At 35.8% G+C, this 131,621-nt stretch overlaps 2 protein-coding genes across 2 annotated transcripts; both read right to left on the bottom strand.

The window, feature by feature from the left end:
• Positions 1-3,926: 3,926 nt before the first annotated feature.
• On the bottom strand, positions 3,927-92,599 carry LOC117338914. The gene is made up of 93 exons (XM_033900277.1): positions 92,318-92,599; positions 91,325-91,375; positions 90,812-90,923; positions 89,869-90,123; positions 88,898-89,179; positions 88,078-88,320; positions 87,075-87,463; positions 86,335-86,388; positions 85,565-85,685; positions 84,753-84,992; positions 84,396-84,562; positions 83,783-83,882; positions 82,841-82,965; positions 82,023-82,055; positions 81,338-81,425; positions 80,455-80,682; positions 80,039-80,269; positions 79,351-79,605; positions 78,811-79,053; positions 77,825-78,207; positions 77,367-77,501; positions 76,117-76,146; positions 75,751-75,859; positions 75,145-75,393; positions 74,307-74,573; positions 73,663-73,920; positions 72,816-73,210; positions 71,245-71,424; positions 70,338-70,446; positions 69,417-69,668; positions 68,655-68,948; positions 66,802-66,999; positions 66,142-66,368; positions 65,110-65,520; positions 64,597-64,700; positions 63,995-64,151; positions 63,079-63,166; positions 62,454-62,672; positions 61,596-61,838; positions 60,184-60,404; positions 57,839-57,983; positions 56,748-57,145; positions 55,974-56,060; positions 55,391-55,499; positions 54,826-55,059; positions 54,121-54,387; positions 53,281-53,541; positions 51,517-51,926; positions 50,993-51,031; positions 50,250-50,358; positions 48,803-49,276; positions 48,293-48,441; positions 47,153-47,471; positions 46,466-46,720; positions 44,213-45,435; positions 43,804-43,886; positions 42,777-42,918; positions 42,224-42,317; positions 40,487-40,705; positions 39,264-39,566; positions 38,536-38,823; positions 37,662-38,129; positions 35,983-36,521; positions 35,515-35,623; positions 34,769-35,008; positions 34,287-34,541; positions 33,076-33,327; positions 32,449-32,921; positions 31,709-31,820; positions 30,671-30,913; positions 29,800-30,195; positions 28,092-28,334; positions 27,251-27,737; positions 26,416-26,593; positions 25,946-26,036; positions 25,280-25,471; positions 24,720-24,858; positions 23,964-24,115; positions 22,707-22,941; positions 22,163-22,236; positions 21,883-21,946; positions 21,191-21,388; positions 19,268-19,367; positions 18,410-18,539; positions 17,737-17,867; positions 17,188-17,312; positions 16,524-16,691; positions 16,166-16,340; positions 14,294-14,484; positions 13,351-13,578; positions 12,576-12,690; positions 11,887-12,178; positions 3,927-7,353 (listed from the first exon to the last, which is right to left on the bottom strand). The coding sequence occupies exons 1-93, from the start codon at positions 92,502-92,504 to the stop codon at positions 7,095-7,097; spliced, it is 20,595 nt and encodes a 6,864-aa protein (XP_033756168.1). The 5' UTR covers positions 92,505-92,599; the 3' UTR covers positions 3,927-7,094.
• Positions 92,600-93,033: 434 nt separating this feature from the next.
• Positions 93,034-117,694, bottom strand: LOC117338915. The gene is made up of 9 exons (XM_033900279.1): positions 117,417-117,694; positions 97,698-97,809; positions 96,691-96,830; positions 96,249-96,354; positions 95,625-95,852; positions 94,815-95,042; positions 94,355-94,615; positions 93,772-94,011; positions 93,034-93,169 (listed from the first exon to the last, which is right to left on the bottom strand). Exons 1-9 carry the CDS (start codon positions 117,589-117,591, stop codon positions 93,034-93,036), a joined length of 1,626 nt encoding a protein of 541 aa, XP_033756170.1. The 5' UTR covers positions 117,592-117,694.
• Between the last annotated feature and the right edge of the window lie 13,927 nt (positions 117,695-131,621).

Here is a 131,621-nt window from a genome sequence, read left to right on the forward strand (position 1 = left end):
AGACAGCGTTATTAAGCCAACACCAGTTCTGTACTATCAAAACGAGACAAACACGAATATACCGCAGCCTTCCAAAATGACCACTGCTCACATGCATGTGTCTCATACACAGGGCTGGCTATCCTTAAATGTCCTTAGCTGTTGAAAGCAATACAAAACCACACTACCCCATTAGAGGACACCTTTGAAATGTCACATCCCCGAGTTAATCTCAGCTGCAGATAATCCTGGAAGAAATTCCTTCAGTTGATATCATTTCATCGATCAAGAGGATATATTCGCTCAGATACACATCCATCAGATGTCATAGAGGGCATTTTGCTTCCATAGACACATCCTCATTGTCTATTGATAGACTCCATATGTGTTACCTTGTACTTAATCTAACTCACCATTAGAGGACACAACCCTCAGTCATCTATTGATAGACTCCATAACACAGGGAATGTGTTACCTCGTACTTAATCTAACACTCACCATTAGAGGACACATCCCTCAGTCATCTATTGATAGACTCCCTAACACGGGGAATGTGTTACCTCGTACTTAATCTAACTCCCCATCAGAGGACACATCCCTCAGTCATCTATTGATAGACTCCCTAACACGGGGAATGTGTTACCTCGTACTTAATCTAACACTCCCCATCAGAGGACTCATCCCTCAGTCGTCTATTGATAGACTCCATATGTGTTACCTTGTACTTAATCTAACTCTCCATCAGAGGACACATCCCTCAGTCATCTATTGATAGACTCCATAACACAGGGAATGCGTTACCTCGTACTTTATCTAACTCCCCATCAGAGGACACAACCCTCAGTCGTCTATTGATAGACCCCATAACACAGGGAATGCGTTACCTCGTACTTTATCTAACTCCCCATCAGAGGACACATCTTTCAGACGTCTATTGATAGACTCCATAACACAGGGAATGTGTTACCTCGTACTTAATCTAACTCCCCATCAGAGGACACATCTCTCAGACGTCTATTGATAGACTCCATAACACAGGGAATGTGTTACCTCGTACTTAATCTAACACTCCCCATCAGAGGACACATCCCTCAGTCGTCTATTGATAGACCCCATAACACAGGGAATGTGTTACCTTGTACTTAATCTAACTCCCCATCAGAGGACACATCCCTCAGTCGTCTATTGATAGACTCTATAACACAGGAAATGTGTTACCTCGTACTTAATCTAACTCACCATAAGAGGACACAACCCTCAGTCATCTATTGATAGACTCCATAACACAGGGAATGTGTTACCTCGTACTTAATCTAACTCACCATCAGAGGACACAACCCTCAGTCATCTATTGATAGACTCCATAACACAGGGAATGTGTTACCTCGTACTTAATCTAACACTCACCATTAGAGGACACATCCCTCAGTCATCTATTGATAGACTCCCTAACACGGGGAATGTGTTACCTCGTACTTAATCTAACTCCCCATCAGAGGACACATCCCTCAGTCATCTATTGATAGACTCCCTAACACGGGGAATGTGTTACCTCGTACTTAATCTAACACTCCCCATCAGAGGACTCATCCCTCAGTCGTCTATTGATAGACTCCATATGTGTTACCTTGTACTTAATCTAACTCTCCATCAGAGGACACATCCCTCAGTCATCTATTGATAGACTCCATAACACAGGGAATGCGTTACCTCGTACTTTATCTAACTCCCCATCAGAGGACACAACCCTCAGTCGTCTATTGATAGACCCCATAACACAGGGAATGCGTTACCTCGTACTTTATCTAACTCCCCATCAGAGGACACATCTTTCAGACGTCTATTGATAGACTCCATAACACAGGGAATGTGTTACCTCGTACTTAATCTAACTCACCATTAGAGGACACAACCCTCAGTCGTCTATTGATAGACTCCATAACACACGGAATGTGTTACCTCATACTTAATCTAACTCACCATTAGAGGACACAACCCTCAGGTGTCTATTGATAGACTCCATAACACGGAATGTGTTACCTCGTACTTAATCTAACTCACCATCAGAGGACACAACCCTCAGTTGTCTATTGATAGACCCTATAACACAGGGAATGCGTTACCTCGTACCTAATCTAACTCACCATCACAGGACACAACCCTCAGTCGTCTATTGATAGACTCCATAACACACGGAATGTGTTACCTCGTACTTAATCTAACACTCACCATTAGAGGACACATCTCTCAGTCGTCTATTGATAGACCCCATAACACAGGGAATGTGTTACCTTGTACTTAATCTAACTCCCCATCAGAGGACACATCCCTCAGTCATCTATTGATAGACTCCATAACACAGGGAATGCGTTACCTCGTACTTAATCTAACACTCACCATTAGAGGACACAACCGTCAGTCGTCTATTGATAGACTCCATAACACAGGGAATGTGTTACCTCGTACTTAATCTAACACTCACCATTAGAGGACACAACCGTCAGTCGTCTATTGATAGACTCCATAACACAGGGAATGTGTTACCTTGTACTTAATCTAACTCCCCATCAGAGGACACATCTCTCAGTCGTCTATTGATAGACCCCATAACACAGGGAATGTGTTACCTTGTACTTAATCTAACTCCCCATCAGAGGACACATCCCTCAGTTGTCTATTGATAGACTCCATAACACAGGGAATGTGTTACCTCGTCCTTAATCTAACTCCCCATCAGAGGACACATCCCTCAGTTGTCTATTGATAGACTCCCTAACACAGGGAATGTGTTACCTCGTACTTAATCTAACTCACCATTAGAGGACACAACCCTCAGTCGTCTATTGATAGACTCCATAACACAGGGAATGTGTTACCTCGTACTTAATCTAACTCACCATCAGAGGACACATCCCTCAGTCATCTATTGATAGACTCCATAACACAGGGAATGCGTTACCTCGTACTTAATCTAACACTCACCATTAGAGGACACAACCGTCAGTCGTCTATTGATAGACTCCATAATACAGGGAATGTGTTACCTCGTACTTAATCTAACTCACCATCAGAGGACACATCCCTCAGTCATCTATTGATAGACTCCATAACACAGGGAATGCGTTACCTCGTACTTAATCTAACACTCACCATTAGAGGACACAACCGTCAGTCGTCTATTGATAGACTCCATAACACAGGGAATGTGTTACCTCGTACTTAATCTAACTCACCATTAGAGGACACAACCCTCAGGTGTCTATTGATAGACTCCATAACACAGGGAATGTGTTACCTCGTACTTAATCTAACACTCACCATTAGAGGACACATCTCTCAGTCGTCTATTGATAGACCCCATAACACAGGGAATGTGTTACCTCGTACTTAATCTAACTCACCATTAGAGGACACAACCCTCAGTTGTCTATTGATAGACTCCATAACTCACTATCTTTTTCGACTGTACTGGGAGTTATTTTCCCTTGGCAATACCGGTAACTAATACTGATGGCAATGCTGTTGATACATGATAATACATTCCATTTGTTACCATGTCAATTATTTTCAGGATGGTTCTAAATGGTTCTTTCTTAAAATTGATGTGGAAAACTTGATAATTGAAATGTTTAGATAACAATGATAATAATGACGACATAACTAATGAAGGTCTAAACCATTCAATTTTGTTGACGAGTCAGGTGAAGATCATGAAAGCCTAAATCAGAGTTCATACAGGAATTTTAATACAATATTTTCTTCTATTTCACTTGTTATAAGGGCCTTTCAAGGTCATGACAACCCTTGTTTTTAGGGCTTTTCAAGGTCATGACAACCCTTGTTATTAGGGCCTTTCAAGATCATAACAATTCATCTTATGTGGCCCTTCAAGGTCATGACAATGCTTCTTTGAACAGTGTAAACACAAACAACAAAAAGAACAAACATTGCTATGGAAGATGCGTTTATTAAAAAAATATTTTTCAATAATTTTGGATAGAAAATGACAAAACGATAGTCACTGAAATATGATATTTTCTTTTGTTACAAAAAATCCACTAAAATATGGACAGATAATGACATTCAATGTCGGGTTTATGTATATTGCAGAAGGTATAAAAATAGATGAAGGTACAAAAAATGTTGGATTATACAACAGGTCATAACTAGACTCGCTAGATATTATGCTTTAGACACTATATTATGCATAAATTCAAATTTCCTGAAATAAACAAACATGACAACAGATTTGGACACAATTTTCGAAGAGTCTTTACATTATAATTTAAATAATTTCGTTTTATTTTTAGTGATTCTAACCCAAAAATGGTATTGTTGTTGAAATGTATAAAGATGAAATTGTTCTCATTTGCAAACTTGGCAATTTTGAAACGAATTTTTTTTTAAATTTGTTTTTAACAAAATCTGTTCAGTAAATTTTGATCAAGTCTCAAAAAGAATACATTCACAAAGTTGCAAGAAATTTGGTCATCGAATACAATACCTTGCAATAAATTCTTAGTTTTTGGTTTTGTTTTGGTTTTTAAGACATCTGAGCACTTGTAGAAGGAAACATATTATAATTCTTTCAGTTATAATCAATGTACACAAAAATCAGAGATGATAACATATATATATCGGTATAAAAACCAAGTAGATGAGAAACAGAATATTAAAAAACTCTTCTGTATAATATGTATAATGAATACAGCAATACAATGTAAACTAGAAGTATAGTGTATATATAAAACTATTGAGAAACATGTATATTGATTACAATAAATGAGATACAGCAAATGTCCTTCACAATGATTGTCAACCCCCATATATTACAAATATTATCTTTTTCTATTTCAAATTTCTTATTTTTATTAACTTTCAGGGTAGTTTAAATGCATAGTTTCAAGACAATTATCATTTTGTAGTAAAAAAACAAATTCTGTATATTTCCTTGCAGCAGTTCCTGTATATATTACAATTTTGTACATATTACTGATAAAGAAAAGACTAACCAGTATATCTATTTCCTAAAAATAACATCCCAGTTCACTCAATTTCAAAATGTTGGTATTCATTTGAAAGGTGTAAAAGGCAAGCAACACAAAAGTGTATTTCAGCGCGATAGCCATACTTCCTAGTCTCTAACACAGGTGGTATTAATACAGACCAATCTGCTATATATATATTTGGACATTCTGTACACAGATCATTTTTATTTTGATATCAGTAGATTTTACAAATATATACAGGTAATTACATATAGATGTACAGCATATACATGTATAATAACAGACTGTCAAAATGTAAGATAGAGTATGTGTAATGATATCCACACTATAGCAAATTATAATGGGCTCCTCAGTATTACTTTAACTGAAATTTTGAAATGGATATTTACTATAAAATTGTTTCCAAAACCTGGAATTTCTATTTATTTATTTATTTATTCTTATAAATTTTTATTTACTTTTTTCTTTTTTTTTCTTTTTGAAAAACAAATATCAATAATTTCATAATGCTTACATAAATTGAATTGTAATATGTAAGAATTTTTCAAATAGCCTCAAATATAAACACCACTTAGGCTTTTCTGCTTTAATTCATTAACCTGTCATTGTTTTGAGAGAAAAAATACGGAGTCCATGAATATCAGTAAATCTGAAAACTTTACCCTTATTAAGCTGACACAATCATCTCGCACTCCCACTAATATACATATAGCACTACATATCTGGTCCTCTGAGTTCAGTCATACAGTAACCTACATGGAATATCATTATAATATCGGACACAATTTCTCCTAAAGTTTAGTATGGGGGTCGTGCTCCATGGCCGACATATCTACCACATTTTGTGAGGGGTATGGCTGAGCCGCCTCATGGGGCGGAGGAGTGAAAGTGGACACACCACTCATTCCCCCTTTCTTATCAAAATTGTCATATGCTAAATTGTCAAATTCTCTGGAACGATCTTCAATGCTACCAGGTCCGGATGAGTAGTCATTTCTAGGACTGCCGCTCATAGATTCCCTGATGAAAACAAAACATTTATAATAATGCTATAAACATCAACAGAAAAATTAAATCTTAAACAATATTTACTTAAAAAAAATATTATTAAAGCATTTCTTGTATTTTTACACATATTAAAATTAAAATCAAACACAGGCTTGGATATATCACAAATAATGCTGATATTGAATCTTAAAATGTCTTTACATCAAAGTGCAAAATTGTTATCACAAGATTGTTAGATACAACAAGGTAGGTCACACATGCTCTGTTAATATTACATATACACAAAAGTATGCCACTGCCACAAATCTATATAAAAAAAAAAAAAAAAGCTTTTTAATTATGAATAAAAAAAATATCAAAATACAGAATAAAAAAACAAAATCATTTAAAAAATCATAGAAATCTTTCAACTAGCTTCACTTTGTTTTTAATTACATTAACATAAATAAGGGAAAAAAAATGGGAAATGACATTGAAAAGGGAAACAACATTTTAAAATAAGTCTTTAATGCACCAGTAAAAACAGAAATAATTGAGGTAAAAATAATGTAAATAACAGAATTTCCCTAAAACTCACATCTTTGGAAATAGTTGGTGGTATCCAAAAAAAAGTGGATATTTTAAAAGCAAAAACATTTTCTGATTAATATATTTAAAAATGAAATGTACAATTGAAATATTTAAAAATGAAGTCTTAATACAAAAAAGTATCCTATCTAGTACCACATAACCAATACAAAAATATATATATGTGCATGCTTATAACTGTCAGTTATGGAAAAATGTTCCCTGTTTTTTGGTGGTTTTTTTTTGCTGAACTAAGGGAGATAACCTCTTCACTCAGTGAAAAAATTGATAAATTCCTGTTGTAATCTTTATTTTGCAATCATTGAATAAAACAATGATCTCATATTTATATTTATAAAGATATATTTATCAGAATCCAATGGGCTATCTTCTCATCAGCTCAGCAAACAGAACCTTGCGTAAAAAATAAGTTGTTTTTTGCAGGGATTATATATTTTTTTGCATGAATGCTATATCCTAGTTGAGTAATTGCCCTTGATTAACCAGTGTGGTGTTGGTTATTTTCCCATATTAGTAAAGAGTAGGATAGACAGTTTCAGGTGTTTCTGCCTGTTTTTCATTAAGTTGAGTAGGGTCAACTGAACCCTCTGTTAAATCAGAGCGTGGGGCTACAGCCCCGTGCAGGTATGAGGTGTGAGGGTCCACTGATGTGGGCTTTGCATCGTAAGCAGGGTTTGGGTAAGCCTGCTTTTCTTCCTCTATACTGGATCTGGTTACTGTAGAATAACTTTTGTCATCTGGTAAATATGAGTTGCGTTTCTTTTCTGACCTGCAATCCAATAACCAATTCCTTAAATTCTTGAATTTGTTGATGTTTCATGTGATAATTATCATTTTTAATTGTAACTTTATGATAATACATTTTAACGATCATGGAAATTTCCCAAATATGAAGTAAAATCTCTAATTAATGAAGTTTTCAGGTAGGAAAGTTGATACTTGTATCAAAATACTTTAATTGGAAAGTAGTTATCTCCATTGGCTAGTAATCCTAGAAGTTCACAAGACAAGAGAAAACTAGAATGTGCCACCTATCTGGGCAAGACAGGAAAATGAGAAATTACTCAACACAGGTACTCAAGCATCTGTAAGGAACCTAATGTTAGGCAATATAGATTCTACAGGGCTGTATATCTCAGTAACATGCACAAGTATCTGGATAAAATCATAATGCCAAGGGCATGAAATCTAATAATTAGCATCAGCAAAATTTAGGGTTAAATAATCCATATGGTACAAGCATGGGATAATAAAAGCAGGGAGGTAAAGACCGAGTAAGGCAATCTGAAATTGTACTATCTAAATCAAACAAAAAACTGAATTTCATGAAGGGTTTCAACAGTTTATATCCAATGATATGTGATTTTGGAACATTTTCTTCAAAAGATTCCTTGACAAGGGAGATAATTCATGCACCATTAAGTCAGAAATATTAAAGACTTTCAGGACACTGCACCTTGAACAACATGAGTCAGACTTTCCCCCAAAAAACATGAATTTACACAAAATCAGTTGGAAAACAACTGTATAAGGAGGGAAATTGTGGAAATTATAAACAAAATTGAACAAAAATCGAAGAAAACAAAAAAGAGAAAAGATTCCAAGTGTTTCAAAAACTGCAGCAGATCAACAGATTTCTTAAATGGCTCACAAGCAAGCAGAGAAGACAACCTCTGGTCACAAGCTTTTCAACAAAAGAGAAATTTAAAGGCAGGTAGTGGACCTTGTTCATAAAGAAGGTAAAAACACACGGAGTGGACCAGAACAAAGAAGCCAAGTAAGACATGATAAATCATCTAGATAAGAAAACAATAGGCTGTTGTGATCAGGGACTGAACAGCCTACAGACTGAACCAAGTTTTACCTCATTTCATACTAACAGTGAATTCAGGGATGTAACTGAAGCTGAAACTTCCTCCAGTAACTCAACCGGTAATCAAATGACAGGATAGATAACTACTGGTCAGATATATGTTAGAAGTGTTCGAGTACGGTACGAAATAACACTACAGTGATCAAACAAGGGTGCAGAAGATCATTACACAGGCCAGCTAGTTCAGTTATTATTATAACAGATCCAATCTAGAGTTATAAAAGATAGCTCAGTATACAAATTCCCCCATATATTGTCATCTGGAACTTTTTCATCAATGTAACCATGCCCATGAAGGGTTGTGGAAATGTTATTTGAGATGGGAGAAGGTGGTAAAATAGAGGGGTTCACAGTGGTTCTAGACAAGGTGCAACTTAGAAAACTTCATATCTTGCTAAGAATGACTTCCTGCTGTTTAACCTTTGACATCTCCTGTTTGTTTATTTGCAAATTCATTGAGTATTCTGTAACAAATCCAGTTGGAGTTTGTGGCTATAAATTATAAAATGAAATTATAACTTAGCAGGCTGAGTAGTGAAATGACATACCTGTAGAGAAAATAATTAATTTATTTTTATTTCTAAATGTACTCTTTATTTGTTGTCTCTAAACAGGTTAAGATAAGCTCTGAAAAAAATTCAGAAGAATCAATTTTTAAGATGTTTTCTATTTTTTTGAATTAAAAGAAAAAAATGAAATCCAAAAAATATATAGAAAATCAGACTTTTACAGAAAATTCCTGCCTGCTTCTACTAAATTGGTGCAATATATTTATCTACTAACTTAACTATTCTCAAAATTGTAGAAAGGTCTGTCTACATGCCCCATTCCACACTTCAAAACTCTGTGTTTGATACATATGGATTAATACAAGTAGGATGTATATAGAAACATCAACTGTCCATATCCCATTCTGGTAATGCAAGCATACAAAAATATAGTATAAAGCACTGCATTAAGATTATCATTGTTTTGCCCATCCACCAGTGTGTACTGATTTGTAAATTAATATATATCAAAATATGTGATTATATATAAATATATATAACATGTTCCCCACAGTAAGTCACCAGCACACCTTACCTCCAAACGCAAATCATATTTACCAGACGACAGCGGATTGCCGTTCATGCAAGGTTCGCAGTTTATATCTATTAAATTAAGGACACAAACCAACACCACTGGCAATTAAATGTGAATGTTAGGAGTTATGAAATGTGACAAAATTGTATCATATATGGATTCAACTTAAAGCTTGTAACATAAATATATGATATCAAAATGTTCAATCTTGAGAGAACATGTACAATTCTCTAGACAGTGTAAGGCCTTCCTATTTAAGCTACCAAGTGTTCTGACAAAAACAAATGCTAGTGTACATTGATGCTTGTATTTTATAAATTTGTTTTACCATAAATCTGACAGTATCGACAGCTTCTCTCTACACCGTCTTTTTGTGATATTATCAATCTACTGTCTGCTCATTTTTTTCATTTATGCATGTATATATAAACTCCAATTTTCTCTTATAATGGTATGTATTGGTGTGTTCAATGGACTTATCTCCCTTTACATATAGCAAAATTTGCATTAATTTTATTCCTTGTGAATTATCTCTACAAAAGGCATCCATTGTTATTTCCCTCAAATTACCTCCCTTTACACAGAAAGCACACATTTTCTTGAATTATCTTTTATCACTATCTCAGAAGGGTTTGTTTAAATGTTTCTTTAAAACTATTTCTCTTTACACATATTTAAGATGTCATGTTTCTGAATTATCTTAGGGTGAGGGTGGTATGTACTTGGGTTCTTTTTTAATTATCTCCCTTTATTGATATGCAGGTGTCATGTCTCTTGAATTATCTTAGCGAAAATGTTGTGTATTGGTGTTTCTTTTTAATTATCTCCCTTTATTGATAGTACACGTGCCATGTGTCTTGAATTATCTTAGAGCAAAGATGGTATGTATTAATGGTTTTTTTTTATCTCCCTTTTCAGAGTGTTGTGTTTTATACTTGTCTCCCTTTAATCATCTATGTCTTCTTAGATAAGTGGGATAAAACAACTAAGGGGTGGCTCTAGGTTACATAAAGGACACAAAACTTCTAAAGAAAACTACTGAATTTTACATCATCACTGAAGAAATATCTAAATGTCTATAGTTGCTATTCAACCAGAGTTATTACATGCAGTTAACTACTATTTATGCTCAGTAAGACTGACACTTAAAAGTATAGATTTAAATAATGCAAAGTATTGCAAACAATTATTTTACCCTAATTATGGCCAAATCTTTAAAGAAAAATTAATAAGGTGCCAAACTTCTATACACAATAGCTCATGTGACTTAATTTCAGTATGTAATACAGTACTCCGCTTTTCTAGACAGCATAATAAATTTGGCAACTTTAAGAGTGATATAGTATATGTCTATGCCCTGGATAATGTGATACCAGTTGAACAAAGGTCCATAACTCTGGCTATAACAGGACAGCATATCAAAAAGATGTCTTTGTCAAGGTTAAATACAGGCTAAAAGAATGACTCAACCCCTACCCACGCAAACTAATATGAATCCGCATATAAACTCTACTATGAGTAGGATTTGACAAGTAATATATTACTTAGATAAAATGATATATTCCTACCAAAGTACAGTACTAAGGGCCTATATAACACATGTCTATCCAACAACTAGCTAATCAGCTTGTTTTATCCTAAAGTTATAATCTTATCAAATGTAATTTACTATAAACAGTTATTATTTCTATCTGATTCCGACATATTTCTTGATTCTGACCTTAAGAGACAAGCAAGCACAAGCATGTGAGAATTAATATAAAACAAAAATTAGGTTTTATTCTTTTAAAGCCACTTAAGCAACACAACATCACCATACAAAAAAATTAATAACCATGTAACATCAAAATTTCCCACTAGCAAATTATTAGTAAAGAAGCTTGAGGCATTCAGTGAACGAAGTTTGAGAAGCTTAAAATCAACATTACCACAAAGCAATGACAAGCCATAAAAAGAAAAAAATATATATATGAATTGTGATCTTGTGTAAGGCAATTTCAATTTTTTTTTAATGTGAAAATGTGAACTAGCAAACATTATCTTTTAAAAAATTAGCATATTCCACATACTCTAATTATAGTTAGTAGCCTTAGTAGCCATAATAACTTCACCTCCTTATCACAAATGAAAAAAATAATGATTAAAATAAATAAGGTTTAAGATCTACACATTAAAAACAAGAACAAAAATTAAAGGTTCTCGTTCATCTATCCATTAGTAACAAGCAGTCAGTAAATGACAGAGACATGTAAAGAAAACAGAAGGAAAAGACAATAGTTATTATACAGAGGAGCAAATTGACACTAAACACATATCACTACTGGGAAAACATGCAACAATACTTACGGTTGTCGCTGACAATATTTGACAGCCAGAATGCATGCCAAGACAGCGAATAAGCCAGCAACAACACCCAACACGACCACAATCAACTGGGCCTCCTGACTGAGCACTGGTCCCTCTGTCGTTGTCTTAGGCAGTGGGGCTGGTGTTGTCGGGCGTGGAGTTGTAGGGCGTGGAGTTGTCGGGCTTGGAGTGGTTGGGCTTGGAGTGGTTGGTGTGGTAGTGGTTGGTGAAGGACTTGGGGTCACTACAGTTGGTGGGGCTGCTGTAGCAGGCAACTCGCAAGTTGGTGGAGCTAAAAATTAGAAAATTTCACTGTTAATATTATACATAAACTTGTAACCATTATGATATGAATAAGTGTGCTAATTCAAAGTTTAAAATGTCCTATGAAATGCATGCACAGTATAAAATAATTCTTGTATTTCACAACAATTTAAAATTTATCAATATTTATTATGCTACAGTGAATAGATAATACATGTTGACCACAATGGAAGCATGCAGGAACCCTAATGATGAAAGATAAATGTATACATATCCAATATGCCGCCCACTGGGCAAATTCAACATATTCTGGTAATGACAGTTCCCGGAATATTTATTGTACTTTTTCAAAATCCATCATTCATGTTTAATTATAGATGTATACGCATAACTTGATGTTTGACTGGTGGTAAAATACTACACACCGATTTTCATTGTCCAATCCATGTTGTTGAGACTGGCGTCACAGTAGTGGCAAACATCACCAGGCTTGTTAGTGTAGGATTCATAGCATACATCATCGATCACACAACCAGTAGTCTGGAAATACAAATCAATGATAAATATTACAACATTCTACCATCGCACAGACACATGTACTATAAGGTAAACGGCCTGATACTTTATCAAGGTATCTGTTCTGTCACCAACCTAACTCTCACATGAAGATTGTAAAATATACCGGAGTTGACTTAAGACCTGTATGGCTGGTATCAATGATGAAGCAGGTGGTCCTATTCTCCTTGTACTTTTCAGAAGTCTTCATGCAAATCTATATTTTTGTTTATATTTGCCCTTGTTTCTGAGTTTGAATTCTGGTTTCGTTATCATGTCAATGTTCCTTATCATTTATGAATAATGTTTGTAAGACACATGCCAATTGACACCTGTGTACACCCTTAAAGTCCTCAGCATTATAAAAATTCTACAATTCATCAACTATTTCTGTTTGACTCAAAACAACCTTCATGTCATATATCATTCTCTCACTGTAAATGAGGAAATATTAACTTATACTGAAATTCAAAATCTACCCAAGCCTGGGCAAAACCATTTTTAAAGAGAACATGATATCAAGAATTGAAATATAACAGAGACATGGAATACAATGATTCCCTAGAGCTCGCTCCATTTGGAGTCAATACATTTTTAATTCAATAATAAAAGAACAGCTGTATAAGATCCCCTATTGATACTCACAGTAGTTTGACAGCCAGTAGAGGTACAGCTGTAACAGGCACTGTCGAAGGCGACCACAGTGTAGTAGGGACTCGGGTTTATGCCATCGTTACTGACCGCCACCTGTACGGCCCACTTGAGACCGGACATCATGCTTGCTGGTACGGGACAGTTGATCTGGGATGATGTAACAAACTCTGCAGCGACCACTTGAGAACTTCCTGGTACGACACTTACTGTCTGATCAACCTGTAAATAAAAAAAATATAAACAAGAGTTGTAAGAATGAATTGAAATTCAGAGTTCAGAGTTTTTTTTAAAAGTGAGGCAAAGGTCACATTAAAGGTCAGCTGGTTCACAAATGTAGCACCAATGGAAATGTTTTGTCACAAGAAATACACATACATAAGCTGTATCCTCATTAGTATTGACGCAACACAGTTTTATAAAAACTTTATACCAGCTGTCTACAGATGCTCACAGTCGGGTATAGCTATAACTCCCCTGGACTTCATCCCGGTAAGCAAAAAAGATAAATGTTCACTTTGTAACTACTGCTTTGATTGGCTACCCAAAATACTATAATGGCCATACAAGGTCATATTTCATAATGACTGCTTTGATTGACTGTCCAAATTACTAAGAATGAATGGTAATACAAAATAAAGTTTTATGGTTGTCTTGTTCGCTAAAAACATTCATACAGATAATATTTATTTGGGCCATTACAAGGTATAACGTAAATAGCTGAAAAGCCAAATCTGTGACCTTGACCTTCATCACATTGATCTATATGACGTAACTATGGTTTGAATAAATTTGATATCATAATTCATGAATCACAAAATGTAGGTCAATGTGGCCTAATACCATGATAGAAGTAAAAGATCTGTGTAACCAAGCTAGAGGATAAAGTTTTGCAAAGTGGGGTATCATATCATACCGACATATCCATTATACATACATTGAGAGCCTGGAAGTGGCAAGACTCCTGTTTCTGGTTGCTGAAGTTGTTACCAAGAACAGTGATCACAGCACAGTCAGAGCTTCCAAGGGGACATAACCCATTATTCTCCACACTCGAAACAACAGGAGGTTGGTTCTCATCTATAGAACAGTCATCGCCAAGCCAGTTCTGGTAACACTGGCAAACACCTGTGAATATATAAAAATGAACATTGGCCATCCAGCTCTAGGTAATACCAGTTTTTGTCCTGGACATTTTGGAAAGTTTTCACCTGGTGGAAATTGGGATTGCAGAAGTGGAATGAGCAATAAACTGTTCATGGATTTTGTGTCACCCCATTTTGTAATTTTTTAGGATTTCATTTGGGATAGATATGCAACATATACAATTAGAAATGGGCCTAAAGATAGACCCAATTATATAGACAGGGAAAACACTGAATGATAACATTATACAAATAAACTCATTTTAACAATATTTTGTATATTGAACTCTGGAATCAATTCAAGTAAGGCTACTGAAAAGCAAGTTAATCTCGCTTTCAAATACTGTATCTACAAGGATTTAATTTGTCAACATCTGGAATTGCGGTCATTAAATATAGCATGAAAATAGATACCCAGGAATACTGAGTATATACAGAGGAGCCCACTTATTTGCATATCGGTTATTTGAATATCCCGCTTATTTGCATAAAATTCTCAGGTCCCGATTTTCTTCTTCTTTATCTTTGTATTTCAATCCCGTGTATTTGCATCGACTAAAACACCGACTCCCGCTTATATGCATATAAAAATTCCAAAAAATCGAAAAATTTTAATTGATTTTAGGGTATTTTTGTGATTTTCCCGTAATAAAAGTTTGATGAAATGTGTTTTAACTTACATTATTGATTCGACACGATGTACAACGTTATCTTATCATTGGTTCACACTTCGTCATTACAGGTTACGTTCGATGCATCGATATCGACATTATTATTTAGACCATATCAGTAGCATTGTGCAGAAGAATCACTGTATAAAATATCTATATGCCTCATCTTTTGATGAGATTTGTTTATTTATTATAGCATCGATCCAAACCTGTGTTCTGTGCACTTGAACACTCGCTGAGGCAGGTTGCGATCGCCATGATTGTTTACTAGGCGCGTTGCATTGTGGGGGCATATGTGTAATGAACGACAACTCTTTCTGTGTGTGCGCCATTTTCCAAAACAAACCCAAACGACAATACACATGTCACGGTCATTTAAGACAGTCTATTGCTTCAGCAGTTCATCATCTATGATCAAACAACTAATATACTCATAGCAGGAACACAACGCATCTCGAGACGATAATGAATGTTAATTGAAACGATGACATTGTACATCGTAGTGCCAACCCACGCGTGTATGACCGATACCGGACCCAGAGACTCGGAGTGACGAGTAGTAAACGATGAAGTGTATGCAAATATTTGTACATTTACAAAGAATAACAACCCATGTTTTTCGTATTTACTCTTATATTTTAAATAATTTTTTTTTTTTTAAATATATTTTTAATGCAAATAACGTAAACAATCATATAGCGCCCATATTGAGTACCGACCTGACGATCTACATGTGTATAAGAGGGGCCAAAACCCAACTCCGCCTATACGAATACTCCGGTTATTTGCATATTTTGTCATGGAAAAAGGGCTATGCAAATAAGCGGGTTGCTCTGTATACACAAAAGAGTTTACCTGTTATTGCTAAATTTTGAAAACGCAGTGTGGGGTGAAATTAAAAATCTGCAAACTTATTGTGATTGAGGTGCAACCACAAAATATTTGCCCCATGAAATCACAGTTGATCAGATGCTGAAATGAAGCTTTTCCTACCTGCATTACAGTTTCCATGATTATTGCAGTCATTGGGACAGACAGTATTAAGGATACTTCCAGCGAGTTGTACCAATGCGGGGTCTGCAGAACTGAGCAGAAGTCTGGCTTCAGACTCGCAGTCTCCAACATACACAGCAAGAATGGACGTAGCACCTACTGTGGTATCAGTAGTCTGAAAAAATATATATTTACAGGTTAAAAACCTTGTGTCAGTTCAAATCCTGATTAGCTTAGTGAGTCATAAAGGCTAATTTTCACACCAAATTTTTCGTGACAGACAAAAACTACCATTATGATAAAATTTTGATAACGTATCAGGGTACAGACCAAAAGCTTTGATAACACTTTGACTTACCAGGATTTTGTTCATGCACTCCCCAACTGCTGTGTCTACAGGTATTTCAAACCCAGGAATCTGCTGACAAAGGTTAACAACCTGCGCATTGGCAACTTCCTGTTGGCAGTATGCTGTGGCTACATCAAATGTGATGTTTCTTGGGGGGTCCCATGTAGGAACAGTGATCTGTAATATGTAAAGTACACATTAGAATATTACTAATTCAATACATTGAAGTATATCTCTTTCACAAGGTGATTTTCAAATAATGATTAGCTTTAAACTTGATCAATTCCTCAGTAAACTTATATCGTCAAGTAATTAATAAATTTCAATTTATTTATTTATAATTCATGATATATGTTTTACTGCAGGAGGTTACGTTTATATTTCCTATCACAATTAAGTATTATATAATAAGTCAAATATACCCTCATCTGAATCAAACTCTGTATTACAGATTAAATAAATCTCTAATGCTTTGTTACTGAAATTCTGATATATCAAATCATAAATCAAACAAAGCTCAAACAATTCTAAAGTGACAAAGTGTGAAAATAAATTCAAAGGTTCTCCGAACCATCATTTGTATCTGGAAATTGACCTTCTTATCATGTTAATAACTTTAATATTTCACTGGGAAAATTCTCATATAAATTGAAACATATACAAGTTACATACAGGTGTCGTCGTATGTTGGGTCAATCTCAACATCATCAAATATTCCTCCTGCCTGTCTCTTCTTCCTCTCACATCCACTGACAACAACGACGGCACCACTGATTAGTGCTGGGGTGATGTCAGTACCTACAACACAGCACAAACATTGCATTATAGTCTCATACTAACACTGGATTGTCAACATGGGCTGTCTCTACAGAAATGTAGATACATTCTAGTCAAATAAGCACCTGCCCACAAATAAAATAAACCCTCTTGAATTGAGGTTATTTTTGTCTTCAACATCATCAAAATAATAAATTTCAGCGTAAGTAAAGCGCTCAAAAGACTGTGCCTGTAATAAATAACCAAACGTCACAATCTGGACATTATCGAAAATTGAGGTAAATATCTCTGTTTAATTTTTCATAAGCATGTTTACAGCAAGTATGAATTACAATACTTTTCCGGCACTAGAGAGTAAATTCTAGCACTTTTCCAGCAATGACCCAGAATTCCAGCACTTCACATTGTCTGTATGAACCATGGGTATTGATGTGTTTAAACCTACCTGATAAAGGAGAGGCACAAGTTTCCACGATGGTGTTTCGGCTGATGCATGAGTCTGAATTTGTGGCACATGGACAGAAGCTGTACATTGGGAATTGTGAGGTCGGCTCAAAAATATCAGCTGTAGTTGAACTAGGGATTAAAAATGAAATGGCCATGATATCAGCTGTAATACATTTCACAAGAGACATTTGTATCAGAAAACTAACAGGAAATATTTAATTTGTAACTGAATTGGTTGTAATGAATTATCAATGTGTATGGATGGAATATCTGGATTCTGTTTAATATGTGTGGATGGAATATCCAGATTCTGTTCAATATGTGTAGATGTAATAACAGGACATCATTTAGTATATGTACAGTCAAAAATGTCATTTGACCTTTCAAGGCAGGAAATGAAAAAAAAATTCACATATGACATGTGCCCTCTTTATCAAGGTTTAGGTAACCTGTATTACTTACATTAGGAGGGGGAAATATGGTCACATATAAATGGAGAAGCTTAATTCAGGTGGTTACTAAGGCAGGTTTGACTGTATATGGAGTTTCAGGATTACTCGAGACATTGTATATATTTTCTATAGAATATATACATTGTATTAAGATATTTTGAAAGTTATTCTGTTGATGATTCTTATATAACAAATGTATAAGGCACCAAGGATGCTTACCTCCATTGCCTGTCAAAGGCTTCAGATGTTCCGAATGGAACACTTGTAACAGATTCTTGGATAGCAATAGCTCGTCCATTGGGTAGGGTCAAGTCATTGGCAGTCATACCATCATAAACACCACATAAACCTTTAAACAGAAGATAACTTTCATAAATGTAAATTATATTTTAGAATTATAACTATCTTACATTGAACCTAACATTCAATTACAGTACATAACATTCAATTACTGTACATAACATTCAATTAAAGTACATACCATTCAATTACTATACATAACATTCAATTACTGTACATAAACTTCAATTACTGTACATAAACTTCAATTACAGTACAACATTCAATTACAGTACAACATTCAATTACTGTACATAATATTCAATTATTGTACATAACATTCAATTCTCCATTACGAGGCTGACTGGAGACTCTCTATAAGAGTTTTGGGACTTAATGCTGGCAGGAGACTCTGTATAAGGGTTATGGAACACGAGGCTGACAGGAGACTCTCTATAAGGATTTTGGGACTTAATTAATGCTGACAGGAGACTCTCTATAAGGATTTTGGGACTTAATGCTGGCAGGAGACTCTCTATAAGGTTTTTGGGACTTAATGCTGGCAGGAGACTCTATACGCGGCTGACAGTTAAGTCTTTTTAAGGGTTGATGCATAAAGCTTGAAGAGTTTCCTGGCATCAGGTTTGATGTAGGATTTTTAATAGTTATGGGGATCGATGAAGCCTATTGATGATGGTATGGGGCTGGATTGTGACTACTTTTAACAATTATTTGCAAGGTTGATGATAGTATTAAACATGATGATATATGTATGGGTGCATAGAACATAAGCCATACCTTCAGTGTGACCCATGTCAAATGGTGACGCATGGACGAGGACTTCTAGAGATGTCGTTCTGTCACGAATGGTCACCGAAGTACCGGACGGGAATCTCACCTGTGGAAATATGTAGTGTAAATCAAAACTTGACTCTTATTACCTATCACATTATACCATCAGTTCTGTTGATGTCAAAAAGTCATTATCTTTCTCTTAATCATTTCTTTCAACTGCATAATCTACTCATAAATCACCTAAGTGGAAATGACTTTTAAAACACTTGTTCTGACAAAATCTGATATAGGCATAATTTTATACAGGGGGAAATATTTCCAAAATACTGAGAACAGTGACTGTATCAATAATACTGAAAACTTGAGTACTCTCCCTTATTTTGTCTATATCAACTTGTACTTCACAAGAAAAATCTCCATCGATTAAATTGACCTCAATAATCCTGACTTAATAGATTTTGTGCTTCTATTTAGGGAACTTTCTTATTGAAATGCTTAGAATGCATCACAATGGTCTTACTATATGAATTTGTCTCCCATGAATTAATGGTGTTACCGTGAATTTGTCTCCCATGAATTAATGGTCTTACTATATGAATTTGTCTCCCATGAATTAATGGTCTTACTATATGAATTTGTCTCCCATGAATTAATGGACTTACTGTGAATTTGTCTCCCATGAATTAATGGTCTTACTATATGAATTTGTCTCCCATGAATTAATGGACTTACTGTGAATTTGTCTCCCATTAATTAATGGACTTACCGTGACTTTGTCTCCCATGAATTAATGGACTTACTGTGAATTTGTCTCCCATGAATTAATGGTCTTACCGTGTATTTGTCTCCCATGAATTAATGGTTTTACCGTGACTTTGTCTCCCATGAATTAATGGTTTTACCATGAATTTGTCTCCCATGAATTAATGGACTTACTGTGAATTTGTCTCCCATGAATTAATGGTCTTACTATATGAATTTGTCTCCCATGAATTAATGGACTTACTGTGAATTTGTCTCCCATGAATTAATGGACTTACTGTGAATTTGTCTCCCATGAATTAATGGACTTACCGTGACTTTGTCTCCCATGAATTAATGGACTTACTGTGAATTTGTCTCCAATGAATTAATGGTCTTACCGTGAATTTGTCTCCCATGAATTAATGGACTTACTGTGAATTTGTCTCCCATGAATTAATGGTCTTACTATATGAATTTGTCTCCCATGAATTAATGGACTAACTGTGAATTTGTCTCCCATGAATTAATGGACTTACTGTGAATTTGTCTCCCATGAATTAATGGTCTTACCGTGTATTTGTCTCCCATGAATTAATGGTTTTACCGTGACTTTGTCTCCCATGAATTAATGGTTTTACCATGAATTTGTCTCCCATGAATTAACGGACTTACTGTGAATTTGTCTCCCATGAATTAATGGTCTTACCGTGTATTTGTCTCCCATGAATTAATGGTTTTACCATGAATTTGTCTCCCATGAATTAATGGTCTTACTATATGAATTTGTCTCCCATGAATTAATGGACTTACTGTGAATTTGTCTCCCATGAATTAATGGTTTTACCGTGACTTTGTCTCCCATGAATTAATGGACTTACCATGAATTTGTCTCCCATGAATTAATGGACTTACCGTGTATTTGTCTCCCATGAATTAATGGTCTTACCGTGACTGTCTCCCATGAATTAATGGACTTACTGTGAATTTGTCTCCCATGAATTAATGGTCTTACCGTGAATTCGTCTCCCATGAATTAATGGTGTTACCGTGTATTTGTCTCCCATGAATTAATGGTCTTACCATGAATTTGTCTCCCATGAAGTAATGTTCTAACTGTGTATTTGTCTCCCATGAATTAATGGTTTTACCATGAATTTGTCTCCCATGAAGTAATGGTCTTACCGTGTATTTGTTTCCCCTGAAGTAAACTTCTGTATCAGTATGTAAAGTTCCTGTTTGGTACAGCTGCTGAGTGTTAGCGTAATTTCCATTTTTATCTCGGCAGCGGTCAAGGATGAATACATCATCCTCAGATGTGACAACCACTGCACATGTTTCTGTTCCAAACTTATTCAGACTCCTCTGCTTCATCACATATACCTACAAAATACCAAAGATTCATGTATTTAAAGATGATATTTACATACATAATATGCAACTCAAATCAGAAACTAAAAAAGCTAGGAGAACCAACACTACTATCACTTCAAATAGCGATAATCTTCTCAGATGGATACCTGGTGGTATTCAATAGAGATTCTTACTATGTGGTTAACATAATAGAAATAATGGCTTCTGAATATCTAAGAGTGGTCATCTTTTTTATTGTGGTCTAGACATCGTTGACATGTTTCAGCCACTAGGCGGCCATCATCAGGACAAGTTTTACAAATTCTATACTCGATTTGCAAATTTATTTGATTTTGAGAATTTCAACATATCAAAATGAATATCAAATATGAATTGTGTGGTAAACAGATCCTACACTCATGGCCGAGTTACAATGAATTTATTGAAGACATTAAATTGTATATGACATAGCCACTTGCAAGATCCTCAGTGTATAAACCAGACTTAACGGTACATTAGCATACCTTCTGAGGCAATGAGCTGTGCTTGTACATTAAAAACAACCCTTGGAAGTAGTTTCCGTGGCTTCTGCAAATGAAAAAGAATTCAATATATCACTCACGGATAACCAGTAATAAAAAATTCAAACAATAAAAAAAGTGTTTTTGTGCATTTTCATTCTTTAAACAATTCATGATCAAATGTTTACTTAAAGTATGTTAATCATTTTTACCAATTGTTGACATCACCAATAACTAATTTGATGGACATGATTATATTTGAACAGAACTAAAAAATACGTACAATCCATCAAATGATCGCACAGAATCCCCTGAGACCATACATGCACTGTACTGGTCGTTGTTGGAGACAACAATCTGTAAAAGAAAATCAAAAGTTAAGCTTTAGGGTGACCTAAATACATTACTTTTCTTGGTATAACTTATCATCAAGAACAAGCATGCTGGGTATTACTTGTCCCCTACCAGCCGCCACTAAAATAGTAAGTGACCTTGACCCAAAATATCCAAAACTAGAACTTCTTCAAGATATTATGGTCCTTTATCACTGTGTGAAGACCAAAATCCCTCAAGGAATGATGCCACGAGATCTGACAAACTCTGGCTTTATGTACGTACAAAACAGATGAAGAGGAAACATGTCGTCATTCCCCCATCTTTAATACATTATATAATTTTAAATATCTATTTCCTTGCAGAAAAGTTTGTGGTTTTGGCGGGTTTTTTTGCTTTTGTTTTTTTATTGCGGATGTTTTGCATGTCAGCATTTTGAGAAACAGCTAAAGAATATGTTCCTTTACTTGATCAGCCCTACATTATCAGCCTACCTGGTATTCTGCAATCTGCGCTTGTTTGACAACCACTCCGTTCACAAACTTGGATGCAGTCAATTTAGCTGTGACATAGTGTGTGCCATCCTGAATAAGGTCAGCGATGGGAATGATGGGCACCACTTGAGGGGCTTGATAGTTGGCATCTGTGAAGGTCATACTACAGCTGGTGCTAGTAGCGTCTTCAGCCTGGGCCACCAACACTTGGGGAATGGCAGTATTATCAGCACATCTGGACAGCCGCACACAAAATCAATGTTAAAAGGAATATTCCAAAATCAACACTGAACTACCTTTTACAAGCAAAATACATGGCAGCACTATATATGCCAACTGAGCTGCAGTTCGGACATTGTATCTAAGGACTATTCCATTAAAATATCTACCAAACCCAAGGACACAATAAATCACTTCTATCCATGGTTGGATTGCCTTCCTATTACTTCTATGTAATTTATTAACTTAATTCTATAAGTGGTATCCCTTAACCAAACCTGAAGTCCTGGGTTGGGGTAGAAGTTTTTTCTGGAAAAGCCCAAAGCCCACTATTGTTTGCTATCAAATCACTTTTCAAAGTCTCTGAAGTTTGAATTATTATTTTACTATATGGCTATCATAAAAGTAATAGAAAATAAATTGCATAAAGTATGCATCGGTACATGGTCTAGCTTGAGGGCACAATGGTAAGACTACAGAATTTTTTAACAATTCCTGAGAATTAAAAGTAGAAGAGATACACATTTAATAGACATTCGTCCAGTCTATTCAAATATATTTCCATCTTATTCAATCATACTAGGCCCTTACTTGCAAAACATGCAGGAAACGGGTAAGTTATCTCAACAATGAAAATAGAAGAAGATTTATGACTGTTGTGTGGTCACATCTGATTGTGTGGCATACATATTAATGTTTAATGCATCACTACATCCATCTAAAACTGTTAATCAAGATATTTGACTAAGAGTTATTACGATAAATTGAAAATAGGCTGTTGTATAGTTCTATACAATATCAAAAGATACCTACTCTTTTCTATTACCAGTTTCAAAAAAGTTTTAGCTTCATTTTTCTTTTAAATTGATTACACCCCTCTGGTATTTGGTACACAGCTTTATGTCTAATAAGCGATCATTATTAGGACACTTATTGCTATTCAATTGCTGGTGTGAATTAAACACATTTCTATACCGTGGGTGCCGTTTTAACATATTGGTGATGAGCAGTGGTGTAGCTGATACTATAGAGACTCACTTAGCAGTAGAGCTAGCATCTTCTGATAATGTCACTTGGACCTTGATGTAGCAGTCTGCTCCGCAGTTTGGTGCTTCATTCATCATCACCCAGAGGTTTGTCGTATTCATGCTTCCTTCCTCTACTCTGATTGGACGGCTTTGGTCAGTCACCTGAAATGTTTTAAATAAACATATTTCTCCACTTCTTGTAGAAACTTCATACACAGTACAATCTATGAACTAATCTCACACACTCTACAGAGTTTTTTAAATTCAGTAAATCTGATTTTAAAATACTTAATAGTTGAATACTGTACTGTTATTTTTGTCCCGATAGCTTCTAATCATTATACTTTTATAGTCAAGTAATACTTTGATGTCATTTATGTTGACGATTGACAAATCCTCAAAATGCAACATTTTTGCAGCATTAACATCTTCGAAGAAATTTTGTTAAATATAGAGAATATTTTCACAAAATAACAAAAAAAAAAAAACACTTTGAAGGGATCTTTCATTGAGTGTAATGTTGGTACATCTTTAAAAAAAAAAAAAGGGGGGGGGGGGGGGTGTAATTCTTTAATATCTAGGAAAACAGGTCCCTCAGTTGGGGGAATTTTTGCGATCAAAAGGACTACCTAGAATTCTCCTCACACAAATTTCCATGTTTACAGTACCATGTTTTTGGGTTACCAAAGATACACTACACTGTAAAATGCTTAATCATTTTTCTGATCAACAATATCAGACTGTGTTATACTTGTGATCTTCTTACATTGAAACTTGGCATCTTTACACAAGACTGGCCATAGGATCCCTCCATCTTTGCCAGTTCACCAGTCAAGTTAGCCTGGATGAGGACGGAACAACCCTTCAATGCAGTGGTCATACAACCCTTAACATTCTCATACTCCCTGGAAGAAAGGAACACATCATATTTCAGAGGAACATTGAATTGATTTATCATATTGACAAACTTCATTTTTGGAACCAGATCTTCGGTACATTTTAGTCTCTGGACTAATCAAATTAACAATGGTCGGGATCAGATTCATCTGTCTGATATAATTATAATTTGGAAAGATGATTATAATCTTCAACACAACAGCAAAGTCTGTTGTTTAGGACTTTCTTCCAATAGCCGAACAGTGAAAAGTCATCATGGCTCAACTCATTGGCACTCTTTGCTTGACAATGGCAATAAATGTCTTCAAAAATTTTCAAATGACTGTTTGTGTTCCAATTGAATAAGTATATGTTTAGTTTTACATCTAATCTCCCTAGGGGAACTAGGACAGAGTAAGGTTATCTATAATATTTTTATGTTGAACTTACGCGCAGAAGTTGGCCTGGTTAAGGGTCCCCAGGCATTGAACAGCCTCGTCCACTTTGCAGGAAGATGGTAGCTGGCAGATAGCCTCCCTGGCTTCCCTCTGGAATTCCAACATGGCTTTGAAGTGCTGACCCACTTCATCTGAACAGCTCGAAGTCAGGGAAGTGATGTTTGACATCAGGTATGGCAAATGACTGAAAATTTCAAAATATGAAATATTTGTAATTAAATTGTTCGTTATTCTATCGGATATAATATTGAATCCATACTGCATCATAGATTGAGCAAGAACAGCCAAGTCTTCATTGTCTTCTCGAGCTCAATTCTTATATTGAATCCATCACTGACTGAGCAGGAACAGCCAAGTCATATTATATATAAGTGAATTAACATTAGCCTAGAATATCAAGCATTACTAATTTGTATGGCCTTCCACCATTTTGTGATGGGAACCATAAAAATACATGCAGGAAGTTCTAGTAAGAGGAGACATTGATGGCAGAAAATTCAAGAGAGACATAATTTGTACGAACAGTTGTATCATGTATGATAACTCTGTTCTATGAAAGCTTAGTAGAAGGTCTCCAGGTAAAGTAAGGAAGGAGATTTGTACATTTCTTTCTTAGCAAAATGGAATTAAATTTACAGGTGCCACAATGAGCTTTTACCTGCAGAACGCTGCATTGTTGGTTTCCATCACCTGTCCTACAGCAGACATTGTCATCCACAAAGCAGGAAGTACCTGGCAGGACTCCGCCTCTGTCAATAGTCAACATACTTAAATAATTCACCATGCTTAAAATTTCAGTCAAAGAGCCAGCATAATGAAATATTTCACAAAGTTCATAATCTTCTTTCAGTAGTCAACATTAACAAATCCGGCTGGGTAATTAATCCTCCAATATCTGCATAATTAATCCTACAATGGCTGCATAATTAATCCTACAACAGCTGCATAATTAATGCTACGACTCCATAACATACCTTACAAATTTCAGAGTTTACAATCAATGAATAATGGTGTTTGAGTGACAATTGTAGGAAATTATAGCTTCAAAATATCATTTGTCTTCTAGGTTTTTAAGAATGGTGATTACAAATGGATCTTCTTAAAATTTTGTGCCTTGACTAAACTTACCATTCAAGAAAACGCAGGTTGTATCTTCCCGACACATGACCTTAGAGATTTCGTACACCTGCCACATGTTTTGTCCTACAAAGGTTGCCTGTGCAGTTGACAGGTAACCCCAACTTTCTGCATGCATTTCAGCACCCATGCACTCAAATGATTCACGAATAGCTGCACATTGTAGAACCTGGTCACAAAAATTGTTTCAATGAAAACATGGTCACAAAAATAAAAGCAGCATAAAATCACTAGGTCCATCCTTATTTCATAATAAAGGCACATTTTTTTTATTTTAAGATTTTTATTTCTTTATTTACTTATTTTTCAATTTTAAGTTCTTGATAAGGAGACTTTTACAAATGTAGCAAAAGGGGCCTTTATTTCCATAAGGAATCATCTTTGTTAATGATGAAAAAGTGAATGGCAAGCGAGAGCACAGGCAAATTACTCTTAGTCAAACCAATCAAACCGTCTGGACCATGTTCAACAAGCATATACTAGGTATTGCTAAAGCAATACATGTCCCCTACTGACCCCCACTAAATACAATGACCTTGACCTTGATTCAAAAATTCTGAAACTCGAACTTGTCCAAGACATTATGGTTTTACATCATTGTGTGAAGTTTTATCAAAATCCCTCAAGGATTGGAGCTATAGCTCACTGAAAATCTTTGGTGTTACACACGTACAGGATGGACTGAGAGGATAGCCAAACTCCCCTGATTCACTGGTAGGATGCTAAGAACCATGGATCCCAATTCATTGATACAAACTACAAATAAGCACATATTTACAACTCTGTACACACTAAGAAAAATTAATCTGCCGACACTTTAATTTACCTTGGCCTTGGCGTGGTTGGTTTGGTAGTCCTCGTTCATGCCTCCAGTTATCATATTCCACATGTAGGTCATACCATCCATGAGATAATTATCGGCAGCTGTCCCCATATCCATATTTGGCATCATTGACGAGTTGGCATTACCTGATAGTGCATCCCTAATTTCACTGGACATATTCGCTAAATTCATCTCGACCCTCCTGTTGATTTCTGATAGTCCAACCATGTATGGGTGGTCCATGAAATGACTGGTCACTTCGCTGGCGATCTTGCCTCGGATGCGTGCCATATGAGCCATCATCACATCTCCAGTGATTACACCGATGGTGTTGTAAAAGAACTTCTGAATGCAGACTGCAAGGTCACCTTCACAAACAAGATGTCGGTTTGGTGTTGCATGTTTGACAGCCTCCATCATTGTTGTCTTTCCGAACACAGAGCAGTGCTGTAGCTTTTCCTTCAGACAAATTTCAGTCATTTCGCGAGCCCTGACAGAAAAAAGAAATCATCATATAGAAAAAGCTACAGGAACTTAAAACATTGTCATATGTAGGAAAACATCAGCAATTTCAGTCGTCTTGCAAACTCTGAAACCAGATAGACAGCGTCATATACCCAAAAACTATGGAAATTTCTTTAATAATATAACATTAAACTACAAATAACTACTTTGTGTGTCACTAGTGTTAAGTAATACAAGTTTAAACGAGATTTCTACTCAGTATAGGCTTAGAAAATTTTAACTCCAATGTGAAAAATAATTAATATTTATTTCATGATTAAATTCACAACTCACTTATACTCAATAAATTTTACACTGCAGCCAACCGTAGATTACTTACAGACAGATGTGTTGATCCTGCATCTCCTTCATATCAGAAAAGTAGGTCAAGACATCAATGCAGTGCCTTGCCTCATCCATACGACAGTGTTTCGATTCATAACATGGAACTATGACAACCTGGGGACACAACTCGTACGTCTTTTTCACAGCCGTCCGCACTACAGCTTCGACAGGTATCATGGTAGAACTATCACACCCACTGGCCATCTTCTCGACACACAGCATGGCTTTAGTGTACTCCCTGAAAACCAAATGTCACACTGTATTACACTGAAATCACAATGTCATTCTGATGTACTATTTAAATACTGGACTCCATCACACGAGTGTTTTACTAAACAAGCACACTGAGTATTGCTAAGGCAATATATGCTCCCTACAGGTACCCGCCAGTTATTACACTGTAATGAATTTTGGAAATAACTTATATTTTCTAAAAACCAAACTCTCAACTTGTCTGAGATATCATGGTCCTTTGTGTGAAGTTTGATCACAATCCCTCAAGGAATGAAGTTGCTAGAGCACTGACAAGTGTTATGTACATACAAGACAGAAATTACTTTTCCACACAGTTAGTTTGGTTACTGTGTTGAAATCCAATCTAATATTGGAAAGGTTTTATCAACATTTACATTCATTTGTCTCTTGCTGTATCTAATTCTCAATTTGGTTTGAAAGGTGCTGATAGTTTGTGTCTATTTTACAATCCTTTGTAATATATTAATCCAGCAATAATCCTCTATTTTACAATCCTTTGTAATATATTAATCCAGCAATAAGCCTATGTCTATGCCTTGTATTAAGTCAAAGTCTATTGCTGTTTAGCCTTTGTAATATTAATATTAATCAAGCAATAAGCCTAAGTCTATGCCTTGTATTAAGTCAAAGTCTATTGCTGTTTAGCCTTTGTAATATATTAATGCAGCAATAAGCCTAAGTCTATGCCTTGTAATAAGTCAAAGTCTATTGCTGTTTAACCTTTGTAATATATTAATCCAGCAATAAGCCTAAGTCTATGCCTTGTAATAAGTCAAAGTCTATTGCTGTTTAGCCTTTGTAATATATTAATCCAGCAATAAGCCTAAGTCTATGCCTTGTATTAAGTCAAAGTCTACTGCTATTTAGCCTTTGTAATAGTAATATTAATTCAGGAATAAGCCTAAGTCTATGCCTTGTATAAAGTCAAAGTCTATTGCTGTTTAGCCTTTGTTATATATTAATGCAGCAATAAGCCTAAGTCTATGCCTTGTATTAAGTCAAAGTCTATTGCTGTTTAGCCTTTGTAGTATATTAATCCAGCAATAAGCCTAAGTCTATGCCTTGTATTAAGTCAAAGTCTATTGCTGTTTAGCCTTTGTAATATATTAATGCAGCAATAAGCCTAAGTCTATGCCTTGTAATAAGTCAAAGTCTACTGCTATTTAGCCTTTGTAATATTAATATTAATTCAGGAATAAGCCTAAGCCTATGCCTTGTAATAAGTCAACATCTATTGCTGTTTAGTCAATGAATTAATCTAGCAATAAACCTTGGGTATATTACATGGTACATATCATGGTAAATCTAACAAGGTTCTATGGACTGGTTGAGAAAAGGCAAATGCTTTTGCTCTAATAACTATGATATTGATGCAGGGCCCTAAAATGGTCAGAGGATTGTATTTTGCCACACATAAGAAAAGATTTATCTTGAGCTGTGTCACTTACTTATGCATACTGTTACAATCCAACATTGGGCTGTACAGGTGCATCATGACATGGGCCACACATTCGAAGGTAGCGCTGAGGTTACAAACTTTCTGTTCGTCCATCATCTTTTGGTCCATTGGCCTAGTTGTATTTCTGTCAGTAACTGCTGTTGTTGTCCTGTTGTCCTTACTGGGCATAGTATCCTTATCATCCATATCGTCCCAGTTGTCAGCATCACAACTTGGTATCTTGGTGTTGTCTCTGGTCATTTTCCTGCGAACTGATGAACAGTGTTTGACCATGCTGTACCCTATGCAGAAAGAGCTCTCCAACTTCTCCATGATTCTCCAGTTTACTTCCATTGGGCACCCGAAAGTGTGACGCTTTATACATTCATCTGCAACATCATAGACTCTGAAACAAACAATTTAAAACCATTTTTTTTTTACATTTAAACTTGTTCTCGCAATGTGTAAAATATGCTTTTGGAGATTTTTTCACATGAAATATCTTAGAAATACCTCAAAAGAAGTATTTTTTATGCTACAGTATTTTTTGTCAAGTAAAAGTATGCTGATGGAAATGGGCAAAAGACTTTCTTTGATCTTGAAGTTCACAACATGCAGCATGATAGACATAACTTATCACAGTACATCTAAAATAAATTTTAATCTATAAATGTACATACTTCTTATACACAAAACACATGCATTTTGAATGCTACATGCAGATATGTGAAAGATAATCCTGCTTACATTTATTTTATCCCAGGTGAAGAAATGTCAAAGATTTGCAATTTGACTTTGATCTTTCGAAAACTGAATTAATAATGTATTACTTAGAAACTCTAATTAGCCGATATATCTCAAAGAGTTCCAATAATACATACTTGCAAATGTTTTCCTCCAGTTTGTCCATGGACTGGTTGGCCATGATCTCATGACCAGCCTCAAGTCCGCAGTCAAGAGCACTGGTGGGGTCACATGTCCATAGTTCATCAGAACAAACTCCAGAGAAAACATGGGCTGCTTGCATGGCAGCGCCGAGACCATGAAGGGGTCCTTTCGAGGATTCAGAGCAATTATCTGCTGACTGGTATACCATTTGTAGCATAAGGTTCATCTGACCATTCCTGTAAAAAGATACATGCACCATTCATTTTGTTCATAGACATAGTTAACTGCTAATTGAAAGGAATTATCGGAGACCTGTATACATCACCAATGTATTTTATACTTTATACACAAAATAGTGTAATATTAAAATGGATCACATAAAACTTTTTATATTATTAATATAATCTCAAGAGACATATTGGTGATGAGTTTCATAGAATTTGCATGAAATGGAAACAAATGTAGGATTCTGTTTATCACCTAACACTATGCTTGCAAACATTCCTGATAGCAACATACTTTTCAGACTGGTATGAAAACTAAAATGGCAATATTTTAACTCCCTGCCCTCTTCTTTGGTGACATCACAATACATGTGACATCGATGACATCATTAACTGGGAATCTACAGCTCTCACTAAGTGTTATTACCTCTCACTAAGTGTTATTATAGCAGAGCACATGATAAATTAAATTCAAATCGCTGCCTCTGCTAGGGATCGAACCCGGGACCTCTGGCTTACTAGTCTTGCGCTCAACCGATCGAGCTAAAGAAAAGATCTCTCTACCGAGCAGTATATTGAGGCTAGTATTTACCAGGGTCACATTATTACACATGTGTAATGGGTGTATAAATGACACTGATAACAGGGAAGGTACATGATACAATTATTCAATTACTAACAAAATTTTAGAATGATATTGATAGAATGGTAACTCTCATTATGAAAACAGATACTATAAATTGTTGTATTTACTGTAGCGTGACTTAGTGTATTATGTAAAGCCATTTCTCAATCATTCATACATACGGGTTACAGAAGTCCTTCTTATCATCAGCTGACAGTATACTGCTGAACATTGCAATTACAGAGTATGAACTCAGGTACTTGGCAGCATTTTTCATGTCGCACGTTGGCCCGTCTGTAATACATATTTAACAGACATCAAACAACACTTGAAAACATCTTTCTCTGACAGAATTACAAAAACAAGTCTTTTGTAAACTACAAAGGTACAGGGGAGGCATGCTATCTGAATCATTAAGTCATACTATATGGCAATATCATTTATTGTGTCAAATGGAAACTTCATCCCAGCCATTTCCTTCGTTGAAAAAAACTTAACTACCAAGTGATTATAGTAGCCCTTAACGGTAGGTTTTGTATTTGTATTTTGTACGGTAAAAAAATATAGCTTGCCTCTTGTTTTTTTTTTCCATATTCCACAAAACATTATTGTCCACTTCAACAATTATTGACTGACTTTTTCTGTTAATTTCTTTTGTCTATAACACTTCCCATCTTTTTGCTAGAACTGTGTATATGCCACATAAACCATATTTTTTATTATTTTCTTTAATTGACGATAGAATTTAAACTAAATTTAATTATTAATATTTTGTAGTGGACCCCTCTTCGTTTATGTGTCTATGCCCTGGGTCATGAATTTAGAGCTAAACAAGAAGTGTTTAAACGTCAGTTTAATTATCCATATATAAGAAACAGAAAAAAAATCAAGGTTTCAATTAACATGGTTGCACATTACTAACCTTTCTGCATATCATCCATATTTCTTTCTGGCATGTACTGATACATGGCTCCCATCCGGCTTCTATCCATATTGCTCATCTGATCTTCCGGCCAACAGGTCTCTTTAACAATTTCCCAAGTCATATTGAAAGAAGTTCCAAAGAAGGCAAAGGTGGACAATGCTTCTTCTTCCGGCCTATCACCAATAAGGCATCCAGCCAAATTACCATATGCTGAGCATATAGCTTGGTGGGCATCAGTGGTATTCATCAATGCTGCAGCCATCTCCCCGTTGTAGTTGTCGATACATACAAAGACAGGTGAGGCAAGAGTCTTCTCGTAATCATACATGGAAGTGAGAGCGGGGACATCTATACAAGCCAACTGGGACTCAGTCAGCAGAGCAGTGAATGCTGAATGCAGAACTGCTAGATGCATTGTGCTACATCCTTTGATCATGTCGGAAAGACAGGATTTAAATCTGTCAAGTTCACTGTAACATAAACATCATATACTATAATACAGTTATTATCACAATATGATCACTGTAACATAAACATTTATAAATGTCATTACAACAGTAATTTAGTATTCATTCACATTGATTATTGTTACGTAAACATACTATTAAACCAATCATAAGTTACCTGCACGATGAAAAGGTTGCAGGGATCAATGGTCCGCATGTGAGGCTCACATCTGCCAACGTACACTTTTCTGGCTGTGAACAAGTATTGGAGGCGACCACTTGACTGTACTGGTATACCATACTTTCGCTGTAACAGATGTCAACATCCTCCGCCAGGATAATGTTTAAGTAGGTATATGCGTCGTGCATTTCTATAGCACTGCAGCTGGAGGTGTACCGATAAAAGCAGTTCATCATGTCTGGAAGTTTCCTGCAAAATTATAGCATTTGAATCTAATAAAAAATTCTGTTTTATCATTTGATTATTAACTTAAGTTAAGCATGATTTAATACTCAAAGGCAATTTATAAGATAATCAAAATTAAATGAATGAAAAGTTAATGAATTCAAAATCTGTTAGCCAATATTCTTTTAAAATACTGAAATTAAAAATCATACATATGTATCTACTGTTAGCATAAAATGACACATTGAGTATAGACTTTTGTTGTTTTCATGGTTGCTATGGAATCACCAATATAATACAACAAATATTGTATGTTTTACCAATATATTATTGTGGTATGGTCAAACCACAAAAGTTTGAATCCACAAAATAATTTAAAAGATTCAAACCACAAAAGACAGACAGTGAGTACACATTTATCTATTTGTGTTGTTTTTTCTTTCTTTTTTCATTACATAATTATTCCCTTTTATCTTTTTTTATATTGGCGATTGTATTTTAAGCTGGAAGCTGAAAAAAGAGTTTTACAGCATGACCAACATTTTAAAATATTCAGAAAATGATAATTTTAAAATCTCTGCAATATTGCAACTTACAGCATTACAAGTGCTTACTGACACTGGGACCAATACGTATGTCCCCCAAACAACCCCCACAGTCATAAATATAGTACTTGTGTTTGCAATGTCATACTACACCTTTATACAAAATTTCATCAAAATCAGGTAATATTTAAATTTTGACCATTCAGAGGCCTTGGTTCAGATGACTGATCGAATGAAAACAATACTCTTGCACACCGCAGGTCATACATGAACACTCGTGTAAAGTTTTGTTTATTTCCGCCCTACAGTTTTGGAGAAAAGCATCGGAAACGAGCTCCCTGACAGAAGAAAGTGGAAGAAATAAGAAACGGAGCAAAAACAGTATTTGGGGGACATGATTATGCTTACAACTTAATTTTTCTGGAAGAAATAACTTGCCTGCATTTGTCCAGGGGTGTATTGCCAGTGATTAGACTAGCACAGTAGTCTTTAGCCATGGTTACATTACAAATCTGCACTTGTCCAGTTAGGATATCCGTGTTGTCATAGCACTGCATGGCAGTGGTGAGATAGGGACAGCTCTCCGACACTGTCGACTTGATGTGTTCAAAGGCGAGGAATGGAACTAATGACTCGCTATCATCACAGTTCCGAAGGCCATACGACATACATATGGAAGCTTGTTCAACAGCCCTGTAAACATAGGTTTATTTAACAAAATTAATTCGATAAAATCATTAAATCAATTCTACAAAGTAAATTTCAAATGTCATGTCCCATTCAGAAGAACCAATAAAGAGTCAAGGACTGAGAATACCATGAAATCTTGTTTGATTTAGAAGGAGAATGATTTAATCGGCTAAAAAACTAAAATAAGGATTTCCAAATTCTATCTTTCAGTTAATTACAGTTTCACTTACAAGCACATCTTTTTACGTTCTGCTCCGATAGATGACAGATAAGGCATGACATCCTTCAGGCATCTGTTGACAAGATCAGCATTACATGTGGTTGGTGGTGTGGACTCAATGAAAGGCTCCTCACATACTGCCTTTGTCTCGCTATGAAGGAAGTTGAGGGCTTTAGCGTACATATCCTGGTATTCCATGGGGCATTTACTAACCTCAGGTTTCAAAATCCCGTACATTGTTTGCAGGTTACTGAAAAACAGAAAATACCAACATACAAGCGAAACTGTAATTCTAACTCAAAATTGATGAAATGAGGGCAAAATATAAGCACAGTATAGATTTGTATGGAGACACTTGAAACAAATCTGTCCTCATTCTAATGCAACTGTAATTTATTAGAGTTTTATTAGAGGATGGTGAAAAAGGTTGAGAATTACATGAGCAGACACTTTAATTTGACTCAAACTTCACAATCTACCAGTGTGTTTAATCATAACCAAACCAATTATCACCTACAACTTATTATACTGTCATCTATTATCAAATTAGTAACGAATATTTAAAACAAAAATTCTGTATCATAATTATACATTTATCAAAATTAAATTTAATTGTAAACCTTGCAAATATATGGTGAAAAAGTAAAGCATACTAAAACAAATTGTTATAACCAAACTTTGACTAATTGAGACTAATTGAAATTCAAACACTTATCTCTGACCTGGTGTTCAAATTTAAATATAAATTTTTCTGACCTGCACATGGCTGGATACTGAGAGTACGGGAAAAATGCTCCTGATAGGACCTGCATGTAGGCGAATGTAATGTGATGTGAAATCATCCATACATTACAACTAGAAGTCACTGTAACAAAAACAAAAATTACAAAAATTAAAACAACAATGTAATGTTACGTGCCCGAGAACAGCCGTATATATATTACAAATAGAGGTCACTGAACCAAAAAAAATCACAAAAAGTAAAGCAACAATGTAATGTTACGTGCCCGAGAACAGTCGTATATATATATTACAACTAGAGGTCACTGAACCAAAAAAAATCACAAAAAGTAAAGCAAAAATGTAAAAATGTTCATATGTGTGATCACCCAAATATTTATTTCCAAGGAAATTTGATTAAAATTCCTTGGATTTGGACTAAAAACCAACATGAAGCCATAGCCCATTGTAAACTTGTCCCACCATCTATGCCTGTCAACCTACCATTCACTGTTTCCCGGAACTGCCACACAACACCATTCACCAAGTTCATCATGACCTCCTTGGGCAAATCTTCCAGACCATTTATTGACATGTTCTTGGACGTCATGTTAGCCATTATTTCAATAATGGTTGTGATGAGATCACTCTCCATCTTTGTCAAGTTAGCATATTGGAAAATTGTGCTATTTCGTCTGAGGGCAATAAAAGCGGCTGTTGCATTATTGTAAGACCCAGTTGCATTCAAGACCATCTTTACTCTGTCCATCACATTATGGATATCGATACCAAGAAGCATCACATCATCCAAGTAGTAAGCACAGTCTCTCTCAGTTTCCATAGCTATCTTGGCTTCCAAGCTCATTACATACATCTTAGAGACTGGCGTAAGCTCCAGTTTCTTCAGACATTCACGGAATACAACCTTGCCCTCACAGGCTAGGGTGTGAGAAACCTGAGGGTACATTAGAAGCCTCTGGATCGCCATAGAATATTCATTGATACAGCGAGCCACACCTTCGGTTTCGTCAGTGCTGTAAATTCTGTAATAAGATTTTAAAATATCAGCAAATTTGACAAGAAGGTGCTGTTCTAGAGAACTCTGCAGACAGTCTATATAAATTGTTCTTGTTACAATTTAAAGTAATTTGTACAGAATTCTACTCTTCATATGGCTATGTTACTACAAGAATTATTCAAACAAAACACAATAGTTGCACCAGCTTGATTACTTCTTATACCTTACGCATATATACTATGTACATTATTTACAGTTCAAAGTACCAACAAAACCCGAGTGCGCCTGTACATAGTCCTGAGGCTGAAAAATTACCAAAATACAAGAGATCCCAGAGGGATCTTGGCACCAACCCTTGAATGATCTTTATAGGTTCCATGTCAGATTGATCTTTTCTCTATTTTTCCCTTCCTCTTACTAATCTGTGTAAACTGAGAAACATCCCTCTAGTACTTTTCAAACAAGGGGAACTTATATATGAAATTTGAGATTAAGCGATAATGGCTGTCTGTCGACAATGTATTCAGATTGGTCCAAAAATGCAATACGATGGACCAAGAGGAACCTACATATGAAATTTGAGAAAGATCCCTTAGGTACTTTCTGAGAAATAGTGATAATAAACTTCAATTGTCAAAATCCACGATGGTTGCCTATCGGCCATGCTGTTTTCCGACTGGTCCCAAAATGAAATATGCATAACTGCGGACAAAGGGCAACCTACATATGAAATTTCAGAGAGATCACTTCAGTACTTTCTGAGAAATAGCAATAACAAACTTCAATTGTCAAAATCCAAGATGGCTGCCTGTCAGCCATGTTGTTTCTGATCAGTCCCAAAATGCAAAATGCCAACTAGGGACTAAGGGAAACCTTCATATGGAATTTAAGAAAGATCCCTTCATTACTTTCTCAAAAATCGCGATAACAAGAATTGTTTATGGATTGGACGACGGACACAAGGCGATTTGAATAGCCAATATGGTGGGCTAAAAACAACAAAAACAAACACAGAAAAAGGAGAAAAAAAAATAAGAGCAAATCATACAAAATTTTATGATATCAAAATAATCTTAATTTAGTAATAAATTCGTTTTTATTAAAAAATATTCAAATAAGAATGTATGTTTATTGATATTTTGTTTGTGTTACCACATGTACTTACGGCTTCTTATCCATTCCAGTAACATGCATAGCCAGATTCATGCTTGCCTTCATCATGGCCCTCAGGTTATTATTCTGAGCTGAAGTACTGTTCCTATCCTCCATCTTGTCCATTCTCTCCATCAATGCCATCAGCATATCCGTGATATTGCCAGTCATTGTGATCCTGTCCTTCAGTGAAAGTACCATATTCACAAGCTCAGTGATGGGTGCATTCTCATTACCCCACATTACACCCGAACTCTTTGCCATCAGTTTATGTACCAAGGTTTCCATAGTAATGGCCTGGTCCACATTCAAAATACCCTGTGAAATGTCCTTTGCCATGCTGTGGTTTCCACAGAGGATCATAGCTTGGGCCATGTAGTTTACGATGACATATGATACAGGAGTACCCTGGACAGCCTTGCAGTATTGTGTATATTTTCGCAGACATCCCATGGTGTCCTGGAGCATGGTCTCATTCATGCTACAACAAAAAATAACCCCTTTTACAGCAACAAACTACATATCCTAGTAAGGGTTAGCTTTAAGTCCACACTACCATATTAAAATTCATTAATTCAGCATAATATAGAGGTCAACAAATGTCAAAGGTTAAATTGTTTTACAATAATGAGGTCAACAAAAGCTCAGATGACAAATTGTTTTAAAATTCCAAGATCATTAAAGGTAAGAGATTAAATAGTTTAAATACTCTGATTAATCTAGTCAGTTCAAAATGGATTCAGGTAACCTCGATGTCAAAGGTTGAATTGTCTTCCAACGCCCAGAAAACCAAAAGTCAGATAATACTCTTTGGGTAAAACTGCCACCTTTCTACCAGGATTTTGAACACTTAAAAATGTAAATCTGATATATTATGTTTATATCACGAATTCTGATCAAATTCTATTTCACTACGGACACTTACTGGCACAGCAAGTAGGGGATTTTCGTAAATTGCCGTTGGATTCAGGCAGGTTTCAATTCCTTCATAGATCCTACAATTATATTCGGACAATGGAGTTTCATCACACATAGCAAATTCCATGTTGATTGATGGACAGTAGGGTATGGCCGTGGCAAAGCGTTCACCGACTACACGATGGACATACTGCATCTGGGAGGCATCACAGCTTGATGAATAGTTTCCAACACATTCCAGCACATTCTCTAAGCGTCTGAAAAACGACAAATTATCTTATTCAACAACCTTGAACAAAAATTTATTCTACCATACATATCAAAACAATTGTTCCTAGTAACAGTCAAATTATAAAGCCTTTAACTAATTATCTCTTGACTTGAAAATATAGATATACAAAATAAATCAATTCTGTGAAAAAGTCAAAAGATTGAAGATCATAAATATTCTGATAATAAAGCAAAACAAAAAAAAAACAAAGAAAATTCTGGTTTTAGTTTGTGAGATAAAACCTTGAAAAAGATAGGTGGAGTTATGGATAACCATTAATTTAAACCGACTAGCTAATAAAATGAATCCTAAAAATCAAACTATTTAAAAAAGCTTTTTAAATGAATCCTAAAAATCAAACTATTTAAAATTGGCTGAATTTATTTTTCCTCTTAGAAGCCTAGGAGTATTGTTGAAAACACCAACCTGCAAAGGTAGTCCATGTCTTTCCATTCTTCTGGATCGCCGACCATTTCTACCATCTTCATCAAAGTGTCAGCTTCATACAGACATGTCCCAACAGCATGCTCTACATCACACATGGGTGGCAATTTTGCACGCTCTTCTTCGCACATTCGTGGATTACGAGGATCCAATCCTGGACAGAAGTCTGGACCGACGATAGAGCTGATCATATCCAACTGATTATAGGCCATTACTATCTCATATTCTGTACACTGGTGCCAAGTAGTGGCAAGCATGACCATACCAATAGTGTCATTCATAGTGCTGTAACAGACATAGGGTTTTTTTTTTATCATTTTTTATAATTTGAACATAATTTTTGAAATATAACATCACATAATACTAGCACAATATATATAAAATCTCTGATTTTACTTTCCTTCCCCCCCTCCCCCCCCCCCCCCCCCCCCCCCCCCCCCCCCGAATTCAGAGATGCCAAGGGATCAGGCCCCTGGATTTACCACTCTTTCAGCACAAAACCTCTCACATAAAAATCCCCCTTACTTCTTTAAATCATTCATCACATTTTCAGTTTTCAACAATGGACTAGACCTCAATCTTTCAATGACAAATAAAGAAATATGATCATTTTCTTTTTCAAAAAGTATTTTTGCTTAAGTAATACATGTCCCCGTCCCCTGCTAAAAATGGTAACAGAAACCTTGACCTTGACCCCAAAACCCTGAAACTCGAACTTGATCTGTAGGTGCTCATACTGAATTCATGTGTAAAAGCGTTCCAGCTCCTAAAGAACTGATTCAGAAATAGCTGGTTTTGCCAAAATTTAACATAGGCATACATGGGAGAAAATATTTCCTGAATACTGAAAACTTTCATTCATGTGAATTACATACCAAAATTCGTAAAAACTGAGTGAGCAAACAGACAGACGGACAGGGAGGAACCCATCGTCCCCCAGGTTTCACTGATAAGGGACTAATAAATAAACAGTTCAGTAGAATTATTGTATTTGATTTATTGAGGTCACCTATGAATATTTCTTATCTACAATGTGGTGGAATGACATTTTATACAAAGTCTGCTCAATTGTAATGAAGATCAATAAAAAAAATAAAAATAAATTAAAAACTATAATGACACTGTGTGCCATGCCTTGTCGAGTCAATCAGAAAGATATAAAGTACAGGCCATACATCATATTAGGATGTAAAATGTCTACTTACTTGCAGATTGTTTTTCGGCTGGCTCCTGGAGTTTTTACAAGGTCAGCAAGTTCTAGAATGGACGACATGCCACAGTTGTTTACAAAAGCTGGTTGAGAGCATTGTCCATCAAGCATTGTAGCCTTGACCTTTCGAGCCATGCGGCTCAACTCTCGGTGCTCTTCCATAACACAGGAAGAAGTGTAGTACTCCATACAGTAGAAGGTCTTGTACATCTCTCTGAGGACATAGTATAAATAGCAATGTTATAGCCAGTAAAGGATATTCTGAGAACTTATATTGTCTTTTTGTCATTTTGAGGAAGGGTCTTATGTAGTAGTTAGTGACTACCCCACTAACAACATACGAGAGGCCTGCTCTAACCAATTGAGCTATCGCAGCCCCCTTTTGGAATCAATCAGAAAATGCCTGTAAGACATGAATGCCTCTGCTCCTAAGCCAACTGATTGGTGTTATGATACTATGGTGTAAACATGAACCAAATCTGTGGAGAGGTTTTCAGGTATGACAATGATTTGGAACAGGACAAGACACATTGTGTTCCATTCAAATGGTGTCAAATAGGACTTGGACCCTTTATCCTTGACCAATGACCACAAGAATATTTATCACTGACTAATGACCACCAGAATGTTTATCCTTGACCAATGACCACCAGAATGTTTATCCTTGACCAATAACCACAAGAATGTTTATCACCGACCAATAACCACCAGAATGTTTATCACCGACCAATGACCACCAGAATGTTTATCCTTGACCAATGACCACCAGAATGTTCATCCTTGACCAATGACCACTAGAATGTTTATCCTTGACCAATGACCACCAGAATGTTTATCCTTGACCAATGACCACCAGAATGTTTATCCTTGACCAATGACCACTAGAATGTTTATCCTTGACCAATAACCTCCAGAATGGGATCAGGTGTAGAACATACTTGATGTTATGAAACCACAGTGTTAATATAAACCAAATATGTTGGGGTGTTTCTCAAGATATGACATTGATTCAGAAAGGAACAATCGGACAGACAGACAGGCAGACATGGATAGCACTACCATTATAAAACAAGTGCAATCAATGATTGCGAAAGCTCACCGGCGGCAGCAATCACACTATGCATTCATTTTTAATGTATGTATAAGCATGTCATTTTGAAATTGTATGTCACATAATATCGCTAGATCCTAGACCTCTAATGGATGTATAAACCATATAAGAAGGGTGTGGACTTACAAGCCACAGCATCACTCCTGGATCTCTAATGAATGTATAAACCAAATTAGAAGGGTGTGAGGTGTATACTTTTGGACTTACACAAACTTTCCAAAAACTGACCCCAAAATCTTTAAAGAGGGTTTTGGTGCCAAAAAAGTTAAGTCCACAAAATGGCAAAATGCGAAAAAATCACTATTTTTTTTTCTGCATGATTTTGCCATAACATCACTCCTAGACCTCTAATGAATGCATAAACCAAATTAGAAGGGCATGAGGTGTATACTTTTGGACTTACAAGCTTTCCAAAAACTTACCCCAAAAACTTTCAAGTTTTGGGGTGGGACGCCGGGGGGGACAGCATTAGCTCTCGGTTACTCGTAACCGGTGAGCTAATGACATGGGAATAACAAGAGTTAACAGTGAATCTGGAAGTAATCATTGATTATGATGATTAAGCTAACACCTCAGCAGTACATTTAGGAGATTACCTGTTAATACAATTTTTGTTTTTACCTGAAGTCGACTTCTTGACCCTGAAGCAAGGTAGGTAACAGCTCATACATACATCCAACAGCTTTAAATGGCTGGCACATTTCATTTTCCATTTCTGGAATTCAAATATAATCATAAAATTTAAATTATCCTCTCGTAACAAGAATTAAAGTTTCTTGTCAATGTGACCATCATATACAAGACATTTGTCACCCTGCTCCTTTCATCATTTTTGCAAGAATATCAATTTTAAAATTACAGTTAAAACTTAAATTGGTTCAATAACAAGTCTGTCCAAATTTTCATGCAAACTTTTACACAAGGGGAGGGGGCTTATTTGAGGATAAAACAAATAGGTACTGTACTCCACTTTTACACTAGAGGATTGAGAGGGTTTATTTGAGGACAAACACAGTACCTCACAGCATCCAAACATTGGATATTATGTCTATCATAAATCTACAAGTAAGATTTTAACTAGTATTCATGGTGGACTCTCTTAGGGTTTATTCCCACCTTACTTAAGAGTCCTAGCACTGAACGACTCTGTTGTACCAGGAGCGTTTATAGTTACCTTTCCAGGCTCCGTACTTAGGGTGGTTACAACCACGTCCCATACAGCTGCTGTACATCTCCTTGTCTTTATTCCAGTCTTCCATAGTCGGGGCAGCACATCCCTTCTTTATCATGCCATCATTAACGTGTGTAAAGCATACCTATAACACAAACACAGTTATATAATATCATAACAGGGTAACACTATACTCAATTCTTCACAGGTACCCCTATAATTAAACAAGTGCAATCAATGATTGCGAAAGCTCACCGGCGGCAGCAATCACATTATGCATTCATTTTTTATATATGTATAAATATGTCATTTTTAAATTGTATGTCACATAATATCGCTCCTAGACCTCTTATGGATGTATAAACCAAATAAGAAGGGTGTGGACTTACAAGCTTTTCAAAACTATCACCCAAAATCTTTGAAGTGAGTTTTTGTGTCAAAAAAGTGAGTCCACTAAATGGTAAAATGCCAAAATGCTAATTTTTTCTGCATGATTTGCCACAGCATCACTCCTGGATCTCTAATGAATGTATAAACCAAATTAGAAGGGTGATAGGTGTATACTTTTGGACTCACCCCCAAAACTTTAAAGTGAGTTTTGGTGCCAAAAAAATTAAGTCCACAAAATGGTAAATGCAATAAAAATCACAATTTTTTTCTGCATGATTTTGCCATAACATCACTAATAGGCCTCTAATGAATGTATAAACGAAATTAGAAGGGCATGAGGTGTATACTTTTGGACTAACAAGCTTTCCAAAAACTTACCCCAAAAACTTTAAAGTTTTGGGGCGGGACACCGACGCGGACACCGGGGTGACAGCATTAGCTCTCGGTTACTCGTAACTGGTGAGCTAACAATTTTCATGACATTAAACAATATCCTCAATTACTGGAATAACAGATTGATCAGAATCCTCAGTTATTTTGATAGGATGCTCAATTATCAGACTGTGTTCTAAAAGGTTCTTCCATTATTATATGGTATAAAGATGGTCCCAGGTTTTAAGTATTGGGGATAACCACCTACCTCTCCTGCTTTACATGTTACCATTCCTTGTTGGTTACATGCTGCGTTGTCCTGGAAATTATCACAACTGTAGCATTTCAACTCTGTAAATATAATAACAAAAACTGTCATACATTGCTCTTTCAAAGATTTAGCATTTCATCTCTGTAAATAAACGAAAATTATCAGATAAATCTCTTTCAAAGATGTAGCATTTAAACTCTGTCATGCAAATTGCAATGTATTTCATATTATCATTTAAGACACTGTCTCCACAAAGAAAAGACTATCTGAAAATTCATCTATTATCTACCTTGAGAAAATGTTGAATATAAGAGGATTGAAAGTAATCAATCTACCTAAAACAAACAACCTAACTTGATAAAAATACCGGGTAATGTTATAAAATGTTGTAAGAGGGAAGACTTACGTTCGCAGAAGTGTCCAGTAATGCTATAGAGAGAGTTGAGTGTCTGGTTGACGATGCCGCGAACAGACTCCGGCAACAGCATGAGGGTGCTGGAGGTACACTGCCAGGCCCCAACCATGGACATACATAACTCATTCCTCCTGTACGTATGGACGTGCTGGGCCATCTCTAGCAGTTCCATCTTGTGTTCCATGGTCAGGTTGGAACTTTCCAGCATCGCAACATCATAAACTGACTTCAGAATATTCATCATCTCCCAATCGACAGCATTTTCCAGATCCTTGCCCAACCTCAAACCCAGACGCTCAAAGGCATCTTCATCTTGTTCTGCAAGTTCAAGGTCATTTCCCCTTAGTTCTGCCTTTTCCAAAGCCTTTGACATTTTTGCTTTGACAACCTTATGTGTTTCGACCTGCATAAAAGTATCGCTGTTACCATAGACAATGAGGTGGCTGATTATTCGACCAATCATATCTCTTAGCCTCCAGTCCATTCTCATGTTATCGCCTGGTCTGGTAGAGTTGTTCATGGTTGCATTTTGAGTTCGAGTGTCATTGGACCCTGGCATTGTCACATTGGGCTTAGTCATATCATTTTGTCCAGCGGTCATGTCTCCTCTATCCAATCTCTCCTTAATCATTCTGACAAGGTCGCCCATCTCCTGGTTGTTTGTTCCGTAGTCACCTCCAACAAAGTCTCCAGCAGCATTTCTCAATTCTCCAGCCATAGCTAATGTCATCATGTTCATGAAGTTTTCATCTACATCGACCATCTGTTCGTACATGAAGGCATATCTTACCATGTATTTTAACCCTGTAGCCAGATCTCCATTGACTTGTTGGTCTTCGCTACACATATCCCCTCTTCCAAGGATAAACTGGAGGGTCATTGATGCCTTAGCCATATCCTCTTCAGACCAACGGCTACTCATAACATCATCGGGCTTCGAACTGTTATCTTTGGAACCCATGTCATTCATGCTGTCATCATACATGTCCATCTTCATCCAATTTAGTGCATAACTGGTTTCGTAAGTCCTCTTTCCAAGTAAGACAATGGCAGCCATTTTCCACATAGCGCTGGTGGCGCAGGTCTGAACTGGCATCTTGTAACACAGCCTAACTAATGTAGATAAGGCGGGCTCCATCGTCTGATGTACCCGGTAAATTGTGCGGTCATCACAATGTAATTTATCCACACATTCAGCTGCTTCCCCAAGTTGTCTGGAATACATTAGGTTAAGAATATTGTTATAACTAAAACAGAAAAAGTCATATATGGTAGGTTCTATACCATCAAATGCCACCCAAAAGTTTAAAATGACAAAGACAAAACAAACTCTATCACAGATTATAAGTAGGACAAGCGATTGGCAGCCATGTAGTTGGGAACCTAGTAACTAAGTTAATGTTAAGTCTTAAAACTAACACAGTAGACAACAAACTAGCAAACAATATTGAAAAAATCATATATACTTCAAGCGATAAAAAAAAAGGGGAAAACAAATTCATTTCATCCTGCATTAACTGTAACTTAAATAGATGTGTGGATTATGTCTTTCCAGGAGCATTAACATACCTAGGTCCAAGGAGTTGAAGGGAGTAAGTACAGTAAAACCCCGCTATATCGCCACCCGTTATACCTCCAAACCCGCTTATCGCCATGAATTTATTCAGAACGGATTGGATCATTTCCCTCCATATAAATACACCCGTTATACCGCCAAACTCGTTTACCGCCATCTACCATCATGTTTCCTGGATGTTTTGTTGTACGATGCCTGACTGTCGACTTGACAGCTAATCGGCTGTACACACTCTGACCTCATGTACACATACGAAATCAATGACAGAGCTAGAGTACATTTTAAAGTTATTTTTTTCATTGTCATACGTACATCTGCTTTATGGGAATATGATTTGGATTTCAACGGCAAACCTCATATACCGCCAAACTCGTTATATAGCCAAAATGTCAGATAACAGAAGGTGGCGATATAACGGGGTTTCACTGTACATATATTCCAGTAGTACCATATCTATCCTGCAATAAGCCCAGGAGGCCTATACATTAACATAGACTCAAATCAAGGGGTTATCATTAGCTTACTAAAGGATGATGAAATAGGTCTTTGTAATAATTTTTAATGCACTGCAAAAAACAACAGTGGCTTATTAGCAGGCATGGGCATATTGCAGAGTAAATATGGTATAACACACTTGAGAAGGAGGCTTTGGAAATAGTAATACTTACTCGCAAACTTGTAAATTGGCTGGGAGTTTATCCTCCATAATGGCAGCTACATGTAACTGGACTTTGTGGTAACATTTCTGGACAGCCATGGGTTCACAGGAGCGTCTGTCGCGGCAGTGCTCTTCTACATAAGCTGGGCACTTTTTGCCCATCTTCATCATCGTGTGATTGGCCAGCATATGGAAAATTGATGATAAGTGCCAGTCACAACCTTCAGTGGTAAGTAGGTAGCCTCTCACAGCATAGGCATATTTGCTGTAAGATAAAACATTTTTGTTAATAAATCAACTCTTGTAAATCATCCTTGGTTAAGCCATAATAAGATAAGAGAGATGTAAACGTTTCACATGATGTGAAATCTCATGTAGCTGTTTAAAATCTTTGTGGATGATGAATCATATTATAGCTGAAATTTCTCGTGCACGAATATTTCCTAGAAGGACGAAACAGCTGTATGGTACAGTCTAATTAATTTTGGCTCTACTGTATGTAACTCTCATTTTTTTTTTTTTTTTTTTTTGAAAGGTGCTAAAATCTTGTGTGTCTTTTGAATAATCCTTTAGGGCCACTTACACAAATTCTGAAATGAATGAAATGTCCCTTATAACATATCTCCGACATTTTATCTATGGACACAATGAACAAACCTTAGTTTCTTTATCAAAGATGCTAAATGTAAACACTTACAGGCACAGTCCTGCATGAGACACTTGTGTGTTCAGAATTGCCTGGTCCATCCCTGTCAGAATGTTGATTGCCTTTTTGGGGTCACACTTTGCATGTCTCCTGTACATTGACATGTCAATGCAATTGACATCAACTCCTTCTTCTGGCTCCATTTCTGTCATCATATTCAATTCCTCTTCATCCCATTCCATTACCTTGTCATCGCCCATTTCCATGAATTGTTCAATGGCTTTTGCCATCTCAGGCCCTCTTCCATACATGGCTTGCTCTGTGTTTGTATCGAGCCATCGACTTACTGGCTGTTCATCATAACGTCCATCTTAAATCAACAAATGTTTGTTTTAAATTCAGAAATAAATCAAATGCAGGTTTATTCTGTAAAGTACCATAATTATATCTCTTTAACTTAAATATAATTTATAGACACACAAGACACAAAGAAGTCATGCATTCCAAACAATGGCATGAGGACAATATAAAATTGTAAACGTAATCTTACAGGTAGGACATAGCCTTAACTCAAACATGTTGTATTATACTAAAAAGGTAGGATATAGTCTTAACTCAAACATGTTGTATTATACTAAAAAGGTAGGATATAGCCTTAACTCAAACATGTTGTATTATACTAAAAGGTAGGATATAGCCTTAACTCAAACATGTTATATTATACTAAAAAAGTAGAATGTAGCCTTAACTCAAACATATTTTATTACGAAAAAAAAGGTAGAATACAGCTCAACTCAATCATATTGTATGATACTTTTGATTAAACAAATATATATTTATATATAGTACCAAGCTTGCTAGTCTTATTTTCCACCATATCAACAATATTGTAATACAATCAGTTTAAAGTCATTGCCACAAATAAGCCAATGTCTTCATTATTGTAGTATCTTCATTTTTAAACTAGTAAGCTAAAATGAATCACAAAGAAGCCACCAAAAACTTGATACATATTTCAGGATGAATATGGTACTTAAGTTTACACTAATTTACCGTCAATACATGATATGTATAGAGGTGTTTACTAAATTATATTTGCTAGCCATGGTTGAGGAATATTGGGACAACTTTTTAAATAATTGAAATTGAACTGCTACACAGTAAATAGAATCAAACAAAATTGTATCTCACCCTTATCCATGTCGTCTGGACGCTCTTTCATACACATGGTGTCGTACATATACCACATTTCATTGTATAACATGTAGACCATCTTCTTTTGCCAGCCTTCACATCCTTCTAACTCCTTCTTCATGCAACCAAACATGCCCCCCATCTTACTAAAAACATCACAAAAAAAACCACAAATGAAATATACAGGAAGAACACCGGCAAATACATCGTCCTGGAAATTCACTTCAATTCAATTCAGTTTAATTAACCTTATATTAATCTTTTGTGAGCGCTAAGAAAAAATACTTCTTTAACAGATTAATAATGGAACATGGGCAGATGGGGATTTGAACAGTGCTACAAGTGAGGATGGTGAACTAAAATCATCTCGCCTTAAAACCAGCAGTACAAAACCAAAAAACAGCTGAAATATACACTTGTTCTAAGTGTCGTATCATAGAATCCACTTCCATGCGATGGCAAATTTTACCACAAGAAACACAACTAAATGTCACTGGCATTACTTACTGGCATAAGTTATCGTGACTTTGTGCAAGCCAATCTTCAAGTCCAATGTTCGACGCTGAAGAGAGGAAACACTGTGTAGCTCCTCGAGGTGAGCAGTGTTTGTCATCATCCATATCATCTCTCATATCCTCTCTGTCATCTCTCATTTCCTCTCTGTCATTGCTCATATCCCCCTCTCTCCTGCCATCCATTGCCATGGTTTTGACAAAATCCATTACAGCATCCTGCCAGGATCCCATTTGATCTTGGAGGATATCTACAGCACCCTCCATATTTATCATGTCACCTCCTGTCATAAGTCTAGCAGAACTCCTTCGCCAATCCTCGGACACCATCATGGAACAGGCTGGTGAGCTCATAGCAAGTTGTTCAAACATGTACTGGACTGTATGTATCTGCTTGATAGTCACATTCGAACAGCCATCAAGTAAGTTCTTATTCATAACACACAATTCACGGATGTATTGATGTTCACTAAAACAAAATGGAAATTTTTGATTTTAAGGAAAAGTTTAAAATTGCTTTAAAATTCATGATCAATGGCCATCTCTATCTTTTCTAACAGGAAATGATATCGAAAAAAAAATTTGATAACTGCTTCAAAATTTATGTTGGAATATGTTAATCTTGTCAAACAATCAATGATCAATTAAGACTGTTCCAAATTATCCATGTGGGAAGGAAAGGTGGCACACTTTTAGAGACTCCATCACCCACCAAATAGCAGAACATATGCAGTATAGGAATACTTAGTCTAGAAAAATGGAGATCTACCTCCACCACACATCAAATTCAAAAAAGTGCCCCTACCCTCCCACTAGGGTTAAAGGCAGGATTAAGGGAAATATAACGATTTTACTATCTAGTGGGAAAAGCAAGGTTTCCATGGGGTAACAGAGACTACCTCCCACCCAGCAGAATGTGATTAAGTTTTCCAGATATTTTCTTCATTGTTGCCATAGGTATAGATGATCCAGGTATGTGAATTTAATGATTTGGTATTTATCTAATCTGATTGAGATAGAAAAAGATATAGATGGGGTTTGTCAGATTCAAATACTTAGATTATTGGCAAAATAATTGATTAACAAACTGTTTTCATGGAGAAAAAATGAACCAGACATTTAATTGGGAAGTTTTTACTAGCTTGTAGGGGAATGTTTAAGATCAAGATTTGTTTTTTTGTTTTTTTTTGTTTAACGTCCTATTAACAGCCAGGGTCATTTAAGGACGTGCCAGGTTTAAGAGGTGGAGGAAAGCCGGAGTACCCGGAGAAAAACCACCAGCCTATGGTCAGTACCTGGCAACTGCCCCACGTAGGTTTCCAACTTGCAAAGATCAAGAGGAAACAATCTTATGGGGGGAATTTACATATAAACAGGTAAAATTGACCCCTGTTGACCCTTTAACTATCCATACTGTGTATCATTACCATCATCAAACTTACCCACAAACTGATAATGCATCTCCTTCTTTCAGCATAGGCAGGAAGGCTACTTTTGTGGCATAGTATGCCATGCAGTGGAAGACAGTGTCCTGTTGACAAGTGGGGGCGACTGAAATAGTATACATACAGGTTAAAATTGCCAAACAGATATCAAAACCTTGAGATATGTCTCAATATATGGTGTAGTTACTAGGACCAGAACAGAAGAGGGTTTATATAGGCATTTAGTCTGGAACTCAACTCACATTGACATTGTTTAAATGAAAAACAGTTATATCACTGAATTTACAAAACAAAAATCTTCTTCTTTTTTTTTACATAATTAGTTTGCTTTTAATACTTTATTCCTGTATGAATATTTTAATTTCCTTACTTTTGAATTTTTTATAATCATATAATCATACCTAATGTTCTAATGAAAGCATGATACATAGCAGGCTGGGAATTTCCAAGATTGTCTCACATTTTGCAAGATTCCTTAAAGACTTCATGTCAGAAAGGCCCAGTTACATTACTGATCCCAGCCTACATTTTTAATTTGATTCCGACCATGACTCTTGAGAATGTTGGATTGACAGAAAGGCAATCTGATGACTATAGAGCATCCATTGGGGGGGGGGGGGGGGGGGGGGGTTTGGTCGTCAAGTTTTGAGGTTTCTAACTCACTACATGTAGAGTACTTCTTAAACTGAACTATGATAATATACAATCACATGAGAATTACAATCAATGATATGACTTACCATCTGTCTTTGTGAGCTTCACAGTGTGATTTGTAATCTCTGCCAAGACAAACAATATCAATTAATATCAGGTATAAGAAACTATGAATTTCACAGAAAACCAGGTAAATATTGAAAGTTGTCATACAGAAAGAGTTAAAACACAAAAAAAAAAAAATTTATTGATGATGACATGATTTTGTATTTCATATTCAAAATTCTAATATGTACTTTGGTCTTTAAAATAAATTTATAACAATTTTTTTTTTCAAGTTAATAACACATTATACTTCCAATTAAACATATATGAACACCATGTTACTCTTTCTTTTCCTTACTTGTTTTGCCTTAAATTAACTTTTGATGATTCATAACAATTTATCAATATTTCAATATGCACATATTTGAATATTGCACTCCAAGTTTCCAACTTTTTTTTTTTTTTTTTTTTCTTCTTTGGAATTAGCTTTTGATGATATTTTGCAGTTCATAACATTATATAATATTTCCATATACACACATTTGAATATTGCACCCCAACTTACTGATTGGTAAGCAGCTCATGGTAATGAACTCCTGAATGTTTCTCATATGACCCCTGAACACATTATGGATCACCCTTTCAACGGGACGGTCTACAGGCATGCCCAACATGGACATACAGCTATTAAAAGCCATAGCTGTCTCACAGATATCGTAGAACCCATAAACGGGATTTATCGTGGAATCTTGAAGACTGGTGTATAATGTGTTAAAACAGGTTTCCAATTCTCCATAGAGTGGGTCGTCAGACTGTAAGACACTGGTGAATGGCGTAAGGCTTGTACATTGCAAGCCATACACAAACTGGAGAGCCAGCTGAATGTTGCTAAGTACTTTGTTGACCATGGCAATCTCCAGCGGGTTACATTCCATTAATTCTGAGGTGAGAACAGACATGTCGACTGCTATAGAGCTGTAAAAGAATGAAAATACAGTAATGTTTAAAAAATTAACATTGACCAGTGGTTTATCTCACCTTTTTTCTTACTTTTGCTAATCATTTCAAATATCCCAGCATTGGAAAATCTGCGTATATGTGTACATGATTAAGAAAATTGAAATAATTTCTCAATGCAAGCATTTTTCTTAACTAGTCTGTTACATTTTTTTGAGGGGGGGTGGCATGAAAATCAGTCAAACATCTTAAAAATTGCATTGACATTTAACATTTAAATTTTTTTATCAGTTCCCTTAATTCTGAAGTCCTGAATTATTTCAGTCAATTTCCCCTTTTTGACCATCAGCCCCTGGGGGTCAGTCAGGCCAACATGTGCTAACTAACCATCAAACTGTCATCCGATACTGGTAATTCTAACTAACCATCAAACTGTCATTCGATACTGGTAATTCTAACTAACCATCAAACTGTCATCCGATACTGGTAATTCTAGCTAACCATCAAACTGTCATCCGATACTGGTAATTCTAACTAACCATCAAACTGTCATCCAATACTGGTAATTCTAACTAACCATCAAACTGTCATCCGATACTGGTAATTCTAACTAACCATCAAACTGTCATCCAATACTGGTAATTCTAACTAACCATCAAACTGTCATCCGATACTGGTAATTCTAACTAACCATCAAACTGTCATCCAATACTGGTAATTCTAACTAACCATCAAACTGTCATCCAATACTGGTAATTCTAACTAACCATCAAACTGTCATCCGATACTGGTAATTCTAACTAACCATCAAACTGTCATCCGATACTGGTAATTCTAACTAACCATCAAACTGTCATCCAATACTGGTAATTCTAACAAAGTTAAAATTAATTCCAAAAGAAATTCAACAACTATAATATATAAACTATATATTCAATAGTAGTTTACCCTTCCCAGGGGCAAACGTAGGAGTCATGAAATTCACAATTTTGGTAAAGCACCTTAAGAACCTTCAATCTATGAGGAATTTTTGATTCTACGTTATTTGTGTCTTGAGAAGGTGATTTTTAAGATTTCAATTCTACCCCTTTTTGCCCGTCCCTCAGTCCCCTGGGTGGTAGGGACCATATAATTCACAATTTTAGTTCTACCTTTGGCCATGAAAGATTTCCGCAAAATATCACAGAAATTGGTTCAGGTGTTTCTGAGGAGTTGAAAATGTAAATTGTTTACGGACGCACAACACACAAAAGGTGATCGGAATAGACCTAAATCTCCAAGCCACACATACATTCAATCATACAATCACTCTATGGGGAAACTTCTTTGAAACTCTTTGAAAAACACAACAATAGGGATGTAAAAATCTTACCTGCAAAGTTCAATATTACTCTTTCCATCCGTCTTGCCCTGAACAGCTTTTTCATACATGCTGTTGATTTTGAGGACAGATTCCGACACTGAGCAGTTATCATACACTGGACACATAGCATCATAGTCCATATGGTTACTTGGACAGGAGAATCCACTTGCTGCAATGCCAGGTCTCATTGCCTGTTTCATTTCCAATACCATGTAAGGTGCACAGTTGGTGGAGTTGTTCTTTATACAGGACTCTGCAGTTCTTTGTTTCCTGTAAAGAAAACAAAACTCTGGCTATGAATTAACCTTGTTAATTCACAGAAAGTTCTGTCAACTGTACTAGCTATAGCTCATAGAAAAGTTAGCTCTCTGTTGTAAAGTTGTACTCTGTATATGTACACATTGTATTAGCTGTAGTCTTATTTAAGGTTTTTTTTGTGCTTGAAGTATTACAATAAATTATGATTGTGATAATTACACATTCTATACCAGTAATCTATTCCTATTAATACACAGCAAATAATGTGGGTGTATCAATTCATCATTGTCCCAACTTATTAAAAATAAAAGCAAAGTGATTGGTGACTCTCAATGGTATATCCCCACCAACCTCACCAATAAACTAGATCTGTCGAGGGGTGTAAGAGATTTCACATGTACCAGCATGTTATTCTAAAATTACCTTTAACCTTGACTTATGACCATTGAAATTAAATCAGGTTAAAAACTTGTGTTGCTATGCTGTGAATATAGATGAAATCGGTCCTGTGGTGTTACCGATGACCACCAAAATCTAATCAGGTGTAAATCAGTTTGTCATACTTGCAGTTATGCAATTAAGCATACTTACGTGCAGTATTCAGCCTCAGTCAGCTGTTTGTTCATGGTCTGGTAGAAGAAGGTGAATACACACTGCCTCATACTGGCTTCAGCACATGTAGCAGCTGGATTATAAGGTGTCATCATGCTCAGCTCACAGAGGGAATCAGATGAATAAGGACAGAATTGTTTGGTAAGATTTCCAACCAGCTGAATACCTTCCTGTACCACAGCCATTTCTGATGCAGTGCAGAAGATGGCATGTTGGTAGACACAGTTGACAGTCTTTTCCAGTTTCCTGTAAACATTATTTATATGATTATTTTTCTACTTACAGCAAAGCAGTTCATATCCTCTTGATACACATTGAAGTAATGACTAATGGAAGATAATTAGACTTGCATGAAGGCTTTTTATTGAAGCAGTGTATGAGGTTTAAGTAGGACAAGCTCGTATGAACTTAACATAAAAAATTCACCTTAAGAGGTCTAACTTACACTCCTACAACATTAATGTTAATAAAAATCTTGCTCTTTACATATGGGCTAAGGATTTGATAAAAACTTTCTTAAGATTAACAACACAAATCAAAACATGCATGCATGATTTTGATTTTAGTAAATGACAATAGCTATAGAGTATTATACATGTACATGTATCGATGGCTTTTAATACTGATTTTATAAAACAAAACTCAACTATTGGTAGAGGACTAATGACATAAAACATAACTTACCAGCACATCTTGGGCCTGTTCATGTAACCCTCAGGACTAACACTATAACTGGCCATATCATCAATGCATTCCTTAGCTATGGAACAGTTAGGTAACCTCAAGTCCGTCACCATGTCGCACCCAACAGCTATTGAATCCCGTAACCATTCCACAGTGCCGGCAAAGAACTCGCGTCTTGCTGCAGAACAGGTTTGCATTTTTGACTCGACACAGGATGCAACTGTCAGTTGTTCCCTTTAAAAATGGAAAAAAGATCTCACCTTTAAAATAATATTAAGATTTACTTACTCATTAATCAAGGTCATTAAAAGCCTAGAAGAAGACTTTTGTAAAAGGATGTAATCAAATTTGTTTAGACTTTAATTCTGCTTGATTAATGTCATGCCAATGTGTATTTACTAAATCTTTAGAGGATATAAAGCCCTACATATTTATACTTCTCATAAAAGGATTTAGAATCAAATAAGCCCTTCAATCCTCAAATCCAACCCCAACCCTTCATTTTCAAATCAATTAAGTATACATTAATTTTTCACAATGGTGATCCAGGTAGATAAAGACCCACCAGCAGATGCTTGAAAATTCGTCCATGTTGGAGAAAGAGCCAGACATTATCCGCAGGATCTGGCTGCTGATACAAAGACTTGCTCCCTCAATGTCACAGCTGGAAGGCTCTGAGGATACAAATAACCATGGATAAATGTTACATTAATTTTACTCGTTTTTTATACACAGGGAATATCTCCAGTACTAGACAAAGGGAGACGTAGAAACCACTTATATTCAAAATGTCTGCATGTAGAAATTTGAACTGTTTTCATTGTGTTCACTGAATTCTCTACTTTCTGTCTGTTCAGGCCAACTTTTACTCTCTGCTCTGACCTACTTTCTGTCTGTTTAGGCCTACTTTTACTCTCTGCTGACCTACTTTGTGTCTGTTCTGACCTACTTTCTGTCTGTTCTGACCTACAATGCGCTTGCTTTGACAATTTTTTTACAACATTATGTATATGCACTTTTGCACATAGAGATCTGAGAGAAGAATTCTGACAAAGAAAGGCGTTAAAGTATTCTCCAATTATTGAGTATTATAACTAAAAATGTATATATATATAATTTAGCTAAGTAATAAGTAGTATCATACCAACCTGGTGTGTACATCCAGGAGAAGTCCATCGACTGTGTAGCATTACTCATCAGTAATTGACAGAGCAGGTCATCATCTGCACATTTCACTGCAAACAAATTAGTTATCATGTGTAATGTAAACGATGCAAAATCAGATTTATAAATCAAGTACAACTTGTCGACAACACCCTGTAGGGCATCATTTTGTCAGTTAAGACAGTGTGTGGTAAATTTTCTAATTTATCTCACTTATTTAAGGACACTACATTGGCAACAAAAGGGTAATTAAATCGGTTGAAATCAAGAAATAGGCTGGTGTATATTTCCAGTGATTTTCTTAGGATGCATTTGGGGCCAAATACAGCCCCCCCCCCCCCCCCCCCCCCCCTAGAGAATTTTGCTTTATTTCTCCAATTTTTCCCAAACAGAAACTGTCATTTTCCAGTATGTTAATTAATATGAAGAAATGTTGATCATGATACATTTTATGTATTTTTTGCAACAAGCAGTGTATACACTGTCAGTGATGTAGTAACTTTAAGTAGACATTATCATTGCATGCCATCCAAAACAATTAGGGTAAAGTGTCTTTCCCAAACACACAACCACCACAGCTTCCCGAGAAACAAAAAACATGGGTCAGAGATTCGAACCACGTACCTTCGATCTTCACCTGAAGTAACATGGCCGGCACTCTAACCGACTGAGCTACTGTAGCCAAATGCCATTTTAAGACCAGACAACAGAAAAATTCAACACTGAACTTCGACTACAGCTTGTGGTAGGACACTTACTAGGTTTATTTGGGACTGCTGAGCAGGCTTGGTCCAACAAATGATGAGAGAAGGAGGCTAGACTTGATTGGTATACTTTCCCAACGCGAGGGAGAGGAGAGTTGTAGATGCAGGTGTCCATCATGAATGCAGCTTCGCACATACTATAAATAGATTCTGGACGAAGGTTAACATAATTATCATGCATTACGCTTGTGAAATTGACAACACAGACAGCAATATCTCTGTATGGGTCTGTCATGTAATCCTGAGACATCTCTTGAATAACTCGGCGAGCACTGCAGGAGTCAGAACTATAATCCACCATATTATGTAAAACATACATAGCAGGAGCTTTCTGGATCAGGAGACATTGTGTGGTTTGTGAACTTACACAACCAGCAGCCATAGTCACACCACTGCAAAATAAAGGAACATAAAATTCAGTGTAATATAACAACATGCCAAGAAGACCTATATACTGTTAATTGGGATATTTTGGTGTCGGAATAATTTTGCTATTTTTTTCAAAATGTTTTTTGGCATTTCCACCACACCTGGGTCAAATTTTGGCTATAAAGGTTCTCCTCTATTTTTATAATGTAGCTCATGCCAGTGACCAAATGAAACCAAAATATAACCACAGCAAAAATATCCCAATCGTTTCTATTGTTGATATTGCTGTTTACTTCATTCCAAAGTTGTGACCGGTAAGTTATTTAGTCGCTTGTAGATTCTTGTGGGTGTGTTTGGAGAGAGGAAGACTTTTGGATATCAAATATGTTATAATTTCATCTAAATTTTAAAATAATTTATTATATTTCAAAGTAGAATAAAACCGTCAAGAAATGGCTTTCAGCAATAGACAGCAATTACAAATCTGATATATTGTCACTTGAAATACAAAGTAAATTATGATTTATCAACAAGAAAAAAAAGAAATGTATCATTCAGTGTTCCAGCATTATGAGACCCAGTAGCTAGTATACCAGGATTCTTCAACAAATACATATTACAGTATATACTGTATAGAAGAGAGTCAAATTTTGAGGTTGAGTCAATTACAATTGATCCCACTTAGACGATGGGAGGCTATAGAATCCAATACTTACGTACAATAGGCGTCGCTTTTCTTATCCATACTGTCTAATCCAGTGAAACAGTTACGGAAAGCTAAACCTATATTACATCCAACAGCGGGAGTATACATCGCCTTCATAACTTCTCCCATCATGTAGACGGTATCGCCAAAACCATCTGTCAACATAAAATCACGGTCAAAGTTGTACAACAGATGTAGGTTACATGGCAATAAAGACTCTATGTACGTATAAATACATCTTAAGTGTGGGTTTTTAAAAGTGGAAATCTTTGATGAATATGTTATTAAAGCATATCTCCTCAGTTACTAACACAATCTCTATATCACACGTAACTTTACACAGCATATCTCCTCAGTTACTAACACTATCTCTATATCACACGTAACTTTACAAAGCATATCTCCTCAGTTACTAACACTATCTCTATATCACACGTAACTTTACAAAGCATATCTCCTCAGGAACTTGAACTATCTCTATATCACATGTAACTTTACACAGCATATCTCCTCAGTTACTAACACTATCTCTATATCACACGTAACTTTACAAAGCATATCTCCTCAGGAACTTGAACTATCTCTATATCACACGTAACTTTACAAAGCATATCTCCTCAGGAACTTGAACTATCTCTATATCACACGTAACTTTACAAAGCATATCTCCTCAGGAACTTGAACTATCTCTATATCACACGTAACTTTACACACCATACCTCCTCAGATACTAACACTATCTCTATATCACACGTAACTTTACACAGCATATCTCCTCAGTTACTAACACTGTCTCTATATCACACATAACTTTACACAGCATATCTCCTCAGTTACTAACACTGTCTCTATATCACACGTAACTTTACATAGCATATCTCCTCAGTTACTAACACTATCTCTATATCACACGTAACTTTACACAGAATACCTCCTCAGTTACTAACACTATCTCTATATCACACGTAACTTTACACAGAATACCTCCTCAGTTACTAACACTATCTCTATATCACACGTAACTTTACACAGCATATCTCTTCAGTTACTAATACCATCTCTATATCACACGTAACTTTACAAAGCATATCTCCTCAGGAACTTGAACTATCTCTATATCACACGTAACTTTACAAAGCATACCTCCTAATAACTAACACTATCTCTATATCACACGTAACTTTACACACCATACCTCCTCAGAAACTAACACTATCTCTATATCACACGTAACTTTACACAGAATACCTCCTCAGTTACTAACACTATCTCTATATCACACGTAACTTTACACAGCATATCTCCTCAGTTACGTACTAACACTGTCTCTATATCACACGTAACTTTACACAGCATATCTCCTCAGTTACTAACACTATCTCTATATCACATATAACTTTACACAGCATATCTCCTCAGTTACTAACACTATCTCTATATCACACGTAACTTTACAAAGCATATCTCCTCAGTTACTAACGCCATCTCTATATCACATATAACTTTACACAGCATATCTCCTCAGTTACTAACACTGTCTCTATATCACATATAACTTTACACAGCATACCTCCTCAGTTACTAACACTATCTCTATATCACACGTAACTTTACACAGCAAATCTCCTCAGTTACTTGAACTATCTCTATATCACACCTTCACTACATGTTCTTGATCATCCTCATCATCAAAATCTGAGCACTCTTTATTAATTGTTCACTCAAAACAAAGCATCTGATTTATTTTCAAAGAGAACATTTTAAAAGTACTCTCACTTGTGAGCACTTTCATTACCAGAAATACCGCCATGACCTTGAATAATCGATAATTGTAAAGGTCTTTGGATTTGTTTGTTTAGATTATTGCTTGTTTAGAAAACATGACGGGCAGTCTGACCAGGTCAATTTAAGAAGCATAGTACTTATACCACGATCAGTTAAACACAGATTTTCAGAATAGACAGGTTCCGGGTTATACAGGCTTCAACTACTCTAATTTAAGAGAGAAAATGCTGGAACCAAACAATAAAGCCAGAATAGACAGTTTTGACAAGTGATACTGCACATCATTACAAGATTTGTTCGGATATATTTCTTCCATAATTTTAAGTATAAGTATTTAGTTATCCAAATTGGCAAATGAAATTTTGAATATAGTAAATTTCTGAAACTATTTCCTCAATAAGGACAGCTGACAAGTGAACTATTAAGGCTTGGACACCGGTCCCTTGATGAGGACTGAGAATAAGGACAGCTGACAAGTGAACCATTAAGGCTTGGACACCGGTCCCTTGATGAGGACTGAGAATAAGCGTTCATAATGTTCTGGAATTTCTGTAACCGAAGGAAACTTACACTGGAGGAAATTGATTTTGTCAGTCATTTTCTCCTGCATCACCGCAGTCAAATCACCAAGGTCTTTGTAGTAGTCATTCGAGTTGCCAAGGTTGCCAAGGTCACAGCGCGCCTTCAGTTTCATCAGCATATCATTGATTGATGCCATCGCCGCATTGAACACGGTTGCATCACAATCTTCAGTGAACCAACGGACACAAAGCAAAGTTTTGTAGGTAGTTCTGTAAAACACACACCCAATATAACAATTAAATGATTCTTAAAATATAATGGAAAACAAAATACATATCAATATTTAAATGAGCTCATCGTTGTAAATTTTGTTTCTTATAGACTTCAAGATTTGTTCACATTGGATGTTTCTGTAAAATTAGTATTATTTCAAAGGAATTCTATTTTTCACTTTATTCAAGGTTAGAGAAAGACTGCCAAAAACAAAAAATTCAACACCTTATTTTAGTAAAATCTACATATAATCTGATTAATAAAACTACTGATCCCCAAGGGATTCTTACGCCCACCATTAAATTTTTATTTGTTCTATGTCAGACTGACCTTTTTGCTTTTCTGATCAAAAATCCTAATTCTTATATCACCCCCGTACTTAACAAACAATAGAGATAACAAATATCAGTGTTATTGAAATCCAAGATGGCAGTCTGTTGGCCATTTTGTTTTTCTGATCAAAATCATAAATCCAATTGGCAAAACAAGGTATCCAAGGGGAACCTTCAAATGAAATTTAAGGAATACCACTCCAATACTTTTTATGAAACCATCTTCAATTCTCAAAATCCAAGTTGGACTCCATCCTACATTTTGTTTTTCTGATCGAAACCCAAATTTTCTGATGATGGTGAGCTAAAAATTGTGCAAAAATTTCTTTTTTTTTCTTTAAAAATTGAAAACAGCCAAAAAAACCTTTTAATTGTAGCAGAAATTTCCAGTGATATTGTTGGTACAAAGCTTGAACCACGTATTTAAAGGAATGGCAATCATTACCTGCGATATTTTTTCCCCTGGTATTACACTTACTCTTAATACAACTGGTACATGTACCTAGTATTATGTAACAAGTCCCCACTGAAAAAAGTTAGTAACCTAGACCAAAAACTCTGAAACTTTATCTTTCCAAAGAAATTATTGTCCTTTATCATTTTGCGAATATTGATCAAAATCCCTCAAAGAATAAAGCCGATAAAGAGCACTGATTAACTTTGGTGTTATGCACTTGCTACTGTATACCGACTATTATTAAAATACATGCATGTAGATATATTTTCCCTTGAGAGGACTCGAGAAATATAGAAATTCTATGCATGGTGTATAGTATTAATTTGTATTAAATTGTGTTTAGGATACAACTGTGATATTGTTAAGTGACACTATTATACGAATGTAACGGTTCTTACCCGCAGAAACGCATCCTGTCATGTTCATCAAGTTTCATTGCTACAAAGTGTTCAAGAAACGAGAGCTCCATACATTTTCCAGCACCTTCCAAGTCACACTTTGGCTTCGGAGATTCGTGACAGGTATCGGCCATCACACTTCTCACCATCTTGATGTCAGCTGAAAGCTGGTATGCATCATCAAAGTGACAGTCTTCAGTCAGTAGAGCATTTATCACCTCATCTTGTGAAGTTTTGGCCCACCTGATAACCAAATAGATCAAAATCAAATCAATTGAATATGTTAAACACTTCTTTTCCAGTAGATTGATTCCAAACATTGTCAGTGCCACATGCTGTAAACACACATATTTGGCATTGTTCAGACTGGAAGCATTCCTCTAAATCTACATTGGTTTCTATGGCAACCACAGATGGATTGCTGATTCATCATTACGGTAACCGGTTTTTAATTAGTTCATTGGTTTTAAGCTAAAATTCGAGTATAGAAAAAGAAGTAGGTTTACAATATACATTAGGTATTTATTCTCCATCCAAAACAATTGTACTACTATACATTCCAATAATTTTTAAACTTTGCTAATATGTCAAATAAACTTTTAATTTAGCGATACAAATCGGTACCACATGGTACAGTTCAATAAATTAACGAATTTCACATCACAGTCATAACATTATCAGTATATTATTATGATGACTAATAACAGAAATGAAAATTGTTTCCTTTTAAATTCTTACATTAACATTGTAAACTATAAGATGAAATGCATGATCAATGGCGTTTATTTTCAGATTAAGGTCCAAGAAAAAACTGCATGAAACATAGAGAAAACGCTTCGTTACATGACTAACACCTACATGCATTTCTCGGCCCTGGTGAGGTAGACGTTGTGCTGGACGCGAGCCAAAGACACAGTGCTGCAGTAACCACATTTACAAGGTTCATCCTTGGCATAGCAACGCATCATGGCAGGACTATGGAGAGCCATCTCTGCATGTTTACTCATCATCGCCTCCTTGTGAGACATACAGTCTTTGGTGAAGTGTTTCACACAGTTCAGAGCTTTCATAGCCATGCTGGAGTGAAAAAAAAAAGAAAAATTTAATATGAAAACAAAACTAAAAATTAAAAATCTTAATCGCTGATGTCATAACAGAAGTGTTCTTAAACATGTATGTTAGGATATTTATGAATGGGTCAGTTATGTGATAAAAATTAATTTTGTATCCTAATAATTCAACAATAGTGAGACTATTCGAATTGGCAACTACTAAAAGTTCCAATGACATTTTACCTCTGAATTGATAATTTTGAAAATTTCACAAAAAAGGAATGTTTTATAAACATTAGAATTTGCATTTCTGTAACAAATTTACAAATACATGTAGTATGATGACAAAATATTGATGATAAAGGAAATGTTGTATATCCTCTGGGATTGCAGGTCCATACAACATTGTTACAAACAAAGCTACTACTTACCCACAATTGAGGTGTGAAGAACGAAGCATATCACTAACAAGGGTCATACCACACAAAGTCGCAGCACGCTTGTTACAGGTTGGTGGGTCTGTAACAATAATACTGACTCTCAAAACATAGAAAATTACTAAAAGTACAATCAATTAATTACAACAAAAGATATATTCCACAGAAATATTTTCTTAGCTTTGTAATAAAGAAATGGCACACAAGATCAATCAAATTTCTCAAAATTTTGAAGACACATGATCGTGTAAACACATTCACAAGAACTATCTCCATACCTCATCTATATCTAAACAAGATAATGACCCTCAACTAAAAATAAATTGTAATCTGTCAAAATATTACAACTGTGAAGTGAAGGGCACTTAAAGCGGTAATTCATTCTTCCAAAACATCCCCGAGTCGAGATGAAAGACCTTGAGAGTTGTACAGTTTACTATGAAATTATCAAAACAATTGTGAAATCAGATCTCATGGTGAATATGCATAATTCTAGACTGTAAATGAGTAAAAAGAAAAGTTCTTTTTATGTAAACTAAGTACAGTCAGATTAGTTAGCTACTGTTAAGAGAAGGGTCACACAAATTCAAATCCTTCGTGATTATTTGTACATGTTTGAAAACAACACCTGGATGGCAACCAAGCTATCTTCTACTGATAAAGGAGTCCTGCAGTGTCTAGGACTCTAAAAGCTCACCATTCGTGAATTTAAAGTAATTTCTAGATCAGTGAAATCATGTCTTTGTGAATATGTCTGAAGAGGTAAGTTCATGATGTAAAGAATTCGTGAAATCTGATATACAGTACTGGTTAAGTACATATAATTTGTTTTGTGTAACCCTTAGTGTTCTGTCAGTGTAATGAAAGTAAGAGATTTCCACAATATCACTTATAATGCCATGCCACTTACCAATGAGGGCAGTGTGTTGTTGCCAGTTACACTGCGACTTGTCACAGATATGCATACACTTCCTGCCGTAATTCACACATTCAGAGGTCTGCTGGAGGGGCACTCGGTAGGTACAACCCTTGCTGATACGGCCATTATCTACCACAGTGTAACATGACTGCAAGGAATAATTAAATATTATCCATCCAATATCTACAGGTTTCTAGAGCAAATTAACCATTCTCAAGCATTTTTAAGGTAAACTAGAAAATGTCTGCAAGACATAAATGTCCCTGATCCTACACAATAATATTACATTGTAAATATAAAGTAAATCTGTCGAGGAATTCTTAAGATAAGTCATTGATTTGGAATTATGCCACCCCAATAAAATCAAAGCAGCATAAAACCAAGAAATGAAGCCATACGTTAGATGACTCGGAATAACTTGTATAAATCTTAAAATTCAATTAAATTTCATTTCTTTTTACAAAAAGCAAATATTATTTAAACTGTCATAGATTGCTATTTTCCCTGCAAAATCCTATTTAACAATCAGCATCAGACCATAATGTTTGAATGAGATAAGCTGGTTGATCCATAGGATTTGACTAAGTTGTTACCTGTCGGTCTCCATGGCATTTCTGGGGCTGTTGAGCATTACACTCTTCATTCGAGCGAGCATCTTTGCAACTGAAGCACATCATTGGCTCCTTCTGAGTCTCCTCTGTAACAGCAGAACAAACAGCATTTACAAAGGGAGAGAAAAAATAGCAATATCGATATATCATATTTCCATACATATTCAACGACAGGTACATCTTCATGAGATGTAATTTGATATATAATACATTAAAATTAATTATCATTCATTTGTTATTAGGATCAGAAATGTGAATTTCCACACCAATGAATATAAAAACATCACACTGTCTGGACAGCATTGTATTCTGAGGTTCCAAAAAAGCATTTTGCAGCAATAATCAGATTAAAAAGAACATGCAATAATTGGTTATCAAGGTCATTTATGTCCTTCAAATCAGCTTCAAATCAGACAACATTTTAAGTCTACAATACAAGGTATTTTGATTTTTTTGCTAAATTAAACTCCATGATTCATGAAATCAATAACTTACTTGTACATTTTGCCGAAATAGCCTCCCCTAGAAGATTTAGTGATGTTTTTGCAATAGATCGCATTCCCTCGGGAACCTCGTTGAGGTGCGACTCAACACAGTGCCAGGACATCAACGCCATATGACACATGGACTCCATACTGTCATCATCTTTCATCGCTCCCATCTTACAATCATCTCCTCTCTTCATTCCTCCTACAAGGGTGAACATCCTCTCCAAAAACAGGATCTGTCTGCCATTCAACATGTCAGGTTTATCTCCCATCGTATCATTTTTGGTAGGTGCTGTTGGTTGTACAGGAGTTACAGGTTTTGTAACATTCTTATCATCCTCATACTTATTATCATCCCTCTCGTCCTTGTCATCGTAACTCATATCAGTTTTGTCATCCATTGAATCATCGTCCATATCTGTAAAAGTACAACTTACATTAGTTTTACTAAAAATATTATTCTGACAAATTTTTTGGTAAATAAACCGGTTTTCTAGGTCCAATATCCACAGAACAACTTAAGTGCCAAATCACTGTCATTTCATACTTAATTCTAACTGATAATTAAAACGTCAATCGCCTTAAGAGTGTAATGCATGTTTCAATATATTATAATTCACTATCAAACTTGTCATACATAACACAATGGGGGACCGAACACAATAGAGGTAGGACCAGGTTCAATAGCATCTATAAACAAGTCTATGACTGGTAACATCCTTATTCATTTTAAATTTAAAAAAGAAGATTTCAGGATAATTTAGGCCACATAAAAAGTAGCATGAAGATAACTTACCTCAAAGAAAATTTAAAAAGTAATCCCATAGTCTTCAAGGGATAGATTTAATAATAGATACAATAAAATATCAAAAAAATTCTACTAATTTCAACATTCCTTTCATCAATGTATGACATGCTGTATATAACTATCCAAAAGCTTCAAACTTTTCAGAGAGTCAAACTGATGCTGAGTTAAAGCTTTAGTTACCAGTTAAAACTTAATACTTTAGCAATAGGACTATGGACTTAATCAACTCACCCTTTGACATCATTAAATCCTCAAAGTCAAACCCAAATCCGAGGATCTTGTGAGCAACCTGGGCAAATCCTACTGTACAATCATTGATATCCACATTTGGGAATTCACAAACGGAGGCAGTCACATTTTTCATCACCATATGCATTTCCATGGAAACATTATGCATCTTTTCCCCGTCGCAGTGCTCCATGTTTTTCTTCACACATTCCTGGGTCTTCCATACATCACTAAAATCAAGAATATGATTTAGATAAAAAGTAGTAAATAAACCTTATCTTCTTTAATGAAATACTGAATCATGTTCTCTATGAATTTCTTCTGTAGTTATAATGAATCATTCATCACATCCAAGTGAAAAATTTTAAAAATGTAAATAATATTCATTTCGCAACAATTGGGAAACAAGTGATATCCCTGGATAGAAGTGGGACAAGGTCTAACTGTGGAAAGGAGTAAAAACGAAAACCTTCCAAGTATTGTGTATGTAGCCAGTAGTTTTTTCCTGCACATGTAAACAAATCTGGAAAATCACTTATTCTGTTTAGAATTTGTTAGATCTTTAGTTAGTAATTTGACAAAGAAGTGGTGAAGGATGTGGAAATAAAACTACAATGAAAATTACCCAGAATGCAGTATCAGAAATCTTACAAAGTTACTTACAGGCATGAAGCTTTCTTGTGCATGACAGCCCTATGTAGGTCCCTCACACATGATCTAGCACTGCACATGTCACACTGGAGAGCTGGGCACCAGACCCTCTCTGACATATCTTTCATCATCTCCCACACACCTTTCGACTCCTCAGATCTGCAGCCCATCATGTTACGCTTCACACACGTATGTGCAGTGGCCATGTCACTGTAAGTAGAAATCAACGGTATATTCTTTCATTATTGATGTCATTGTTTTCTGTATGGATGCCAAATATGTACAAGACACTGGATGATGGACGATGGATTACAGACGCTGTGCAACAGGATAAGCTCACTGTGGTCCTCTGGAAAAAGTGAGCTTATAATGACCAGTGAAAAAATAGCTCAACACATCCTGATAAGGCTTTAGCTTTAGAATATTAAGACTGATACAGATCAAATTTAGTGGTGTCAAAAATAGCAGTAGCTACTGTAGATAATGTAAATCCATTGAGCTGTAAAAGAGAACAGAAAAAAAAGAGAGAAACTGTCTAGAACACATACTAGAACTGACCAAAATGAAAGAAACTTGTTTTATCACAAACAAAGCAAAGTAGTGTGATCAATTACTATTGCCTTACTACCATACATGGGTATCAAAAACAAAGGGCCATAACTCTGTGAGCAAATTTGGGTATAATAAACGAAGGGCCATAACTCTGTGAGCAAATTTGGGTATCAAAAACAAAGGGCCATAACTCTGTGAACCAATTTGGGTATCAAAACAAAGTGGTATCAAAACAAAGGGCCATAACTCTGTGAGCAAACTTGAGTATAAAAAAAACGGAGTGTAACTCATTGAGATATGCTATTCTCTTGCAACCAGATAAACTTGCGTATCAAAACCAAAGGGCCATAATTAATGTGAAATTGCTATTTCCTTACCATTGCATCAAAATCAAAAAGCTAAATCTTTGTACACTGTAGGAGGCGATACATGCTGTTCTTCACCATTCTATTAAGGGCGAATTTGTTCTCCTAAAACCAGTTTTAGTTTCGAACCGGTTCTGTAAACTTTCCATTTGTTGAGTAAACCAGTTTCAAACCACATTTAAACTGAAAACGGTTCATTCATTTGTTTCTGATAAACCTAAACTAGTTTATTAAACCATTCAAACCACCACCGGTTGTGGTTTGGAAGGTTTCGTTTCTGAAAACAAGATGGCGAATGTTGTCAACACACATGCAGAATGTGCTCTTGAAGTGCGCTACGTGCTCCAAACTTGCCAGTTATGGCTTGTAGTGTCATTTGACTGGACAAATAAAATATAAATTATAAATATTAATAATTGTTTTCCCATTGGTATGACAGTGTTCCCTTGTGTTTGAAAGAAAGTCTGCTAGAATAAACATGCGTTTCCCTGTCATTGCATTGAATTGTGGAAGTATGTCTTCAACATAATTTGGGATTCGGGGGATTTTTGTGCGTTCAGGAGGTATTAACGTTTCAAATACTGCTCTGAAGCTTTTTCTCCCAAAGACACCATATTGAAAACTAGAATTTCGCATTTGTTTCTCAAGAGCAAACCAGTTTTAGTTTACAAACCGTTTTGAAAACCAGGTTTAAACCATAAACCCAAACCTAAACCAGTTTATTTGCAACAAATTTGCCCTAAGTATTGACTTATAAAAGTTTCGAAATTACAGATGACAAGAATAAACAATATTTCCAACACATAAACCACATCAATAGAGTGATAAGTGTCTCACTAGAGTACCCGGTACAAACCTATGACAACCTCTGGTAATATCTATTGGAGAATGCAGAATAATGAGTCTCATTTCACTTAAAGTCTTTGTTTCGAAATTATTATCACTTACTGGCAGGCTTCTTCATTAGAATCCATGTTTGCAAGTTTCCTCTGTAGGTAGTTCACACAGTACATAGCTGACTTTATGTCGCACGGTCCTGACTTCATATCCTCTTCATCAGGACACATATCACCCATGTCCATCTGCCTGTCATCGCTCCTCATTGTCTCCATAGGACGAGACATGCTTGCACTAACAGCGATGTTCTTCAGGTCGTTATATGTGTTCTCAACCATCTTCCTGAAGCGGGGTTCACATGTCCACGTCTTCTCGGCAATGCACATCTGAGCTGGTCCCAGCGGTCTACAAACAATTGATTAAACAATGTACATTGGAATAAATCCACCATAAGAATTAACACATTTATAATAATGAACAACTGAACCCACAAAAATTGTAAAAAGAATGAACTTAGCAATTCATCATATAAGTATCAATACTTCAATAGTAAACTGTGGGAAAATGTAAAAAGCAATTCTGACAATTTATGTACTGTATTTATCCTCAAAGGTAGTATTCAAGTTTAGGGGTTAATAATTTAAGAACCACTTCTAGCGAACAATTTTAAAATTGATGATTCTGCAAAAATGAAGCAGGCTTTTTTGTGGGCAGGAGATTGCTTGTGGATAAATACAGGAAATATTGACAAAATGGAAAAAGTAGTTCTGTCAATCTTTGCATATTTTTTTTATATTTTTTTTTGTGTTGCTCCATTATGTTTCAATAATGTACATTACCATAAATAGAATTATCAAAGTTTATACAACTTACGATAGAAGGGCTGCCCTGGAATCTCCGGCATGTAGATAAACAATGGACTGACTCAAATGGCCCAGACATTCCATGGCTTCATCATAATCACACTCACTGTGCATACCCATCCCCATATCTTCCATGGGACAAACACCACTTGACATTCCCAGACGGGCGATCCATTCTAACATTCGGAGGTAGCGGATTCGAGTCAGAGAATTACAGCTCTTTGTAGACTTCAATACGCATTCGTAAGATTCATGAGCACTCCTGAAAGACAAATCAGAAGTTAAAGCAACAATGAAACAATTGCTAATTGATGGCTGGACAGATGACTGAAGATAAACAACACAAAATCTGGTCCCATAAAAATCAACCAAGCCAAAAATTTGGTATAAAACACAACAAGACATTATAGATGAGTTGTACGTAGTACTGCACGGTTTTTTTTCTTTTTCATTTTTCCCCTCGCTTGTCACATAAGATAGATTTATAAAAACACTGTTGGCACTGGATAAAACTGCATGCTGCTTATGACAGCTATCGAAAACTGACCTATCATATGACTTGACTGACCATTGACCATTAACTCATCACACGTATTCATTCAAATGCACATGTACCTAACTAGATGCAGAGGATTGATGTCCTTAATAATTTTCCTGCAATTATAACTACAATACAAGTATAGACAAGCTTGTTTTTGTTTATGGACCTTTGCAAATCATACCAAAGTTTTAAAGAGATATTTACCAGTATGTTTGACATGTTAAATTAAATTAAGATCAAAAGAAACCCCAATTGTTGTTACAAAATTTTACATTGACATTTGGAAAATGGTCATAGAGTTTGCTCAATTTGTCTATAGATTATGCATCAGTAAAATATTTTACCTATTTGTAATAAAACTATGTTTTAATTGTTGCTATGGAAACTTACTTGCAGGCTGCCTTTCTACTTCCGAGAGTGTTGTATCCGATATAGACAGAACCAAGTACATTGTCTACCATACAGGCATCAGCCATGTCAATAGCACAGCCCTCTGGTTCTGGAACAACAACACCATATTCATTCACAAAATATATGTTTAAAATATTTCATAACTTGCAAAAATTATTCATACATGCATACTTATTTTATGAGTGTTTGAGCGTTCATTCATGAATTCTCAACCATTTATGTTTATATTATAGTAGTATAATATACATTGGACAATATTTCTGACAAAATAAATGCCTGAAACGGGTTTATATGTTTAACTTAGTTAATCAGTAATAAAAGTAGGTAGGAACATCGGTAACTTATTGTTGTTTAATGTCCTATTAACAGCTAAGATCATTTAAGGACGGCTGCCTATGCATGTGACATGCATGCGTGTGGCAAGTGCATATGTGTGTTTTGGAAGGCTGCGGTATGTTCGTGTTAAGTCTCCTTGTGATGAGTCTGGAACTTTTGCTGATTTATTGTGCTACCTCACCGAAACATACTGCCAAAGACACGCAGCAGAACACTATTTTAAACATGTAGTTGGGATAACATAGTTATGAATTGTTTTTTAATCTCAAAACATCAGATTGTGTAGTACTTGGAACAGTGACAATGGCATCAGTGACTTTACCATGGCAGTAATATTATCAAATATCCTTACAACTCATAATGCATCCTCTATACATTGCAATCATTGATTGTAGATCTAATGTAAATAATGTTTAAAATAGAAACCTCTACAAATTGTAGTAATAATGCAAAACATTTTCTACACAAGAATTAAATGAACAAGAGTTAAATGAAGAAGAACATTAAGACAGTTGATACATATCATAAGTATTGACTGAATGATTCTTACCTTTTGCATTATGAGGCATATTTTTGAATGTTGTCATGATGTACTCAAGTGAATAATGCATAACCTTCTCAGAATCATAAGAGATGTTGTTCTTCTTCATCTCATTTTTGATATAGTCGGTTAATTCGTCCATGCCAGGCATGTCCATGATGTCTTCCCACCATACATCACGACGAGCCTCTGGATAACACAGACAAGTCTCATGACATTGTGTTAATCAAACATTTATCATGTTAGGGTACTACAAGATTGTCATATTCAACATCTCTGGAAAACAAAAACATGTCCTCTCATAAAACATCTTTTGTTATATTAAATTACAAAGCCGATGATAAAACCGCATTCTAGTGGAAGTCAATTTACGCTTCAAAATCTGTTGAGCTTCTCAATTCTGTTACCACATACTCCAAGGGTGCAATGAAGATAGGGAAATCAGTGGAAGGCAAACACCAATTTTTTTTTTTTTTTAATTTTAAGCGACTGGATTCATTTCCACTATAATCAAATACCCAGTCATAAGCCCATCAATGTTTATTGCTATTCTGTAAACATGTTAACAAAGGTTATTTCACTGTGATATAACAAAGACTATTTCACTGTGATATAACAAAGACTATTTCACTGTACTTAACAAAGACTATTTCATTTTGACTATTTCACTGTGATATAACAAAGGCTATTTCACTGTACTTAAAGACTATTTCATTTTGGCTATTTCACTGTGATATAACAAAGGCTATTTCACTGTACTTAACAAAGACTATTTCATTTGGCTATTTCACTGTGATATAACAAAGACTATTTCACTGTGATATAACAAAGACTATTTCACTGTACTTAAAGACTATTTCATTTTGACTATTTCACTGTGATATAACAAAGGCTATTTCACTGTACTTAACAAAGACTATTTCATTTTGGTTATTTCACTGTGATATAACAAAGGCTATTTCACTGTGATCTAACAAAGACTATTTCACTGTGATTTAACAAAGACTATTTCACTGTGATATAACAAAGGCTATTTCACTGTACTTAACAAAGACTATTTCATTTTGACTATTTCACTGTGATATAACAAAGGCTATTTCACTGTACTTAACAAAGACTATTTCATTTGGCTATTTCACTGTGATATAACAAAGACTATTTCACTGTGATATAACAAAGACTATTTCACTGTACTTAAAGACTATTTCATTTTGACTATTTCACTGTGATATAACAAAGGCTATTTCACTGTACTTAACAAAGACTATTTCATTTGGCTATTTCACTGTGATATAACAAAGACTATTTCACTGTGATATAACAAAGGCTATTTCACTGTACTTAACAAAGACTATTTCATTTTGGTTATTTCACTGTGATATAACAAAGGCTATTTCACTGTACATAACAAAGACTATATCATTTTGGCTATTTCACATGTGATATAACAAAGGCTATTTCACTCTGCTATAATAAGCTAACCCTCAAGAGTTGTATTTTGACACCTAGACTCAATTCAGGACAAATACAGTTATATAAACGAGATTGGTTAAACATGCTAATTACAAGAAGGAACTTACCATTGATTTCACATCTGATCTTTGTGTAAGTTTTCGTATGTTGGACTAATTGCTTGAACATTCCCTTGTAAACTGGAGGCATAGGGTAGTCGAGATATTTTCCGGTACATTCGGTGAAATTGTGGAACAGCTTGCAAAGTCCACTGTTATCGAAGTTAAGGTGTGAATGTAGCCACTCACCACCTCCTGTCATCAAATTCATAAGACAGGGATCTACAGTGATATTTACCAGGCTTCTCCAAAAGCTCATATTACCATTGACAGCATCCCAAATATTGCAGCTTAGGTTCATACTGCCTGTGACAATCAGTAAACCTTGCAAAGAGTTCTGTCTGTAGCTCTCATCACAACCAGAAAGTAATTTGTCCACACACATCATTATTTTTTCCTTGTCCCTGCAAAATTAATTTAACAAATCATATATGGAAAAAAAAAACGCCAAACTTATAAGGTAATATATTTTTGCTTTGGTAACTAATTCATCCATTCAAAGACAATTTAAAAAGTGAGCTCTCTAAAAATCTGCAAATTTTAATTAAGTAGATTAATTTGTTTTTGTTTTTCTTACTGATATTGTTCTGACTTTAAATATAAATTAATTGTTTGATATGAGCTTTAATCAGAGATGCGACTTAATGATAGACCAAAAACTTATTTCAAGTTCCCAAACTCTGATTACCAAAAATTAACTAAAGGCCATAACTCTTGGCAATAGAGAAATAAATACAAATACTCCATACCCACAAACACAATTCCACCATTCCAATAGGTGAGCTGAAAAATCTCTATTACTGTCAAATTACAATTTCTCGAAATGTCAAGAAAACTTCAGAAATTTTCTCCTTACATGCAGATGTCCTCGGGACTGGAATCCATCATTTCAGGGAAACACATACTCCAATCACTGGAGCATGTAGGCTGGTTCATACAAGATTCTCCCATCTCCATTGCATCTTGGAACCACTGAGACATATGGCCACTCTCTTTACAATTCTTGCCATATGTGGCCATCATCAGAGTCCACGTCTGGTTGGCCATGGTCATTTTGGACTCGTCACACAACAAACTTTGCATATGTGTGTACATAGATATATCCTCAAAAGCCCTGGAGGTCAGACATCAAAATTTTTTTTAAATCAGGTACTGGAATATTTAACTCATTAATGCCATAAATACTGCAAAAGTACTTGATTTAGTGGTAATCTTATTTTAGCACCTTATGCACCGTTTTCATTGTGATAAATAATGACTGTGCTAATTACACTATCTTTATACCATTTCCATAGCAAAATGATGTGGGTGCACCAATTTATCATTGCCCTTTCAAATTCTGTTAATATGCTAGAATTTGAATGCAACATAATCAAATATGTTAAGAGTTGTTCTTGTGCATTTTAAGAAGAACATTTTAGTACATGACATTTATTTTTAGATTTGTGTGAATCTAATGTTACATTATGTCAGCTACAACAGGATATGCATAGTACTTACTTGCATATGGCAGTACTATTTTTGCCTTCATAGGTAACAAGTTTTTCAAAGTGATCGAATGCTTCCCATACTGCCGTTTCATTACAGGTAGCATGTGTTACAATGTCACGCCAAGCTGTCATGTTGCATTTGATGGCAGTAGCCAATGGGCAGGAGTTTCCGAGCATGGACATCACAGGTTTCATTGATTCTATAACTTTCATGGTGACATTCTCGGCACAGCTCTCCAAAGACCTCTGTACACACTGCATTATCTTGTAAGAATTCCTACAAAAGCACATCACAATTAATTTCTATGCAACAATAAATGACATTGTTAAATTTGTTTTCTTTAGATAAAATAAAACTATTTATAAATTCAAAAACAGACCTCAGACTGTGAAACAAATAGTATCCACATCATCCAGTTAGTAGATGATGTCGAGTCAGATTATCCTATCTATCTGGTAATAAGCCCACCAATGTCTGATGTAGTTCAGTGGTAGTTCTAACAATGGTATATTTCACTGTCCTGCAATCAGCCAATTCCACACATCCCTTTCCTTCCAAGTATGTGAGTAGGTATATATAGGGCTTATCAAAGGATAAGTATAATATATTACATATAAGAGAACTCTCAATTTTTTTCGACTCCCGAGTTCCATTAGATAAATCTGTGCACTATATCAACGTTAGAATTCTATATAGATGTAGGTTATCTCATAGCATGATGCCATTTACCTTTGGTAACAAGATACAGAAACAAAAAACCCAAGTACAAAAAGTTTTGAAACATTTCGCACTTCCTCATCAGTGTATAAGTATGGTCAATAGTTAAAGCACCACATGGAGAACTTACTTGCAAACATGTCGCTCGCTGCCTGCTGGTGCATAGAAGATCATCTCACCAAGGCCATTTATACAGTATTCAGCCACATCTGGTACACAAAGCCCATCATTCTCCAGGAGGGTCTCAATCATAGACTTTTCACAAGATTCTTCATACAGGTATTTGATGAGCATGTCCATTTCCATGAAGGTATCCTTTCGTTCTTGAGAGCAATCAGTCAGTGCATCCATCACACAATGCTTCATATCCCAGTATTGACTGTTATCAACAGAAAACAAATAACAGTCTTTAACGTTTGCGTTAATCAATAAATATTGATTACACCATTGATTATTTTCCAGGATATAAGCCTTCATTTTCTAAAACAAATCTTATACTCTCTTGTTCTACTAGAAAATATCTGTAAGATAAATGTTCTTGCTCCCATGCAAATTGTTAAGAACATTTTTTAGACAAAAAAAAACAAACAAAAAAATAGAAATGGGGACTTTGAATTTGAAACCTTGATATATGAACTCATTTCTGTTGAAAGTTTGACAGTCGTATTAAAATCAGAGACCAATATGCCTGATCTACATGCATGTTATAGGTAATTTATCAAAGTGGTTGGCTTACCTACAAACTCTACCTCTCTGGTCCAATGGTAGCATACTCACGCTACCAAGTCCAGACCAATATGTTGCTACACAAGCTGAAGCCTTGTCTGACCGACAGCCAGCAGGTTCTGCAGAAAAAATTACATTTTTACGACAACTATCGAACACAAATCGGGAAAATGTATAATTCAGGAAAATATATTATAATTCATATATAAATAAGCTTCAGATCATTTTTTAATAGCAATGTTGTCAATTTTTATTCAAGTATATTTTCAATTTTCAGGTAGAATACTTTTTGTGGTAAAATCTTTTTGGTGGTAGTTTATTCACAATTTGTTTCATTTATTAAAAACTAACACTGGTAAATGATTTTGAAACCTACCTGCCACTGTTGGTGGTGTTGGGGTTACACCTGAAATGAGAGCAACATGATAAATGAAAGAAGAAAATCAAGTTCATAATTATGTGTTCTTAAACAATTTACAATTGATGAAAATAACAGGCAATACAGCACGATCTGATCCAATATTTACTAAATGGGATGTGCGATGGAAACAGAATATTTGCACAAGTCAAACTGACATTGTCATTAAGAACTCCAGTCCATATATCATATATATCCTTAAATGGGCCGCTGTCCTAGTGTAAAAGTTTTAGTACCATATATATCCTTAAATAGGCCCTGTCCTAGTGTAAAAGTTTTAGTACCATACTACCATATATCCTTAAATAGGTCCCTGTCCTAATGTAAAAGTTTTAGTACCATATATATCCTCAAATAGGCCCCTGTCCTAATGTTGTAAAAGTTTTAGTACCATATATATCCTTAAATAGGCCCCTGTCCTAATGTAAAAGTTTCAGTACCATATATATCCTTAAATAGGCCCCTGTCCTCGTGTAAAAGTTTTAGTACCATATATATCCTTAAATAGGCCCCTGTCTTAGTGTAAAAGTTTCAGTACCATACTACCATATATATCCTCAAATAAATCCTCTCCTAGCTTAAAAGTTTAGCACAGTACTTTATCACAGAAGAGCCCTCCCTTTGTGTCAAAGTTTTAGTATCAAAGTTTGGGGAGGACTTGTTTTTCAACCACTTAGCTTACTATTTTATAACTGATGAAGAAGGGGGCTTATTTGTAGACAAATATGGCTATGTATATCAAAGAGCATATCACCCTATCAAATTTGAGGATTTTATGATACAGAAGTAACAGCTGTAAAATATTCATCACAACAAAAAATAGCTTCTATGTTAAATGAAATACATCATTAAGTGTACCCGCATGTGACACATAATGTATATATATTTTTATCCTGCAACTGCCACCGCATTGTCGGAATACACCCACCGTATATATTTTTGCTGTATGCGGCAGTGACGGAAAACAGCTGTATTTTGGAATCTTAGCACGTGCGTCAGTTCGACTGACCTACTTCAAAGTGAAACTACGTTTAAAAGACAAACATATTTCTGTGATATTTGACACCGTTTCACTTCAAAATGATTATTTTTGATGATTATTTTCATGACTGTTTCAGGATAAATAGAATACATAGTCAGTGTCTTAAAATATAACAGCTTATATTTTAAGACACTGACCATGTATTCTCTATATATATATCTTTTACCTGTGGGCATAACGCAGGTCTTTCCACAGTTATTTTTGCAGCATTTCATTTGGCCAGCACAATCACCATCTGATTCACAGCCTTGTAAACATATGCTTAAATCTCCCTCAACCTTAGGACATTCACCTTCTCTCTCTACAACAGAAAAAATAATTGAAGGATTATTCAAATCAATATTAAATGTGATAATCATCAATTTTCTGACCTTGACGCAACACAATATAATTTCTATTGGAATAGTATAGAGATTAAGTTTGACCAATAAGGCATGTTTTTAAACAAACATATTATGCACAGTACATGTTTCATCAAATTGGAAAGTTTTTAAAAAGTGATTTGCTATTTTCAGTATTATCAATACACTATCAATTCAATTGAAAATGATTAAAAAAAGTTTGAATCAAATGAAATAATTCAGGGTCGATATACATTCCAAAGAAGTTTGAAAATATTCTCACCTTTTACATCATAGCAATATTCCGTTAATTTTCCATAAGTTCTTCCATTTGATTCCAAAACATATGAAACATAAGCTGGAATCTCATAATAGAATGAAGAATAGCACATTTCAGCTTGTTTGGAAAGGTCACAGAAGCTGTATCTTAGGTCCTGTGTAGAATTCAATATAACTTGAAGCTTCTCTACATAATCATAATTGCACGATGCCATCTTCTCCAGTCCATCCTTCTTAGAGAAGATTCCCCAGTCCAGGGCGACAAGGGTGTTACAAGGCTGTACCCACTGGAAGAATTTGTTGGCGTAGAACTGTAACGGTATAGACTGTATACTGGAACACCCACCCGCATGCTTCTTCACACATGCCGCAATCATGGAGATATTCCTGCAAGAAGTATACAAGGTTACAAGTACAGTTGGACCTGTCTTAAGAGACACTTTATGGGACAAAGCAAAAAGTATTGATATAGAGGTGACTTATTACAGAAGTTGTCATGTCGGGTCGGGGAGAGGGGGGTTTAATTGGGATTACAAGTACAGTAGGACCCGTCTAATGGGATACTTTATGAGACTAAGCAAAAAGTAATCAATAGTGAGACATCATACAAGGATATGGTCTCAATAGTGGGACATCATACAAGGATATGGTCTCAATAGTGGGACATCATATAGTTTATAAGGTCTCGATAGTGGGACATTTATAAGGTATCAAGAGTGGGACATCATACATGTTATAAGGTCTCGATAGTGGGACATCATACATCTATAAGGTCTTGATAATGGGACATCTAGAAGGTGGTTTCAATAGTGCAATCATTCCGAGTTTAATTGTATGTGTGAGACATACCCTATAACATGGAATATTAAATCAGGGTCAGGTAATCATAAATAAAGTTATAGCTCAATCCTATATGTGTTTATATTGAGATAATCAGACTGATAATTAACGAATAACAAGACAGTACATCACCATGCGACATCAACTTACGAGCAAACATTTCCTCGGTTGGCAGCGGTCACTTCAGGGAAGCAGGACGAAATGGCATCAGCTACCTTACATGATTCCACAGCAGGCATCTTACACTCGGCAAAGAAACTTTTGTACATTTCATCCATTGGACATTTATCACCGACGAGGTTTACGGCGTCAGCAATGATCTGATGACCAAGTTTAACAGACTGACAGGTTGACATCTTCTGGGTAACACAGCACATCAGCCTCTGTACCGACCTAGAACAGAGAAAGTGACAGAATTAACTCTAAAACAGAAATACAAACCTAAGACATAGGTACGTTACTAAACAATGGTATACAACAATATATCCAGGTACAGGTACATATTAAGTGAAAACACAGGGTACACAGCTAAAGCCTTAAAAGACAGTAACAAATGTACCTTTTGTTTTATGAAAACGTTTTTTGATAAATTTGAAATTCCAATGTTCTCACTGTACAAAACAGGTGAAGAAAAGTTTAAAAGTATAACCTATAATTATACAAGACATTTTAGCAGTTAAAACATCTTACATGCATGCACCATCCCAGCCATAGAAGACCGCCTCCCCAATCCTTGCGACAAGGTTTGCCTCTTTGAGACATTCCACTGCGGCCAGATGATCACACTGTCCGACAACGCCAGTGGGTTGCCTTTCTTCCTCACTACGGCACATATCCCCAATTATCTTGTTTGGCAAATAAAATGCCTGAATCACTTCATCATATTGGTTAGCAGAGAGAGTAAAGGCCATCTGTGATATCCCGTATTCAATGGCCAGGGCTTGTCTACAATGAACGATAAAATTTGTACACAATTAACAAGTTTTTCAAAAAAGATAACATTTAGAAACTTCTTACTTGTTCCAAATTTAGAATTTTGAGATATTGTCGATGCACATGTATATACAGTACAAATTTTTTTTTTGATTGTTAACTTCCTCTTAAGATAAACAAGGGTAAGGGTCATTATCAATGACATTCTATCCTAAAACATTGCTAGGTTCTATGTGATTTTTGCTAAAAGCTCAGTTTTGCAGGAAAAAAAATTGATTTTTTTTAAACAAACAAGAATGTTCATGACACACAAATTTGTACCAGATAGTCTTAACACAAGTTTTTAACATTGCGATAGTTTTTAAATGTAATTTTTTAACCTTAAAACTTCAAACTACACAAATTACAATTGTGATAAGAAAGATACATAATTATATTTCCTTACGGACAGATCTGTTCTTTGGTAGATAAAGGATTGGTGATCATGGCAGCTAGGGCCATGAGACCCTGGGTATCGGGTATCCTCAAGGCACCAAGGACTGTCTCCTGACTGTGCTCACATAATTTCATAGCAATAGACTCCATCTCCCTCAGATGCATGGACATAAATGGGTCTGTTGATCTGTCACAATGTCTGAAGTGATTCTTCGCGCAGGCCAAGCTCATGTGTAGGCCACTACAATATCAACACATCACACATATTATGAGAATTTTCCGTTACTCGGAGAATATTTTTTTTTAACTATTGGAATTTACAGTTTTTCTCTACTTCATTTATTTGAGCATTTATCGAGTGGCCCCGGGTGGAATCTCTAATGGAGGGATTTAAAAAATCCTGACCTCTGTTAATTCGATACTGACCTGCACATTAATGAAGATTCCATAAAACGATCAGCAGCTACTGTTATAAGGTAAGTAGCCTCCCTAGCACAAACTTTGGCCAGCTCCATGTTACAACTGTCGTAAGTACACATTCGCTTTGACATCACCGAAATATTGTCCATTGCCATTTTTATCATTTCACGTTGGGGCTCATGACAATCACTTCTGACAGCAGTCATCAGGCAAGTTACTGTTGAAGGAGCTTGACTGAATCAAAGAAAAAAATAATTATAAAGGAAAAGGAAATAGGGTTCTTGTTTGGTTATGTCATGAAATATACTACACATCTTAATAATGTAATTAAAAATTCAGAAATTTAAACACGAATCAGTAATGCCATCAAATAAATATATAAAATAATGATTTTCACATGATATCTTAAACAACACATGCAAGCAAAGTCACCAATCCATATAAATTTTAGTCTTTTCACATGCAATAGGAAATGGACAGTTTACCTTGCATGCCTTTAAAAGAAAAGGCCTAAACATCCTGAAGATCATTCACATTTAAACATCGGCTTAAATGCAATGTGTTTAGTGTTTTTTACAAATTGCTCCACATTAAGATGGAAACATGCACCCTGTAACTCATTCAATTCAAAGTTGTTATGAATTTTACTTAAAACTGTAACAAAACTTTACATAAGATATACTATTCAGTCATTTCAGATTTCAAATTGGAGTTCAACCCAAATGTCTTCCAGATACACCTCTGGAATTGAGACCAATCCAGGAATTCAGATTTGTTGTAGTGCTAAGTCCAAGAAAATGAATATGAAACTGGCGAGTCAGAGATACCAACACAATGTGTGACTAAGTGGAAGTAAGGGAAAGTACAATATGTGTCTGAGGAGACATACCCACAGGATCCTGTGAGGGTTCCACCCAAAGTTATTTTCATGAAGTCCTGCATACACTGTCCAGCTAGGGATACACACATCTTCGGGGCTGTCAGAAACACATTACAACAATGGATAATTAAATACATTGATAATTTGACTAACAAAATGCTGAGGTATCAATTATACTTTCATAAAATTTTCATCTAAGGGAATTTTGTTACACAACCGATGAATGTTTACACGTGACATTTCGATGACTAGTGCGGTATGTACACCGTCATCAGACAATCCGTGTACATCCAGTACTAGTTACATAAACGTCGTGTATAAACATTAACTGGTTATGTAACAAAAATCCTTCCATAAACCATACTTTCAAAGCTAAAGAAAATGTTTAGAAAAATTCCATAAAATATTTCTTTTTTAAACATGACATAATAATAATGTTTTAATGTTTTTTGATTGAAAGAGAGAGGGTGTAAATAAGTTCGGGGCTGGGCAGGAAGAGGGAGTAGGACAGACAGGAAGTAACACAAATCAGATCATTAATTGATTGTACAGGTACAATCAAATGGTAAAATTTTATCCCCACGTTAGAAATAAATGTTGTTTTAGGCAGTGAGGAACACACAAAAATTAACCAATAATCCAATGAATCAGATTAAATTAAGAGTCATGAAAAGGTCAAAATAAAATATCTTACAGTCAGTGCGCTCCGGTACCATTCCATGACCACCTGCAACAATCAAATAAAAAAAATTAACGAATGCAGACAGTTGGTTTTACTCCAAGGTAACACCATTGTTCATGAATCCAATTTATTTTCACATTTTTTTCGGGTGAATCTATGTCATAAGTATCCTTAACAATCCTCATCCAGGATTCATTTACAAAAGAAAAATGAATTTATAAATAGTAATTCCTATTCACTTGAAACTCATCATCTCAAGGTCTATGGGGTTATGAAAAAGACTGGAGACATCTCTAGTATTGGAGGGTTTTTTTATGTATGTATTCTGTCAGAACTGAAATTTTACTTTGAGTTATGCAGGGTCTTCAAATTATCAGAGTTTTATTAAAATGAAGCTTGACAGTATATTGCCTGGATTTATATTAACTGACCAATCATTGCTTCATCTTGAATGTCAAATGCGAATGAAATTGGAAAATATTTGTGCTTAATACTGTAAATCTCATTTTTTCTTTGGGATTTATTTCACATTAATACACCAGGTGATTCGATCACAAATTCAAATCTTTTGTGATAATTTGCACAAAAATAAAATTTTGGATGGCACCAAGCTATCGGTTAGAAATTTAAAAGTCTTGTAGAGCCTATGACTCTTAATAGCTGATAACTGGTGAAATTGCAAAATTATGTATTTACAAATGTCTGAATAGGTAAGTTAACAATATGAAGAATTCACAAAATCTGACACATAATTTTTCATGAACAGATTTGTGTGATCAAGAAGTATGATGACACTAATTATAAGCTGTGTAGATCAACCAAATTCTTACCTGCATCACAGACAGAGGAGACTAATGACTTGATCATATCGCCATGGAAACTGAGGACTTGTTTGTGCATGTCATCACATCCCATCATGTTTTTCTGGACACACTCGCCCAACCTAACAGCCTCTCTGTCACAGAAATCATTAACATAGCAGTGCAATTATGGTCATGATAATTATATCAATTCAATTCTAATCAATGCTTGTATCGATTCACCTGCTTTCTATGTTTTTGTATCTCATTTTTTATATTGCTTTATTTTATTTTATAATGTTTATATTTTATATTGCTTTATTTTATTTTATATCAAATAATTTTACCAAAGCTAGTTTAGTTTTTTGTTTTTAAGGTCTATTCCATAATTATCTGTGGGGAGGGGGGGGGGGGGGGTTAAAGCCCAATTTTTCCAGTATTCTTTGCTATACATATTTTAATATTTGATGGGTGGTTGGGTTTTTGAAAAAATTATTCTCATGGATGGAGGAACCAATGACTGGCCAAATACTGGGTGAGTTTGATCATCAACTATTTACTATTATAGTCAGTCCTTTACATCTAATGTGATTACATTTTCGGATAAACAACCAATCAGTACCGTGCTTCAAAATGGTGATGCATGCACAAGTGATGCCTAGTTTCTATGGTCGGACCAAAGTAAATCGGTGGTGGAGCAAAAGTCGGGCCAAAGTGAATCAGTTGTGGAGCAATAGTCGGGCCAAAGTGAATCGGTTGTGGAGCAATAGTTGACTAGGCAAGCGCAAGTGTAACTATTTGTTTCTCTACGCATTGCATGTCCCCAAAATGAGTTCTTTCGGATGCTACTTAGACCTAAAGTTCTATAGTTTCTGATTAAACACGCTTACAGTAGCACTGACAATTTGATTCAAAGCATAAGCTTCAGGGTATTGTCTAATACACGGTGGGGCAGTGTATGTAGTTAAATACCTGCAGACGTGCATGCGGTCTCCTCTGCCCTCTACAACACTCCAAGTTTTCTCAGCTAACTCCATCAGACAATGCTTACTCCTGTCAAAGTGACATTCCCCTGTAAAACAAAAATTATCATCTAAAACCAAAAATCTAATTTCGATATCTTTCATGGAAACCTTTCATTTATACTTTAAAAGACATCATTATACATCTGTATACCAGTCCTATAGTTCAGATATTTGATCAAATTTTCAAAACTTTCATTTTACGGTTTTAGTACATTTTTCATCCTGGATCCATTTTCAAAAGATCCTAATGCACTTAAATTTTGGAAACATTAATTCTATAAGCTGCAAGTACTACATTACACACATACAATGTGTAGGTTGTCATTATGGAGATACGCCACTGATACATCAACAAGAGCAGAGTCTGTGCATGTACTTTAAAACCAGCAATGAATTGAAGATCTTCTTTTCAAGTAATAATTTATTTTTTGCTTATCTTAAAATGGTCATATTATGCTTGCATGGACTGCATACATATAATTTTAAATGGTATACATACTATCAATTTGTGATATCAGCATATTCAGTTCTGTAGTTACAATGACCTTTATAATACGTACCCTCAGCTTCGCAGGAATCCTTCCTCTCAACGTACAGTCTGGGATTCTCACATTTCTTCATGACCACAGCAGCTAACGAGGCGTAAGTGTATTCCACACTAAGTCGGGCATCATCATAACATCCATTGGTGTTTTGTGTGACACACATCTCCACGGGCTTCAGTGCTCTGTCAAGGTCAAACCAAGGTCATTAATAAAACTCAAACCTGGAGTGAATGCTCTATTCTATTAAATAAGTAGCGAGATAAACTGTGCCCCATATAATTTCTTTTTTTTGCAAATCTAATTTGCTTCTTTCGAGGCTGCAGTATGAGGATAATAGACAAACCCAAGTGTTATGTAGAAAATCATACTTACGCACAGAGAGCATTGGTCTTCTGGCCATCGCCAAAGGCAAGCAATGCACTGGAAAGGTCTACAATACACTTAACAGCTGCATAAGGATTACACCGCCGTGGCATCTCCATGGAGCAAACGCCAAGGTTGGTGGAGATGCTGGAGGACCAGTCAATGATGCGCATGGCTCGGGCCTTGACAAGGGCTGGACAAGAGGCGGTGCTGTTGTGGATACACATGAGCTGATCGGTGACGAAAGATCTGCAAAGATATAACAGTAATGGATGTTGAAAAAGTAGCACATCACTATACACATACTGCAACACAGCCATTGTAACGCGCTGAAAGAATGCAATGAGTTGAATACCTAGCACTTCCCCTTAACACTTGGTAACAACCAACATGTTACACAATTTAATTCAATCTTAAATCGATAATTCTTGACATTCCAATTAAAATCTTAAAACATTATAGCTTCTCCTTTGGGAAAAATAATATGCTGGAATATACATCATTATGTTTGTCTGTTTGCTTGCTTGGTTTGTTGTCCCATGAACAGCCAGGGTCATTATGAGGTAGGTTCTCCTTGTAGTAGTTGGTGACTACCTGACTGAACAAAATATTGGAGGCCCATTGCATGCCATCCAGAGCAATTAGGGTAAGGTGTCTTGCCCAAGGACACAACCATGACAGCACAAATAAACACAGATAAGGAGAATCGAACCATGCACCATGGATCTTCACCTGAGGTTTATGTGGCAGCTCTCACCAACTCAGTTATCACGGCCCCTTTATGAGGAAACAATAGGAGCATATTTGATATAATGACATACCCGCAGAAATATTCTTTATCGTGTAATGTACTCAATCCAGTGTACATAGAGGCATGAACCAAGTTTTCCAAGCAAAGTCCCGCTGCAGGAATGTCACAACCGGATACATTCCAGATAGCATCTGTGAAAAAAGGCACATAAGTCGACATCACAGATTGAACAATTGGGTGATTGGATAGTTAAAATGGAAAACACCATTGCCCTTCACCAAAATGTGGGCTCATCTGTTCAATGGCATGTTTTTAAAAAAGTACTTAAGGTTCTTCCCGTAATACAATCTTCTGAATGTCTATAACAGTGATAGACAGTGATTAATTCAAGATTTGTTTAGGTACAGTGATAGACAGTGATTAATTCAAGATTTGTTTAGGTATCTTTCGTACAAAAATAATGTTTGAATAATAAAAGTTTATCTAACAGCAAAGGTATAACTAATCTAAATTAAATACAACATAGAATCAACTTCACAATTACCATTTTTTTAAATCATATTTTGCATTTTTTTTGTTTGAAAGATTGAAATATCAGTAAAAATATATTAAATTTATGAAGTGGTACCAATGTATGTGTATTTATGTTCCAGTCTTGTGACAATTATGTTTTAATTTAAAGGTTAAAACAAAACTGCATGTATACTCATTTGATGTTATGTGATATTTTGTTTTTGCAGTATATTATCCCCAACATGAGGAAATTGAGATGTCATAATGGTGTGCTATACATTAATTTCTAAAATTATTCTGTCAATTATGATTAAATAATATTCTTACCCCAGTCATCAACCTTTTCTTCTTTTCCATAGAGCAGCTCAACATTTTCTGTAACTAAACCATTTATACACATGTTCAATAGCAAACAACATACACTTGACAACATGGAAGTAATCTAAAATAACAAAACATTATAATTTAATAAATCAACCTTGTCTATATATTATTTAAAGGCGCATTTATATTTAATTCATGACAATGTAAATAATATTGTCATAAAAGATGTTTATTGAACAAGTTGCCTACTTAGAAACTTGATGTTACTTTATCCAGCAATATTACATTATTTTTTGGTATTTTCCAACAGGCAAATAATTTGTTTTTGCATTTGTGTGATGTTTCATGAATAAATAAATGTGACTTAGACGAAAATGTTTAAAAAGTTAGTTTAAAAGTGATTTTGACTATTTTCAGTGACAAAGCTTTACCTCATGCAATTGGCGCATAATAGGCAAGTTTGCATATTATGAGCAAGTTGGTGGTTTTTCCCCAACTTGATGATTGACAGGTTTTTGATGCATTAAAATAAGACAGTGGCCTTTAAGACAAGTTTTAAATAAAGCAGATGCAACATCTACTGTGTGGCCATCTGACAAAAGTAAATGCAAGGAAACTTCCAAGTCAAAAACAACAGTTGACTTTTTGGAAAACATTGTGCACATTTTGCTATAATAATGATGAAATCTAAAAATTTTAAATATTTTAAATACTAACTCTCTACAAAAACACTTTTCACATACCAAGAACAAGACACCTCATCTTCAGTTGTTCGGCGATGGACGTGGCAAGCTTTGACATATAGGAGCTTAACATGACTGGCATCTGGTCAATATTTTCTAGCAAACAGTCGTGAATGGCATGCCAGGCACTGCAAAGGTTCATTTCCGTGGCATCAGGGTTATATAGGTATTGTGTCTGAATGTCCATTCCTCGCAGGCACGTTCCGTTCCTGGTATAGGTGGGGGCAACAACACCAGGGGGCATTGTAGGTACTATGTCACATGACTGGCCGGTCAATAGCTCAAGCATATCTCTTGCGACTGCCACATCATTCTGATACTCGTACACGAGATTGGTATCACAGCCTCTTAAATGTAGGCTGATACAGGCCTTTATAGTAGCTGCATTCCTGGAAATAATATCAACAAATCTCATTTTTCTGAATGTTTACCTTTTTTTTCAATTAACATACTGGTTTAACAATACATGTCCCCTACCAACCCCCACTACAAATAATAAGAGATACCATGACCCAAAATCCAAATATTTCTTTGTTTTATTCACACTACCTACAGGAGTAAGAAATGTTTGTTTTGTTAAAAGGGACTTTATCTACACGAAGCTATGTAGTATAGACCAGAGATCGGTGGTACAGTTTTGTAAGACAATGTGTACTGTAAGGAGACTATTAAAACAATCCGGATTCTAATCCCCTAAACTCAGTGTGCTATAATTCTAATAGTATTAAGACATTTTTCTATCTCAAAATATATTTTCAAGGAACAGGTCTGAAGTTAAAAATAAAAAATGACAAATACTACTTCACAGTTGAATTAAGAAGTGAAAAATCATAGCAGGTGTCATATTCAATGTTTGACGAAAATCATAAAAACTGACTTTTTTTAAAGGCAATTCTCTTTACCTAAAATACAGACATCTTGAAATCAAAATTGTTTCATGATCACTAGTCAAACTACTCTCCACAGAAATACTGAATGCATTTTATCAGACATGGCTACATACCCACATACATCCTCTGCTGTTGTGGAACCTACAAAACATCCCAGGTAGTTTGTGTTGCATACCACTTGACTACTAGCATAGGTTAAATTACATGGGTTCGAAGTTTCATCAAATGTCATGTTGGCGCATACAGGCATCACAGAAGTAGCAGCTGCCTGAACAGACGTATTCAGCTGCAATTGCTGAGCATCGGTACAGCCGTATCCGTTAGCCATTGCACACACCATTGCTTTATGACCAGCACTGGAATAAAACCACAAAAAAAAACATATAATTCAGTCCTATAATAAAAAGATTTTCACAGTTTTTTCACTTTAACATGTACTATGTGTTTACATATAAAACCTTTTGAAAAAAAACTTAATAAAATAAACAACTAAAATAAACAACTCCGGCTACTAATGCAACAGTATCAAAGAACTCTTAATGAACTAGAACTGCTCAAAGACTGACTCACCAATTCTTAATTTTATCAAGATTCAAGATGAACCAAATATATATACAGGAGGAAATACAGTTTTATTTTTATCTTGTACTAATACAGAAGAATATGATTTATTTCTACCATGTACCAGTAAGGCAGGAAGTACAGAAGAACATACCATGTTAAACATTACATTTTTATGAGTGTTGTAAATATGTACAAGTGATAAGCACTATCAAATTATTGATATTTTTACAATAACTAGCTTTTAGAAACAATATGAAAAAAATCAAAAAACATACAGAATTAATTTAAAACAGCAAATATATGCATATAAAAACTATGAAGATTGATAAAAAACAGAGTCAGTATGATAAACTCAAATCACACACTTACTAGCATAACATCTCTGGAATTTTCTCCAGGACTGGTTTAGCATCATTGAATAGGTTCACACACTCCACAGCTTCTTCAAATGCACATGATGCCTGCTCTGCTACAAGCATATCTGATAGATATGCCACAGTCTTGCATGCATCAGGTGAAGCCATCTGCATGCATTTGTGTCCGATCATGGACATGATTGGTTTTGCCGCTGATAGTACCGATGACAAGTCTGTGTTACTAGTACAGTTGACCGTATGCTGCATCATACAAGTAACAGCTACCCCAGCCATCCTGCAACAAAAATAGTCATTATTATTACAGCCATCCTGTAACCCACCACAGAGAAAACTCATGTGGTGAGGCAGATGACTCACATACATTTTTTATGCCTGATCTTGGAATCAACCCTGCTCATCTTTGTAAAAGGCTCACAACTGTGCCAACTAAAGCCTGCCTACACGTATACCCAGTAACAAATGAAGCACAGAAAATGTCAGTTTCCCGTTTACTTTCAACCTTCATTTTCTAAATTAAATGACAATTTTCAATGAAGCTGTTGGAGGGATACCCTCCAGTAAAACCTTTATACTGTTTTTTTTCAATTACCTATACCTATACCCTAATTGTTTAAGACAGATAATGGCCTGGAAAGATGTTAATAACTTTTCTGGCCTTAAAATTGCTTGTACAGCCAGTTTTTTTATCATATACAAACCAAGACACCTGATCGCAATATTGCTATAGAAACATATTCACGAATAATTTTCATTTCATAATGAAATGTACCATTGTTGTAGTTTCAAGTTGTTTAAAACCCATTTTTCACAAACTATCAGTCAGTACTCTTCAACCTCTTCAGTTTTTAATTACATACACATACGTACTCTCTTGTGCTAGAATGCTAAAAATTGATCTCCACTTATATATCTATGCTTCAGTAATTTAAATTTAATAACTCTAGAATATATAAAATAACTTACGAGCAGGTGTCCTCCATATGATAGGCTGATCTGGTCGTTAGCTCCTCTGCATACCAATCCAGACAGAATTTGGCAGTCTCAGGAGCACAGCCGTCCATCTTCATCATGTAGTATTCAGCATTTTTGTCCTTTGGACAGTAGGAGACTTGAAAGACTTTTGCTACATCCTTAGATTTTTCAAAAACAGCCTTTCTTTCTGCAGAACACCCGATTGTGTTGTTCTTGATGCAATCCACAAGTAGGTCATAACCATGACTATGATGAAGAGAAACAATAATTGATACAAACTTTAACACTTAAACTACAAATCACTAATTAACAGTTTTGTAGGTGTTTGCCGTTGAATATAAAACAATCGTATTTATCAAATTAGTCTCCTCCCGGCTTGGCCTAATTTTAAGGGTTAGTGTATTAAGTTTTGCGGAGAGCCTTTTTTGGATTAAACCATTTTCAGCTGTTTTTAAAATTGATGATTTTGCAAAAATGAAGAAGGGAATTATTTGTGGGCAGGGACATATTTTTCGAAATAAAGTTACAAAAGTTCCTAAGTTAAAACAAAATGAAATATAGTTGATTTGGCATAACCAACCCGACCCAGAAAAAATTTGCCCGCTCAAAAAAATTTATTGTGAAAAATCGATAAAAAAAATGTAACGATTTTACCGTTTTGGATATTTATGTCCGGAAGTTGCTGTGAAGGTTTGAAACTATGTCTCCCAAACCCAAATAAAGGTTGGTGTGTGTTTCTTTTGTTTAAGATCACAAAATAGGTAATGATTTCCATATTCTGGTTTGTTTTCGTATTAAAGGCTGAATATCTGTTTTCAGAACTGAATGAACTTTTTTTTAGCCCTACCTACCTACCCATATGCAAGACCCCCTGGTCGGGTTACAGCAAACCAAGATATTCTTAAGGGTGGCCTTACGAAGCTTAAATCTTTACCTGCACACAGCCATCTTGTCATCGAGAGATAAGAACTGGTACAATGTCAAGGATGTGGTGTACATTGCGAAACAGTATGAAGCCTGGTTTGCTTCACAATTTCCTGGGTTAGCTACACAGAAAGAAAATCACAAACAATTGAATGAAATTATTATCAAACTATTATGAAATTACAACCAACCTCTTAACCACAAAGCCAGTTGGGTCATAAACTTCCCTCATGACAAGAAAAAAGATATGAGATCACTATTTTTACCGAAAAATAGTGAAATTTGGGTTTTTAAGTTAAAAGTATGTCATAACATAAATTCAAAATATTCAATAACTTCTGACAATCATCAAACTCCTGTATGATCAGTTCACATAATTCTGAATCTAATAAACTCCAACAGCTGGATGATTATTTTTCAAATCTCAACAAGCTCAAATAAATGAAATTTTACTACATGTCGTCATCTATTGTGTATTTTTTTCTCTCTCTCCGTGGTTTCTCATCATTAAAATAAAACATACCCATCTGGGCTGCAGTCATATTTGCTGTGGTCATTTTCATTAAAGACTCCTCTGAAAAAGAGAGAAAATAACTTACAACAGTTTCTATGTATACCAATAATGATAAATTTACCCCAAAACCAATATATTTAATTTCTATTGTTCTACTTAACATTGATTGCTAAAATATATTTGATGCCACTTCTTGGCCTATCATCAAAATCTTTAGTATCAGACAAAAAGCTATATCGATGCCTAAATAAACTTTAAAAACATTTGCTTATCTGCCTTATCTACTCAGGTGAGGACAGCAATAATCTTTGAAAATATAACATTTACTGGTCATTATCATTGTCAATAAATCAATTTTCTGAGTGATATTAACTCTTCGTTTCCATCAATGACAGCCATCTATTGGGTTTGTTTTCCCAGTTTCAACCAGAATTTTTTTCAATTATGGGTATTCTATTGTTGTTTTGGACATTTATGTCATGCTTTTCTCACATACTTCACAAGGTCATCCCACAGTTGCTAAGGAAGATGAATAGATCTCACCCGGGGGTAAAGTCAGCCGACACGTACTATATGACACTGCTCACAATAACGTAACGTCAGCATTTTATGTTGAGTAACCATGTCGTTAATGATAACGTCATCAATTTTAACACACATTCCAAGGAGCACTATAGATGGCGCGTTAAAAAACTTTCATTAAAACTTACATTTGCTTGCAAGTATGTGAGAAAATAATGAAACATGGCTCTGTTCTGTGAACAAGAATACCTCAACCCTCCTGTAAGAGTTTGGCAAGCCTTCTGCTGAGTGGCAAAACTCTTAAACTCAGGTTGAGATAGTCCTGTCCATGGGACGGCCCTATGTGAGATTCTATTAATCCCAATAATAAAAAAAGAAATTGATCCTATCAAAAAGTCAAAATACTTTAAATACACCGTGTTAGAAACCCATGAAATGATTTATCAACATATTTTCCCCAAATTACCCTATAGTACTAACCTGAATAACCTGTGCAGAAGTATTCAAATAATTCTGACCCATAACCATGCATCTTCTGAATAGCGAAAGCAATCATAGGATGGGGCTTGACAGCGTTAATGCTTTTGTCTGCCATGTAAAGAACATGGCACAGGTCCTGCACAACATCGCTTCCATTCCTGGCGGCATACAGTAGAGCCTGAAGCATCTGAAAGCTGCCTTCAACATAGCTAGGGTCGGTGACAGGGTCATGTAAATCTCCAAAATTCGGCACTTTACAGTACGGCGAAAACTGGGCAAGGTAATGGTTAAGCAATTCCAGTAACAGTGTACTCGTTTAAGAACATTTGTCATTAAAGTTGATCCGAACGGTACAGGTGGTGTTAATGAACTGTACATGATTTCATGCTTTATGATAAAGTTTTAATGATAACTACAATATATACTCAATTACTTTATGTCCATAGATGCCATGACTTATTCCTGCCACAACACCATGAAACTATTACTTAGAATGACCAAATTTTGCTCTATGAAGATAATAACTGGCAATCAACTTCATGAACAGAATCCTCAACCTCTTAATTGAACTCTGGTGGCAAACTTAAACTCGGATAAAAATTGTGGGAATGCCTAGTTGAATCATTATCCCATAATTATCAAAAATGTCCAAAAGTCAATACTTTATAACTGTTAAAATCCATCAAGATTTATCAATATTTTCTCAAATAACTTTTTCAATCTTCTATATTGAATAACAAATAATGCTCCATAAGGTAATGGTGTGCAGTGTAGACCAGAGGAACCATGCCCATAGACATGACACAGCTACTGGTGTAATGCTTCAAGCACTTCATAGTCTTCTCTATCATCCTGGCAAATCAAACAGTTTCCAGCATCACAGGTACAGCATTTAATGAAACAATATTTCAATAAGTTAAAGATCCTAATGGTACAGTGTGGTGTTTAATGGGAATTGTATCATTTGATTTCAGCTTTATTGATTAAAGTTTTAACAAATACATATTAATACTCAATTATTTTTATGGTCCATAATTTCTTGTCCAGAACTTATTCTTGTCATGCATACAACACTGAAACTGATTACTTAGAATGAACTGAAATTTCTTGCTCTATACAGATGACATAACTGGCAGATCAACTTCATGATGCGACCTCAACAATTATCAAATAACCGGTGACTGTAGACTCTCATACAAAATTTGGGAATAGCCCAGTAATTAAACAGTGTCCCTCTCAATTCTTTCAAAAAAGTCAAAATGTTATTTCTATGTATCTGTTATTCAATTCAATCTAACATTAATTCATTTTTTAAAGGAAACTTTTTCAATTTTCAGTTTATTGAATAACAATTGAATAGTTCAGTATTGTAGTTTTAATTATTATTCAACAAAAGGGTTAGAAAAACAAAACAAAAAAGTGTTACTCCCTACAAAAAAGTGTTACTCCCTTACATGCAGGATTCTCCACTCTTTAAATCATCCGCTGACACCATTGGGAAGCACTGATCCAGAGCCACCATAGTCTGACATTTGCCCTGATTACATGAGGACGACGAAAGGAGGTCTTGTAGGGGACAGAACTCTGCCACTTCACCGAGGATGTACCAGAAACTAAAGTTGGCAGGTGGTAGTTGATCCATTCTGCAGCCTGATATCTTACTGTTTACACACTTTGCCAGCTTGTGGACTTCCCTGGATATCACAACATACAGGGGTTATAGGTGTATCAATTCGTTGCTATATATTTTTTATTATAGTCATTACATAACCCTTTTTTTGTATTTCGTTCTAATCTTTCCTTAATACACATTACCAGATCTACCTATCATATTGTCAACTTAAAAATTCATAGGGCCGATAGTGCTTACTTAGTTATATATAATAACCCATTAATTCAATATGATACTTTACTCAGAAACAATAAGTTGGATCCACTAAACTTCTTCTCCAATGCTATTTCTTTGAATTAAATTTGTGTGTCTATATCCTCCACAACATTTTTTCACAATTCATCTAAGATAAGTAAAATACTCACTGGCATACAGTTTCTTTGCCAATAACATCAATTTCAGATAAAAGGAAGGACAGTTCTGCAATACCGACGCACATCTCAGCCTGAGAAACATCGCAGATGGGTTCATCCATCTGCCACCTCTCACAATCATCCATCTCCATATCCTTCTTGCAGTAATCCCCTACAACGCTGTTGACTACCATCTTCGTATTCATAATATCTCCCAAAGAAAATTCTTTCAGTGATGTTTTCATCAGTTCATGTACTCCATATTTATAATAACTGTAAGTAGATAAACAAAACATTTATGATACATATTTTACTATTTGCATTATTCCACAGGTCACTAGACTACTGGCCACTTTTCTTCAATAACACTTATAATTAAAACTGCAATTCACAATATTATAGGCTGACAATGTAAGAAGTTAACAGTGCCATAAACATGTCCAGTTACGAGGAGGAGGTCACCAAAACTTACGGACAGAAAGTTTCAGGGAGGATGAATGGGCTCTCTGAGAGGGCCATCATGGCTATAGCATTCTGTGTGAGGGCATTTTCCGGAACATCAGAGTTACTATCTGCAGGGCAGACTACTTTGATAGCTTTGTGGAGGTGTAGAATTCCATTGGCAAGCTCACTAAAGTGTTCATCCTTGCCGCATCCAATGGTGTTGTTTACAGCACAGGTTAAAGCATTCATAAATGTTCTGAAATATAAATAATCTCCATCATTAAATAGGTCAGTGTTCAGAATGCATTTTACAATACATAATTTCAAGTGCTATACCTTATTTTATATGTGGACATCAACTGTTAACATGTAAATGTGTATATGTGATATCTCAACCATGCCAGAGGACGAGAAACTTGCATAATAGATCAGCATGCATGCACACAGGGTAGACACATGACAATCAGATAAGTTCCCCATGTGACACTCGTACAATGCAAGGTGTTTAGCATGTTCATTATATCTAGTCAAAGATTCCCTGATTATATTAATTAGGACATACTGTCGTAATAATTTGTTGATTAATTAGTGTTTTAAACATCTTTCGATTTGGAAGTTTTTTATCAAAAAGAACTAAAAGGAACAACTTATTATTTTTGTTTTCTTTCGTCAATGAGGAATAAAAGGTTAGATTTACCAAACAAGATTGAAAGCTTATAAATTGAATTCGAAGCCAGTGGGGGACTAAATAATCATGCAGGCATGATTAACAAAAACAAGATTTAAGACTCATTATATAATAGAAGTTGCTTACAGGAACTCGAAGGTGGTGACTTACCCGCACAAGATTGGAGACTTGTATGTTGTAGCCAGTGGAGAGTCTGCTGCATACTTGGCCGACATGAGACATTCGTATGCAACATCTGGATTACACGATGGTTCAACACATGTGAGTGATGCAGTCAGACGTATTTGGTTGGTGATAATTGCCTTCATTCGCTGGACATGAGGGTTTTTGCATTCCCTCAGTGCTGATTCCAAACAACCACTGGAGTGGAGAGACTGCCTAAAGGAGGAAAGGGAAAAAAAACTTTGCATTGAACTGAATCATTAAATTGGCCAAGGTTAATTTTCCAAATGATTAATAACAAACTTAAACTTTGTTCAACATTATAGGTATCCTGACATCATAAATTAATAAACGTTTATAATTTCATTCATCGCTTAAAAAAATGTCTGACAAGGCCGGGTTTCTCTTGTTTGACCACAGGTGCCCGACCCGTTTTATAAAATAATAACACATAAGAGTACATATAAATGATAGTCACTCATTGTACTGATTATATGAACTCGTATATATATTATTTTATAAAACAAGTCAGGCACCTGTGGTTTGACATCCTAACACAAGTGAGCTTATTTTTCACCAGACCGACCCAGTTTGTCTAAAATTTTATCATACCAGCATGTCGAAAGTGTAGAGGCATCTGCTGCTACGTAGAAGAAACCCATGAGACAGTGTCCTGCCGTTTCCATGTCGCAACCATCCATATCTTTCCGTTCTGAATCTATAAAAGTAATTCATGTTGATCATGGTCAGCTGCCGAGCTGGTGTTTGTTTTGATTTATTTTTCCCGCGAAAAGATGCATGAAGATGATATAAAGGGAGGCCACTCTAGGAAGGGATTTAAGCCTAACTCATTAAAGATCCTTGCACATATTTATTTTATTTTCCCTTCAGAGGCAATATGTTACATTTCCTAGCATATATATTGAAAAAAAAAGAATATTTCTTTATAAAAATGATTTTATATCAATATTATACAGAACAAAACTGCTTGTTTCACTAAATTAGAGAGAGAAACTGCCGGAGTTCTGGCAGAGAACCTGCTGCGACTGCATACCTTCCATACAGACGGTGCTGGCTACACTGGAAAGGAGGGGTACGTAAGGTTCTAAGGCCCGCATACCAAGCCAGTCCATGTCCGATTCGGGACAGGCCGACATACTCTCCTCTATGCATTCCTGGTGGTGATGTACCTGCCTGTGAAGGAAGGTTTGATAACGATTTTAATACAGTAATTATAAGTTATTATAAATGAAAAATAGTACATGAAAAGATGTATCTCTCACACGTGACTGGCCTGGGAGCGATCTCCAGAATTTAATAAGATGTATTTATTTTCTATTTCAAAACAATTAAGTGGTAGCATGTGAGCGCCATATATTATATGGACATACTTGTATTATCATATAAATACCCCCCCCCCCCCCCCCCCCCCCCCCCCCCCCCCCTCCTAATAACAATAGTCAGTACTACGTATACACAATGTAATATCACGTATTCCATGAACACTGAGATAATACGTCTCTGATCCGAGACCTACAATAGAATTGACAATCAACCTTAATATTACTACTCTTAGCTACAGGACTTTAGTTTAATACGATACAGAACTTCTTCATCCATTTTGACTATTTACTTATAAAAAATCAAAATCTGATTTTTTTTTAAATCACACAAATAATGATGAATTTGCGGGTATACTTCTACTGCAATGTGACTTGTATCCAGATTTGGTTAGAATAACATTGGTTCTTTTTAAGCTGAGAAACTAACTAAAGCTTAACGCAAAACGCCTGCCATTAATGTTTCCCAGTATCCTTAATACCCAGAATACTGGGCCATAAATTATTGATGATATTCCCTAATTAATGATGAATTTGACCACCCTTTAAACGTTTTAAACAACGGATCTAAACTTTCATTAATAAAGTGACATGCTGATGCGTCGCCGCCGACATCGAAAGTAACTCATATAGTCTTGCTTTCGCGACTTTTTTTGTCACAGGCGAGAAAATTATCAATAATAACGGTACAAATCAACATATCCAGCTATATGCTACTCACCCGCAGGTCATCTTCTTGTCCTCTCGAGACATGTCTCCACCCAGGATTTTGACGGTTGCTTCTGCCATTCCCAGGAAACAAAGCTGTGCCTTCATATAGTTACATCCCTTCCCTGATAAAACATAACAAAACAGAGTTTATCATAATTATTGATGCTGAATAGACTGACATGACAATGCTAATATTTGAATAAAGGTCAGTGCTCGTTAAGGCTATATGCTACATTATATTTATGAGTTACCTCCCTTTACTAATTCCAATTACTTATACTACGCAAAATTGCATTGTCCGCTGTGCTTGTTAACTTTGGTATGTTTTGTTTAACCATATACATTGATACTTATTCAGTGGAGTTATTTATAAATATCAATAACATGCTTCTTGTGATTTTGTAAAACATTTTACATGTAGTACATCTGATAATATTTATTTTTGCAAGATTACTTGTGTGAACTTATAAAACATATATAAAACTGCATGTCTTTTGGGTGTTTTGTGTTACAAATGCATCTTGTAAACATATAAGATATGTACCAACAGATACACATATGCTACAGGCTCATGATAATGTTTACGTAACGCAATGCAGATATAAAACGGTTATTTCGTAACACGTGATTTTGTAGGGCTGTAGATTTTAAAGATACAAATCTGAGACGCTTCACACTCCGAAGGCATTCAAATTACACCGTTTCGACATAAAACCAATGCATTTCGCAACACTTTAAAAAGAGTACAAAGGTACCGGGCACATGCCCGTCTCGGTCTGATGCGATACGCATATTAATGTCATACCATAAAAGGTCACCCATACCAGTCTACCCATCTGTACAACTGTCACAAACAGGTTGGGAAGTAATCCTATGAAGGCCGTTGTCCTTTCTATACGAGAAAGCATAGAACATCTGTTTCGATAAAAGTCCACAGAAATTACATAGGGAAAAAAACAGGTACCCCAGATAGCATGTTCGAGTGGGGCTGATGAAAGTTTCATGAATACTTCAAAATTAACTCTTTATAGAGTTTTCTGGAAATCTCCTTAGCAAATATCTCTCCTTACCTCCAACAATGCTTTGTTATGGTCACGTTAAGGGACCCTTTTAACACGTTGTATAATTCGGGCCAGATAGGACATTTCTCAGAGTTTTAAATTCTCCAGAATTATCATGGTCGAAAATCTTTTAAATGAGCTTGGACAAAAATGTCATTGAAAGATATTTTTCTTAAAGTTTTCTGTTACTGCTGAACGTAGAACCACCCAGATACCATCAGACCGGCTGTTGACAGTATACGGAGGAATCCTCTGAAGTACTTTTTAATTGATAAAATTTGATCAATCTTTAGATTACACATATAAGCCGGAAAACAGCTTCATTTAAAAATATTTTGATTGCAAGCGATGCAAAACGACGTTTTTGTTCACACACAAAATTTAAATCATAGTTTCTGTGAACGCATGAGTGAACTACATGATAATGCCATGAAACTTTCTATATATAGAGGCGTCCCAGGAGTTGACCTCTCCAACAATGGAACCTTTATGTAACTTGTTTATGCGAATTTTAAAAACCGAATGTAAAAGCAAACAGAAACAAGACTAGTGTTAATATACAAATTCTGACGTTGTGTAATTATATTTGATTCGCAAACAGATTTTCATGTACAAAATGTTTACTTTTCATGTCCCTTTAAAGTGGTCACCCCGTGATAGCAGAGGTTACGAAAGTAGTTCACTCAACCATCTGTAACACTCAACCATCTGTAACACTCAACCATCTGTAACACTCAACCATCTGTAACCGATGTCGACGGCAACAATTTCGTTATGGTTGAAATATTTTAAAGGTTTTTCCCAAAAGGTGGTCGTGATTAATTCGAGAAAAAATTGAGCTTCATTTTTAATCTAATGTTATTTTCACATTAACCGATCGGTAACTTTCTAGCGTATTATATATATCACAAAGTTACATTTCTTGTCAGGCACTCAGTAAGATGTATCTTTTAGCTATATGGCCAATCACCACATCAAGAGTGTGGATTTGCAGCATTCAGGCATTTAATCACAGAACGAAAACAAGTTTATTATGTTAAAAATACCACATGGAATGTATATAGGAAAACATAGATGTCTACTCTGTTGGGATTTGGACCCAAATGTTGAAGTGTATTTCTTGTGTGTAGTTCGAGAGATGGAGGTCAACTGGACATATCTCGTTCATTAAACATTCCATGTTCGTGTGGACAAAATGACAAGTGAATTAAAATAAATATAATATATAAGATAGCTGGCATTTTAACTCTGCATACTAAATATACTTTCTTGACCAATTCTTGTTGGAAGTTTTTAAGTTATTAAATCTTCAAACTTTGAACAAAAACAAGTCTATCCTGGGGAGCTGTATGTTATTTTCCTGACCACCGAGTCCTGGAGGCTCTTTCATTAAGGTAGCTACTTGGTAAATATGGAGGCTCAAGTCTCGTTTAGAGACGATATAATGATGTCTCACACGAAAAGTGTATATTGATGAAGTGAACGCATGCGACCTTTGATACAGGACAAGGTCAGAAAACTTCCTTTTGGCGATGTGTAGCACACAGTACCGGCAATAACAGCGACTGCCTGGATAATCATAAGTGTTTTTGTCGATTTAACCAAATGTACACCTACTATGAGTCAGGGTCATGTCTTTACTTATCCCTGGAGGTACTAGCCTAATATCTGTTCAAACGCGCGAGCTGAAATCGAGTGCTACTATGAAAGTTAGAACGCATGCTTCAGCACTGGGTGACGGTAACCCCTTTAGTTGTGAAGTCAGGATACAACTGTCGGCTCCAATAAAACGGAGTACGATAGGGTTGCACGGTGTCCGGGATTGGCCATTGTCCGTGCTCTATGGGATGATTAGGCACAAAAGCATTTCACTATTCGATTCATCGCCCTTTTCGTAAACATATACCCAAACGCCCCCTGGCCCATGGTTAATGTGGTAAAGGCTTGTGAGCTTTACAAACCCAAACCGCAAATATTCACAATATAAGAAATTAATTTGAAAATCACTTTATTGTCGCATTTTTTTAATAAGCACGCTATATTTACAAGCATCCGCCAAACGAGATTTCAGTTAATGTTTGTAACATGTTTGAATAATCCACTTGAAGCTTACGTTGCATCAGCATCAAGTTAGCGATGGCGCGACGGACTGGTCATTTTAACCCTGACAAAACGTCCACCTGTCACAACCACCCCCATCAATATAAATAAACTTAGTACAGATTTAAGTGAGTTGTAAAATAGCTACCTGTCTGTCCGTCTGATGTATACACAAATGTTGAGAAGACGCACAATACTAATACTCTATTGTACCACGAATCTAAAATGAAATTTTCTAAAATGCTTTAAAGTCTAACAGACTGAACTGTGGTTGACATCACATTTTACAAGTGACCAATTAGATGGTTGTTTCACGGTAGCAACATACAATGTGAAATCGAATTCTTTCACAAAGCGTTCCGTGTTTTAAACCGATTATCTGCCAGACTTAAGGTGAACAAAAAACCTTGAACTTAACCTTGTATTTTAAATAGATCTGAGCTAATTGCAAGTATACTATTACGATGGCGTACAACTATTATTTTCAGTTTTCGGGGGAACACATTGTTGGTAAGTTAGCTTTCATGAAGAATTATTGCTCGGTAAACGCTACGAACGCTGAAAATCACATTCGAACCCATCTAAAATCAGAAGAATATCTCATTGGTTATACTATGTTATCTATTTTAGACTAGATAATTGAAAACATAAAAGTAAGAAGCCAGGATAAAAAAAAAAACATTCACAAACTCGTCGTTAATGACGAGAACATACTCGGTTGTCAAGGTACAATGTATCGTAATAGCTAGGTGTTGTAGTATATATTACAAATGTAAACACGACTTTTCCTGTGAAGACGAGTATTTTAGGTGAAAAATCACGCCTATCGTCCCCATACTCTGTAGTGACTGATTGTCAAGGTTATATGTTTTCAAAAGTCAAGGTCATAATTATAAAGATGGCGCCATTTAAAGTAAAGGTCATATGAAGACAGTCACTGAGAAGACATTATCTCAAAAAAACCCATGTATCATCAAATACAAATGCCACGTGAAGACGCTCCACAAAAAGTCAAGGTCATATGAAGACGCTCCACCAACAGTCAAAGTCATATGAAGATGCGCATCAACAGTCAATGTCATATGAAGATGCGTCATCAACAGTCAAGGTCATATGAAGATGCGCCACCAACAGTTAAGGTCATATGAAGACGCTCCACAAACAGTCAATGTCATATGAAGATGTGCCATCAACAGTCAAGGTCATATGAAGATGCGCCATCAACAGTCAAGGTCATTCGACCGTCATATGGATATCGTTGAAACGTAAGGGCGGCTTTGCTGTCTCAAAAGACTGATGAGGAAACCTGGCTTTAACTCTTATCTATGTAGGGAAATTTTACATTAGATTTTTAATCAGACTGGATTGTGTATTTTTAAGTACCTGTTAGTAGTCAAAACAGTTCATTAAACTTGAACTATTATATCTGTAAACATACATAGGTGACTGAACATCAACTTTCAATCGGGCTATAGATCACCCGCGTGACTGACAAAACCCTCCGTGGGAATATAGCCATTCATCTTTTTCTTTTCGTACAGCCACCCTCAGAGTTAGGCATGCTGTCAAGAACTAAGTATACCTATGGGTATAGATCTCCGTAATATCAGTTCTTCTGGTACATAACATTAGGTGCATGTACACCTATAGAGTATTTATAAAGTATTAGTGATCACAGGGATTTGACACAAACTCCCAATCCCACAGTCTGTATGTAAGTGTACTGTTGTATACGACATTGGGGTTGTGAATTTGTGCCAATGTCCTATGACAAAGACCATTTGTTGTCCCTGTGATTGACATATAGTTGGTGTTAGGTCAGATGATACTTGACTGCAGTATTATAGGATTAAAGTGATACATCACCGTTCATCAAACAAGGGAAATCCAGCAAATATGTAATGGTGGTATATAAATCGGGATCACAGAGACCTTTCTCTTTTAATACAGGTCGAGATGGAAAAGGATGCATAACCAATTGTCAAGTTTCTGAGATGAGAGACAATACTGGTCGCGGAGGATAACTATGAGAACGTTTTATGGTAAAATATAAAAAAAACAATGGCAACATCTACACGAAACGCAAAGATTTTAGTCAAATTTCCCATCATGCAGTCCATTTTTTTTATATTTTATAGTTACTACACTTATACGGAACGCGGGGTGGGATATTTGTACCAAACTCCTGTGTTGCGAAGTCTCAAAATACTTGTGCTTCCAAAAAAGGCACATTTGGCTGATGGTGATAAACTCTGCTGCATGGTGGACTTTAGACCATAGGATTGCCGCTGTATGCCACTTTCAAATATTACAAAAAGTAGCACCGATTTCAATACATACACACGTATTTCATATTTCGAAATTATCTAATATAGAAAAAAAATAAGCACAAAACTTACTACAATTTTGTATGATAGCGCCTTCCTTCTGTATATAAGATATATCTTTAGACCCGTTCTGTGTATTTTCTGGCTTCCCTTTAATTATTTATAAACGTGTGTTCACTAACAGCATTGACGAGTACTAGAATGATGGGTAACGTGACTTTATATTCATTACTTGGCATCAAATATATCTATTACTAAATATGTGTCCTCTTTCACAACCTTATAAAGACATTCATCAAGGATTTCATGTACTGGAATTTAACACGCGATGTTTTGATCAACGGCTTGTGGGAGTGAAGGACGGCAAACGACGGGAGGTTTTTAACGCATTCACACAAAAAAGAAGATAATCTAAGCCGAAATCGCAAACTATGTTTATAAATAAACCCGAATCAAAAGAAATCGTGACCGTTACTGTACACCCGATCACCTGTAAAAGGGTAAGGACGCGAACCGTCTCCGCAATGACATGCTATCCTCTAATCACAGAGGAAAGGGCGCTTTTTAAAAGACAGCTAAAGACATGTTTGATAAGTAGACGTTTACAAATCTAATCAGATACGATACGTATTTCGTTACTAAATGGCTCCAACTATAGATAGGAAAAAAATACTTACTGATGTTTGAAAGAAAACACATATATTACTCAGGATATGCATTTTTTTTATTAATTGTTCCAAATTCTTTTCCACATGTGATCACCATTCTTCTGGCTATGTGTATAGCTTTGATAACATCATACATTATAAGAGCAAACGTTGTGAGTTAATCACTATAAACATGTCTATATATGCAGGAAGAAACATGAAAATTCATGGAATTTATATCCGGAACTAGCTTTCTAAAACTTGTGATATTAGCAGACATCAACATTTTGATCGGTTGATTTAAACAGCAATCATGGTAAATTCTGAATAGTTTGTCCTGGTTCTTCACCACCATTGCTAAGCTAGCAATTTGAGGTAATGACCATAATTTTAACGTCAGACAAACAAAAAATAGCACGGCAAATGTCCTATGTAGACGTTGATACGACATATATATTTGTGTTCTGTATACATGTAGATGTTGTTACGACCTTGACCTTCGTCGATGAGACAGATGTTGGTACGACCTTGACATTTTCTATGAAATAAATGCTGTATGACCTTGACCCTTGTCTATCAGGCAGATTTAGATACAACCTGGACCCTCCTCTACAAGACTGATACCGGTATTGGTACAACTAGCTTTGGTATTTTCGTGATCCTATTAACTTGACGTTTGCCTATGCGATAGATGACGATAAACTGCATTTGACCCTGTGACGTTTTTGTGAGATGCGGACGACCTTGACCTTTAAATACCCTCGATATAAGATAAATTAAACCCAGTCTACAGCATATTTATGTAATGCTCTAAAAAGAAACTTTTCAACATAATTCACTCAACACATTCCATTACCACATTAAGAGTAATACCTATTCACTCAACCATATATGTAGGTATATCAGTTATTTATGACGAGTCGAGGTACGCTTCATTACCGACCCATCTCGATAAATATTACCACTGCTAACATGGGGCCGATAACAATCACCCCACTGCCATAGCACTTTCGAGCGGCAAGGAAATGAATATACCATACTTATTCTAGTATATATAAGTCGTTTTATAGAGATTGTGTTAAATGATAGAAACCTGTCACTAAGATTTGTATAGCTTTCCAAGTACTTCAGTGCGCGTAATGGTTTTTAAAGCACTTTTAAATCGATAGACATCAATTTAAAACCTTAAATCAATAAAATTAATGCTTTAACTTCTAATACTGAAAATACTGTGTATAAATTTTATGGCGGTTTTATGCACACTGCTCAGTTTCGCAGGGAATTGACATAATTTCTCACCGAATGTCCATCAATATATATATTTAGATGTATAATCAAGGAAAGTTACTCCAATCACAGGGGTTTGACACGTTTCTAAGACAAAGAATGAAAAATTTACCCTGTGTCCTGATCCGATCCTTAGATCATTTAATAAACCTTTCTACAGCCCAACATGTAACATAATCCAATGATGTGATCATTACTAGAGTGATCTAAGGATTGGAACATAGAGTTAGTTTGTTATTCTGGGTCATAGGAACACGTCAAGTCCCTGTGACTCCAACAATGTTAAAGGATTACATGACGAGAAACTTATGACGTGAGTGTGTTGCCATCAGGGGGTTGGGTATATGTGACAAGTCCCTGTAGTCAACTTAAACAAAACAAGTTCACGAAAACCCCAAATATACACACGATGTCTTGTGCAGAGTTTCATTTTTAATAATGACGTTTACACTTTTGTTCCATTTCCTTGATTTGCGTCCTGCGGCCTTGTAAAATCCATCGTGGGTGAAGACAAATGCGTTTGCATTGGAAATGTATACTATAATTTCTGTGCAGTCATTCACGAAAAAAAATCCCATATCAGTGCTATCTTTTAAGTCGATGTTAATTGTACACTGTAAATGCAGAATGCCACTAAATTCACATTCAAAGCTTAAACCCGAGATGATTTGTCAACTTTTATGGTCTACATTTAGTCTAGACGATTTTCGAGTGCACTGAACCGTGTACAGCTACAACATATTAAACCAGGACGGTCGTCGTTAATTCCGGAACACTAACACACTATAACGGGAGGCCATGAACTAGTAGCTGACATGGCCTTGGATAGGACGTTTCAAACCTAGGTCAGCATGGATTCCCATTTTATTGCCCCCACTTTTCTCAAATTCTCAGTGAAAAAAGTAAATCTTCGTGATTGTAGTGAAATGCTAAGCCCACAGGTAAAGTAACAGTGTACAGCGTAGTTAAAATAAGACGTACACGCGAGATTTCACGAGAGTTGGCATCCACCAGCAAACAATTGCATAGGTCTTGGGTGTATACCAACAACACTTTCACAGAAATCTTGACATTAGTTTTGACATAAAAAGTCCAAAATGTGTTGTTTTTTTGTTTTTGTTTTAATCAAATAGTTCTGCCTCTGGATGGTAACAGTTAACTCAACAGCGACCCTCAAACCAAACATGTACTCAACTATTGTATAACTAACTACAAAGGAGTTTACTGATGCCTTGCAAAAACTAACATCTATAAGCAAGACAAACAAGGCCACTATAGGAGTAGGTCTTCTATTGATACCGGTCATTGTGGTCACGAGGCCATGTGTATAAATAACATTAAAATTTAATCCTGTGGTCAGAAATAGAACACTAGAGTACAAAGAGGCTAATTTTGACCGATAATTCAGTCTAATCTCGGAATAACTTTCGTACATTGACGGACTATGCCGAGGTATTACGATTGAACTATTTGACGGCTATGTCGCGAAGGAATACGAACATATCAATAGAAACAGTTTCATGGGTACACATCAATATTGTCGGTTTCCAGTCTCAAGACGTGACATGTTATCCACTTGTCACGTCTCGGCAAATTTCGTATCCACATCAATTGATGAAGGTTACCGGAATCAGCCGAGATTTGCCGACTACTGTATTACCGACTAAAAGCTACGTTGTTGGGAAAATAATAATAAAAAATATATGCATGGAAATAACTACATAATGACGTTTGCCTCTTGGATATTTTTTTGGTGAACACTACACTTCAAACTGTACACCCGGCGCATTTTTCCTTTCTTTGTCATTGTACTCAATACAACAGCGTGAAAATGTGGGAGTGGGCCATTAAATAAAATGACAATAAAATTTACAAAACTTTTACATTCTGCAAGTATCCATGCATATGAACATCAGTGATAATATACAAAAAAACCGGATGATAGTGCACCGGTACCATACTCAATTAGGCAACTAACTTGGGGAAATACAAACAACTGTCAAAATCAGTCCATTCTACCCCGCCGCCATGATCAATAGGCCAACAAGTGTCTACCTGACATCTAGGACGATATCAATATGCTTTCAGAACGTTTGAATAAATATGAAAACAAATATCAAACTTTTAATATAAACACATACTAAATATTACACAAAACCCTGCATCAGTAACGAACCGTGGTTCCCTGGTGTATATAAAATTAACACTGCCGTCGTGTCAATAGTTTGTTCTAACAGATGGGCCGGCTGTAGCCATTGCAGAAAATAATTTTCCAGTCAGTCTACGGACGTGTTCTAGCACGAGTATGTAAACTCCAATATTGCGGGTTAGCTGGACTGGTAAACATTGTATTTTAAGACATTATGCAAACAACCGAAGACACGAAAGCAGACTCCTGAAGAGTTCACCGTACCTTGAAGCCGAAGAGTTCACACCCAAGAATATTTTCATTTCTACTTATCGCCAATGTTGATATAGCTCAAGTAAAGAATAGAGCGAGAGCTGGATGAAGCGGACAAACACCATGTAATTAGTATTCGGTATAAAATTGGGACGGTTTTATAACGCTCTTGAATTTTAATGGCTTAGTATCCGTGCAATAGTCATCGAACAGCACGACGGTGGTCTGTTGATTGCGTAACTCAGCTGACCTTGTCGCATCACAGCAAATTATTGTTATATTGTCGTCTGGTGGTGAACACCATAAAACTGGGGACGAGGATCTCCAGGAGGAGGTATTAGAAGGCAGCTTACAAAATACGCTAAACATAGCATCCTCTGTTGTTTTTAATTAACCAATAGAAATCACTGAATATTGACAATAAAATAGCTCAGGTCATATGGAAAGAATTGTGAACATCCAATCAAATGGCTGCAGCTAACTATATTTCGCCCTTTAAATCATAGAAATCGTATTTAAATGTTTTTATGGTTATAATTGAATGTGGAGGGGGAGGGGGGTTTATTACTTGGGAACTGATTGGGACCAAGCCTCGCAGAAAATCCCAATAGTACGGATGTATTCGTTTCAAGTCCCACAATAGAACATGTGGCTGTTGATAGCAAGAGCGTTCGGATGATTAACTGTTAAAGTGGTATTGGTTGTTTATTTTTTTATATATTTTTTTTATTTTAATTTTTTTTTGGGGGGGGGGGGGGGGGTGAGTATCTGACCACCTGAGCTAAAAGTTATGAACCTATATGTGTATTTGAGATTGCCTCTATAAATATCAATAGATTCAATCGAAGTTAGACCAAGTCGTCCGGGTCGAGCGTACTAAAGCTGAAATGACACAGCAGGCCACCCGTCGGTTGATCGAGTACAATGAGGCTCCGAATCTAACTGACATTTCCCCGCAGAACTTAAAGAAGTCATTGCGTGAAACACTGTATAGAACATCCTATATCTGATCATGTGGGTCACGTACTTTTTAATATATACTATGTGTTTTAATAGATACTGTGTGTTTTTTGTGCGATAGCAGAAGCCATGATCATATTGCGGGACTTCTGCTATTGATATGCTAATGTTTCTAGGTTGTGCTACACGTGAGTTTGAAAAGTCAGGGGGCTACCAACTTCGCTAGCCAAGGGTGTTCAATACGATACTGTGAAAAGGAGAGTATCGTATCGAACACCCTTGGCTAGCGAAGTCAGGGGGCAACATACATTTCTACATACGATGGTTGGTCCTCCCAACACTACAGTAACCCCGTGTTCGCAAGCCAAAGCTTCTGATTGCCTTACCCTCCACGAGCATGGAATGGAACGCAATCGGAAGCCTTGGCTAGCGAAGATACGGCAACCCGTTTTGATTTCAATATTCGAAAAAAATTCACAAGAATAAGTACCGAAGAAATTCTCGGTTATGAAATCATTTCAAAATCGTGTCCTTCATATGCTCAGTCACGATTTCTATTTTCGTGTTAAGAGACATCACGTGATATTTATATTTGAACCAATCGTTTAGTCAGTAAGCAAACAATCCGCAGGTCTTATGGAAATCGGTAAATATTTACGAACACAAATAATAAAGTAAGCGTTTTGAAGACCTGCCATCTACGCGTCATTAATGGGGCTGGCACTAGTAGAGAGTAATGTGGTTTTAATTAAAACGTAACAGCATGAAATACGTCGACCAAAATATTATTTAACCGTTTGCCCCAATGTCATTTTGCTCAACCAACATTTCGTCAGGTCTATGCGTGCAATGTCTTCATAAAATGCCCTATGCGTGGGATGCTTTCCTTGGAATCGCAATGCACCCTGGGATTGAGGCACCATCTAAAACAGTCCCGAATCGGTTTCCTTAAATCCATGTGTGAAATGTCTCCAGAAATTACATTTCTTTTCATATAGCATTTCGTTTGCTTGAAAGGAAGGATCAAGAATCTATTCGAATGACGTTACCTTGATATTTTATAACAATAGGTTGTCATATTGTTCGAACAAACAAGTGTACCTAAATTGCTAACATACATCGGGATCGCAAGGGGTATATCTGTAGACCAAGGACTCCAGTCTCTAATTGTCTGTCTTGTGTCAGATTTAATCCTGATGATAAGCCGATTTTATTTTTTATGGCTGTTTGCCCCAATCTGATACGACATAATTTTACAGCGTGACAATGACAGTACAATATTTTTTGAAGATGGGCATTCTAAATTCGAACATATTTACTTTTTATGTAAAGAGACAAGAACATTTTAAAATGACATTTGTTAATCAGATGATGTCGTGTCGATCTTTTGGTTTGGTAAATGACTGCTGAGTCCGTACTTATCTGAAAAGAGTCTGTGTTAAATGATTATCCTGCATATTCTGACCTAGAGACCTGAAACACACTGGGGTGTCGTGATGTGTCTGTAACGAGATACCGTAATCTGTGTATGTAAGTATAATATATATCACACGTCCTTATAATAAGGGGTTGTCACTGGCGGCGTTGTACCTCTCTGACAACCACGTCACGTTCAAATGAAGGTGAAGCACAATACCTGCTCAAGGTTATATAAGTGATTGTGGAAAAGATATTTGAGAACTGAATTCATTATTTCTAGTAAAGCTGCTTATAAATATGTTAATTGGTCTTATTTTTTTTGGAATAACTGATATTGAGTGGGGAGTGGTTGTTTCCAAATACTATGGTTTCATTCTAGGCGTTCGTAACTAGGGCAGATTTCTAGGGTTTCGATAACTGGAGGTTCCTGACGTCCAGAGAAAGTACTGGATCCGTCGCTCTCCAGACAGTAAAACCGCAGCTCACCCAATGTTTATTAAGTAACATGTATGCATTTAAACTAAAATGTGTTTATGTAATCCCCCCCCCCCCCCCCCCTTCCCCATAAATAAAGCTTGACATACATGTAGTTGACCGTTGACACTTGTAATGCCACTTGCGTGAATAAGGTATATATTTACACAAGTCACGTGATGGACTGAATGGAGTCGCCTGATCGTTTATCGTGACGACCCCAGTAAGAAGCAGACTGTGTCCGCCAAATATCTCCAAATATATTATCATTACACTTGATTTGTCAGATACTAACCATCAATTCTAGTAGTTTCCCTTAATCTTGATAGAAACATCGAATACATATTATGTATATATATAATTACTTTTTCCTAAAACCAATCAAGGTCGTACACCAATATTCGATACACACTATTCGGCTAACAATCGGGTAGTCTATTGAAACAGCCCACAATTATGTTATGGAGTGTTTGTACTTTAGTCTTGGCTGAATTGCTGACAAGTCCAATCACCACAATTCCTGATTTTAAAATAGATATACTTAGTGTCGACACTTAGGTAAGATAAATTGTTTCCTGTTAAAGGAAGATGATACCGTTGTATATTGTTAAGAACACAGAACCAAAAGCTTGTTACAGAGGGACTTGGCACAAATCATCAACCAACAGATGAGATCCATGTAATATGCATAATGAGTTGGGAATTCGCGTCAATTCCCTGTGGTTAAATTTATAAGTCCAACAAGTCAACATATGGCAAATGTACTTTTTAAAAGTATATATCATTTTGTGGAGCAAACAGATTATTAATTAGTGGAATCACAAATCCATGCAGTAGCATAAAACCTGTGTGGATTTGTGATTCCACTAAAAAAAAACAGGCCTTCCACAACACTAATAAAGCAAACGGTATTGCCAAGACCTCGTTTTTGACTCTTTCCTAAATCAGTTACTCAAAGTACGCCTTACACAACAACCCCGGTGATAATATTCGAAATTCCTTCTTTGACGAACGTCAGAGTTGGTTTCTCTTTACAGCTATACATTAGACAGGCCTTTTATGATACTGCTAAAAGTTCCGCTGTAACTCAATATCTTTAAAGTCTTTTAAACAAACAAGACGTTGTCTTGCTTAAATAGGGAGCTATTTCATAATATGTACCGGTCTCCAAGTGGCTTCAACATTCGGGTCACATGGCTCGCGTTTCATGCAGTACGCACTATCCTAGTCACGAAAGTAAAACGAGAACGAGGTAAATCAGAGATCGAGGAAATGTATCATGGTGATGGATCACAAATCATCGTATGTTATTTGTACTCTTTCAAGCGATTAAAGAAAATGCTCCAATAGTTTAAACATGTTTGTATGTATATACATGTATATGGAATGCTATATATAACCGAGTTAAATTTGTCTAGCCTGTTAAGAGTTTGTTTTCATTTCACGTGTTGTAAATTACTCAGGCATTCTGCCATTTCTATTAATCTTCACTGATGTCCAGCCAACCGTGTCAATGTCTCTTACCAGTACAATTTACTTTAAATACCATGTTCTATTAATATCGCCACCTAACGTTCATTGGGTGAAAAACTGCTCCCGAATGTTCCTTCCCACCCTGGGAAGATTTTCGCCTCCCTGCACACCCACCATACCACGCGGACACGATAGTTAGACGACTTCGAACGAAAGTCCTTTGGACGACACAATCGGAGAGATTATAAGTAATTATATGTTCATAGTATTTTTTTCGGTCTTACAAATTAAGGCGAATGTTGCTTTTTAAGGTTCAGTAGACAGGGAAACAAACGCTCTCAAACCCGACTGGGTATTTGGAGTCGAGTTAGTTAAACCATACTTTATTATATTTCTTTACTTTTCGTTCATTATATTCAAGAATATGAACGGTATTCAGAAAAAAAGTATAGGAATACTTATATCAATCTGAGTTGATGTTATTCTAGTTTGGGCAGTGAAAGTTTCACGAAATTGAGTTTATCAATATTGATAGTTATATCAGAGACTTGTATATCAAGTATAAACTGATGCACGGGATGTCGAAATCAATATATCTTCCTCCTATGAGATGAAACTGTAGTACCAGCCATCCCGTTGGAAAATAACTTGCGGAGAGTACTGATGCATGTTGTCACGTAGTCCGAGTTTCCTCTAACCCTGACACCATGTCTAGTAGGTCAACATCAGACATGGTATCAGGGCCAGAGGGAACTAGGGCTAGGTTTGGTGGTAACGTTTAACAATGTCAAAGGTATGCTAAATTAACAATTAAAAATATGATAATAAATAACAGTTATTAGTAATATCTTTATTGATAGGTATCTTATTGCCAAAATATTCTTCATGTTTAATGCATTTTCACCGGTAAAAGATGTGACACAAATGTCCCCGCCAGCTAATAAGGGAAGACTGAATAATTCTGCTTCTATTTCAACACAAGTCGGTTCAAAATTAATTTGTGGCAAAACGTCACTTTAAGTTGCAACCCAGATATTCTCATTTGCTCCCATGATCAAGAGATTCAACACTATATATACTGTTTTCGGGTGTTTTAAATTCAAACTCGAATTGTTGACAATGCACCCCCAAAAAGGCTCGACAATCATTGTCCTTCTATTTTTGTGAGCATCCTAATTAGTTTAACTTGACAAAAATAAATTACTAAATCATAACATGACCACCGCATTATCATTGTATAAATATACATGTACGTACCAAATTATAGTTCTAAATTAGGGTGTATATCTGTAAAGGAACCCGCGCGCCAACAATAGAATGACGAGGTATGTTAACTGGTTTAAGATAAGAAAAAAATAGTCTCACTGTGTACAAAGATAATGGTAAGGAATATGTGAATCACTCTATTTACCATGGGTAAAAAGATGATATCTAAGAATATGTGAATCACTCTATTTACCATGGGTAAAAAGATAATATCTAAGAATATGTGAATCACTCTATTTACCATGGATACAAAGATAATATCTAAGAATATGTGAATCACTCTATTTACCATGGGTACAAAGATAATATCTAAGAATATGTGAATCACTCTATTTACCATAGGTACAAAGATATTATCTAAGAATATGTGAATCACTCTTATTTACCATGGGTACAAAGATAATATCTAAGAATATGTGAATCACTCTATTTACCTTAGGTACAAAGATAATATCTAAGAATATGTGAATCACTCTATTTACCATGGGTAAAAAGATAATATCTAAGAATATGTGAATCACTCTATTTACCATGGGTACAAAGATAATATCTAAGAATATGTGAATCACTCTATTTACCATGGGTACAAAGATAATATCTAAGAATATGTGAATCACAAAATTTACTAAAGGTACAAAGATAATATCTAAGAATATGTGAATCACAAAATTTACCATAGGTACAAAGATAATATCTAAGAATATGTGAATCACTCTATTTACCATGGGTACAAAGATAATATCTAAGAATATGTGAATCCCTATTGTAGAAATGTGATATCTTGTTCCACACGTGTGCCGAATGAAAAATAAAAACTCTCTGAATCTCTCTCTGAAATATGCATTTTTGAGAACTGAAAATGTTACATTAACCCATGCGGTTCTCCTATTTAACTTAAAGTAGTGACTATATAATATCGGCCTTGACAGCCCAATAACTTTTTTCTTTCTTTTCCTTTCTTTTTTACATATGATTAGGTTAATGACCTCAGAACCGGTACAAAACCCGTCCGGGCGTTACCCGAGTGAGCCCACGTGTGTTGGGTCAGAAAGGTCTTTTAAACGAAATTTTGAGGGTGTTCGGAAAATGAAACCTTATAGTGTCTTTAGAAGAAATAATACAAGACTTTAAAAGACCGCAATGTCAATGCATTCCAATGTACTATCGGTAGTCCTATCACATTTAGATTCCCCGTCGACGTAAAGGCAAATAGTATCCTCAATCGATTTGAGGTATATGTAAGCAATTGCATGAAATGGGAAAATGAAACATGTTAACAACTAACACGAATTAACTGTATGTCTTGTCTGTCCCGATTTGTCAGTCGTTATTTTGTAAGTTTTCAGTAAATTCCAAAATGCACTTATAACTGTTTCCTAAAAAACAAAAACAAATCTTAAAGTGGTAGTATATTTACATAAGCACCCTGCATATCTTACAGACATGTGTCAACACAATGACATTGCAAACGAAATGAAAACAAATCACAAATCACTAATTATGAAAATCCACCTTCACGTGACCCCCGCCTTGACCCATAGACGGGGTTGAGATGTCCATACTACAGTTCAACTGTATGCCAGGTTTTGTGGAAATAGAATAAGATACTTTTTGAGAAACTTGGTTTAACATAAAACCTTGGTTAAACATAAAATTTAAAAGACCAGACCAAACATTCAAATAATATTCCGTAAATGAAAGATATGTTCCGATGTGCATTATGTGATTTACATGTAACTATATGTGTACCAGATTTGGTTTAGGTTGGACTTATTGAGAAACGTATCTAAACGCAAAATTTTGAAATGAAATGTCTACGCTGCCATTGGATAAATAACACCATAGTTTCGCCTCCGCATCTTTTCGTAGCAAGTGAGATAAAAATAAATCTGACCAATATCTTTACCCTGAAAGGGGCGACAACTCTGGGTAGATACAACGAAAGCTTCCAACGCAACATTAAAATGCCGAGAGCCTCTTGGTAGTTATAATACCATAAGTGTGGTACGCATGTAAGAAAATGATTTACGGCTGAAAAACACATTTTTGTTGATGTTTGCCAAAAAATGAAAACTATATTTGAAAGTGAGGTTAAAAAACTTCCTTCAAGAAGCATTACACCTAAAAGTAGTTATCAAGTACGCATATTACCCCAAAAAAGACGTATTGACCGAGGGCAAGGCGAGATCAAGATCTCTTTTTGGTCCATACATTAGTTGTTCTATCAGATTGAAACTAGATAGGGACTTTCAAAAAAATGTCGGATAGAAAGTGTTCCATTTTAGAAGTTAGCATTGTGATGTTGTGGTAGGAGTGACGTCATAATTAATGATGAGGATTTGGAAAGATGTTAAAACATTATCATAAAACACTGCATTACCTGCTGTTGCGCTATAAATTGCCTTCATCAGAACACACGAACATGTACCGGTATTTACCTATCGATTGAGAGCGTTTGACCTATATAAACACATTTCCATTGATTTTTGTGATGGACCTCTTTAGTATATGTACAAGTCTCCGGGGGATCGAAGTGTTTGCCAGTCTCATATAGGCCTACCAAAACAGGTTTTTATTTACCTGGCATTCAGACTCAATATTGTCATACAAACTCGGCCTTTATACATGTATTAAACGTTTTATACATAATGTATTTATTCTGCTTTGGTGACTGTCCTGGCGTGGTGTGAATGTCCGTCCCGTGGACGTGTTACTGCGTATTGCAGAGTAACGAGAGCCGAGAACAAGAAATAAAGCTTCAACATCACTGGTCTCACGCACCAGTTTGTCGAAATGCACTGGCTCAAAGTCGACACAGTGAAGGTCAAGGTGCTTCTCAATTGGTAGCATCTTAAATTACTTAAAGGAAAATCAAAACCTTACTTTCCGATAGGCAAATATTCAACAATATTTACTTATCCACATACCAAATCTACTAACCCCGAGCCATTGGACACAGTTTTAGCGCTGGTGATATTATACAGATACATATCGTGTGCTCACATAATAGCCCGAGTTTCCTCTAGTCCATACACCAGAAAATCGACATATTGCAAACACAAGTGTGACGTGTGCATCGATATGTCTACCGTCTGGTGAAAGGGTCAGGGAGAAACTAACTTGATGTAATATGGTCTTACCAATGCTACGGGAATTTAATGTAATAATATTGTGTGATATCTTTTAAGGGTGTATAGTACCTAAATGTAATAATCTTGTGTGATCTCTTTTAAGGGTGTATGGTACCTAAATGCAATAATATTGTGTGATCTTTTAAGGGCGTATAGTACCTAAATATGTTATATTTGAGGGCCGTATACAGTACCTGTTCAATTATGTAATGTTGTCAAATGGTCGGTATTAACGATATGCCACAAATTGCACTGGTAATTCTATAATTGGAGTCAGTTTTAGAGTCCTCTGCATAACTCTGAATGGATTTCTTGAAAAATAGCGGAGTCCTTTAATTTTCTACGCTTCAAAAATTGTGAACAATTTCAATGCAAACTCTGTATACGATTCCTCAATGGGGTTTTCAAAATGAACCCCTCAGTGGCCGTATCTATTATTAAGCTATTTCAGACTTGTCACCTCACGCTTCAGTTGTAGTGGAATTCAAAAACCAATCACGGGAGACAACTCCATCATTAATGTAGAATACATATGTTTTTCACTGCATTTCAGCATGTCATTAAAATATTTAATCTGATTATAAATTCTTTGAAGCACCGACAATAATTTCAAAGCCATTGCTACATACGTTGCCCAATTTGTGAATAACTTATACATATATGCACAAATTATTGGCGCCCGAGTTCTGGAACACATACGCTTAGAACAACAACAAGAAAACTGATAATAACAATAAATAAACAATACACTGTATATTGTCAGTGAAGATCATAAACTTGACGACTGATCATACATGTATAATCAATAACGCTATCTTGAAATACATGTCATACACATTACGTAACTACTCGTTAAGCAATACATGTCTCGCTACATGTATTGTTTATATATAAATGGAATGACACCGGTGTATTTTATTACGGTTAGCAAGCGGCCATTGTCATTTATATAAAAAAAAAAAGTATATACACTATACCAGAAACCGCTAATTATAAATTGGTTGGTATTATTGATCACTGCACATGCATATATTTCTATACAGACTCCTTAGCTACACCTCATGACACCTGCACCCCTGGTACCGGGCTAGTAGTACGGATGGAGCGACTAAACAGCTGACTGATACACGACCTACACGCATCGGCGGTATTCATAGGTAGAGAAATAGAGCTAATCACTTACCGGCAGCTTTGCGATCACCGATAATTTCTTGCAGGGCATCGTAAGGGTCCATTTGTTTCATCATGTCCTCCATTTGTGCACTATCTTTTGAACCCCCGTGACCATCTGGCATCACTCCGGGGACGGACCCCAAAATTAAAATCCCCAGGGTAAGGGGAAGAACGGTACCCCTCATGTTGACAGGCTCTTTTCCTGCCTAAGTGTGTACAGTGTGTGCTTCGCCAGCCGGGTACCGGTGGACGAATGACCTGAGATCTCGCGCACTTATATATGGAACATGTGAACGTACGGGTGGCATTCATATTTAAATGAACAGCGCCCAATTCTATAAAACCATGCTGCTTTTTGATTGGACATATAAAACGTTAGAAAGTTAATATTGGACCAAGTCGGTGAGACATGTTTAGATTAATCTTTCTATAGTCAATGTGGGTGACCTTCAACCCTCAGTCATGTGTGGTGAGAACATATTTAACTCATTACCATTGTATACCGGTTTGTGTGTAGGTAGGGTGGATCGTGGGGTGACGTTCTAAATAATGACTCGAGATGTTTGCATTTTATATGAGCATTTCTCTCGTTACTTATTTATGAATTAATCATTGATTTATTTCCATGAACAATCGATAATAGAGAGAAACCTACATCACTTACATTTTTAATTCCAAGTCGATTTCCTACTAAGAGGGATGTTATATATGTGTGTACGTCTATTCCTTAACGTGAATATATCAAGGTAATCCGCGTAGATTAGATTATATTACATACAGACGCCTTTATTTAGTGTATTTACAAATTCGTCGATGCATTGATTGTCTATATAGTTATGTAATAGTATTATGTATCACGTATCAATATATTATAATTAAGTGTAAATCATTTAGGTATACCCTAATGCTCTCTATTTATTTTACACTTTATATGCAAATTCATACATATAAAGTGTATACAGTGGAACTTCGTTAACTCGAACTCGGATTACTCGAATACCCCGCTTAACTCGAAGTACCTCGCCGGTCCCGGCCGAATTCTCTCTTTATCTTAGTAAAAAAAACTCGGATAATTCGAATTCGGATAACTCGAAAAACTCGGATAATACGAAGTAAAAATTTGGTCCCAACAATAAAAATCCTACTTGAAATGTTCGAATAACTCGAAGTATAATTTTCGTCGATCGGTGGCAAACGCCGACATTTTTTAAGAGCTAAATTCCGTTTGTAATACTGAACATATCGGCACTACTAAACTACATGCTATTATAAGTGTTTCATAAATTCATAAAAGAAATTGTCGGTTGAATCTTATAACAACAAGTCTTGGTGATAAAAAGTACTGCTTTACTTACATCAGGTAATTTCCCAAGGCGGTCGCCGATATCAGTACACACGATAGTCAACAACTCATCTACCCGTTCGCTCAAGCGGAACTAATCTCTGACACACCGGTAGATCTACCCGGCTGATGTTTTTACAGGTGTAGAAATGACACAGTCACCGGCGCCTATTAAATCTTTAAACTGCTGAAACAATAGCGTAATTACTGCCGAGGTGTTCAGAGTACAACTGTAACGGTCAGTGCTGTCTATTAAATCGGATAAAACGCCAACTCAGTTACAGTAACATTTTATACGCACATGCGCAGCCCAACTTCCGGTGCTAATACACATGGAAATGGCGTGGTTATCAATAAAAAGTAAGTAGGCCGATCAAACAGTATTTTATATATGTCCAATAAAAGGTAATGGTTCTGTTACGTTTTGTATGCAATCTGTGTTAAACTTAAACGGTTATTTGTTTTGACATTAATAACTTGTTATTTTGTCGAATTCCGTTTTATCGTTTACCTTTTGCAAACATGACTTGCACATCAGATCGTTACTGAAGTGACTAAGTGAAAGAAACTTTATCGTGACTGTATATCGGCAAAACTACACCAAATCACAAGTGACATAACGAAACATTACATATATATGTACATGTATTGACCAGTCTTCACACTAAACTGATGAGCGACAGAGCGAAGTTATAATGATTATATAATGTTGACAAATATTGACCAAACTTTTCACCAAAAATGATAACTCGCTTAATTCGAACACTCGGATAACTCGAAGTTTTTTCGTGGTCCCGTCGACTTCGAGTTAACGAAGTTCCACTGTATATGTAATGTTTATTATGTTATTGTTCTGAAAGCTTTGTAAATATGTTCTATATTCCTTTGTACTCTTCATTTTTGGAGGCAATAAAGAGAATAACAATAATAATTTCCAATGTTTTGACTCTTATTTTATGTTGTTCCATCGCGTAATTTCATCAAGTCGGAAGATAAATGAAAAGAGAAGAAAGAAATAAAGAAAGAAAGAAGAAATAGGGGAAACAGAGTAGACAGTGAAGACAGAGAAGGAAGAAAAACAGATGGAAGTAGAAGAGAAAGAGGAAAGAGAAGAGGAAGGAGAATGAATAAAGAGAGTAAAGGAGGAGAGAACAAAGAGAAAGAAATCGGGCACAGATTCATGCGTGGGTACTGTTTAAGATAGCTGATCCGATAGGGGCTGTCCCAATCGCATGCTCTCTGGTCGGTCTATAACCTGTTTTGATTGTCCAACATTCTAAATTATGACCCGAGGAATATGCATTGTACATGTATATGAGTATTTCTCTAGTTACTTACTTATAAAATAAATATTTATTTATTTCCATAAACCATCGATAATAGAGAGAAACCTACATCACTTACAATGCCAAGTCGATTTCCCACTGAGAGGGATATTATGTACGTTTATTCTTTAGCGTGTATGTATACGATTAAATAAGACATCTGTTTTTTATCTGTAATAGTAACTTGCTAATGAAAAACATCGTGTACCTGTCAGATCAAATAATTATCCACAAATACACAAGATAATAGCACAGATCAAAACCAATTAAAAGTTGTACACAGTCGAGTCTAAACTAATTAGACTGTACCATACATCCGTTTCGTCCTTCTAGGACTTGTCGGCGATACTAGGGACACCATACAGCTGTTTCGTCCTTCTAGGACTTGCCGGCGATATTAGGGACACCATACAGCTGTTTCGTCCTTCTAGGACTTGTCGGCGATACTAGGGACACCATGCATCTGTTTCGTCCTTCTAGGACTTGTCGGCGATGTTAGGGACACCATACAGCTGTTTCGTCCTTCTAGGACTTGTCGGCGATGTAAGGGACACCATACAACTGTTTCGTCCTTCTAGGACTTGCCGGCGATATTGGGGACACCATACAGCTGTTTCGTCCTTCTAGGACTTGTCGGCGATGTTAGGGTCACCATACAGCTGTTTCGTCCTTCTAGGACTTGTCGGCGATGTTAGGGACACCATACAGCTGATTCGTCCTTCTAGGACTTGTCGGCGATGTTAGGGACACCATGCATCTGTTTCGTCCTTCTAGGACTTGCCGGCGATGTTAGGAACACCATGCAGCTGATTCTTCCTTCTAGGACTTGTCGGCGATGTTAGGGACACCATACAACTGTTTCGTCCTTCTAGGACTTGCCGGCGAGATTAGGGACACCATACAGCTGATTCGTCCTTCTAGGACTTGTCGGCGATGTTAGGGACACCATACAGCTGATTCGTCCTTCTAGGACTTGTCGGCGATGTTAGGGACACCATGCATCTGTTTCGTCCTTCTAGGACTTGCCGGTGATGTTAGGGACACCATACAGCTGTTTCGTCCTTCTAGGACTTGTCGGCGATGTTAGGAACACCATACAGCTGATTCGTCCTTCTAGGACTTGTCGGCGATGTTAGGGACACCATACAACTGTTTCGTCCTTCTAGGACTTGTCGGCGAGATTAGGGACACCATACAGCTGATTCGTCCTTCTAGGACTTGTCGGCGATGCTAAGGACTCAAAAGTGTTCATAAGAGGCGACCGAATGACTCGAAATAGGTCACAACATATCAACTGACCAGATATCGTGTGGTCACACTCAATAATTGAATCCCTTGACCAGGTGATTTTTAATTACCCAATACTATCTGGTCCACTAACATGGACGATGTGACCATATCAGCAGTAGGATTTCAGGGGTTACTTTTTCCGTTAATGTTTCTGATATAAGAACGTGACGATAAGAAATATCTTCACACTACAGTGTAAATTATCACAGGCGTCTGCCCCTGATTGGTATTGATAGAAAAATATCATACCCCACTCTTACTATATAGTATGATTAGGGTCTATTTTTTTTTACTTTTAATACCAACCAAAGGCAGACGCCTGTGATTAACACGACGAATTTTAGATAAACTTCAAATCGAATATCATTTTCAATGTTCTGACTTTTATTTTGTGTTTGTTCATCGCGTAATTGTATCGAGTTGGAAGATATATGAACAGAGAAGAAAGAGAAAAGAAAGAAATAAAGAGAGAAAGAAAAAAGAAATAGACGAAAGAGAGAAACAGAGAAGACAGTGAGAAAGAAGAAACAGAAAAAGAAGAAACATTTGAGGAGAAGAGAAGAAAGAAAGAGAGAAGTAAGAAGAATGGATAAAAAGAGTAAAGGAGAAGAGAAGAAAAGAGAAAGAAACCGAGATCAGATTCATTATTAAGCATGGGTACTGTTTTGAAGATATCTGATTCGATAAGTTTTTAGGATTAATGTCTGACTGGCGTATTAAAGCCACATACTCCCACACAACCTAAAATTCTAGTTGAACACGTGTATTAATGGCAATACAAGATGCTCATTCACGCTCTCCTAACAATAAAATGACCAATGGCCTGGATGCTTGACCGGGGAAATAACTCGCCGCATTGATATTTATCGCAATATTTATCACGGAACCGAGAACGAACGAGGCTATAACAACGTGCACTGCACATAAACTACACACATGGCCGTTGTTTACATATCGAGCATATGCGAACTTTGCCTTATAATGCTTTCATTTAAACATATTAACAGAATATTCACGTAATAACTGAACAAAATAAGCATAGTTTACATTTAAATGCTTAATTGTAAAATGTAGCAATATGCATACAACAAAATATCGATAAAATTTTAGATCGATGGAGTTGACAATGTAGCAATCCAATGGACGTCCGACAAAATAGGAATTCGAGTCAATTGCTTTTTTTCTCGCCAAGTTCCAACGGACCATTTCCTTTCCTAAGGAAATACTCGAGTTTTGCCGATTCCACTCACTTTTGCGTCTTTTTTTGGCAGAATCCGTCTGCGTTTTCACAGGTCCACGCTTTCGGCGTTCCGCCATTTTGTATTGACTGTAAAACCCGCCGTTGCATTGTGGGACTAGTTTTCAGAGAAACTTAGTCTGGCAGCCACAGTTAAAATTTTGGGAATTCCCTGTATACTTTCATAAATACACATTTTCTTTCAGAGTCTGATTCACGGTAATCTGTTTGGTATGTATCAAATCCAAAAAGTGTAAAAAAAAAAAAAAAAAAAAATGTAAACATTGATTCGGGAGTATGTGGCTTTAAAACATGTCTATGTAGTCGTATTCTAATGGACAATCGTTTACCAAACAACTCCCGTCTGATTATTTAGAGGTTTAATTCTTGTCACAGCGAAGTATCCTTATAGCATCGTCAGAAACACAAACATGAACAATTGGGCGACCATGGAACAGAGGAACCAGTGAATTAGTTACAGTCTGCGAGTCTTTGGACCAGACCTAGTGTGTATAGCACATTTACAGACTCCTCAGTAATCAATATTTAATTACATTATAATACTGGGTATACACAATTGGGAAGAAAATCCAATTAAGTTAATTTCTAGTTTCTTTTTGTCAAAAAATGCATTTCGTAAAAGGCCTCCATTTCCACCAGAGTCCAATACAATTGTTAAAAATAGTAAGCAAGGCTTGATTTACAAAATCTTCATTGTAATATTGAGACTGTCAATGCCGTATGCCTTCAGAAGCTTTATAGCACTTTTAAATTCATCCGTAGATAGATATCTCGGTCAAGCTCCAAAAATAGAGATCTAGAGTCCATATCAACATGTAAATCAGTATTCTGCTGGTCATTATCAGAATGGGGTTTGTTCTTGTATTATAACGTGGATTGGTTTTCCTTAGGTGCTTCCTATATTGCCTTTGTTGAGAGGTACATGTACATGCATGTGTGTCCAGTCATTTTCAACTTTCTACATTGTTGTATATGCATATTTTTATTGAAGATATCTTGATTTTTAGTAATGTAAGTTTTTATTTCAGATATTTTTACTTTCTCTATATAAGACTTTTTATTATATATATTTAATCATTTCCATTTGAATATTAACATGCATTGTTCATTTAACATATTAATATGTATTTTATGTGTACAATATTAATCAATATAGATTTCTTAGTGCTAAGATTGGTGAAATAAACTTTTCAAGTAATTAGGTAACAAAAACTATTCAGTGCTGTGACGGAACTGTAAGTGGCATATATAAGTATATTTATGAACAAATTTTGTTATTACATAGATTTGTTGCTATTTTTCAAAACTATATATGTTCTATATTACTTAATTGCTCATTTTGTTGAATGCATACTTGTGTGTTCTAAGAAAATGGGGGGGGGGGGGGGGGGGGGGGGAACCCAAATACAATTCTACTGTATGATTTGTAAAACACAGGTAAATCTCAGGTGAATGTACCAGTAAAAAAAAAGACAGCTTATATGAAGCAGTATATAATTACCCTCCCATTGTTTCCTGAAACAACACCTACCTATTGTTAAAAAAAATGTTGGCTTTCAGAGAACACCCCCACAAAACGTCCCTTTAAATGTATGAAAATATGTCATGCTCTAAGTACTTGTCCGTCGACTGTAACCAATTCTCTGCTCCATGTGACATCGACAAAATGTGTCTGGGTAGAATAATAATAATAACGTGAAGTTTGAAACCTGGATTTCGCAATATATGTCGTTTTTACGCATGTCCTTTGTTACTGATCTATATTCACGATGTATATGGATTCAGGATAACCAATCCTGTCTACTATGGTGCAATAGGAACGAGATATGAAAAGGGTTTTGCCCACGTTGGGCTCAACCAACCGCTGTCTTTAACCTATTATGTTAGCATAATGTTCTAAATTATGACCCGAGGAATATTTTTCAAAATATTTTATTGTCAACACAACAAGTTTAATAACACGGCATTTTTACATTGAATATCGTCAAGATTTGGTGTTGGCAAAAGGAATTGGACAACAGGCTCAGCCTATATTGGCCCTTTCTTATTGATTTCCAGTTTAATGAACATATAAGAATTACAAAATTAGTAAGTAGTAGGACAATATTAGAAGTTAATAATTGATACATATAAACACAGGAAAATACATTCTCACTCACTCTCATACTACTATGTATTCACGATGTATTTTCAATTGATAGAACTTTTATATTAACAAATGAGTATATAGACATAAATATTACTTATAATTTTGAAAGCGTTTACTTTTTTAAGAACTAGTGTTGGAGAGTATGGTTCTATTTAAATCAGTTGGCAAGTCAACGACACCATATATGTATAATATAACGTGAAGATTGACGTATCCTAGAAGGTTATATTCAAGTAAAGTGGACATGGGAAGAACAAATGAATTGCATTTTCAATATTAGCATCACATGTACAAGAATCATCATCAACCCGAGGCATATGCATTGTACATGTATATCAATATATCCTCGTAACTTATCGATAAATTAATCATTGATTTATTTCCATAAAAAATCGATAAAAGAGAGAAACCTACATCACTTCCATATTTAATGCCAAGTCGATTTCCTGCTAAGAGGGATATTATGTAGGTTTAATCTTTAGCGTGTATGTATACAATTAAATAAGACATCTGTTTTTTGGACTTGTCGGCGATGCTAAGGACTTTAAGTGTTCATAGGAGACGACCAAATGACTCGAAATAGGTCACAAAATATCAATTGACCAGATGATAAAGATTCGAGATTCATTGATTTCTCATCCAATTTAATGATACAGAGATAACACATTAACATAATATTGTATATATATTTATATTTGTGTGTTTGGTAATTATCCCTGATTGTATGAACCGGAGCTCCTAAAAGAAGAGAATTATGAAGACATCTGCTTCTATATATATTGTTTATCAAGTAAAATTATTTCAACTCTAGCATTTGCACAAGTTTGATTTAGTATTCCAGATATGTAAGATGTTCTATTCAAGGAGAATGGAATAGTTAGTATATTTAATATTACTTCAAAGCTTTTCAGTAGTTTGTTTTAACTTCTTGACATTCCTATACTGTTAATAAGTGTTTCTCTTTCTTTAAAACATAGTACAGCTGTATACATTAAGATTTTGGAACAATATTTGCTTTAAAAAGCATGCCGTTTGTTGTTAATATAAAAGATTCACATGAAACTGAAACCATATTAATTTAGTGTTTTTAGTTACCTGGAACGGTAATGAAAATACTTTTCACCATGTTTTTGTTAAAATTCTGCTACATGTCCCCACTTTAATCTTCCTGTTGGAACTACATGTATTTTATTTTTAAGAAAAATATTATACATATCTTTTACACCTTTCGAATTTTTAAAAGATATTTCAATATTTGTGGGTATGTATGGGAATAGTACTCTGTGAATTGGAGCAGTGTTTTTCTCAATGATTTTTTAATATACATGTACATATATAGATGTCAACAAGCCATGATATTGAAGAAAGCATTTACATGATACTTCTGAACAAATTCTTGAAATGCCAAAAGGGTTTTATTAATGGGTTCATCAAAAGGTTGTCTAATATGACTACTCCTTCCTTATACCAGTCTCTTAAGGAGATAGATAGATTTCCTACTTTAGATTCAGGATTATACCAGAGAGGTGATTTACCTAATTGCAGTACCAATCGGGAACCGTCGGCACTTTCCGTAAACGAGAAAATACCGGGGTATTTTCTCGTATACGGAAAGTGCCGACGGTTCCCGATTGATTGCAGTACTTGTTCCCCTTTGTTGAATTTAGCCTTCTCCATGAAGCAAATACATATTTCCAGAACTACTTCCTGCAATTGTTCATGCATTTGCATAAGTAATCATCTCCACACAATTAAGTAATAAATCAATGTCAACAGAGGTTTTAATGGTATCTACCATTTACAGGAAGTGTTTATTAATCGTCTGATCCAAGATAACTCCAAGGAATCAATGAAAGCTCTAATATTTACTATTGTCAACCCCCCTCCTTTATTACAACATCTCTTTTGATTTTTTCAGATTCACTTTTCCATATGAAATTATAAAGTAGTGTGTTTAACTTGTTAATAAGATTCAAATTAGGATTTGGTATAGAGATAAAAGAGGTTGAACTGGGATATCAGCAAAGATTTTATTAGATGGATTTTACCAATTGGTTTAAGATTTCTTCTACTAAACTTCTTTTAAAGTGGAAACACTCAACTTTCACCTCATCTTCGCTACCCAACGCGTAATCAGAAGCCTTGGCTAGCGAAGATGCTTTCAACTTGGCGAACGGGTTTGATTCCCAAACGGGACTCGGGAAGGTTTGACTACGTGGGGATTTCTTACGGCATTCGCAATAGATGTAAAAAGAATTAAGTTTGTTATACATTAGTTCATAAGTCGCAAACTAATTATTTAAGAAATAATTAACGATGATTCGTGTTTTGTTGCAGGATATACAACTCGGACTCGGATATTTTGCAATTTTAATTAATAACTCAGGCCGAAAACGAGTCAAAGTTGATTATTTCTATTCTACCATGTACTGTTTAGTTCTGAGATCGACCTCTTTCTAATAGAAAAACAGCAAAGAAACCCCGGGAAAACCTTGTAATTTATTTCTTGAGTATTGCATTATTTGTTGATGAAATATACAGGCAATACAGTACTACGATCAAGAGCATCTATCATATGGCATTGATTTTGAAAATTAAAAAAAAAAGGATAAAAAAAAAAGAAAAAAAAAGTGGGGGCCTCCCTAGGATTCGAACTCGCATCGTGATAAAAATATTTTGAAAGACTAACCCATTAGCCCACTCGACTATAGTAACCTTTCATGAAACGGGTGAATATTAGATATTTAAAATTGTAACAGCCGTGACTCACGAGCGTGGGTTATTGGAAAATAATACATGGTTTTTAACCAATCAAAACTGGCGTTACATAGCAAACATGGTAGAATTGTATAACAATCAACTACATTAGGTTCATTATACAATAATAATACAATAGATACTATGCTATCTTCTTTCAATTATATCAACAATTTGCCATTTTGTAAAAAGACAAATTATTTGAAATATTCACCAAGCGATCGCGTCGAGCTGTTCCAAGATAAGTATTATCCAATCATAGACGTCTCCATTGGTCCCGATGACTAGATATAACGGAAATTCAAAACTTTGATGCGAGGACAAACTGTTATATAAGGAACACAAGTAATTAACTTCATTGACAACACCAACCCTGTAAATCATTGTTAAATTCAAATAAGATAAAGCTCTCAAAACAAGAACCGCGACAGAAAAGAAATGAAAACCACCAGGGACATCACCAAGCTTCAAATACGCCGAACCCAACATAACATGATAATAATACAAAATTTGGTAATAAATACGATAATCAACTAGTGACACTGTTAACGTACTTTTTAGCCGTTATCTTAATTTAGCGTTTTGCGCTAAAAGCATCCCGCTAAATCATTATTGCGCTTGTTCTAGTTTGTCTACATTGGTTTATGTGTCAATAATTGTTGGTGCATTTATTCATCATTCTGCTAATCTGTTTTGATTTGTTTTTGCGCTAAAATTTCAGTTTGTTGATTTGAGTGTGTTCATTTGAGTGTGTTGATTTGAGTTTGTTGATTTGAGTGTGTTGATTAGAGTGTGTTGATTAGAGTGTGTTGATTTGAGTGTGTTGATTTGAGTGTGATGATTTGAGTGTGTTGATTTGAGTGTGTTGATTTGAGTGAGTGTGTTGATTTGAGTGTGTTGATTTGAGTACGGTTGATTTGAGTACGTTTGCAGTAGATATATAATATACTTATATATCTACATTTTAAAAGGTGTTCTAATCAAACAAGAAAGGAATCGTAAGTATCGCTAACCGAGATATTGCTTGATTCTTTAGATTCGGTTTAAAAGCTTTTTAATAGTTAATACATTTGACCTGTTGTCCGACTGCCTCGCTTAACGACTGGTAGTGTTTGTGAGAAGACGCATGGGCCTTATCGAAAATGTTCTTTCAGACCTAAAAAGGGAATTTCAGACTCCCACCGTATTCGTTCGACCAGAAAAGGCAACGACCGAGTGACCATCAGATATGTTTTTGCATTTTTTCCCCTTTATAATTGATAGGCATGTATGCTTCTGGATGTAAAATGGGACTATGTTTTGTTATCTAGAAAAATATATCTAAATATAATCAAACTTTGATATTAATATGTCTCGTGTACTATAATTTTAAATGTTTCTATCGTCTCTTGAGATCTTAATGTTTTATATGTATATTTGTACATATCCAGCATTTTTTCTGAATTCAATTATAAAAATAGGGCGTTCAACGTTTGATCGGTATTCAATTAAGTGAACTAAAAGACGACAACGACCAAGTCCTTCAATTCCAGACAGATGACGAAGTGATGTCATTAAATAGAAAAAAACAACATGTCCCGAGGTATATGACAAATGTTTACATGGAATGACTCCTCTTTCCTAAACTATGGAAAAAAACATAAAAAAAAACCCACAAAAAATCACTACACACATGCATGTCGCACACAGGTGAGGCCGTCCTTAAATGACCATTGCTATTGATAGGACGTAAAACAATACAAACCCAAACCTTTTTACCTTTTCAATACATAGTACTTATGTTGCCCTCTTTTCATAGATTTGAGGTAGAATTACGGTTTAGTTCGTCGGCATTCTGTCGTTCGTGGATTGCCCTGCCTATGTTTAACGATTTGATCAGCTGTTGTGTGGTTTAGCTTACTACGTACTTGTAACTAGGCCACGAAACGAGTAATTAGCATGCATTATGTATTAGATCAACATAAACTCCATCTGTTGTTGTGTTTTTTTTATTTATTAACGTTGGGTGTGTTCTATCATAACGTCATGATATCGGGACTATAATAAATGATATAATTGAACCAGTACTGAGTCTATCATTGTTAAAAAAATCTTGGAAAATAATATTCCTGTAAATATCAACACTTTAGGCACTTAGAATCACTGACGAGTCCTAGAATGAGGAAAAGACTGGATAGTGCAGTATAATCATTTTGGCTTTATGATATCCTACCCTTAATCAAAGGTGTCCATAGCCATATTGGTTGTTTGTCTTTTATCCTTTGAGATTGGAGGTGGTAGACACAGCTGGTGGACTTTAAAGTCCCCGAAATTTACCGAAATCTTTTGTCATGTTTTCATTCATTTGAATTGTGACACGGTTCAGAATACACACATCCACTAAACATTCTTTTCCATACTAATATAAAAAAAAAAGTTGAATTATGGATCATTTGCACCTCCCCATCTGGTTTGTCATTTCATTTCTGTCGATCTTTTTTGAGTTATTCAGTCGCCTCCTAAAGTTACACATGTAGTACCTTAGACCCTTAACATTACCGTCGAGCCCTAGGAGGAAGGAACAGCTGTATAATGGAATTCAATTAATTTAAGCCCTACTGTATTCAACCCTAAAATAAAAGTGCTCATATTGTGTGTGTTTTCTACATATTTTAGAACACCGTGCCAAATTTCGCTGTCGTAAAATACTATTTTCATAAGCACAAAACCGTTTATGTTCGATTGTTTGATGTTGCCAAAAAAACCTTTCATACACACGAACACTTGTTTCGGATACATTAACAAGAGTCGATATGATAAGCTTGATATATTAAAAGTCTTGAAATGTTTACAGAATAGCTTGTTCTTGATGGTCTGAAAAATCAAAACAAACACTCGGTATGCCATTACGTCAATCAAGTCGTACTGACAATGATACATAGATGCACGTGTAAGAACGAGCGATTAAAAAGATGATTATTTCTAAATATTGATTTACGTATCGTGTGCTGATAGTTTGTAGTCCGTGCAGACTTTATTATCGATCATTTTTGTAAAAACGCTAGTTTTGGGACCTATAATGGAGGTTGATGATAATTCCGTAGTTGTACCTGCAGAAGTGCGAGGCAGCTAGATTTTGGATATATTGTCTCCCATGCCGATTCCTTATAGTGTTAAATTGTATAGCATGTTACGTGCACGCAGCTATTAGTTAATAGTTGATAAATAGGAAGCTTCTTCGCAAGCAGTTTTTTCATTTTCTAATTATTCTTGATTTTCCATTTCTGCCACAGGTCATTTCGCTTATTCCTAGTCTCAGCATTTTTTTTCTCTTACACTGTTTACCCTGGCAATCCCTTTATATATGTATGATTAACATTAAATCAATGAATAAATTTTAGACACGACCGATTTTTTACGTGGCGTCACTGTATTGTTACAATGACGTCATACAATTGTTGTGACAGGGGAATCCCCAAATCTCAACCTCAAGTTGAGATCTTGAATTCTCTTACCCTGGACAGGGATATCCACAATTTTACCCGTGTTAGATTTTCTTCTCGCTCTAGTGTTGAGACAAGCTATAAGTGCTTTTTGCACGTTCTCAAGCATTGGATGATGTCGCGACAAGAATTCAAAGACGTCACGGTAACGGCAGCAATTCAATGACGTCATGTTGACAATATTGTATCACGTCACGTCAACATTGTCTTGCATTTGTGTAACTTAAATACTCGATACATCCGAGGGCTAACAGGCTAAGAGAAAACAATCTCGCACTAGAAATGTGTGGATACTTACACACAAGAGGAAATTCAGCGTAAATTACGGTATTTCGATCTAGCAACAGAACATTTCAGAGTGGTGAAAATATGCTAAATCAATGGATCTAAATCTGACGGAACATGCCTAGACTTGTGGGTGGATTAGTGATGCAGTGTACGTAAAATGAGGTTAATCCCCTATAGTATACGTTTTGAGTAGGATTTGTCAGTTTGCTGTGATTGTACTTGAGTAAAATGATAAAGTTTTTTATACAATTAAACTGTGTATTTGCCCGGGGTATCCCGGGGTAGATGAGCTTATTTGAAGGCCAGCGCTCTCTTTTTAACCAC

This window comes from Pecten maximus, chromosome 12, assembly GCF_902652985.1.
Source record: "Pecten maximus chromosome 12, xPecMax1.1, whole genome shotgun sequence".
NCBI classification, from domain to species: Eukaryota; Metazoa; Mollusca; class Bivalvia; order Pectinida; family Pectinidae; genus Pecten; species Pecten maximus.

What these genes read in the sequence shown, in the direction of transcription:
- LOC117338914 (XM_033900277.1), bottom strand. Translation starts at nt 92,504, where the DNA reads ATGCTTCAGGCTCTACTGTATGCCGCCAGGAATGGAAGCGATGTTGTG. An exon ending in CTTCTGCACAGGTTATTCAG is followed by an intron (nt 91,376 to 92,317) that starts GTTAGTACTATA and finishes TCTCTTTTTCAG; the next exon opens with AGGAGTCTTTAATGAAAATG. An exon ending in CTACTGGCTGTCAAACTACT is followed by an intron (nt 12,691 to 13,350) that starts GTGAGTATCAAT and finishes TTGTATTTCCAG; the next exon opens with ACTACTGGTTGTGTGATCGA.
- LOC117338915 (XM_033900279.1), bottom strand. Translation starts at nt 117,591, where the DNA reads ATGAGGGGTACCGTTCTTCCCCTTACCCTGGGGATTTTAATTTTGGGG. An exon ending in CAGCACCGTCTGTATGGAAG is followed by an intron (nt 96,355 to 96,690) that starts GTATGCAGTCGC and finishes TTACTTTTATAG; the next exon opens with ATTCAGAACGGAAAGATATG. An exon ending in AAGTCTCCAATCTTGTGCGG is followed by an intron (nt 95,043 to 95,624) that starts GTAAGTCACCAC and finishes TTTATATTTCAG; the next exon opens with AACATTTATGAATGCTTTAA.